Source organism: Adiantum capillus-veneris, chromosome 6 (assembly GCF_014529385.1).
Source record: "Adiantum capillus-veneris isolate H3 chromosome 6, ASM1452938v2, whole genome shotgun sequence".
NCBI classification, from domain to species: domain Eukaryota; kingdom Viridiplantae; phylum Streptophyta; class Polypodiopsida; order Polypodiales; family Pteridaceae; genus Adiantum; species Adiantum capillus-veneris.
The window spans coordinates 28,236,315-28,380,493 of record NC_140936.1 but is presented as its reverse complement, the minus strand read 5'-3'; the positions used below and the strand labels follow the sequence as shown (position 1 = coordinate 28,380,493).

Genomic DNA, 144,179 nt, shown 5'->3' with positions numbered 1-144,179 from the left:
TTACTTTTTTTGAAACCCCCATAGGTTGTACATTTGCCTGATTGGAATTTACATTTGTATTTCCACCACTGAAAAGAGGCAACAAAGTGTCATAAATGTACTGTGAGGTTACATTATTGTCTCTAGTACATAACAACAAGGGTTGAACAGAATCTTCCACAAACACTACATCCCGTGAAACCAGAATACATGTTTTGTGGATGATACAACCTGTAACCTTTGCTTTCAGCAATATAACCAACAAAAATACATTTGACAGTCTTATCATCCAATTTTCTACGTTGTGTTTGTGGCACCAAAGCATATGCCAAACAACCAAAAACGTGTATGTGCTCAAAAGAAGGCTTTTTTATCATGCCATGCTTCATATGGAGTAATAGACTGCAAAGATTTCGTAGGACATATGTTAAGTACATAAGTGGCACACATGATGGCCTCAAGCCAAAAAGAATGTGATAAAGCTTCACTTTTGACCATACATAGTGCCATTTTTGTAAGTGACCTGTTTTTCCCCTGAGCAACACCATTTTGCTGAGGCCTATAAGGCACTGTACGTTGGTGTTTTATCCCACGACTAGCCAGAAATGCATTAAATTCATGAGACATATACTCCCCCACCTCGATCGGAACGGAGGGTGCCATAGTACATTTCGATACATTTTCAACCATAGCCAGAAATTGTTTGAAGTACATAAAAACTTCGGACTTCGCTTTAAGTGAAAATATCCATGCATGCCTGGAGTAATCATCAATGAAAGTCACGAAGTAAAGGTAATTGCCCAATGACGGAGTTTGCATGGGCCCAGAAACATCACTATGTACAAGCTACAATCTGCATGTGGCCCTAACTGAACCATCCTTTGGAAACTTAGAACGCTGCATTTTACCCAAAATACAACCTTCACAAACATGTTTAACAGGTGCTTCAAGAGGTGGCAAAGAAGCAACCATATCAGATTTCTGCAAACGCAGCAAACTGGCAAAATTTAGATGACCAAAACGTGCATCTGAAATGGCCCTTGAAATGGTCCTTGAATCTGTAACTGTATTTGCAAACTTTTGTCCACACTTGTCATACAAAGTGAGCTTATACAACCCACGACACAAAAGGCCAGATGCAACACCAATACTGAGATCATGAATTGTACATCTGTCATCCACAAATTTGACTACAAGTTCAAGTCTAGCAAGTGCAGATACAGACAAAAGATGCTTCTTGATCCCACGTACATAAAGTGCATCAACAAGTGTGAAAGAACTACCATTTGTAGCAGTAAGCACAATTTTTCCAACTCCCTGAACCGGATAAGAGGCATTAGGTGAACAAATCACGATGTAAGGTAATGTGCTTTGTAGAACCACTGTTGAATACCACACATGTGAATCTGCAGCAACTGACATGCATGCATCATGGACAACAGGATTGTAAGTGCACTCTACACTAAAAGCCCATTTTGCATCAACATCAACAATTACACAATCTCCTTTCATAGAAGACTCAACAATGACTGCATTTGTAGTGGAACCACCCTCTTTCTTCTTAGCCTCTTTGGCCTTCAACTTAGGACACTGCTTGATCAAGTGATCATTAGCTTTACAATAATGGCAACACATCTTCTTTTTGTCCTTATCACCAGAATTTGCAGACGAAGTGCCGTGAACAGAAGCATTGGGTTGAGAAGTTTTGCCACTCGCAGCAGAACCATAAGAAGTGGTTGCATTGCTGTTACCACCCTTTCTTTGAGAAGCAATAAAAGCCTATTCAATTGCACGTTGTATAGTCCTGTTTTTTTTGAAAAGTGACTCTTGCACCAACAATGTGCGTAATGTATCAAACTTGACAACTACAAGATTTCCTTGGGTCATGAGTCTCCAAGCACTAGTAAAAGTCAAGTAAGAATCTGGTAAGGCATCAAGAACAGTATGCACAAGGAAACTGTCTGAAATGACTTCACCTGCAGAAATAAGTTGCTCATTGATATCCTTGACACTAGCAAGAAAAGTGTCCAATTCATCTTTCCATGCCTAGTCTTCGATTCCAGCTCTTTACGCAACAAAGCAATTTTAGCCTCATTGCGACTTGTATAAAGACCAGCCAATATATCGCAAGCTTGTTTTGCAGATTTTGTTGATCAATGTGAGGAACAATGGTGCGCTTCAGAGACAACACAATCAATGCATGAGTCTACGCATCCTTTACATCCCAACGAGATTATTACACCCTAGGCAAAACAACTCTAATAGCAACAATCCTTGCAGCAAGACCTGCAACATCCTCAACGTCGCCTGCATCCTCAGAACCAGAACGTACATCAATGCCCTGCATAATATTCCAGACGCCTTTTGACACAAGAACATGTTGCATCATGTAAGCCCACATAGGATAATTGTCCCCATCCAACCTGTCCTGAGCAGCAAACATCTTGAACACATCTGTGTTGTTATCAGCCATGGTAAATGTTGCACCTGATGTGAAAACTGCCCGAAAAGAGAAGAAATGTGGGAACAATACGTGCTATATAACAGAAACCGTAGAAGACTGTAAGACACCTGTTATGTAGAAAATGGCACTGACAAAATTTTTGCATAAAATGACGAAATAGCCTGTGCAGTACTGCGTGTAGTGGAAACCTAAGTTGAAATGAGCCGGAATAAAAAATCTGAATAGACAGAGCTCTACAAGCATATCCAAAAATTTTGTCGACCTGTGGAAGTTTGTCAAAGCTCAATGAAATCGAAAAAAGTGAGCAGGTGTGTGCTGGAGCAACTGGCGACTAAGCCCAGGAGGACGCAACGTACTCTGATACCAATTGTTGAAATTAGAGTTGCAGAGAAACGCAAAGAGCTTGGAGAAGACTAACGAAGCTCAAGGCACACAATAGAGAGTGTGTTACTTGCCCTAGAGTGATGGCATATATATAATGCACGGGAAAAAACCTCCTAAAGAAGGAAAAAATGTCCCGACAGTCCTAATTAATGTGTGCACACACATTACTACCACATGTATATGGTAACATGAACCTCCACTTAGTGCTATGATTGGAATATTATGAGTATTCACCATTAGCCATGAAAATAAGAAAGCATGTTATGTCATGCACTGATATTAAAATATTTATTCCTTGATTAGTTTGATTAGTGGGGAGTTTTATTTCTGTTAACCCCCCCCGCTGTTTGAAATGACTTCACCTGCAGAAATAAGTTGCTCATTGATATCCTTGACACCAGCAAGAAAAGTGTCCAATTCATCTTTCCATGCATAGTCTTCGATTCCAGCTCTTTACGCAACAAAGCAATTTTAGCCTCATTGCGACTTGTATAAAGACTAGCCAATATATCGCAAGCTTGTTTTGCAGATTTTGTTGATCGATGTGAGGAACAATGGTGCGCTTCAGAGACAACGCAATCAATACATGAGTCTACACATCCTTTACATCCCAACGAGATTATTACACCCTAGGCAAAACAACTCTAATAGCAACAATCCTTGCAGCAAGACCTGCAACATCCTCAACATCGCCTGCATCCTCAGAACCAGAACGTACATCATTGCCCTGCACAATATTCCAGACGCCTTTTGACACAAGAACATGTTGCATCATGTAAGCCCACATAAAATAATTGTCCCCATCCAACCTGTCCTCAGCAGCAAACATCTTGAATACATCTGTGTTGTTGTCAGCCATGGTAAATGTTGCACCTGATGTGAAAACTGCCCGAAAAGAGAAGAAATGTGGGAACAATACGTGCTATATAACAGAAACCGTAGAAGACTGTAAGACACCTGTTATATAGAAAATGGCACTGACAAAAGTTTTTGCACAAAATGACGAAATAGCCTGTGCAGTACTGCGTGTAGTGGAAATCGAAGTTGAAATGAGCCCAAATAAAAAATCTGAATAGACAGAGCTCTACAAGCATATCCAAAAAAAAATTCGACTTGTGGACGTTTGTCAAAGCTCAATGAAATCGAAAAAAGTGAGCAGGTGTGTGCTGGAGCAACTGGTGACTGAGCCCAAGAGGACGCAACGTACTCTGATACCAATTGTTGAAATTAGAGTTGCAGAGAAACGTAAAGAGCTTGGAGAAGACTAACAAATCTCAAGGCACACAATAGAGAGTGTGTTACTTGCCCTAGAGTGATGGCATATATATAATGCACGGGAAAAAACCTCCTAAAGAAGGAAAAAATGTCCCGACAATCCTAATGTGTTCACACACATCACTACCACATGTATATGGTAACAAGAACCTCCACTTAGTGCTATGATTGGAATATTATGAGTATTCACCATTAGCCATGAAAATAAGAAAGCATGTTATGTCATGCACTGATATTAAAATATTTATTCCTTGATTAGTTTGATTAGTGGAGAGTTTTATTTCTGTTAACCCCCCCCCCCCCCCCTTGTCTGAAATGACTTCACCTGCAGAAATAAGTTGCTCATTGATATCCTTGACACCAGCAAGAAAAGTGTCAAATTCATCTTTCCATGCATAGTCTTCGATTGTAGCTCTTTACGCAACAAAGCAGTTTTAGCCTCATTGCGACTTGTATAAAGACCAGCCAATATATTGCAAACTTGTTTTGCAGATTTTGTTGATCGATGTGAGGAACAATGGTGCGCTTCAGAGACAACACAATCAATGCATGAGTCTATGCATCCTTTACATCCCAACGAGATTTTACACCCTAGGCAAAACAACTCTAATAGCAACAATCCTTGCAGCAAGACCTGCAACATGCTCAACGTCGCCTGCAACATCCTCAACGTCGCTTGCATCCTCAAAACCAGAATGTACATCAATGCCCTGCACAATATTCCAGACGCCTTTTGACACCAGAACATGTTGCATCATGTAAGCCCACATAGGATAATTGTCCCCATCCAACCTGTCCTCAGCAGCAAACATTTTGAACACATCTGTGTTGTTGTCAGCCATGGTAAATGTTGCACCTGATGTGAAAACTGCCCGAAAAGAGAAGAAATGTGGGAACAATACGTGCTATATAACAGAAACCGTAGAAGACTGTAAGACACCTGTTATGTAGAAAATGGCACTGACAATTTTTTTTGGACAAAATGACGAAATAGCCTGTGCAGTACTGCGTGTAGTGGAAACCGAAGTTGAAATGAGCCCGAATAAAAAATCTGAATAGACAGAGCTCTACAAGCATATCCAAAAATTTTGTCGACCTGTGGACGTTTGTCAAAGCTCAATGAAATCGAAAAAAGTGAGCAGGTGTGTGCTGGAGCCACTGGCGACTAAGCCCAGGAGGACGCAACGTACTCTGATACCAATTGTTGAAATTAGAGTTGCAGAGAAACGCAAAGAGCTTGGAGAAGACTAACGAAGCTCAAGGCACACAATAGAGAGTGTGTTACTTGCCCTAGAGTGATGGCATATATATAATGCAAGGGAAAAAACCTCCTAAAGAAGGAAAAAATGTCCCGAAAGTCCTAATGTGTTCACACACATCACTACCACATGTATATGGTAACATGAACCTCCACTTAGTGCTATGATTGGAATATTATGAGTATTCACCATTAGCCATGAAAATAAGAAAGCATGTTATGTCATGCACTGATATTCAAATATTTATTCCTTGATTAGTTTGATTAGTGGGGAGTTTTATTTCTGTTAACCACCCCCCACCCCCCCCCCCCCCCCCCCCCCCCCCCCCCACCCCAAAAACCCAAATCCCATCAATGGATTGGTCTCACGTTGGTGTGGCGCACTTATAGCATAAAGTTTTTTTCTGAGATTGGGGAGACCTAATAGCCCTTTTAGCCTTTTTACTGAAACACACATGTATGTTGTTAGCACGATTTTGGCGTAAAACCAATTCTGGCGTTCTCATTGTCAAAGGTGATGCGGACGCGCTGTTGATGGACGTTGCCAATCACAGTTAGAGTGCCCGTGGACCTTGCAAAGGTTATGCAGAAAGGGCGGTAGCGTGTTGCCTCACGGTGAGTGTGCCTTAGCAGATTGACAGGCGGTACCTCAAGCTGGGCACCGTCCGCAAGCAGGAAAATAACACAGGGAATGCCCTTCAAAAGTTGACCTTCTGGAACGCCGTCCTTGAGGAGGTAACAGGTGGAGTCTAATTTAGAGGGGTCATATGGGATGAGTTGTGGAGCGTCAACGGATATGGCGCCTCTAAGTGTCTTTATGAGAGGGATGAATGCATCGCCAGGAAGGCGAGAGACAGTGGAGCCAGCATCCAGGATCGTGCCACCCTCGCCGTTACGGGCGTCGATGTCGAAAAGCCCAGGAGGAGGAAGGAGGGGCTCACCACCAACGCTGATGCCAATTAGCTGTACAAAGTAGATGTGTGGCTGAGCTAGGTTGGCGATGAGTGGGGTGAAGACAGTATTTGGGGGCGCAGGGGCGCCGAAGGTAAGCGTGGACGAGTCATCCGAGTACATGGCAGGAAAGCAGTACGAGAAAATGTTGTTGAGGCCACGTTTGCGCCTCTGCAGCTGGAAGGACAAGCCGAAGTAGCTGCGGCCCAATGCCAGAATTCCAGCAGTAGGATTATGGTCGCCAGCTGTTTTGTTACTGCAACCGAAAGCTATGGCAGAGAATCTATGTCCGGACTTTAGCCCGATAGTGTCCTGAACGAGCATGCCAGAAGTAAAGGAATTGTCGCTATACCGAAGCTTGTACTTGCAGCTAGGGTTATCTGGGGCCGATGTGCGATAGGATCTGTGGAGGCGACCGCAAAGAGAGGAGCGGCCATCGACTTGGGTGAGAGTTCTAGACTGTCGGGAGTCAAAGACGGGCTCGTCCAGCTGTTCGTAGCACAGTTTGCAGGGCTGGCATTGTAGCCATGTGATGTCGCTACCGGTGTCGATCGTAAAGTAGAAGTCGCGGCTAGGGGTGCCCACAGAGAGTCGCGCATAGTAGTCTGTGTCACCAAGCTGATAGCCGGAAACTACAGGTGTGAATTCCTCTCGTAGATTCCTCCTCCGGAGTATGTCCGGTGCAGACGAGCGATCATGAGCGTTAGCACTAGACTCTTTATGGCTCGCTGCCTGGTCCATCATGCCGAGCAAAGCGGCTCTGCGGCTCATGTGCCTAATTGGGATAGCTGGAAAGGCGGCGGGGGACTCTACTCTCTCAGGCAGAAACCCTACAGCTACAGAAAGAGCGATGATCACTAATTTGAGTATCGTTGCCGTGGAAAACGCAGTCATTTCTGATGGCGTGCTGCGTTTCATCCCCTCGTCACCTCATACGTACATGTTAGCGATTATTTCTTTTTGTAGAGGAGAGTGCTATTAGTAGGGGGTACCCAATGGTATTAAATGTAAAAAAAATTTGTGAATCTAACTTGATGTGGCAGCGTGCGGGAGATTGCATACAATTTTGGAAATCTTTGAGATAACACTCTCTCATATCCGTGCGGTGGGGGCAGCAATACGTCTCACCGAACAGGTGGTAGATTGTCCTAGTGCATGCAAAAAGAAGATGTTGAAGCAATGGGCTATTGTAGAAGCAAGCCAGGCCGCAACCCCCCACTCTTTGGGAGCGAACGAGAGAAGCAAAATTGTTGTCTGTGTGCGCGCGCGAGCGTGTGTGTAGGAAATTATGCTCCTGACGGTAATGACAAGCAATGATGAAGCACATAGATTTGCAACTATATTACCTAAGAAAGATGAATACGAGAGAGAGAGAGAGAGAGAGAGAGAGAGAGAGAGAGAGAGAGAGAGGAAAACTCTACAGAGAAGTTAGAAAAAAATGATCAAAAAAAAAATGAAAGAGCAGAGAAACACCTATTAATATGGACACAAAAGGTCTTTTGACTTTCCATCTTCATCTGTCTTTTCATTTCTCAAACTCACTCTTCACTCATGCACTTAATATGTTTTGAAATTTTTTTTATTTTCCTGCGATTGGGGAGACCTAATGATAAAGATGAAAAAAAGAAGTCTGCAGTTTGTTTGAGTCAGGAGCATGATTTTGCATGATCGTCCTTATCTCTTGGAAAGGGAGTTCATGTAAGAAGTGGTGCATGACTGATTTGTGCACCAAATTTTAGAAGATCATTTAAAAGGTGCACAAAGAATCATCATATGAGGATATGAAAGCCCTTTTTTAAATTATGAATGCTACTTTGTTTCTACCTTCTCCTATTACGAATGCCACTTTATCTTATACTTTGTAATGTAGCATTTGATATTAAAGCCTTAAGGGACTAATGTCTCCTAGTCCTTAATCACTTTGATTAATCCCCTAGTTTAAACACTTTCGAATCTCTTTGCACTTGGTTGTTTGTGGGCATATTCTTAAAAAACTAACGAGCAAATACCCAAAGACACAATGATACCAAAATTAACTTATATAAATTTCAAGAGATAGCTAAAAATAACCAAAAAATTCAATTACTAAAAAAAAAAAAGGAAACAAATGTCCAAGCCTTGTATAGATTGCTCATAGAATCCTAGTACTTAATATACAAATGATAACGGATGAAAATTATTCAACCATATCGAGTCTCGCACACACAAGAATGGATGCACTGCTAGTGTATTCACTAATAGAAATAAATGGGGAGATGAAATCTTTTTGGATGCAACTGTGGTGTAAGCATTTGCCTTTCCTCTGGAAAAACATCCACCAACAGAAAGGATGATGTGTGAGCTATATATTAATAATGAGCTTTAGGAAAACTTTGTAAACACATAAGGGGGAAAAACTGAATAGAAGACATGGTCATGGAAAAAATGTTTTAACAAGAAATGGAAAAGGGGAAAAAAAAAAGTGAAAAATTATGGAAAGTATTTTAGAAGAATCAAAAGAAATGTAAGTATGTCTGTTGCATATAATCACAGATATCATGCACATGCAAATAGCAGGCAAAAGTCAAAATTTTCACAACAAGCTGCATAAAATCAGCATGAAGAAAATCTAGAATTTACCAAAAACTGTATTATGTGATACATACATTAGAATTTCAAGTTTTGGACAGGAAAGTATTTGATATAAGCTTCTCATGTGCACGTTGATACTAACCATTTGTGAGGGATTGCAGGAACAAAATTGGGCCAATGAGATAGACTCTAACGCATAAAGATTCTAAAAATCTATTGGGACGAAGTTAATTAAAACTAAAATGGTTTGTTGTTTGTGCTACTAGAAAATGCATCTCTAGAGTGAAAGAGAAATAAAATCACACACACAAGCAAGTCTCATGAGAAACGATAAAGCTCAAAATATTATGTGAAAATATAGTAGTGCTCCTCCTTTTAAAAAAATCCCGTAATTCATGCCATAAGTAAAATAAATTAAATCTATATCACAATAAAATAGAACAAAACATTTCATCACGATCTTCTACAATTATTGTGTGCGATGAAGAGAGTACAAAGCGCATATCACGACATTGTTAAAATTCTTAAAGAAAATCCAAGGATGTTTTCTTTTAGAATCATCTTTTTATAAAAATTACCCTTCCACATAGTTCTTGCTTGGTACACGTTCGACACACAATCACAAGAGCTAGTCACATTTTCAATTTTCAATTAGCTTTAATGTCACACAACCCTACTACCACAATTTACTTTGGATGCACTCAACAAAAAATAATAATAAATGCAACTAATAAAGCATTCTTCCAATTAGACTTGCCTTACAGTGTACTTTCCCTCTATTTTTGGGTCCAAAAGTTATATCTTCCCTAATATATCTCCTTTGTGACGGGTTCTCTATGATGTATGTCATTGCCATGATAGAAGGTAGGGTATTTCCTTATGCCCGCTTTGAGGGAGGGAGCGGCACCGGGGGGGCTTTTAAAGGAGCGGATGGAGAGTATTTAAGGTATCTGGAATAATATTGATTTTTTATAAAACTATACCAATCGTACCATTAGCATGAGTATGTTATTCCATCTCTTGCATTTTCTTTACCTTGATTGTCTAAGACCGTTTTAGACAATGGAGCATGGAGAGAGCGGTCACTTGTCAACCTTTCATTGGAGAAGAAGAAGAAGAAGAAGAAGAAGAAGAAGAGAATTTTAACGTCGTAGGAAACTATCCCAAGAGACCTTAAAGATCTATCCGACGAGGAGAGAAAAGAAAGGGAAGATCTAAAAATAAAGCTCCCACAATAAAGAACAAACGCTGCATGCAATGAGAGGCAACCCCTTCCGCCATTGCCATTGCCTGTGTGTGGTCGATATGTATGCCAAATGTGGTGGACTTGTCTAAGCGCATCAAGTCCTTTGGGCTGTTTTCAATAGATGGGAAGCGAGGGCCTTTCTCCAAATGCTAACATCTACACGTGCATCTTGAAGGCATATGGCGCTATGCAAGATGCTATTGAAAAGAAAAATCATGCTTGGCATTGCCTTCGTCAATCTGAATGTCAAATCTGGTGCACTTCAGAAAGTACAAAGGCTAGAGGAGCTTACTTTTCGGAACGACGTGCACTGATTGCAGGATACACACAATAGGAGTCGGCCAGAAAGTTGTAGGGCGATTTTAGCAAATGCAAGTTGAGGGACTATGTTCTGATGTAATCACCTACGTATGCATCTTGAAGGCATGTGACTCTATGCAAGATGCTGATATAGGCTTAAAAATTCATTTCAAGGACTGTTGCGTGCTTAGCAAAACCTCGGTCAATATGTACACCAAATGTGGTGCACTTCAAAAGCACAAAAAGTGCTTGAGGAGCTTTTTCTCCGGAATTTCGTCTCTTGGAGTGCATTGACTGTGGGATACATGCAACAATAGGATTCCCAAAAAGCTCGAGGCTGTTTTCAGTAGATGCAAAGCGAGGGCTTCTCTCCAAGTGAAATCACATGCGCGTACATCTTGAAGGCACGTGGCTCTATGCAAGATACTGATATAGGCATAAAAATTCACATTGATATTGTTAGTGAGGGGCTGTTGCAAAATATTGGTGTGCTTAGCAATGCCGTTGTCGACATGTATGCCAAATGTGGTGCTCTTGTGTGGGATGTTGTCTCTTAGAATGCACTGATTGTAGGATATGCCCAATAGGGCAGGGCTAGGAAGCTTGGGGCTGTTTTCAATGGATGCGAAGCGAGAGACGTTATCACCTATGCATGCATCTTGAAGGCATGTGGCTCTACGCATGATGCTCTTGAAAAGAGATGTCGTGCTTAGTCTTAGCGGCTCTTGGGAATGACCCGAAGCACAGCTGTGGCCAACAGGAGCAGGCTAGAAAGCTAGTGCTTGGGAAGTGCATTGATTGTCTAAGACTGTTTTAGACAATGGAGCATGGAGAGAGCAAGCACTTGGCAACGTTTCATTGGAGAGAGAATAAAGAAAAGATCTAAAAATAAAGCTCCCACAATAAAAAGAGAGAGAGAGAGAGAGAGAGAGAGAGAGAGAGAGAGAGAGATGCAACCCCTTCCGCCATAGCCATTGCATATGTGTGGTCGATATGTATGCCGAATGTGGTGGAGTTGTCTGAGCGCACCCGTCCTTGACGAGCTCCGGGCTGTTTTCAGCAAATGGGAAGCAAGCGCCTTTCTCCAAACGCTAACACCTATGCGTGCATCTTGAAGGCATGTGGCTCTATGCAAGATGCTATTGAAAATAAAAATTGTGCTTGGCAGTGCCTTCCTCGATATGAATGTCAAATCTAGTGCACGTCAGAAAGTACAAAGGCTACAGGAGCTTACTTTTTGGAACAGCTTGTAATGATTGCGAGATATGCACAATATGAGCAGCCAGAAAGCTCTAGGCTGATTTTAGCAAATGCAAGGTGAGGGCCTCTTGTCAGATGAAGGGAAAATCCTAGGGGGTCATGGACTCAGGTCAAGGGCCGACTCCTATATAATGGGAGGTAGGGCGGAGAACCTTCTATAGCAATTCCCAGGGCCGACTCCTATATAATGGGAGGTAGGGCGGAGAACCTTCTATAGCAATTCCCAGGGCTTCACATTGGTATCAAAGCGCAAAGCGGGGAAAGCTATGGAGGAGGGAGCGTTCCATGTCTTGTTGCATGCTCTCTCTCTCTCTCTCTCTCTCTCTCTCTCTCTCTCTCTCTCTAGGTGAGCTTGGACCGTGGACACCGTGGACAAGCTCTCTTGCAAGCATGCAAGGAATCTTCGAGGCATGGTTGTGGGCAACATCCCCTACAAAGCTGAGAGGCTATGGCTGTGAGAATGGCCGCTTTGACTGAAGGAGGTCGTGAGGGGGATCTGCAAAACCTTCTGCATGCAGGCTTGTTGGCATTGTGGGGCCAAGCCAAGCAACAACCGTCTCTTGGCCTGGTTGAGGAGAGCAGCACACAAGCTAGGCGGGGGGGGGGGGTTTGTGGGCGAAATTGGCCGCCACCACGATCGCTATGTAGAGGAGCTATATGTTCACACATGGCCGCCCTTACCTTATGGGTTCAATTGAACCTACTTCGATATAGGGAGGGTGCCAGCAGGCCGTCCCTCCCCCCCTGCCCCCTAATCTTCTCCTTGGCAAGGTAAGATAAGTGTAGAATCTCGGAGAGTGGCAAGCTACAACAAGTACAACATTTTTGCAAATTTTGAAATTACACAGTCTCTGCAAATTTCCAATTTAGAAAACTTCCAAGAATTTTACACCGTGTATATCTTTCCATATTACAGGTTCGACATCGTATTGCAATTGCCAAAAACGATGTGTACTACGAGTTCCACTATGTGCAGTACAAGATGGACAAGGCCAAAGCTGGCTTTGATCATGAGAATGAGGTACCTTCTTTTAGTTTCTTTTTATTAATTCCTCAAATATACCTAATGCATGTAGGTAAGGTTGCTTGGCAAACCAGGCAAGGCTTGCGACTTGTAAGGTCAAGATATGCAATAAGGCCGACCAGTACTGTAGGTATGTGTTTCCATAGTTAGGAATTTTGGATTTGCGAGGACATGGCTCCTAGGCAAATTTCCCAAACCCAATACAGTCATGAACATGCCATTGTTTTCAATAATACATGGTAATCGGAGCATGCACGTCGTATTGGGCAACCTAGAGACGATTTGTTTCGGCAACCTTTGTAGATGATTTTAAGTTTTTAATTCGGTATACTCCTTTACAAGGTAGACAATTGGCAAGGTTAATTTCCTTTTAGCTCTGTTAATAAGATAATGCCATCAGATGCACCATGGTACATCATTTTTAACCAGGGAGCAAGGCTTCATACATGGATTCTCAAGAACCAATATCTCCTTAATATGTCCTCTTTGTGCTATCACGCAGAGGGAAAAAAGCAAGGCTTTCAGGAGTACGACTCCACGCATTGGATGCATACTATCCAAAGTCATTATAGTGTGCTAGGTTGCAGGCAAAATAAGTACATCAAGTGCATTTGAACGCACAATCATGCTACCAGATGCTAGGACTTTCAAGGCCATGGATGTAGGTTACAAACAATTGGTAAGTATCTTAACTTTAAGTTATAATTTTGATCTTATTCATCTTTGCAAAATTTTCTACAATGCCAACTTGACAAGCAAATGTTGCTTCGATCGCAATCTAAGGATTCTCAATAAGATGTACGTTTCGGCAAGGCCAATTTTCTTTCCAAAAGCTCAACAATGTCAACTCTTTTTTGTTTTGACATATGTGTGTCACCAACAACATCTATTAGCTATGAGCACTTAGGTTACATTCTATCTCATCTTTTTAATGAACTTATGCGTAGCAAGGTTTCACTTCAGGGAATCTTGCATAGACGTTTCCAAGGTTTGAAATATGCTATTAGAATACGGACTTTGGGAAACTTGGCACAATGTTTATCTAATAACCTCTTGAAAATCGGTACGACCCAAGCCACGATCGCATGTTGGATACATCTAATAGCTCTAAAATTTTCAGCATATATGGCTATTAGCCAGCTTCAAGCGACGACAACCGCTCTCAAAGAGCCAACAAGCTTAGTACATTTCAAGTTATACTTTTTTTTTTGTAATTTAATCTTTTATTTGCAAAAGATTTCTATACTGCGCAAATCAAAGTGCTTTGCCATCCTTCATGCGAAGAAAGGCTTCTATCCTGTATCACGGTACTATCCGTTGACGTCAAATCAAGGATAATGGTACACATATTTTATACTAAGTGGATATAAGCTCACATTTTGGATTTGCCAACGATGCGCTTTGATGTATCCTTGTTCGTGTAATTGTGAAAGGCACCTATAGCAGTATCTCATAAGGTTGAGACTTTCATTGAAGCCAAGTGCTTATCAATCTATTTTTTGAAGATGCATGCATGGTATGCAAATAAGATGGTACTACATCTACTCCATTATTGTTTATGCTTCCGCAATAACATCGTCTACTCTGTCCAAGAATTTTTGAGACTGGTAGATGGGCTTTTGATCGTTGTATACGTATACATGGGTGAGCACTTCATATCATTGGCTCTATACACAAGGTGCAACCAATTCCAATAATAGTTTCTATGGGTAGCAAGTAGACATGACCTAGCTATCAAGTGATTGATTATGGGAAGACATGGATAGATTAAGAGAGCTTCTATGCAGGTAATCTCTTATGTAATCATCTGAGAAATTGTGAATAAGATTCCAATTGTAGAAGATTTGTTGCTTAGCTGTTGCACTGATTAGGTCTCTAGGAGTGGCATTTTCAGGGGTATGATTCCGCCAATACACAATCAATCCATAGGTGTTGAGAGTCATGGTTTGAGCTCAAGACAATTGTATTTCCAAGGAAAGAAGTCTGCAATCTACGAAGGGATAGTGGACGAATTCAACATTCTCAGTCAATTCCAAATATTTTTAAACACGAAGCTAACCAAGTGGTTTGGATTGCAAAGGCAACACCTAGGGTTACCAGTTTCTATTGTTTGTTTTTTGCTTTTCCAGTTGTTTATTTCAGGTTTGCAAAGTGCACGTGACTACGGGTAAGTGAACGTTACGTTCAACCTCTAGGTATGCATATTTTTTGGTTGTATTCTTTTTTTTTAATATGCTTTGCCTAAATTTTTCAAGCCGGATAAATACGCTCGACTTCTTTCATCCATTTTTCTCTTCAAAGAAATGACAAGGTCATGTAAGAGCAAAGAATTATGGGCCATAGTGTCCCAAATACATTTTTGCATTATACAGTTTTAGCCCTATATGTAGGGTTTTCTTTGGCACATATTGTCACATGGGATACAACATGGTCTAGGAACTCAAGGAGTTCAGTTTAGCCACTGTGGAGTAAAGATAATGAGGGTCCCTCTCACTCATGTCACAGAGTGTTTACAATTATCTCCACACAGATACATCTAGTACTGAAGGATGTTCTTTTTTTAGATATCCTTTTTTGAAACATATTTCACATGTGGAGAATATAAGTTCTTTGGGACTAACACTAGCACCCGTCATATCAATTATGTGTCACGATAAAATCTCTAGGTGCTGATTAAATTCATTTTCTAAACCATTTTTAGCACAATGTATTAGGAACAATTTTAGTAACCAAAAATTATCGGATACTTAGAAAGACTTGTTAAATGCATATATGAGGTTAGTTTGATTGGCCTACACAAGGCCTAAGTAAAGCGTGGAGTCCTTGGGAACAATTGTGGACCATTAAAGCTTGATGATAAGTGCCACATGGCAAGTTAATGTGGCAATCCATATTTGTTCCTTATTCTTGGCGTTAACTAAGTGTTACCTTATGTATATCTAGGCCATTATGAGAGGTAGTTGACATTTGCTTTTCTATTTCTACAGAGAGGAACATTTCTAGGGTCACAAACACTCTTTCTCATCTTCCTATGCATGCAATTGTGACTTCTCAACTTCACCCCCCCCCCCCCCCCAAAAAAAAAAAAAAAACCTTTTTTTTGCCTTTTTTTTGGGGGGGGGGGGGGGGGAATGTGTGGTTACTCATACATTGTAACAACTGGAGCTTATTTCTTGAAGATAGACAAAACCCAATCACACAATTTCGGGGCCATCCTACATCTTACATGAGTGTGTCTACTCTAGCAACATGACCCAACTACCATGACAATAGAGAACAAGGATCATCGACTTTGCAAAGCAATAGCATGGACATTTCTCATATTGTCAAATCTCAAGATAGTGGTGCGAGACTGTTGTCCCCGATGCCGAAATTGGTCAAAGTGCATCATAGCCAAACATACATCAATGGTAGGTGTGAAAGTTGTGATGTATTCAACCTCACAATTAGAAGTGGTGATTAAAGGGTGCTTCTTGCTCAACCAAGGTATGCATGAGAGGTTAAGCATGAAACAATACCACTCATAATACCAAGCCCAATCAAAGTCTAGAAAAAGGTAAAACTTTTATGGAAATGTCCTTGAGGTCAACATATTGCTCATAAGCTTGAATATGAACACGGGGATAATTGGATGTTTCCTTGTGTTTTGGATTTTCATGATGATTAGCTTCCTTCTCTTTACGTCTGCACTTGTCATGGTGATTTGTTCTCTCTCCCGACATTTGGGCTTGTCATGTTAGCTCTTGCCTCCCATCTCCTTGGCTTAACGTGGAAGTCATCATTGATTTTTGTGATTGTTTTAGGCTCTTTTCCTCCATGTTGTCATGTTGTGGCACGTGCACAATGTGAAATAAAGACATTCACCTCACTTTTGACACCTTTTGATGCATGTAAATAAAAGCAATAATGTACATATTGTGATATATATTGAAGAGACTATTGCGATTGCTATTATGTACATACCAGTCCGGGGAGTCGTGGCCCTGGATGTGCCCTCTTTGCATGCTTTTCCACTTGATAAGATGTATATTTTGGTTTCATGATGTATATATTCCAAATGTTTCATGGTGACACTCATCTCACCTACAAAGATTGATGCGGACAAAAACTGTCAAAATGCAGCTAACGGGCACAATCATTAAATTGCATTAAAAGTGATTCAAAATGGAAAAGTGATGTATATCTATGATTTGAATGCATATGTGAGAAATCCCACAAGTTTAACACTAGGTTGGTAATGGGACACTTTTATGTCCTGTTAAGTGACCATTTTTCTTGAATTATATCAAGAGTTTCAAAATGGATTTTGAGGTTCTATCTATCTAGAAAGTTGTCTCATGAGCTGAAAAAAACTTGACGTTTTTTTGGAATATCAATTCCATCTTTAACCTTGTCCTTGCACAACATTTCACAACCTAAACTGTGTGACAAAACGGGTCCTGTTTTTGGCTTTTTTCAAGTTTTTGCAACTACACCACTCTAGAATTCATGTTTGTGAGGTCTATAATGCTAGAGAACTATCTTTAGTAGTCCTCAACATGTCTTGATGCTTCTAGGGATAAATAAATGTTAAAGTTGTAAGTTATGACCAAATTACAAAAATTATCAAATCCTGTTTTTTAGCCAATTAAAGCTCTTCTATGATTTTTTTGGTGGCTTTCATGATATCCAAATACAGTTTTGATTTTCTATGTCGCATATTGTAACATAAAGCTAATATTCCTTGAGTTTTGGGGCACCTAATACCCTATTTTGCATAGTACACAACGATGGTTGATTTTTTCAATTATAGAAGAAAATGAAACATTCTAGTATATCAAGTATAGCTTTTTCAATATTTCTAGTTTCTTGTGACAACTATATGCATTTTGTAGGTAGTAACCATATCTAGTCATAAGGATCAAATTTGGCTAGATATTGAATAGTTTCTATGGGATTGTACAACTTATAATGTTGAACCCAGTTTTTTCATGTTAGCTGTATTTAGCACTTCATCTTTGTCCCCAAGATTCACCTTGGTAAGAGATGTATTATTCTTTTGACATGCTCCATGGAACCTTATGAACCTAAAGGACAACAGGGAACTAAGAAAACATGCATATATTATTTGTATTGAGCGTGGCTATAGAAACTTTGACGATAGGTTTACAGATTGGTAAAAATTCAACTTTTTTGTACCTATTTATTTTGGCAAAACAAAAAATAGTGAGTGAGAAGCAATCATATGTTCTGATCACCAACCCATTGAAGTTAACTAGGGAATTTATCTCAAGTCCTAAAAAAATCCCTAATCTTATTTTTATGCAACAAAACATAAGAAATGACTGTTTTGATGAAAATGTACTGGTCCATCAACTTTGGAGGCTTGGTGTGACCAAAAGATGAGAAATTTTACAAGTTTCTTATTTTTTCCATGTGTAGTAGGCCTTGAACTATAACCTCATGAAAGGATTTTACAAAATGAGTGGATCTACTATGGTTTTGGAGGTTTTTTTCAAAACCCTGAAAGGACACTTTTATGTCCTGTTAGGTTACCAACCTAGTGTTAAGTATTTTTTCGAATCTGTTTGAGATTTTTCACATAAAGAATGGTCTTTTTTTGGTAAAAAATGGGCCAAAAATGATCTAGTTTTAGTTGAAATTGGTAAAAATGTCCAAAAATTGGCATATGAGCTGAGAATGCCGTAGGGAAGAGAGAGAAGGCTGATTTTAAGTGAAAAAACTTGCAATTTTTCACTATTGTGCAATTGCTTCCATGGTTGCTCACTCTATGGGTAGTGTAATCCCGCCTCTTCGCAATCTTGTATCTAAGCTTGTGAGGGACTGAATTAGGGGTTCCCCTTATCAAAATGGTGTGTGAGATTCAATATAGAAGTTCTCAAATCTCTGAAAAATCAAAAAATGATTGCCGTGAATATGGAAGCTCGTGCTTTCCTTTCAACTGTTTGAAGTTACGACTATGTAATTGGGGGCGAGGTTACATGTTTCCATTGAAGAGGTTTGGGTTTTGAATGAAATTTGTGTTTCTATGAGAATTGAAGTTTCATGGCTGAAAGTTTAGTGTTCTTAATTGTTCTTTTTAAGTAAAATTGGATGTGAATTGGTGATTCTTTCATCACGAACTCGTCTACGAAAACAAACAATTTCCAAGCACAATAGGCGAGAGGGTTTGTGAGAGTCTTGTCATGAATGCTCCTAGATTTTCAGTTATCTTTAGAAAGAGAGTTGGTGATTTTTCATAAACTCTTTTTGTTAAAGTATTTGTGACTCATCACACGAACTCTCACAGCTAGAGGTTTTGCACCTTCCCAACTAGACCGCACATATCTCAACAGTTCTGGTGAACCCGACACAAAGCAGCTGGTGTGGAGGTTTCAAGCATTCACTATGTTTATGAAACAACAACATGCTACAGAAAGAAGGGAGGTGTCAGCAACCAAAGCCCTTCAAGCTATTGTGAACAAAATGGACCAATTTGAAGAGAAAAATGTCACAAGTTTCTTCATGGTTGTGTAAAGGCTACAACGGGTTCTCGAGGTGGACATGATTCGTAGTTTTGAGATTGTTGTGGTTCCCAAGATTAGGGACCATGTAAGGGGAATAAGGGAGGAGCATGAAGGAGATTGAGAGAAATTCAAATTAGCCCTAAAAGAGGAATACTTCGTGGAGGACCATGAAAGGGTTACAAAAAGGACTTTCTTGAGATGGGTTGCAAAGCCAAAAGAAGGACTTTCCATCATTGAATTGTTGAGAGGGTTTGAGTGGCGCTATGCGCAGCTGTCAGGAACAGAGCGAGCTACTTTGTATTGTGAAAAGAGTGGTTTTTTATTTCATTTGTGGGTTGACTTTGGTGCTTGATGATGTGCGACGAGTTCCGGACTTGGTTGGAATTTGTTGCACCGGCTCGTGTTCAAAATGAAGGGACTATAGGTTTTGTTGGATTTGCGAGCGGTTGCCTTGGTGGCACAAGGTTGTTATGCGAGCGGAGGTGTTGCATCCAATAGTCTTTGTCGATGTTTATTTGTGGCAATGTATGAGGACCTTACAAGGACGTGCCCCTCCCTTTATCTTGAAGTAGGTGCAAAAGAAGCCCCACACTAGTGCTGTCGCTAGTGCGGAAAGGGGGAGTGGGGCCTCGTTTATAATTGACACGGGGTCCAACTCGCAGGATCGACGACAGGGACGAGTTCACGATCGGGTGCGCGCTTTGGGCCGTCGGATCTCCGCAGCAAGGGGGGGCAGGGTTTATGTACTGCAGCTGTCGGATTACGTGCAGTGATACGCGATAGGCGGGTTGGATAGAGCCGAGGAGTGTGGCGGGGGGGGGGGTTTGGGGTTCAAGGCGCGACGGCCGATTGGAAACCCTAATTTTCTAATCGCGTGGATCTTTAATCAATGGCGGATCTCTACAGCGCCGTCGATCCCTCGAGTTGGCCCCCTGTCCTTTATGGACGAGGGGAGTGGGGGAGAACACTTTCCAAAAGAAGGGACGCATGCAAAGGAAAAGGGAAGGAGGCTTTCCTCTTTTTTAAAGGGTGGTTTTTGTTTTTCCTTTAGCTTGGTGAAAGCAAGGAGAGGAAGGAAAACGCTTCTTCTTTTTTATGCTAGAGTTTTTCTTTTTGGGGGAAAAAAAAAAGACGACCTGGAGCAAGGTGTTGTGCAGACACAGTTTAAGGGAGGTTTTCGAGTTTTTTCGAGGAGAAGTCGCAAAGGGGAAGAAGGGTTAGTTTCTTTTATATGGATTCTCTCTCTTACTCATGTATTATTTTCCTCACATGCTCTCTCTCGACAAAGAATGGTGCTTTTCGAGAATCTCTTTTGGAGAATGGTGCTTTTTGAGAATCTCTTTTGGGGAAGGATTATGCATATCATGTATGAAAAGAAGGGTTTGGGCAAGCACAGGTACCAACAGGTGAATTCCAAAGCTTGAATCGGGGTCATCATGTGATCATTACGGGCTCGGGTGCATGCCACCAACATCGGATTGAGCATGCGACGGGCAAGAACTGAACTTATGATCGGTTGGAGGGTCGGGCAATGGGAATTTGGCATGGTTCGGTGCCCGTGATCGGGATTTTTTCATTAGAGTTTTTTCCCCCAGTTATGATGAATATTGAGGGTCAATTTTGACTACATTTTGTACATAAATTAAAAAATAAATGAAATGAGGGTTGGGTTGAATCTTTGTTGCAAATTTCTCTTTGTTTCAGTCTAGTTGTCTCTATCTCTCTCAATTTTCTCACAGCCAGAAGCTGGGCGCTTTCTTGATCGACCCTAGAGAACCGCGCATCCGACATATTTTTTTGTGAACCCGACTTGAAACTTGACTAGGGTGAGAGAGTGAAGATGGACTAACAGCAGGGGGTGCAAGAGGTTTTACAAAAACTTACAAGAATCAACATGATGTACTTCTCTGAAGAGGTACAGAATACACCGAATTTTGCAAAATTGATGGAGATGATTGAAGCATTATCAATCAATGCACAGGCACATGAATTGAAGAAGAAGCAATTAGAAGATACTGTGGAAGAGACATTAGCCGCTATATACGTTGAGTGCAATATGTTCGAGTGCTATGAACCGATGGGATACCTTTCCTATTACGAGATAGAAAATGCGTGCTCGTCAAGTTCTAGAGGAGCTTATGGTGAAATCATTTGAGCGGTGACTACACATTTTGAAGATCTTGCTAGGGAATATGCAGATTGTTGGGAGTACTTTAAAGAAGCTATTTTGCATACTAGTAATGAATATATGGCAAGGGAAATGGAATACGATGATGAGCAGGCACAAAACTACGAAGAATTTTGGAAACAGGTTTGTGCAAAATTAACAACAGAGCAAGATGCTTTGGGAGATGTTGCACAAATTGAAAGTAATGGAGTGTTTTGAGAGTTACCTAAAGCTAATGGTTATGGCATTAGCAACCTAGGTAAAGGTGTTAATAAAGATGTTGATTGTTCCATGATCAACTCATAGAGGGACACTGGTATGTGTGATGAGTCTTTGAATATGAAAAGAGATGTATGTCACGATATGAAAATTGCACATAATACCATGGATGTACCATGTGATGCATATGAACAAGAGCACGAGCCTATGTCTATTGAGGAAGAACTGCATGCAAATGGAGATGCTATTGAACAGGATGAGGATGTAAGTATTGATGCTTTTCTAAGTGACTTACATGCATATGTTCTAACATGTGATGATGCTTCTTCTAATGGGAATGCTTATTTAGAGGGGGTGCAGGTTTTACACAGGGAGGATGGGTTCTCAACAGGCACATATATATTCAAAGATGACCAGGTAGAGGAGGTATGCATAGGCAAGTCTATATGTGTGAGCGATGTTCCAAAACTTATTGATGTGGAGAATGTTGCTGAGGTTCCATGTGCTGAAGGAGATGATGTGGGAATGGGATATCAACACATACATCAAAATCTGAGAGCTAGAGGGGGTGAAGACAGTGAGCCGGATCATCATTCAGGATCATCATTCAACGTGAAAAAGCAACCAATTTTTCCAAAGAATGCTTGCTATCTTTTTAAAGGAGACATGCGATACAGATTTTTTTTTGTATTCCCCTTGTTACTGATTGTGATAGGGATCTTATGTTTGCCGGAAAAAGGGAGGAGGTGCTCTTGTGTGCATAACAAAAGACAAAAAATTTTCCCAATTATCAATAGGGTATGGATGTTTTCTCTTGATTCGAGATAGTTTTCATGTTTTGCAAAGAATTCAGGTGCTATATTTTCAACACAAAGCTCAAACCGGGAGGATCCAATTTTTTTTTGGAACAGATTCAACATGGTTGCATGGCATTGGGCCCAAGCTAATACTATGATGTTATGTTGTGCAAAGCTTGCAGAATGAGCACACATTATGGGTTTTTGCAGCCGCCTATGTCAGAAGCATTTCATGGTCCTCCAGTATTTGGGTAGTTTCTACTTATACCATTTGAAACAGGTGGGTATGAAGATGTATGGCACGATATGTGTATGTGTCGTGATGCAGTGGATTCATTGTGTCAAGAGTGCTTGTGCTTGGTCAACTCCAGAATATTGAGCTTTCCATATAATCCTGGAGGACTCATGAGGCCGGAAACTATTCCAATCTAGTTGGCATATGCCGGAGGATGTGCAAGTTCAGAGGGGGTGGATGTCGTGTCGTTTCTTGAGCACGACAAGAAAATCAAGAATCAGAATCATTTTATTGAATTCCATCAATCTAATGCGGACCGAATCTTGGGTGTGTTTCCGAACAGAGCTGCAAGTGGTGGATCAGAGTTTTTATATGTGAGAAGTAATGCTAGGAAGTTGGGATTCAGTTTCGAAATCATGGCATAATTTTATGAGCTCCAAGCGGGGCCAATATGGTTAAATAAGCTTGAGTAATGGATTTGAAAAGTGTGCAAATATAATGCGATGATTGGTTTTTTTATTTATTTGCGGATTGACTCTGGTGATGGATGATGTGCGACGAGTTTCGGACTTGGTTGGACTTTATTGCATCGACTCAGGTTCAAAATGAAGGGACTATAGTTTTGTTCGATTTGTGAGCGGTTGCCTTGGTGGCTCAAGGTTGTTATGCGAGTGGAGTTGTTGCATCTATAGTCTTTTATTTGTGGCAATTTATGAGGACCTTACATGGATGTGCTCACACAAAGGGGAGCCATGAAAGCCCTCCCTTTATCTTGAAGAAAGAACTGTCGCTAGTGCAAAAAGGGGAAGGGGGAGAACACTTTCCAAATGAAGACTTAAGATGCGATGGTCCCTCCCCTACTCTGCCTTTAAGATGCGATGTTCTGCTCTAGCTACGTCATGCGGGTTGGGGGGCCCTTTGGTGAGTGGTCTGGACTTTGCTGCGTTGCTCTGTTCTGGTTTTTTCTGGATGGTCATGTGTGGCACGGAAGGTTTTTTTTTAACTGAAGGGTTTGGCTCCCCTCAAGAGCCTGTGGAAGGTGGATCAGTGGGCTTTTGGTTTTGATTTGGCTTCGGAGGTTTGCTTCATCTGGATGCGTTCTGCGGAGTTCTACTTATGTCAGCTCGACATGGCGGTCCTGGTGGGCGTATGGTTTGCTGGTGGCAACGACACCATTATGGTGGCACCTCGGGGCTCCTATTGGTGATGGGGACTTTGGGCCCCGCCCTATCGGCTTGCTATTATCTCTGTTGGTTAGTCTTTCCTTTTCCAGAGGGTGGCTCCCTGTTAGCCGATGTAATGCTTTTGATGCATCTAGTAATCTCATGTGAGATGGTGGTAGGATGGTTGGTATGCAGTATCGTTTTGTGCATCCATAGCTCGGTTCTGGCCATGGACTTGATTGTAATTTCTTTTTGGTTTAATACAATACTACCCACATATTGAGAGGTATTTTGGTATGCATCTAGTAATCTCATGTGAGATGGTGGTAGGATGGTTGGTATGCAGTATCGTTTTGTGCATCCATAGCTCGGTTCTGGGCATGGACTTGATTGTAATTTTTTTTTGGTTTAATACAATACTACCCACATATTGAGAGGTATTTTGAGAATTTCCACGAATTAGAGGGGTATTCTGGTACATACTGGTAAGTCCCAAAAAGAAATTCATTTATTGGAAGATTCTATAGAATCTTCCTCCCTCCACATTCCCATGGTCCCCCCACCCTAATCCTCCCCATCCACCTCCTCTACTCCCGTCTCCTCGATCCTTAGTACCAACCTCCACCAATCCCTAATTCCTTCCTTTCTCTCTCTGAGTCCATGGCCAACACAAACGCATCCCTTGGACCTGCAAATCTGGGGGGAGAGAGAGAGAGAGAGAGAGGTCTTTGTAGGCCAAGCTAGCTCTTGACTTGCGCATGCGCGTGTGTACACACACACACGCGCGCAGAGAGAGAGAGAGAGAGAGAGAGAGAGAGAGAGAGAGAGAGAGAGAGAGAGAGAGAGAGAGAGAGAGAGAGAGAGAGAGAGAGCTCTGTGTCTTTGCAGTAGGCCCTGAGTGGCGATATCCCCGCCCACCTGCTCTATGCTGAGAGAGAGAAGAAAAGCTTGTTTGAGATAGCAGTTTGAGCCATGCAGACTCTAGAGGCCACGGATGTATTAGTGAAGGGATCGCTTTGACCCATGCCGACTCCAAGAGAATCTGTGTTGATTCTCTTTCTCTTTTCTTTCCAAAATCGTTGGTACATACTGTGGGTTTTGTGTTGGGGTTAAGGCCTATGTGCCTTGACCGGTCGCCCAGGTCATGGGCGCCCGCCCACTGTTACCCTATACTTATAGTGAGTATACTGTATAGGGGGAGCTGCCACTTCATAGTCTCCCCACCCACATCGTGTGTGTGTCTCCTTCTCTCTCGCTCACTCTCCGTCTGTGGTGCTCTCCGATCCCCTTCAATTGGTATCAAAGCTATGGTGACCGCGGAGAGCACGACGGCTTTGAGAGCTTCGAGGCGATAGCTCGCTCGCTCTCGACGGTAGAGAGATTAAGAAAGCTTGGAAGCTTTGTAAGAATGCAATGGGAGCTTGTGAGCTCAGTTGAAAGTGATGTATGCTCTTGTGGAAGCTCAGAAAGGAGTGTGGAAGATTGTGTGTAAGTGAAGGTGCTGCCCTAAAACTGTGTGCGCAGCAGCACAGTTTTCAGATTCGTTTTTCTCCTTGTAGAATGCAGATCTGAGAATTTTGTCTATCATGCCCATCCGTTTCGACGTGGTTTACAACTTTGCAGAAGAAACGTTTTGCAAATTCCTCACCGTTTTGCTGATATTAAGCTTAGACTGACAGTATATAGAAATTCCAGATTTTCTGTTGTCGCATTGTGTGCGAGTTTGATGCACTTTTGGAAGCACGGGAGATGCTTGAAGTTGAGTGCATAAATTCTGAGCTGAAGATGCAATTGCAGCTTGTGTTAAGCTTGTGGTTTGAGGGTTTTTTGGTAGACTTGGGCAACGAAGTACGGAGGCGTTTACACACCACCGAAGCGGTCTCTTGAGAGACGCAGGTTTTTGGAGCACACAGGTGGAGCTTCTTTCACTGGTTTTCACAAAATACTTTGGCAGTGATTTTGTGTTTGGATTCATGGTCTTTGCGGATGGTTTGCATATGGTTATGGCACATGGTTGATGCCCATTATACATGCATTTTGGCGAGCACTTTCAAGTGCCGGTGAGCTCTCTTGAGAGCATTGTTTTTGCATTGAATAAGTTTTCGGATTGCAAATCTTTTGGCGCTTGCTTATGCGCGGTCACTCCGTTGATGTACGTTGAGTACGGATTGCCATTGTATGTGAAAATGTGGAGCCATTTTGGCATTTCTACTCATTGGCATTGAGTAGTGTTATGGTTTATGGTAGAGATTGTACTTGAGTTTTTTGCTCAGTTTTCAGGCGAAATTTTGTCGGATTTTTCCCATTCTCGCCATAGTTTGTGATCGAGTGTTTACTCTCACTTTGACAGGTTTTGTCAGTTTGTACACAGTTTTGTGTTTTTTGTATCCACTCTCGCAAGAGTGAGGAGTTGTGTATCTTTCTTTGCTTGAGACAGTGGTTTGCTCTCAGGTGGGAGAGTCTTGTGATCTCGAGCATTGTTTGCCATAGTTTTGCAGAGCTTATGCATGTATGTTGAGTGTAGTTTGATGCGCATTGATTGCTCATTGTATTGAGCTTGCAGGACAATGGTTATTTTGTGTTGATAGCCATTGTGTGTCGAAACTCTGGCGAAATTTTCCCAGGAGTTTTATGCGCATCATTTATGCGATCTAGGTAGAGATTGCGGGTTGCACTCAGCATTTGCAGTGCGGTGTTCTCTGCAGGTGGGAGATTTGTGCGTGTGTATGCATCGATACGGCACAGTGTGGGCTTGGTGATTAGCTCACAGATTGCAGTGTGATACTAGAGCATGTGAGGCTTGTATTGACATTGCGGGAGCTCTATTTTGGAGTGTGTCTCACAGGTTTTACATTGTGTTTCTGGCCATATTTGTAGACAGTTTCCAGGTGTTGTTAGTGAGGTGGTTTTGCTTTCTAGTTTGCTACATTGTGCTCATGGCAGAGACAGGTGATCGATCAGATTGTGACCTCTCACAGATGCGCGTGTTTGATGGGTCAGACTTTGCGGCATGGAGAGAGTGTATGCTTGATGCATTGACACAGCGAGGGTTGCATCGACCATTGAGTGGTGATGCAGGTAGACCTTCAAACATGTCTGACGATCAGTGGCAGGAGCTAGAGGAGATGGCACTATCTACGCTCTCTTTGCACCTTGCGAAATCTGTATATGCTCTTGTTATGTATGAGACTACTTCGAGAGCACTTTGGCGCAGATTACATGATATGTATGATAGATCTGAGTCATCACGGACTTGTGTGAGACATGTACATTCACGAGCACGCCGACAGGTGACATGTTGGTATTGTGGTCATTCTGGACACGTTAGACGGCCCTGTTTTCGTCGTATGCGACACCGTAGGAGACATGGCAGTCTCAGAGATGTATGTAGTGATGCCATGGACTCAGTTGCTTTGACAGTTGATGTAGATGTAGTGTTGGAGTATACTAGTGACGGGGATGTCACTTTTACCTCGAGCTATGCACGAGATGCTATACATGTGGATAGTACACTCCCTTCGCAGTGGTTGCTAGACGCAGATGCTATGTTTTATGTCACGCCGCATCGTGAATGGTTTTGTAGCTATTCTAGAGGGATGCTTGGCAGTGTACGTTTGACCGATGGATCGGTGCATGCGATAGCAGGTGCAGGAGATGTGAGACTGTCATTACCGAGTGGTGCATCTTACTTGTTACGACATGTGCGCTATGTACCAGATTTGACAGTGAGTTTGATCTCGATTGGTGAGCTTAGAGATTGTGGATGTCAGATTTCGCTACGAGAGCAAGATTTTGTGATGCATTTGGGTTCGCTAGTGATTGCGAGAGGTGCCAGGAGTGGTACAGGTTACCCATTGCATGTGGATCACGCGAGAGACGGTGCTGTCTCTGTGATCATGCAGCCAGGTAGAGAGCGAGAGAGCAGGCGAGTCTCTTTTGCTTGTGGGTTGCAGGATGCTTTGCATGGAGTGCAGAGCAGTGACCTTGTTGTGCAGGTTGCGTCTACGGATGCACAGGTAGAGCGGGATAGCTCTAGTGAGTCACAGCAGGATGAGTCATCAGAGGTGATGACAGAGATGGCTCACATGGATGCTGAGATGTCGGCTATTGTGGAGTCATTTCTTGATATGTTTATGCCAGAGCTTGATGCAGATTCAGGACAGATGGATACTCTTGGTACACATGTGATATGTGGTGGGCACGAGGAGTCACTCCAGAGCTCGGAGTCAGAGTGCCGTGGTCTCTATGATAGGGGACAGGATTGCCATGAATTGAGTTCTGAGTTGGAGGTGACAGAGGTTGCCAGGGTTGCATCAACGTTCGGTGTCCTCATGTACGAGATGCTGATCTCGAGGCCCGATATAGCAACTGCAGTGGGAGCATTTGCAGCAGGGTTGATTAGTTGTTTGATGATTGTTACAAAGCGGTACAATGGACCCAACATATGCACCCCATATACATCATCTTTTCTCCACACATGTACATTGTCTCTTGGCTTAGGATAAATATCAGACTCTTACGCTTGCGTGGTAGTTGTTGTAAATGGTTCGCGGCACTAACCCATGCTTAATCAAGTGTAATGATTGAACCAATCATGTGATCGAGAAAAAAGATGATTATCCCATTTTAGCACCATAGTGTTCGAACTAATGATTGGTTCAATTGAGTCTAATGATTGAACCAATCATGTGATCGAGAAAAAAGACGATTAATTGTCAAACCAACATTGTGAAAGCCAAAAAAAAGAATGTGACCTGCTCGGTGGGTCACAAAACCTACACATCATTGTAGCCGTCCCGTATTGATCTACAACCATTGTCTCTCTTGTTCTCACTCTATCATTTTCTTTGTGTGTCTTCTATGCATGTTCACATCTATTGGTGTATCACCATTCACAATACAAGTCTCTCTTTCTTTCACTCTATATTGTCATCGATGCTTGGTGTTTCCTAAACCGTTTGAAAAGTAAAGACCTACCCAATGATAAGCAAAAAGCATCGATCTATGATTTGATCGACACCTTGAATAGTGGGTTAGATTCTTTGTGGATCTTAAGAGGAGAGGTTGGCATAGGAATGTGTGTAGGGAGAAATTATGGCTAGAAATGTGGAAAAAGAGAGCTCTAATGTGATCAAAAGATGAGCACTAAAGTAGGGTGTGATACTCAGATGTGCAACTTTTTTGGGGACATAAAGTGCATACTCGAGGAGAGTCCTCACTAGTGTCCCAACGCTCTATCTCACATTGGGGTTTTTTTTTGGGGGGGGGGGAGAGATATGATATGATATATTAACGTCTTCAAAAGGCCAAAATGACCTATGAGACTAGCTGATACAAAGTGGTGAAACTAGTACAATGTCTGAATACAAAAGTACAAAGGTACTGAATGCAAAAAATAAAAGTGAGAAGTGAGTAGTGACAGTCAAAATGAAGTGTAGAGTAAGTTCTCAATGACACTCCGGATGTCGTGCTAGGATGTCCCGATCCTCTGCTGAAGTCTCCGTCGATGGAGTGTGCTCCTGTGTCTCGGTCGTGGTCGCCTCGATCTCCCAAGCTCAATCGCCCTGTCAATGAGGGTGCCTTTGGTATGCACGCGGGCACAACTCTGCGCTGGTGGCTGCTCTCCTGGCTTTCTCGATCCAAAGAAATCTGTGATCGGTCTCTGTGACTGTCGTGTCCCATGTTTCCTCAACAGACTGTCCCTATGCCGTTGTAGCTCAAGTAGATATAAGCCAAGGCATCTCTGATCCTCATACTTCATGACTCTATCTAGGGGTCCAAAGCCCTCCTGAATAAGCAATGGAAGCGCCCTCGTATCTCATAATACACAGTGCAGTGGCATATGTAATGTAACTCTGTCTCTGTCTCTGTACCGCATAATTTACATATCCTGCCCTCCGGTGGTATCCCTCTGAATCTGCCCGTCTCAATCTCCAAATGGTGCGAGGATGTGCGGATCTGACCTATAGTGCATCGCAAACTATGAGACAAATGGGTGTCCATGTAGCTCGGACGAATCACAAACCCATCTCCTGAGAGTTGGAGAAGATGCTCCTTGTAGAAAGCCATCTTCGTGCCCAACTCTTGCACTGGCTCTACCCATGTCCTCCTGGTGTCCAATTGTATAAGATCCTGACGAATAAGTCTAGTGATCTCCGTCCGTGTGACTGATAGTGAAGGTGCATCCAGGGAATACTGAAAAGGAGGCAGTCTATCTAGGTTGAAACCATGCCGCTGAAACCAAGAGGTCATTTGCGCATACCAACATGATGTGTCTCCCTGCGTCGCTAACTGTCTAGAAGACTCCAGAGCCAATCTAGCGTACCTGCCTCCACGTGTATCCCATAGGTTGTGCAAAAAGGACGCGGATCTGGTAATAGCCTCAATCTCTATAGGAGGGGCTGCTAGCTCCGCTCGAATAATTGCATGTGGTACGGAGGACTCGGCTCTAATCATCCGAGAGATCATAGATACCAAGGGCCTCTCCATGTTCCTCCACCTGTCATGATCCACAGATGGTCCCCACACCTGTACCCCATAAAGCATAGCTGAAGTAACCAAAGTATCAAAAAGCCATAGCTTTGTTCATGGTTCCTGAAACTGAACCTGCGAACACATCCTCTCTAGCCCTCCCAGTGCTGCATATGCTCTAGACAGTCTAGTCTCTGTTGCTCTCCTCAGAGCAAACCTCGGTCCCGAGAATACCACCCCAAGATATGTATATGCATCTGTGTATTCCACAGTGTCCTGACCATATACGAGTGTAGGTGTCGATCTCCTCACCCACTGCGGAGTAGTGTTAAACACCATAACCTTGGTTTTACCAAGGTTCACAGACAATCTACTATCCTCCGCAAAGCTGTGTAATGCATCCAACTGTCTCTGCATGCCCTCTGGTGACTCTGATATCAACACAATATCATCAGCATATAGTAACCAAGGGATCCATGTCCCTGCTAGCTGAGCACCTCTGTCGCCTTCTCTTTCAATGTAGTCAGAAACCTCATCTACATACATACCAAATAGTGTAGGGGACAGAGGACACCCCTGCTTCACACCAATAGTGGAATGCACAATGTTAGAAATCCCCTCAGGAGTGCGTACGTGGCCAATCACTGAGCCGTATAAAGCTATGATCCCCCAAATGATCTCTGTGGGCGCTCTCAACTCCTGTAACCTGCGCATCAATGTGGCTCTCGGTACTATATAGAATGCTTTGCGGAAATCCACAAAGCAACAATACATCCGTCTCCCATGTGCCCTACCCTCCTCAATAATGGCTCTGAGTGTAAGAATATGGTCCAAGGTGGAGAAACCCCTCCTAAATCCAGCCTGTCCTGCTGCTCGTATGCCCTCATTTTCTGCCCATTTACTCAGTTGCTGCTCCAGGATAGACGCATACAACCGTGCTAATGTGTGCCCTACCATAATAGTACGGTAATTCCCTGGTACCTTGGGATCCCCTGCTTTAAAGAGAGGTACAATAGTAGATAAACTCCAAGACCTGGGCAGTCCCTCACACATGACCCGGTTAAACAACTGCGCAAGAACCTCTGACAATAAATCTCTAGCATGTATCAAGTGCTCTGCCACCAAACCATCATGATCATATGCTCTCCTAGTCTTCATCCTGTCAATGGCCTTCTTCACCATCTCAATGGTAAAGAAGGTACTGGTGTCTGGGCATGGCTCTGGGGGGTCTGGTAGAGGCGGTTGCCCCGGTATTGTATATAATGATGCTGCATACTGACCCCAAATTTCGGGAGAAGTAATCACTGGAGGGGGGGAGTGCTCATGGAATAAACGCCAAGCCTCCCCTGAATCTCGACTCAAAAAGAGCTGATACAAATCACGTTCCAACTGGGCTAAAAAGGCCCGCTTCTTCCGTCGTACTAGACGCCGAAGAGCAATCCGAGACTGTTTATATGTGATCACCCTAAGTACAAGCTCGCGCTGAATCTGAGCTCTCATCTCTCTGCACTCATCATCATACCAACTATTGTGAGGTATGCTCCCAGAACGTCTTCTCTGATCTCGTCGAGTATGTGGGTATGCCTCTGTTGGTTCCCCATGCAAGATCTCAGTCAATAGAGTAGTAATCTCCTCCACAGTATAAACTGGCTCGGCTGCCCACATCCGTCTGTAAATCTCCTCTACATACACCAAATCGGTCTCTGGTGTAAAAGCATATCGTGTGTGTGCAATCATTTGTGGTGTCTGAGAAGCAATGTACTGGAAGGAGACTGAAAAAGTCAAAAGAGCATGGTCCACTGCTATTCCAACAAGTCTAGATCCCACACTAAGATCCTGAATAGTAGAAATGAAGCTCGGTGAAGTCATGACATAATCCACTGTACTAGCCCCATGTCTATGCGGAAAGCATGTAAATCCCCCAGAAGAAGGAAAAATCTCTATTCCATCAAGTATGGCCAAACCATGCATAGCCGTCATCTCCATGAGATATCTCCCATACTCTGTATGCTCCCTATCTGTTGGGTGTCTGTCAAGCCCCATCTTCGAAATATCCACTTCTCTGAGTATCTCCTCTGAGGTATCATAGAATACCGTTTGGGAGTTGGCCGTCTTGGCATTGAAGTCTCCCAGGAGAATGATATCTCCATCTCTAGAAAACTCCCATATGTCATCATCCAGTATAGAGAAAGGAGATTGTCCCCTGGGTGAGGCATAGACTGAAGTACTAGGGGGAAAGTAACATATAGCAATATATAAGAATCTGCCTGTCTCAGCTCTTAGTCTCACTCACATGTATCTCGCCTGGTCATCTCTCCGAACTATCTGTAATAGCGGCTGCAATTTCTCCTTGAATAAGACAGCTACACCTCCTGAACCCCGGCTCCCGTGCTGGGATCTAGCATTTGGTCTACAAGCTGTTTCCCATAAATAACCAGTCACACTTTCGAATTTTGCTCTTCCCCTTTGCGCAAAGTTTCCACTTGCTCCTTAATTTCCCCAAGCTCTTTCAACATCGAAGGCTGATTCTCCCTCTCCATTTTGGGCATAATCTTGCAAGCTGCAAGCTCCCCTTTAAGCTCTTCAATCACTGCATCCTTTTCCTTCATGCACTTTTCCACATTTGTTTTCCAGGCATCAAATCTTGCAATTGCCTCATGTAATTTTTTCTGCATAATAAATTCCATAACATTCACTTCTGCCCGCACTAAATTCTGCATCTCCCCTTTCAAGGATGCGTACATCTCATCATGTTTACCAAGCATCGCTTCATCCAATTCTTTCCTCATATCTGCATACATAGAATTCTTATAGTTATCCGCATTTGCATACAGCTCTTTCCTAATATCATCTCTCATAAAGCTAAGCTCTGATTTAATCATTACTTGAATTCTTTCCATTAATACATCATCCTTGACTCTGATGGTTTTTCATGCCCGTAAAGAACCTGGCGAGAGTATACTTTCTCTGTTTCTCCGCTTGAAAGTCGCTTGCATTTTTTGTGGGGTGACGAAGCTACTTGTATCGTCCAACTCATCTGGTTGGTCCATCCTCAGAGAGAGTTGCTCCGTCAGCTGTAGTCCCCTGCCTGCTCCTCTTTCCCCCGCTTCTGCTTCTTCCGCTCACACTCCTCCTTCCCCCCTGCTCGCTTCTGCCTGTCGCGTCTTGGGTTGCGCGCTGCTCTCTGAGTGAGAGAGAGAGAGGGCCTGCTCGCTTGCTGAGTGTGGCGTGAGCCCTCTGTGGCGCTAGCCCTCTGCCTGCCTGCCTGCCTGCGCGTTTCTGCACCTGCGCGAGCCTTCTGCCTACACGTGCTCAGCCTCGCGCATCTGCATGTGGCCGCTGCTAAAATCTGCACACACAGAGAGAGAGAGAGAGAGAGAGAGAGAGAGAGAGAGAGAGAGAGAGAGAGAGAGAGAGAGAGAGAGAGAGAGAGAGAGAGAGAGAGAGAGAGAAATGAAATGAAATGATATATTAACGTCTTCAAAAGGCCAAAATGACCTATGAGACCATCAGATACAAAGTGGTGAATCTAATACGTCGTCTGAAGGACAAGTACAAAAAGTACTGAAAGTAAAAATGAAAACTGAAAATGAGTGTGAAATGTGAAATGTGAAAATGTAGAATAGGCCCTCAATGACAATTTGGGTGTCGTGCTAGAATGCCTCTGATCCTCTGTTGGAGTCTCCGTCGATGGAGTGTGCTCCTGTGTCCTGGTCGTGGTCGTCTCAATCTCCCGAGCTCAGTCGCCCTGTCAATGAGGGTGCCTCTCGTATGAATGCGGGTACAACCCTGTGCTGGTGGTTGGTCTCTTGGCTCCCTCGATCCAAAGAAGTCTGTGATCTGTCTCTGTGACTGTCGTGCTCCATGTCTCCTCAACAGACTATTTCTATGTCGGTGTAGCTCAAGTAGATATAAGCCAAGGCATCTCTGATCCTGATACCTCATGACTCTATCTAGGGGTCCAAAACCCTCCATGAATAAGCAATAAGCGCCCTCGTATCTCATAATACACAGTGCAATGGCATATGTAGTGTAGCTCTGTCTCTGGCTCTCTACCGCATAGTTGACATATCCTAGACTCAGGCGGTATCCCTCTGAATCTACCCGTCTCAGTCTCCAGCTGGTGTGAGGATGTGCGAATCTGACCAATAGCACATCGCAGACCATGAGACAAATGAGTGTCCATGTAGCTCGGACGAGTCACAAACCCATCTCCCGAAAGTTGGAGAAGGTTCTCTTTGTAAAAAGCCATCTTCGTGCCCAACTCCTGCATCGGCTCTACCCATGTCCTCCTGGTGTCCAACTGTATTAGATCCTGCCGAATGAGTCTAGTGATCTCTGTCCGTGTGTCTGGCAGGGAGGGTGCATCTAGGGAATACTGAAAAGGAGGCAATCTATCCATGATGAGACCATGCCTCTGAAACCATGAGGTCATCTGCGCATACCAACATGATGCATCTCCTTGCATCGCTAACTGTCTAGAAGACTCAAGAGCCAATCTAGTATATCTGCCTCTATGTGTATCCCATAGACTGTGCATAAAGGACATTGATCTAGTAAGAGCCTCAATCTCAATAGGAGGGGCGGCTACCTCCGCTCGAATAATCGCATGTGGTACAGAGGCCTTGGCTCTAATCATCCGGGATATCATAAATACCAAGGGTCTCTCCATGTTCCTCCAACTGTCATGATTCACAGATGGTCCCCAAACTTGGACCCCATAAAGCATAGCTGAAGCAACCAAAGTATCAAAGAGCCATAGCTTTGTTCGTGGTTCTTGAAACTGAACCTGCGAACACATCCTCTCTAGCCCTCCCAATGCTTCATAGGCTCTGGACAGTCTAGTCTGTGCTGCTCTCCTCAGAGTAAACCTCGGTCCCGTGAATACCACCCCCAGATATGTATATTCATTTGTGTACTCCACAATGTCCTGACCATATACTAGTGTAGGTGCCGATCTCTTGACCCACTGTGGTGTGGTGTTAAACACCATAATCTTGGTTTTACCAAGGTTCACAGACAGTCCACTATCCTCTGCAAAGTTGTGCAATGCATCTAACTGTCTCTGCATGCCCTCTGGCGACTCTGATATCAACACAATATCATCAGCATATAATAATAAAGGGAGCCATGTCCCTGCTAGCTGAGCGCCTCTGTCACCCTCTCTGTCAATGTAGTCAGAGACCTCATCTACATACATACCAAAAAGTGTAGGGGACAAAGTATATCCCTGCTTCACTCCAGTAGTGGAATGAACAATGTCAAAAATCCCCTCAAGAGTGCGTACCTGGCCAGTCACTGAGCCGTATAAAGCCATAAACCCCCATATGATCTCTGTGGGTACTCTCAACTTCAGTAGCCTGTGCATCAATCTGGCCCTCTGCACTGTGTCAAATGCTTTGCGAAAGTCCACAAAGCAACAATACATCCGTCTCCCATGTGCCCGACCCTCCTCAATAATGGCTCTGAGTGTAAGAATATGGTCCAAAGTGGAGAAACCCCTCCTGAATCCAGCTTGTCCTGGTGCTCGTATGCCCTCATTTTCTGCCCATTTACTCAGTTGTTGTTCAAGAATGGATGCATACAACCGTGCCAATGTGTGCCCTATCATAATCATTAGGCAAAATTTGGACTCACAAAGGGGCCCTTTAAGGAGTTTGACTTTAACTCTCTCTACCAAAACGGGTGCATGGATAAATTTTTGCAAATAAACTCCAAAGTTGGTGGAGGTTTGACAGTTAGAATGTCCTCTTCAAGCTCTATCTACTGATATATAGCACGCCATGAGATTCCTCATTTTTTATAAGATTTTTTTTTTGATTCACCTATGATGTGACAACTCTGTCAGAATCTAAGTGAGTCAAAAAAAGAATCTTCTAAAATATGAGGAATCTCATGGCGTGCTATATATCAGTAGATAGAGCTTCAAGAGGAAATTCTAACTGTCAAACCTCCGCCAACTTTGGAGTTTATTTGCACAAATTTATCCATGCGCCCGTTTTGGTAGAGAGAGGTAAAGTCAAACTCCTTAAAGGGCCCCTTTGTGAGTCCAAATTTTTCCTAATGAGTACGGTAGTTCCCTGGCACAATGGGGTCCCTTGCCTTGAAGAGAGGTACAATAGTAGATAATCTCCAGGACTCGGGTAGTCCCTCACACATGACACGGTTAAACAACCGCGCAAGAACCTCTGACAGTAAATCTCTAGCATGTATCAAGTACTCTGCCACCAAACCATCATGATCATATGCTCTCCTAGTCCTCATCCTGTCAATGGTGTTCTTCACCATCTCAGTGGTAAAGAAGGTACTAGTGGCTGGACATGGTTCTAGAGGGTCTAGTAATGGTGGTTGCCCAGGTACTGTATATAATGATGCTGCATACTGACCCCAAATCTCGGGAGAGGTAATCACTGGAGGAGGTGAGTGCTCATGGAAGAGACGCCAGGCCTCACCTGAATCTCGACTCAAAAAGAGCTGATACAAATCACATTGTATCTGGGCTAAAAAGGCCCGCTTCTTCCGTTGCACTAAGTGCCGAAGGGCAATCCGAGGTTGTCTATATGTAATGACTCCAAGTATAAGCTCGCTCTGAATCTGAACTCTCATCTCTCTGCATTCCTCATCATACCAACTATTCTGAGGCATGTTCCCAGAATGTCTTCTCTGATCTGGTTGAGTGTGTGGGTATGCCTCTGCTGCAGCCCCATGCAAGATCTCCGTCAATAAAGTGGTGATCTCTTCCACTGTATATACAGGCTCTGCTGCCCACATCCGTCTGTAAATTTCTTCCACATAAACTGAATCCGTCTCTGGTGTAAAAGTATACCGTGTGTGTGCAATCCTCCGTGGTGTCTGAGAGGCACTATACCTGGAAAGAGACTGAAAAAGTCAGGAGAGCATGGTCCATTGCTACTCCAACAGGCCTAAGACCCACACTGAGATCCTGAATATTAGAGATGAAGCTCGGTGAAGTTAGGACATAGTCCACCGTACTGGCCCCATGTCTGTGTGGAAAGCATGTGAATCCCCCTGACGAAGGAAATATTTCTAGACCATTAAGTATGGCCAGACCTTGCGTAGTCATCATCTCCATGAGGTATCTCCCATACTCTGTGTGCTCTCTATCTTGTGAGTGTCTATCAAGTCCCATCTCCGATATATCCATCTCTCTAAGCATCTCCTCCGAGGTATCATAAAATACCGTTTGGGAGTTGGCCGTCCTGGCATTAAAGTCTCCCAAGAGAATGATATCTCCATCTCTAGAGAACTCCCATATGTCATCATCAAGTATAGAGAAAGGGGATTTCCCTCTAGGTGAGGTATAGACTGATGTGCTAGGGGGAAAGTAACATATAGCAATGTATAAGAATCTGTCTGTCTCAGCTCTCAGTCTCACCCACATGTATCTCGCCTGGTCATCTCTCCGGACAATCTGTAATAGCGGCTGCAACTCCTCCTTGAATAAGACTGCTACCCCTCGTGAACTTCGACTCCCATGCTGGGATCTAGCGTCTGGCCGACAAGCTGTCTCCCATAAATAACCAGTCACATTTGGCATCGACTGTCCAGGTTTTTGATGTGTCTCTGAGTAAAAGACAATGTCTCTATCTCTGAAGCTATCCTTAAAGGCACCCACATCCAGCCTATATGATCCATTACAATTCCATACCGCCATCCGGAGTGTGGTCCCATATGTCTCGCACCGTCATGCTGTGCGTTTTTCCAAAACCACTACTTTCCCTCCTCTATAAAAGGAAATTTTTCCCTTCTCCTTTGCTGCCTTGATCTCTGGCATCAACTCTTGCATATGTGCTATTTGTGCTAAAGTAAGGTCATCCCCCATAAATATTCCAGTTTTCTTAAGTGCTGGTCTCTTCTTCAGGAATTCCTTGTTTCCAAAGTCGGGAAACGCAAATAAGTGCTTTCTCTTTGACGTTTCCCTTCTCATCCACTCCCTTCTTTCCTACTCTCCAAGCACCTGTGTGCATAGGTTCCGGGATGCCCATGCGCTGCAAGAGTTCCTTCACTTCTTCTTCTACATTCTCGGTGTCTTTGATACCAGTAATACGCACATGGAGGGCTCTAGTCCTCCTCTTCTGTTCCTCCTCAATGGTCATATTGATGATGGTAGAAGTCTGTGCGGCTTCTGGCATCCGGGCCTTCCCTTTCTTTGCACCTTCAATCCATTTTTCTGCTTCGTCAACTTTATCCTGTGTTTTAGAAAGGCGCTCCGCCCATGAGGAAGCCTCTTTCGAGTTTAGTTCTTCCCGTTCGCGCAGAGTTTTCACCTGCTCCTTAATATCTTCGAGCTCCTTTAACATCGAGGGCTGATTTCCCCCTTCCATTTTGGGCATAATTTTGCAAGCTGCAAGTTCCCCTTTAAGCTCTTCAATCACTGCATCTTTTTCCTTCATGCACTTTTCCACATTGGTTTTCCAAGATTCAAAGCTTGCAATTGCCTCATCCAACTTTTTCTGCATAATACATTCCATTACATTCACTTCTGCCCGCATTAGAGCCTGCATCTCCCCTTTCACAGATAGATACATCTCATCATGCTTACCAAGCATCGCTTTATCGAATTCTTTCCTCATATCTGCATACATAGAATTCTTATAACTCTCTGCGTTTACGTACATCTCTTTCCTGATGTCATCTCTCATAAAGCTGAGCTCAGATTTAATCATCAATTGAACCCCTCCATCATTAAATCATCTTGGATTCTGACGGTTTTCCTTGCCCGCAATGAGCTTGGCGAGAGTATGCTATCTCTGTTCCTCCGCTTGAATATCGCTTTCATTTTTTGTGGGGTGGTGAAGCCACTTGCATCACCATCCTCGACTGGTTGGTCCATCCGAGAGAGAAGAACAAAGCGAGCACTGAGTCAAGGCCCTCACCAGCAGAGATCTGGCCTCTGCCCTGGTTGGCCTCGCCCTCGTCACCAAGTCCTCGCCCTCGTCTTGGCTGACTTGACTGTTCTCGTCCTCGCCCTGGCAGGCTGGTCTCGTCTCGTCGCCCTTGGCTCTTCTAGCCCTTGCCCTTGGCTCTTCTAGCCCTCGCCCTTGGTAGGCAGCTCGCTCTCGCCCTTGGCAGCAGCTCGCCCTCATCCTTCAGAGGTTAGGGCCCTCGTCCTCACCCTTGGCAAGCTGCTCGCCCTCTGCACACAGGACCAGCAGCTCGACCAGGTCCAGCTGCTCGCCCCTCGCCTTCGACCAGCAGATCGTCTCTAGCCCAGGATCCGCAGCTCATCCCTCGTCCAGCAGAGAGAGAGAGCTCGTCCCTCGTCCTTCATCCAGCAAGTTGCAGCGCGAGAGGTGGCCAGCCGGTTTGACTCAGCCTGCTCGGCTTCGCCTCAGTCTCCTCCCCTCAACCTTCTCGCCCTCGTCAGCTTGCTTGCCACAGGCTGCTCGCCCTCGTTAGACTGCTCGCCCTTAGGCTGCTCGCCCTTGTCAGAATGCTCGCCCAGGCCCAGGTCCAAAGCAGGCAACGCGAGAGAGAGAGAGAGAGATTTTATTATCATCCTCAAAGGTGAAACATAACCTTGGAACCAAAGATACATGTGCTGTACTCTGTGTGGAGATGCTAAGTGATTCTTGATGCTCCAAGATTGTGGTGATGAGAATTGAAATGGAGGGCCACACTATGGATGGGAGAGGAAAGTGTGTAGGGCTAAGTCATGGCTAAAAATGTGAGGGAAGCAAGTTTTGATGTGATCAAAGAACTTCTCTAGTAGCGTGTGGTACTTAAACTCTCGAACTTGCACTGAGCATAATGTGCATAGTCGATGTGAATCTTCTCCATTGCTCCAACACCTCATCTCGCATTGAAGGGAGTGAGAGCTAAGCTAAATGGATGCAATAATTTGTTATTGTCAACAAGGGGATAGGATCAAGCATATAAGGGTGAGTATGGTTTCCTCTTTTGGTGAAGATCATGGTTTTGCTGTTGGGAGAAATATGGGTGGTGTAATATACGAAGCATGGCCCACCACATTTCTCCCAAGTTGGAATACAGTGGCATTGTAGAAAAGCGTCATTCAGTGGAGTGTCTATTGAGGCATCATGTAACAAGTGTAATGCATCCCATCTCCTAAACCACTTCTGTAAGTCTTGCATCCATCTTGTGCTCAAGATTTTGATTTTATGCATCTTTTAAACTTTCTATTTGTTGCTATGCAACTATAGGAAGTCGAAGTGTTATGGGTTTTCAACGCATCTTTATCATGTACTCCACAACCCTTTCCATGCCCTTAACCTCAATCAAAAGAGATCCCAACTCAGGAAGTAGGAGCATATATGGTGTTTGTGGCTTAACTTGGAGAAAGTTTGTAGAAAATGCTTTTGGACATTCTCAAACCCTTTCCAAGTAGACTTTGTGTGTGTGTGTGTGTGTGTGTGTGTGTGTGTGTGTGTGTGTGGGCATGCATGCACGCATGCGTGCGTATGTGTGTGTGTGTGTGTGTGTGTGTGTGTGTGTGTGTGTGTGTGTGTGAGAGAGAGAGAGAGAGAGAGAGAGAGAGTAGAATCTTTTGACAAAAGCGCAGGTTTGGAAATTTCTGCCAAAAAAACATACCCTTGAAGCATTGGTCTTACTTTGCTCTTCTTCTGCATCACACGGGGGAGATTTTCCTAGCACAATGATCCTCCCTAATGGATTACATTGCGTTCTCACGATGTACAAACCTTTTAGTGGTTTCATATGGGTACTTTTGTATTATTCCTTGGTGATAGGCTTCTATTGGCATACCAAGAATCTACATGTTTGAGAGAGAGAGAGAGAGAGAGAGAGAGAGAGAGAGAGAGAGAGAGAGAGAGAGAGAGGGGGGGGGGGGGGGGGGGGGGGGGGGGGGGGGGGGGGGGGGGCAAACATGCAGATATTTTGGCTTCCATGTTGGCATTGATGTTTCAGTTGAGCAGGAGTTTACACCCTTATTGTAGTATATCACGAAGAAGTGTTGCCATTGGTCTTGGTTCACGATATCCTGCATGATTCTTCATTTAGGCATCATGGCGCGTTTGAAGCACCTTGTACGTGACTTCTTGTAGGGTGGCCTAGATGGCTCTTCTAACTCTCGGCCACGAGTCCATTGGGACACAATCAATTTACCTAGAGAGGAGGGAGAACTGGGGATTATTGATCCAAAGATGCAAAGCAAGGCATTTCCTACAAAGATGATAGTTCACAGATTGTTTCTATGGGCAAAGCCTTGGAAACAGTTTCTGCACCATGCTTTGTTGCATAGCTCTACTTGTTTTGGATCTTTAGATACAACAAGTATTTGGCGCTCGACCATCAAATTCATCTTTACAGATGTACCCTTCGATACATCTCATACATCATCATTTATGCGATGCTTGCTACGGATTTGGAAGGAATTACATCCTACTTTGATTTGTCACCTGCCTTCATGTGTCGAGGAGGCAGCGAGACAGTCACTTGTATAAGAAGCATATGCGAGAAGGTCCTCATCTAGGCAAGATGACACACGTGACTGGGCTAGATAGGATGATGTGCCAACATGCTCTTTACAACTTTGGTCAAAAGGTTCCTTGGTTGGGGAACATATGCTTGGAGCTACCTATGGGATCCACAAAGGGGTTGTTGCCCGTATGAGAGAAATTGATGAGGCTATTCCACCCAAATGGCATGCCCTCATAGGGGGATAGACTCTTTTACCTTCTCATCACATGGATGGTGGGTGTACTTCGATCCTCACTCAAGAGACCCGATTGTTGCTAAATAGGAGAATCTCGTCTTTAGCATTGCAAAACTTGGCCATCATGGACGCTGCATTAGGATGGAGTTTCAACGTGAGGTTTCGCCTGATCAGCAGTTGATTGGCCCTTTGCAACCTGTGAGAGTGGTAGACTCTTACCAGAGGAGGTCTTGTGTTGATCCTATTTTCTTTACGGAGGGGCCACCACTTTGGAGACTCCGAATTTGGCAAGGAAAGCCACTTGTTCAGTTGGATTGGGATCTCGGTGAGTGGCAGTGGCCTTTGTGTGAGCAATGATGGAGTCCCTCTATCCTTTTTTAAGTACTCTTATCTCCCTTGAGAGCATAATTCTTTTGTAGACTTGGCACCCTCCTCACCGTCCATCAGAGGTTTTATAGGATCAACGCACCCTCCTTGCTTTCCAAGGAAAATTTTGGTCATGCATTTACACTGGTCATGAGTTGACTTGTAAGTGATGTACTTTAGAGCTTGAGTCTTTGAGGCATTGTTTATGGGTTTGTCCTTTTGCAAAACTAGTCTCGATGGGAATTTGTTGTTTGTTGAATGGCCTGACTTTGATTGGTGCAACTAAAATCAAGGAAAGGAAAGTCCAATAGGCAAGAGTGCATTGACATTGAGGTCATGTAACCATGTGGACACCTGCACATATCAACATTGGGCATCCCCGTCATCAACAAATTGCTTGGAAGTTGTGAGTGCTAAGCAAGGATATCACTACAAGGGTAGCTCCCATATCGTGTAAAGAACATTAACTGCTCAAAATAGTGGTACAAACACCCATCTCAATACTCTAAAGTTGCCTTTGGTGTATGCCGCGTGGCAGTGATCTATATCCTTTAGGAAGGTGGCCCCCAAAAATTGGTGTGTCTTCATACAAAAAGCAATGAATGTGTCTCAAATATCCCATCACGTCTTACAGATTTATCACAATCAAATATGGTCATTTTTTGGCTTACAAGGCTGCTCACTATTCACAAGAAGATTTAGAAAGTTTCTCACGTATGAAAACGGAGTTTTTTCGGTGTTTTTCATGCAATGCATAACATCAAGAGATTCTGCTATCGAGAGGCACCACATACCTAGCTAGGTACGATTGGGGGCAAGGGGCCACCGACACCCCCACTGGGCTGGTGGTCCCCCAATTGTACCTAGCTAGGTATGCGGTGCCTTCCTCATAGGAGCTCATGATGTTGAGGTAAGTCACAAGGTGGGAATTATTGTGAGAATTTTTCCAAAACTTCTTGTGATTATCATGCCTTGTATACGTTGTGCTCTACTCTACCGTTTTAAGATCCTCATCCAAATATATTTCTCCCTCCTTGAGAGAACTCTTAGATAAGACGATCCTCTTTGTGGTATGCGCCGAATCGCGAGTTTAGATATTCCCCTCTTATCATAGAGTTCATTTGCTTCTTTATGCTAGTTCTTTCTTTAGCATACACAATATCTTGTACATGTAATATGGAAGCACGCAACTTAGATTTCTCTTCAAGGGTTGCATTCATCCTCTCTACCCTATTATCTTAAATAAGTGTGCCTTGTCATTCACCGTGCTATGTTGTCTTTGCATGTTGCCAATTTCTTTGGCAAGTTTTAAATCACTCGTCCTTATCAACCATATGTTTGATTCTAATTGCATCTCCTTCCTCATCTTGCCATTCATTCAAGTCTCAACATATCCTACATTGCACTCTTTTTGAGATAAATTCTCTCAGTTTCATTTTCCAACTCTTCCAATTAGATGTACATGTGTGTGTCTTTGTCTCACCATACTATCTTTCCAAGGCATCGAAAGCGTGAGGACATAGCCCCCTCCCTCGTTTGGGTAGTGTGGAAGGTGGCTTGTCTTACCCATAGACTTCCCCTAAAAAATGAGACCTACTTTTTATGATGGAGAATCAATGTGAACAGCAAACACCCTTATCATGCACAAACACGCCTTATTCTTAAGTAACCAAAGTAGTCCAGAGAAGTTTAGTAGCTACTTTGGAGTGAGAGGATATAGGAATATCCCACCTAGAATTATAAAAAATTAAGTGGCAAAATATCAAAAGATAGTTTGTGATTCTTGCTCACAGTGATCTTCACATCATGAATACACAAGGAGTTTATTAACACAGAACCAATTTCATGTGTCAATTATGTCTAATGACAAGGGCAAACATCCCATGCAAGGAGAGTACCAATGGCCTGAAGTGGTCTCCCGCAAGGACGACCACAAGCCCAATGTTGATTTGGGCCATGCAGAGAGTCAAGCCTTGGTGGCCAAACCTCCTCGTGTATATGTGTGGCAGCTCAATTGGGGGAAATGGCCGTTCGAAAAATCTCACCTAATTTGATCCTTCTTTGTGGCATAATTCTTTGAGTTTGTTTCACAATGAAATTGGCTCTTTGGAATGTTCGGGGCATTTATGCTCAACAAAAGCAATGTGGATTGTGAGAGACACTCTGGACTTTAGCTTGTGATGTTTTATGCGTGGTAGAGCATAATAATCATAGTGAAGCAATAGCTTCTTCTCATCATAAAGGCTATGTGACTTTCTATACTAGCAAGCAAGGATCCCATTCCAGTGCTAACTTTGTGGTTAAGTACTCTTTGCAATCCATGGTACAACACAATGATACAAAAGGACACTACATTACCTTGGAAATTTAGTATCGAGAATATCTTCTCTGGCATTTCAAGCCGTATGCCCGTAATGTTTCCTATGAAAATTCTTCTTGTTATAGGGGACTTCAATCTACTCATTCTCTACAATTGTCTTCCCTCACATGTGTTGCTGGGCACACCTGAGCATAGGGCATGGTCAACCTTCCAATGGCTTGTGCTTAAGCAAGAGATATTTGTCTTGGTTACATCGTGATGACGCAAGCTACATATAGCAATCGGGTTAGTATTCCACTACATCGAGTCAATTGGATAGGATGTATGTTATGCATGGTGATGGTTTCTTATTGGCAATTTTGGCTATGATTGTGGAACACCCAAATGTCCTTTGCGACCACTTTCTTGTGGCGTTTATGATGTTGACAAGTATGCGCATATTTAAAACCTTGTTGGAAAACGGTACTTTGAATTTCAATAGCTCCTTATCAAGATTTACTTGTTCAAAGCTATATCTCTTTGATCATGGAAAACTTTAGGGTCGCATTGTCCTCTTTTAATCTTCAAGTCTAGGATGTATATGTTGGCAATATGTAGAGGGTGATACAATTATATGATGTTCATAATGCATATGTGTGACAAAAATCTTTGATGCTATTGGAGGCCTTGTTAGATGCTCCTTGGCCTGAGCTAGTTGTAGATATCAATAATTAAACTTTGCTTTCGACTTCAGAGTACATAGCCAGACACATTGTTGATTTGTGTATGATTGGCTATCAAATAGCTAGAGTGGAAACCCTCATGGAGTCATTATTGGATAATAATTTACAGACACATTGCTTGTATCGTGAATTTCACCCCGCACATGCTCGTGAAAACATTGTTAGTCTATAAATAATGTGATGAACATGTCATGTGTTCTTTGCTTCCTAATTGGCTCTATTAAAGAAGTTGAATGTTGAATCAACAATAGGAAAAAAGTCTATGTTTTACATGGTGGTTGATGCGGTATGGGGCAAGTGACAAGAGAAGTGGCCTTTAAGCACCTCTCAAGGCTTCCATGTTGCTTGTAGAGCTTGGGACCTAGCCAAAACACAACAGAAAAACCCAAACAAAAAAAATACAACTAAACATTACACATACAATTTGAAAAATATAGGGGTACCAGCTAGGTTTTTGGGTCACATACTAGGAAGAGAGAGAGAGAGAGAGAGAGAGAGAGAGAGAGAGAGAGAGAGAGAACCATCTTGCATTCTTAGATTTTGACTAAAAACAACAAAGTGTGTCTTCCACTACACAATGAATGAGAGAGAGAAAGGGAGCGACCCCGAGAGAGAGAGAGAGAGGTATCACACTTCTCATGTTTAAACATACACACCTCAAACCTTTAACTTAACAAACACAATGATAGGAGCTTCTCAATCAACCTACAAACACAAATAGACTAAAAATCATAGCCTTGCAAGAATCAAGTCATAAAAACTGCCATTAGTAAACATCAAAACTCACAATCAAAATAGCCACTCCATGCATTGTTTAAAGGCCAAGGGAGTCCTTTCCACCTTGCCATCAGTAAACATCAAAACTCACAATCAAAATAGCCACTCCATGCATTGTTTAAAGGCCAAGGGAGTCCTTTCCACCTTGCCATCCTCTTACAAGGCTTACTGCTAACCATGACTAGTAGAAACAAACACACTTGACAACTTAATCTTGCATGAGTTTTGTGAGGTGTCTTGAGGCAACGACAAAGAGAAACCCACAAAGATTTAGAACCCAACCACCTCTTTGAATCCATGAATGAGCGTACAATTGTGGGCAAAGTCACTCGCTTTTTTTCTAATGGAAGCAATACTATCATTGGCATGTAAAATAGTCTCTAGTAACAAACATTAGCACTTGGTGAAAAGCATCAAGCACTTTGCATTTGGCTCAAGCACGGATTAAGTAAGACTTTGACAATTGCACTCACTACACTAGCATGCTAGCGCTGGCATAATGCATGAGCTTCTTGCTTTTTGCATGCATTTTTTCTTTCGAACAAGTCCTTCCTTTTATAGGTGTTTGGGTGCTTAGAATTCGCATACCACACTTAGTTACAATGCAAAGCTTCCTTTGAAAATTAAATGATTTAAGTGAAGAAATGGGTGGTAAGGTCAAGGTTGAGGTTCAAAGGTTATAAATAGTTGAAACTTAATTAGTATTTTCATAATGAATATATACAATACATAATATCAAGAAAAAATTCTAGTTTTGAAGAAATGAAATTTGTCCGCTTCTTCCCATTGGTGTTGATAAAAGGATGAGTTTTCGCCTCCATTTTTGCATGTTGTGTCTCCCTTCCGTTGATGTAATGCGAGAAAAACAAGAGAGAAAAAAGTTGATAAAAATTTGAAGAGAGTCTCAAAAATGAGTTCTGATTTTCGAAGTATATGGAGAGTGATATTTTGCAAATTCTCATGTTTTTACAAGTTTTGCATGCCTCAATTTCTTATATACTTTTGTCCACGTCTTCACCATAAAATGAACACCAATTTCTCATCTTCCTTTGCATTGGCCTTTAAAACTATCAAAAATCTTTCTATCCTAAGAAAGTGAATGCAAAGGAAACACTTCAAATCCTCAATCATTGAAGTCCTTTTATTTTTTTTATTGAGAGTAGACATGTATTTTAAGTAAATTCTTTCATAACCTATTTGCCTATGTGAAAATAGTTCCAACTTTATTTTACCCGTAGCAATATTCACAATATGAAGTAGCATAAATATCAATGGGTTAAAATAAATAGACAGAAGAAAAATAAAATTTTCAATTTTTGAGATAACTTCAAAGTGTAAAATAATTGCACAAACTCACACTTATTAACACATACTTAAAGTTAAGATAAAGCAAAAAAATGAGGGTTCCCATGAAGAAGCTCGATGACACATTTTGATCCCCATCAATATACCGATGTCAAAGAAGTTTATTAAATCTATATACATATATACACGTTTGATTTAATTAAAATTAAGTTTCCACTTTTTGTTCTTTCTTTTTTCACCTGTCACATCAACTACTCTTAGGGTTGGCATTACAAAAAACAAAAGCCCGGGATAGGGTGGGACTACTAATGAATTGTTCTCTTAGTGTACTCATGATTTTTGAAGCAACCCCTTGCAACCCTTTGTCAACATGTTTGGACTTGTAACACTATGCCCAATCCTTGGACAATTGGGCTTATTACGTTGTTGCAAAAAGATCCATTCTCCATGCAACTTCAAATAGAGGCCATCTATTTCTTTAATCAGAGAATTTATAAGACCTTCACACATTTCATTACTAATCATCTCATCAAACTTTAGTGCATTATGGATTTATAAGAACTTAGCATTCTTAATTTTCAATTGGACATTGTTATGCTATAGCCACCAATTATAATTGGAGAAGGCATTTATATTACCTAAGATAGTCTTTCATCGCAAAATTGATGCATGCTATGAATTTTGGCCTCCACACATTCAATATAATACACACGATCAGTGCAAGTTCCACCTCAAGTGATATGGTGAATGGTAGTGTTACTGATCCAAAAACTCACACACCTAGTGAGGCATGGTTGCTCTCTCAACCCTTCACTTTTTATCTTTTACTATACCTACCCCATATTAGTGCTTCTCTGTCATTTGGCTATGCATAATGAGATTGTCGGACTTTCCTTACCTTCAAGTTGTAGGGCAAGCATTGATTGATGATTCTTTAATGTTAGTGAAGGCAAACAAAATAAATTTGGACAAAGCAATGGAAGCATGATCTCTTTATGCACTTGCATTCAGTTTGTGCATAAACATGTGTAAATCAACCCTTGATGGCTTTAGAGAGTAAGTTGGCTTTAGAGAGGAACATTTGCACGCCTTGTTATCCCACAAACATGAGGAAAACAACAAATAACATGCGGCAAGCCACCATACACTCTCCCACTCCACCTCACAGGAAAATAAGCAACGCGCGCGCGTGCACACACACACTAATACATGCGCACACACTTTTTTTTATAGTAAGTGCATTTGATTAATTTACAAGTGGGAAACCTCCAAAGAGGGAAAACCCACAACAAGAAGTTGATAGATCAGGGTGAACACCAATGTGTTCAAGTATGAAAAGGCTCTAAAAGCAAACATAAGAAAGCTGATAAAGGTTAGGCGATATATCCCCAGCACCGAGGACAAAGCGCAAGGATTGTCGAAGAGACATCTTGAAGTAGGGGAAAGGGTCCAGATCTATGCGGTCAAACATGCGGGAGTTGCGTTGGGCCTGGCGCCAAATACTCTAGAAGGTCCAATATTTGACCCATGCTATAGCCACCGACCAATAAGTCATTGATGGTTCAATTATAATTGGAGAAGGCATTTATATTACCTTATATATTCTTTCATCGCAAAATTGATGCATGCTATGAATTTTGGCCTTCACATATTCAATATAATACACACCATCAAAGTAAGTTCCACCTCAAGTGACATGCTGAATGGTAGTCTTAGTGATCCAAAAACTCACACATCTAGTGAGGCATGTGATAGCGGAAAAAAGAGCAGTGCAATCGGGTGGCCTCTGTACTCGTGCACACTCCACAAACCACGCCTCATGCAAACAAGCAAAGAACAAAACAAAGGGGACACCACCCTAAATTAAGAGGTTTAGGGACCTCACACATAGTGCACATAGGCAAGTGAGACTTCTGGCATTATGATGGCATCAAAACATATGGCAAAACACATAGAAACGAAGCTTAGGGACCTTATGTAGCATATATATACACAAGACATCAGCTTAACAATACAACGGCATCTGATCATACATAACAAGGATATAGAGAAGCAAGCCAAGGATGGCATAATCCCTTGTCAAAAACAATCAACCCAGCAAGTAGGTATGATCCTACTAGCAGCATATCAATACCTTAGAGAATGATGGCGAGGATGGTGGCCATGGAGCATGAGAGAACACTCCTTATTTAGGTTTTAGGGTTAGTAATGTAGTATACTAAAAGGAGAGAGAGAGAGGGAGAGAGAGTAGAGCTCCATCCCTAGCTCCTCATTGTGAGCAATGTCGTCATAGCTCCGTTGCTTGGTAAAGTGGGTGAAGTGTTGGTTTTGAGTGAGAGAAAGCCTCCTTATATAGGTTTCTGAGAGGGTTTAGGATTAGGGATAAACATGCTTAAATCCGCTGATTGGGGTTACTTTTTGCTTAGGGTGGTCAACAGATTGAGGTCACCTGATATGTCACTATCAAGATATTCTCTAGAGTGATGTGAGAGGAGAGGGTAAATGCTGATTTTTCTGATTGTGACACATGGGGATAAGGCCTTGACCAGCATTTAAGAGCAGGTAGGTGGCTGTTGAAACTGGAGGTTCTGCACATGTCAGGAGGGGACCTGCTGGGTCCTCCTGAATATCAAATTCTCAAAAAATCATCAACCATGGCTTCTTTTGACATGTGTTCTTTGAAAAAATCAGCATGTCTCTTTTCAACTCAAAAGTCTTTATCCCTGTTGACTCACCTTTACCATAAGATTTTCCCCTTTTCTCCTCCTGTAACTGCATTGTTGATGCCCAATCACTGCTTCTAGTAACAGTGAACTGTTACCTATCAAATACTTATGGTGCAGTAAAAAATATTTACCATGGGTAAAAAAGTTACTGTAGGTAAAAAGTGATTTGTATTTACCATGTAGGTGAAAAATATTTACTGTGGAAAAAATATTTACTGTCGGTAAAAAAGTGAAAACGGAGTATGCTGTGCTGTGAGTCCACACGAACATCCTCGTGTAAATTTCACTAGAAATTCACACCTAGAATGGGCTATTCTGTAAGATATAGGTTGTAGGCATGCATAAGAGCTCGTTCCCACGTATCTTCTGTCCATGACACTTTTTACTCTTTAGTGCTTGTGAAGTAGATTTTTCTTCTCTTTCGAGATCCCTTGGACTAGAGTATCCTTATCTCCCCAACAACTGACTGTGCCTTTATTGCATCTTCAGAAGGGGTCCTAAAAACCATGCATCATATAGCCCTCCCCATTAAGCTAGAGGTATTTGATGCCTCTAGCTGTAGGTTATGCTACAATAGGGTTCTCTTGAATACTTACCCACCTGGTACCAATTGAATTTGCCATGTTACTGCTTTCTTGGTTGATGCACCCTGTTTAGTCCTTTCTGATGAATAATTGTATCCATCCATGACTAACAACTGGTTTCCTAGACCCTTGAAAGCCATACCCCATCCATTGTCAATATCCGCTTTCACTGGTAGCATTCTCTTTTTTTCTTTTTTTCTTCTCTTTTTTTTGTCTTTTTTTTTTTTTTTTGAAACGACTATGTACATGATTGTTACCTTAGTTGGAGCTCGAATATGATGAGCTCTCCTCTGAATCATCCTTAGCATTGATTTCACCAGCATATGGTTGTGAAAGACGACATTGGTAGGCCTTCAATCGCCAACCATTTACCGGGGTCTGATGTACCTTACCATCTAGGTCACCTAGTTGGTAACTACCATTTGAGAACCTCTGTATCACTACAAAAGGGCCTTCCCACTTAAGCAAGAACTTACCATCCTTCCTGCGATCAAAGCGATTGTCGTATCTGAGCACTAAAGAACCTTCCTTGATACCTTTCTTGACAAGGTTGCGATTGAATTTCTTTCGTTTCTTCTCTGCCTGGGCTGCATAGTACTTCACTGCTGACTCTCGATCTAGCCCTAACCTCTCCAAATCGATGATTCTTCCTTCCACCTGCTTCTCTTGACTATCCTCTTGATGTGCTTTTAGAACTCGGAGGCTCGCTAGCTCCACTTCTATAGGCAATAGTGCCTCTTGCCCGTAAACGAAGTGAAAAGGTGTATACCCCAAGGATGTTTTAAAGGATGTTCTGTAGGCCCAAAGTGCTGCATCTAGGTGTTTGTCCCATGCCGTAGGATGTAAATGCACTTGCTTAGTGATGATTTTACATATAAAACCATTTACCTTTTCCACAAGACCATTGCACTGAGGGTAGTATGGTGTAGAGTGCCTGCGCTTGATTTTTAACTTGCTCATCAATTGCCCGACTAAATCAGCTCGAAATCCCGGTCCCCTATCCGAGAGAATCTCCAAAGGTGTGCCAAAACGGCAACAAAGGCATTCAAAAATGAAATCACTCACGTCCTTGGCTGTGATGCGCTTTGTGGGACGAGCTTCTGTCCATCTGGTCATGTACTCCACCCCCATAATGATGTATTCCTTCCCTGATTGAGTGCAAGGTAGTGGCCCTATTGCATCTATCCCCCATTTTTCAAATGGCCCATATGTTTTGATTGGATGCTGATTTTCATGGGTAAGACGCCTTGGTCCAGCTTTTTGGCAAACCTCACATGTGCGGCACCAATGTTGTACATCTCGATGGAGGCTTGGCCACGTGAACCCTGCTTGTAAAATCTTTCTGCTAGTAATCTCTTGTGCAAAGTGGCCACCACACACACCTTCATGACAACTAAACAAAATATCCTTTATCTCTTGGGATGCAGGAACTCTCCTTAAGACAGCATCTTTCCCTCTACAATACAAGTCCTCATTCACTAAGCTATAGCTGGTAGCCTTTTTTGCCAACCACCTACGTTCACTTTTACTCATACCAGAGGGTGCTTCACAATGCTCAAGAAAGTAAAGTAAATCATGCAGCTCCTCCTTTCCCTGGTATAAAGGACTTTTCACAAGGATAGCACCTACTATGAGAGTTTGTAGTTCTTCACCTGCTAAGGCATCTGCTTCTCGATTTTGATCTCTAGGTATAAAGTGCACTCGAACTTCTTTAAAGCCCTTCAACAAGGCCTTTGCTTCCCTCATCTTAACAGACAATTTGTCATTTTTACAGGCCCATACACCAACCATTTGCTTAACAATCAACATGGAGCCACCAAAAACATTTAGCTTTGTGATGCCCTGAGAAAGACAACATTGCAACCCTAAAACAAGGGCATGGTACTCTGCTTCATTGTTAGAATGAACCTCTTTTAGATGAAACCCTTTTGCAAAGATCTTCTCCTTCTCTGGACCTAATATTACTATGCCTGCTGATGCCTTGTCTTTGGTCCTCTTGTAAGCCCCATCAAAATACAGACTGTGTGCTCCCAGTAGAACTTCAGGCTCCGGGATAGGCGGTACCTTACTAGGTGCCTCTTTCTTGGCCTTCTCATAACACCTTTGTGTGAGGACATCTGCCAAACAAGCACGGGTGGAATCCTCTACTTGTAGTGTATAGTCAAACTCTTGAAGCTGCACCACCGACTTTGCTATTCTTTGAAACAATTCCATGTGTTGTAGGGCATATGGAAAAACCTCCTCAGTTGTGATCACCACAAATTGTCTCGGAAGTAAGTAAGCCCGAAACTTCTCCACTGCAAACTTAAGAGCTAGCACCAATTGCTCAGTTGCGCTGAAACCCTTTTCAGCAACTGTCATCACTCTACTAGAGAAGTAGACCGGTCTCATGAGAGATGTCTTTGGGTCTTTTTGCATCAAGACAGCTCCTAGAGCTTCTGGACCTACACTAGGATTTACATAGAATAATTCACCCCATGTGGGTTGTAGGACGACAGGCAATGAGCTCAAAATGGTTTTAACTTCTTGAAAGCACCTTTCACCCTCCTCACTCCATGTCAATGTAGTGTGTTTAGTGAGCTGCTGCAAAGGATAGATTGCTTGAGAAAGGAGATGTATGAATCGTCCCATGTAGCGAACCTTTTGAATAAAGGAGACTAGTTGCTTCACGTTTGAAGGAGTAGGTAAAGCTAACAATGTCTTTACCTTTTCAGGGTCAGCCTCAATACCATCTTGAGACACAACATGGCCTAGTAGAGTGACCTTGCTCTCACCTATGTGGCACTTGTCTTTATTCAATTGCCCACCCAATTGGGCCAGACGGGTGAAACCATCATCAACCTTGGACGGATGTACTTCCCTAGAGCTGTAAATGCAAAAATCATCAATGAAGACTCGTATGGACTTACCAAAGTAAGGTTGAAACACCAAGTTCATAAACCTCTGGAAAGTAGCTGGGGCATTAGTTAAACCAAAAGGCATAACTCTATAAGCAAAACACCCCCAAGGTGTTATGAAGGTAGTCTTTCTTTGGTCTTCATCTGCAATTCTGATTTGGAAGTAGCCTGAGTACCCATCACACACTGTGTACCTTTAATGACCAGCCACTTCATTTAGTATTTCATCTTGAAAAGGCAAAGGAAAATGGTCCCTTTTTGTGGCTGCGTTTAGAGGCTTGTAATCCACACATACCCTCCACTTCCCATTTTTCTTTGGTGCTACCACAACTGGAGACACCCACTCAATATCTTCCACTGGGTAGATAAATCCTGCCTTGAGTAATCTTTTTACTTCTTTTAAGAGTGCATCTTGTTGCACTAGCCCTAATCTCCTTAGCCTTTGCACCACTGGTTTGGCACCTTCCTTTAATTGGATATGGTGTTGGGTTACCATCACTCCTTCAATGTGCTCGTAATCAGTTATAAAGAGGCCAGCATGCTTCTTTAGTACCTGCAAATAGGGTTCTCTCTCTTCTTCTAGTAGGTCCTTAGCTAGCATCTCCTCTAAGCCTGTGGCTTCTTCCTTGTTTAGAGAGTCTTGACCACCTTCTCCTTCTGGGTTTCGCAGTATTATACCCATGACTTCCAAAGAGCTAGCATCCTTCTCAGATGACTCATCCTCAGATGAAGAGCAGCTGCTTGTGCTCCATTCATCCATAGAAGTCTCCATTTCTAGGTCTTGTTGTCTACCCTGCTTCATGTCATACACAATTTTTTGTTGCTTGCCACCTACCTTATGATTTGGTCGCAACTCAAGGGAACCTGTCTCCCAATCTTGCCTAGCTTTCATAGCCATAAGCCAAGGTCTTCCAAGGATTAGCGGATAGCCCTCCCCCTTAGTTGGGATCACATAAGCATCAATTGAGATTGCCACACCAAAAGCTGAAACCTTCACTCCATTAACCTTTCCCACACAAGCCACCCTTACATTATTTGCCATCTTAGCTTGTAAGGAAGTTTGCTCGTTTACTTCCAAACCCAACCTGTGCATTAATTTCTCTGTCATAACACAAATCTCGGCTCCACCATCTACGTACACATTGGAGACTCGCTGACTCTTAATCTCTGCATCAATGACTGGCACGATATCCTTCATGTCTCTTGCACTAATAGACCCAACTGACTTTGCCTTAGCCCTCCTGGTGCTGACCATCTTAGACCAGGTTCTACGCATCTTTGGGGAAAGGTGGAGGAGTTGCTACCATGAAATCTTTGGTCCTTGCTTACTCACATCTGCTACCAAGTCGTAAGGTATGGATCCTACCCCAAGTGGAAATTCTTCTACTCCTATGTGGCTCCTTGACCTAGTCTTCCTTTTCTTGTCTCCTATCACTTGGGAGGAACCCTCATTCCCTTTATCCGGCTCTGAAGCTTCCATTTCATCAGTTCTTTGTCTCCTAACTCTCTTTATTGGCATGGCAACAGCTTCCTCCATTTTTTTCTTTCCCTTTATCCTTACCATTGTCAAGACTTATGACAGAGACAGCCCTGTCCTCCCCTCCAGATGGTAGTGGAGGGATCTCTGCTGGTGCTTGTGGTGGTGGAGGAGGGGGTCTCAATATTTGGATTGGTGGAGCCACGTATGCGTTTTGTCCATTTAGTGGCCTAGCTCGAGGAGGAGTGACTTGCTGGCGAGGAGGCCGTCTTTGATTACTATTTCCTTGATAGCGTCGTGGATGGGGGCAATAATACATGCCGTGACCTACCTCTCCACAGTTGTAGCAAATGTACTCACGTGCTTGCCTTTGTCCTTCTTGTCTATTTCGTTCATTTCCTGGCTGGGGAGCCCTTACACCTTGAACCAGATTGATGGACAGGCTCTCTAGTTGATTGGTGATTTGTTGAATTAATTCTTGTTGAGAGGACTCTTGGTCTGTTGCTCCTGTCCCTACTACTACCCTTGCCGTAGGTTGAGCTAGCGGTGGAGGCTCCATTCCCCCTTGTAGTTGAGCTTGGAATTTTAACTTCCTATCCTTCTCCCTTGCATAAGTCATAGCTTTATCAAAGGTATCTGGGAATTTACCTTTTACCTTTTCTCGAAGGATGGGGTAAAGCCCTGCCAGGAAACAGTCCTTCTTTAGGCATTCTAGCGCCCTTTCTCCTTCAGCTACTGATGCACACCATTTCTGCCACAGGTTGGAAAACTTTCCTTCATAGCTTCTATAGTCATTGGGTGATGTTTGGCATAGCTCTAAGAGCTGTCTCCATATCTCCTCTGGAGGCTCATGGCAGCGAAGTTCTTCGATGAAGGCCATCTTTAAGGACTCCCAGTCTCTTCTTTCTTCAGGTGCCAAAGTTTGATACCATAATTTTGCACCTTCCCTCAAGACCAAAGGAAAGGCCCTTAACTTAGTAGCTTCGTCATCCCTTCCCGATACCAGAAAGGCCATTTCCAAATTATCCAAAAAGTCGGGAGCAACCTCCCTAGGCTTACCATAAAAATTAGGGAAGGCCATAAGTGAGAGAGTAAACAATTACACAAACAGCTCCAATTTATTTTAAAATAGAGTATGGTAATTACAATTTGGAGCTTTAGCACAACTTAGCTCAAAATAGGATGAAGATCGACACATCAAAGGAATGATAATAGTTTAGTAAGGGTAGAATGACAGGATGAGGAGAGCGCAAGATTTCCCCAAGTCTCTCGGCTCCAAACAACAGGGCTATTCTTTGCTGATAAAAGATTTTTCTATCAATACAAATATTCACATGGATATGACGCACAAAATGGAAAGGAAACATGCGGGGATCATCAATCTCATTATTGGCATCCATACTTACACACAAGAGCCTAGCTTAGTTGCACCACCTTGGGACCAATGAGCCTGATCAGCCACAGAAGGTCAGCACCTCGGATCACTTCGACTCTTCCTGATGCATCTGTGAAGACGTAAGGCGTGATGGCAACACTTTGTACAATGCTGAGCCTTTTAGCAAGCAACAATTGGATGCTATTACCATAATCAGCATGACGAATGAAAGTGACGCCATTAATGTGCAGCACATCATCAACTAAGATAGTTTCCTTAGATTGAGATAACTTCTTGAAAATTAGCAGCAAAGGTAGGACAGGAAGGCTTTTCACCCGGTCTCCAAAGCACTTTGGACAATATCCAAAGTGATCTTCACGCTGACAGGAGGTTGGCTTGGGATTGGTGGTGTCTGGATTCACAAAGTGCACTGGGAGCACTCGCAGACGGGCGGCAATCTTGTAGGCAAGCCTTCGCCTCTTTGCTTCAGGAGGATTTAGGGGTGAGAGTCGTGGTTGCAAGTTGGAGGTTGAAGTTGGTTGCTCACTAGCCTTTTTCTTGCCTGTAGTGGTCATGTAATCCCTTATTAATGAGATTAAGCCAAATGTTACCTTACGCTTGAGCACGCGCTGCGGCCTTGGGCCACTTAGGTATAGAGGTGATCTTTCTCCTCTTAGTCGGCTCCTCAGGAAAGAGAGGTCTGGTGATGCTTTCTCTTCCCTTAATGTGTGTCACAGTACCTTCGTGTATGTTGATGTAGAATATTTCAATCTCGTGTGCGTTGGAGGTTTCTGGAGCACTCATAGGTTGAGAGGAGAGGTATATCAAGCTCCTCTTCTTACTCTCCTTCGTTGGCGACGATCACGAACAAGGCATGTAGAAGAACTTACTTCTTGAATTTCAATGACACTGCAACCTGGTAACAAGACCTCGATGAAAGCTTTTAAGGCCTCTAAAGCCTCCTCTTCTGTTCTCCAATTTGCAAACTCCTCACGCCATTCGTCCATGTTGTAGATTGCACATCTTCATTGCTTGTGGACTGAAGGTCTGTGTAGCCCTCCTCAGTGGGGGCACCAAAATGATAGCGGAAAAAAGAGCAGTGCAATCGGGTGGCCTCTGTACTCGTGCACACTCCACAAACCACGTCTCATGCAAACAAGCAAAGAACAAAACAATGGGGGCACCACCCTAAATTAAGAGGTTTAGGGACCTCACACATAGTGCACATAGGCAAGTGAGACTTTTGGCATTATGATGGCATCAAAACATATGGCAAAACACATAGAAACGAAGCTTAGGGACCTTATGTAGCATATATATACACAAGACGTCAGCTTAACAATACAACGGCATCTGATCATACATAACAAGGATATAGAGAAGCAAGCCAAGGATGGCATAATCCTTTGTCAAAAACAATCAACCCAGCAAGTAGGTATGATCCTACTAGCAGCACATCAATACCTTAGAGAATGATGGCGAGGATGGTGGCCATGGAGCATGAGAGAAGACTCCTTATTTAGGTTTTAGGGCTAGTAATGTAGCATACTAGAGGGAGAGAGAGAGAGGGAGAGAGAGTAGAGCTCCATCCCTAGCTCCTCGTTGTGAGCAATGTCGTCATAGCTCCGTTGCTTGGTGAAGTGGGTGAAGTGTTGGTTTTGAGTGAGAGAAGGCCTCCTTATATAGGTTTCTGAGAGGGTTTAGGATTAGGGATAAACATGCTTAAATCCGCTGATTGGGGTTACTTTTTGCTTAGGGTGGTCAACAGATTGAGGTCACCTAATATGTCACTATCAAGATATTCTCTAGAGTGATGTGAGAGGGGAGGGTAAATGCTGATTTTTCTGATTGTGACACATGGGGATAAGGCCTTGACCAGCATTTAAGAGCAGGTAGGTGACTGTTGAAACTGGAGGTTCTGTACATGTTAGGGGGGGACCTGCTGGGTCCTCCTGAATATCAAATTCTCAAAAAATCCTCAACCATGGCTTCTTTTGACATGTGTTCTTTGAAAAAATCAGCATGTCTCTTTTTAACTCAAAAGTCTTTATCCCTGTTGACTCACCTTTACCATAAGATTTTCCCCTTTTCTCCTCCTATAACTGCATTGTTGATGCCGAATCACTACTTCTAGTAACCGTGAACTGTTACCTATCAAATACTTATGGTGCAGTAAAAAATATTTACCATGGGTAAAAAAGTTACTGTAGGTAAAAAGTGATTTGTATTTACCATGTAAGTGAAAAATATTTACTATGGTAAAAAATATTTACTGTGGTAAAAAATATTTACTGTCGGTAAAAAAGTGAAAACGGAGTATGCTGTGCTATGAGTCCACACGAACATCCTCGTGTAAATTTCACTAGAAATTCACACCTAGAATGGGCTATTCTGTAAGATATAGGTTGTAGGCATGCATAAGAGCTCGTTCCCATGTATCTTCTGTCCATGGCACTTTTTACTCTTTGGTGCTTGTGAAGTAGATTTTTCTTCTCTTTCGAGATCCCTTGGACTAGAGTATTCTCATCTCCCCAACAACTGACTGTGCCTTTATTGCATCTTCAGAAGGGGTCCTAAAAACCATGCATCAGCATGGTTTCTCTCTCAACCCTTCACTTTTTATCTTTTACTATACCTACCCCATATTAATGTTTCTCTGTCATTTGGCTATGCATAATGAGATTGTCAGACTTTCCTTACCTTCGAGTTGTAGGGCAAGCATTGATTGATGATTCTTTAATGTTAGTGAAGGCAAACAAAGCAAATTTGGACAAAGTAATGCAAGCATGATCTTTTTATGCACTTGCATTTAGTTTGTGCATAAACATGTGTAAATCAACCCTCGTTGGCTTCATAGAGGAACATTCGCAGCCCTTGTTATCCCACAAACATGAGGAAAACAGCAAATAACATGCAGGAAGCCACCATACACTCTCCCACCCCACCTCACAGGAAAATAAGCAACGCGCGCGCACACACTTTTTTTTTTTTTGTAAATCGATTTGATTAATTTACTAGTGGGAAACCTCAAAGCGAGGAAAACCCATTGAAAGAGTCATATACAAGGGGAAGAGCACATAACTACTCAGCTGTATAGAGTAGCTAAAAACATTCATAGGAAAGCTGATACATCTCTGAGGTGATATCACCAACTTCCAAAGCAAACCGTAAAGATTTCCTAAGAGAAAGCTTGAAGAGAGGGAATGGGTCTGCATGAGTACTATGGAACATGTAAGCATTACGCTGACTCCACAAAGTCCAGAAAGCCCAATCTGACCCACATAAAAAGACCGCAAAACGCTGCAGTGACGGTGAAAAAATGCCAAATGACCAAAACCTTTTGTGAAAGACAACCCAGGAAAACGGAGCCGCATACAGGCCAACACACGACGAAGGAAGTCTCTAGTAACGCAACAATCCCACAGCAAGTGACAAATATCCTCTTTTGCAGTCGAGCAACGAACGCAAGAAGAAGGATGAATATGATGCTCCCGAAGAAAAGTGCCGACCGGAAGCACTCCAAGCAAACAACGCCAAAGGAACATGCGTTCTTTCAAAGGCAAATGGCTTTTCCACAAGGCAGATAGGCGCCTCCTCCACCAGAGATCAGATTTGTGCATGCGCAAAAGGGCATTACAATGACCATCAAGCCATGGTTGAGGTAGAAGAAGAGCGTAAATCCGAGCTGTAGAAATATCTCGAAAAGGCGTTTCCCGAAGGGCCCAATCAAACATGCGATCACCATCAGGCAAAGATGAAATAGGCAAAAAGTCGAGCAGCATACTTTGAAGCTCTCTCCAAAATTGACGGTAATGCATGTCCAATCCAAAAGTGTATCCAGCCTCATCTACCACATCCTCAACCACACGAATGCCACATCCAAAGAGAAAGTAAGCAGCAAAGGGAAACTCAAAAGTGTATCCAGCCTCATCTACCACATCCTCAACCACACGAATGCCACATCCAAAGAGAAAGTAAGCCTGTCGAGGGGAGCGGTCGACCAAAGTAAGAGAGAATGCCCGGCTCCAGTGGAGACTTTCCAAACGAATTGAATCACCTTCCAACCGAGGATTCCACGATAAATGCATCGTAACCTCTTTCCAGGCAGATACTAAAGTGGAAACAAGAGGACATCCAGGAATGTGGCCTTCCATCTTGCCAAAAACCACCTCCCAGGTAGAGGGTTGCCAATGGACAAAAGTAGAAGTAACAACATGCTGACTGAGGAATGCAAACATCAGAGTCCAAGGCTGAATATGTTGCACAAGAGTAGGGAACAACATAGCTTTCCTCGCAAGAACATGCCGACGCAAATCCAAGATATTAAGTCTACCAAGACGTTTCGGAGTGCAAAGCTTCTCCATCGACATCAAGCGTAAGCCTTTTTCCAGAGCATGAGTCCGCCACAAATGGGACATAATGTCCGACATAAGAGAATCAAGACAACGGAGAGGCCAATGCATCAGTGGCAAAAAGAACTGAACATATGCCAACAAAATACTTTGAACAATTCGCATACGAACATGCAAGGGCCAAGTAGATAACTTCCAGTAATGCAATTTGACATTCAAACGTTGCATGACCCAATTGACTTTCTGAGAGTAAGTAACATTCCATCCAATAGGATAACCCAAATGCCTAGTGATCACATTTGACGACACAATCTCCCCTGGCCATAACAAACTATGCCAATCACACGAACAAAGAGGCAAAAGCTTTGATTTACAAAAGTTGACTCTAAGCCCATCCGCACTGCCAAAAAGTTCCAAGGCTTCCATAATGATTACGGGGCATAAACAATAAATCATCAGTGTAAGCCTGGCCAACGAATGTACGGCCCGAAGGTAACCGCAGACCATGAAGACGCTCAGTAGAGGTCAAGTGATCAAGATAAGTCAACAGCGGGTGAGTAGCAATAGCATACAACAAAGAACTAAGGGGGAAGCCCTGCCTAACCAAAGAACCAAGAGGCCAAGATTCAATTAATTCACCTTCCAAGATCCCTGAAGACGTGCTACATGCATACAAAAAATAAACCACATTGGCGAATTTAGGACCAAACCCTAAGCATCTCATCGTGGCGGCAATGAAATCCCACTACACAGTGTCAAAGGCCTTCTCAATGTCAACTTGCATAACCAACACATCCTATTGAGTGTACTTAGCATACTCCATGCCAATCATAACATTGGATAATCCATACATGCCAATCATAACATACATGCACGATATCGTGGTGTTGCAAATTAAGCAAATACCATCTATCCAACCATGCTCGATTAGAAGAGTGGACAACATGCTGAAAAGTAAAACCAGAGGCATTTGGATGCAAATGCCGCCATAAATTAATCATCTGAGTAGAGGCAAAAAGATTATCCCATTCTTGCTTTTCCGCAAACAACATATGTGAATTGCCAGTAGTACTATCATCCATCTCAGGTGTATTATTAAAATCCCCGCAAAGGAATGCATTCGAGGTCCATGGGAGAGAAGAGATGTCTCGCCATAGAGCAGTCCTTTGTCCATATGATGTATACGCATAAATGCCTCCAAATTCATACACCTGACCGTTCAACAAGCATTGAATCACCATCCAACGGCCGTGCGGATCATTAAACAAGAGAACTGGTTGAAGCTCATGCCGGACCAACATCAATAAACCTGAGTAATCTTGCAAACCAACATATGCAATCCAATAACCTACAAAATAAGAGTACTGACCAACAAACCCATGCTGGTTGTGTTCTTGCAAAACCACGATATCTACCGTACATGTATGTACATAGTGCCAGGTCAATCGCCATTTATCAAGGTTAGATAACCCACGCACATTATATGAAATGCATTTAATGCGACTATGCATTGAAAACCATATTTACAACCACAAGAAAGACAGGGATGAAGTCGAGATGCCCATATGGACATCTCCGTCCGCCACATCCATGCCAGAACCCGTCCGCTAAGTCAAAGCGGGAAATTTGTCCATAGAAACCGCTTGAGAAGTGGAAGCCTCACCCAAAAGTACATCCTTATAACAGTGCATCGCTTTTTCCCAAGCGTTAATCAACGTGCGACTGTCATTGCAGGGAAGTTTCTTAAATGATACATTCTTGTTGGAGTTAACCAAAGGAACATAATTACGGGAGGCAGGTGGAGTACGAATTTTCACTGTCTTTTTAGCTACCACCCAGGAGCCAACATCACTTGATGCAACATTTTTGTCTTTCCCTGCATTTACATTCCCAACCTCCGTAGACGACGGATTTTTGTTTTTCCCTTTATCTACATTGGAAGTCACCTTGATAGCAGGGACTCCATTCGATTTAGCTTCATGAACAGATTTTCCTACAGGGGTAGGGGAAGAGGAAGGCACAGCCGAAAGAGGGGGCTGTAAAACAGGTTCAAGACATTCAGATTGCATGTGACCGACTTTACCGCTGTGAGTAGGATGGAAACACACAGAACGCCTCTATAATGACCCAACACACACTCTTGGAATGATGCACACACACACTATGGGGAACCACTCGGCTTACACAATCCACCTGGCCGAGACAGGGAACACACCGATGGAGTGAGAGGAGAGAGATTGTCTGTTTACCCACTCTACACACAGAGAGAGAGACACATACACACACCCAAAAACTTGGCTCAAAAGAGGAGAATTTCTAATGTTTAGATACAATAGAGCTTGGGCCAACACCAATGGGGCAAATAGCTCACACAATATGGGTAAAAGATACCAAATACAATCACAAATTGGAGCAGAAGCTTCGCTCATAAGAGAAACTTACACAGCAAAAACAGCAGAAAAAGAGAGAAATTTGGCAAAATGGACAGTGGCATCGCGTCCGGAACGGCCCAAAACCCCAATCTACAATGTCAAAGTGCTCAAATCCGACCTCGAATGAGCAGTTTACGGTCAAAACAGGCTCCAAAATGAGCAAAAACACACTTGCAGTTGTTCCTCCTCTTCTCTCCACGTTTTTTCTAGTCTTCTCTCTGTTTTTTCAGTTCCCACACTTAGCTTTATTACTTGGGCACCCTTGGCCTTTTAGATGACCTCAAACGGACCCCGAACAGGCCAAAAACTGACCTCGTAGTGCATAGTTGTCATCCTGCTGCATCCATACGCACACCTGGCACTCGATTTTTTTCAATAATGCCTCCCTCCACCACGTGAAGTGGACCCAAAAATTGGTCCTCATGATGACCTTTTTACATAATTAGCACAAGAAAACACCCACTTTGTGTCCATACTCATCCACGTGCAAGTATTGACCCCATTCGACGTCCTGACGCCACTAGATGCCATCTGACGCACCTGCTTACCTCATGTCGTCGACCCGTGGATAGCTTCCTCGAGAAGTTTTACGCGCTAGAAACTCCTCATTATTGTAGAGAAAACACACTAGTATTGGTGATAGTGAAAATCGATGCACTATGTACATGTTGTCCTACCTATACACATGTGGGCCCCACGTAACCACCTGGCTCTGGAAAATGGACAATTCCTTATTTGATGCACCATGCATGTGTATGTACATATGCGCAATCCCTTGCTCCAAAAAACTCCCGACATAATTTGCCCATCCCCTAGCCTGCTAGATCATCCATGATCAGCAGCAGCAAAAAGAGATATGAGACTCGCCTCATCACAGGTCTCCTCATCCCTCACAGACATCACTTGCTCCACAGACAGCTCATCCTGCTCCACCATCATCAATCTAGCATGATACAATTTAAGACGCAATCCATTTACCCTTGACTTATGTAAAATCCCATCCAGGTTAGCCAATTGATATGTGCCATTCCGAAAACACTCCACTACCTTGAAAGGGCCTTCCTACTTAATTTGAAACTTCTTTTGAAGGTGTTTTCCAGCTTACTGTTGTAGCGCAAAACCAAGTCATGCTTCTTCATACCCTTACTTTTGACCTTTTCATTTATCTTTTCCAAAGCACTATCCTGCATCTACCCATAATGTTCCAATGCACTCATCCTATCCAGCTGAACCTCCTGTAATTGTAAGAGCCTCTCTTTGAATGCATCACTAGGCGGCCCAAGCAACTTTTCTAGCATCTTGATTGCAGGCAACTCTACCTCTACAGGCAATAGTGCTTTCTTTCCATACACCAAATGAAATGTAGTAAACCCTGTACCTGTTTTCACCGCAGTACGATAAGCCCATAATGCACTAGGCAATTCCAAATCCCAATTCTTTCCTTGGTGCTCTGTCACTTTAGAAAGAATTTGCACCAACTCACCATTGAATCTTTCATTTACGCCATTACACTGCGGGTAATAAGGAGTGGTATGATGATGCCTAATCTTCATCTTTGCACATAAAAAGTCCAGCAGTTTAGCTCTAAATCCTGACGCCTTATCTGAAAGTAGCTCCAATGGCACCCCAAACTTGCAACATATTTCATCATACACAAACTTTGCCACATCCTTTGCAGTGATTTGTTTTACTGCTATAGCCTCTGCCCATCTAGAGAGATAGTCCACTGCAGTCAAAATATAGCTTTTGCCCCTGCTTGTGATAGGTAATGGTCCTATTGCATCAATCCCCCACTTTTCAAACACATCAAATGCCATAATGGTTTTTCGTAACTCTAGTTTCAACACTCTCTTCCCAAATGCTTGACACCTATTGCAAGACCTACACCAATGGTGAACATCCTTGTGCAAACTAGGCCAGACATACCCCTCTTGCAAGATCTTATGCAAAGTGATATTGAGAGCAAAATGGCCGCCACATGCACCTTCATGATTCTCTTCCAACACTCTATAAAGCTCCTCTCGCCAAGGTACACGTTTCAACACGAGATCATACCCTTTCATGTATAAGACATCACCAATCAATTTGTACTTGTATGCTCTACGCACAAAGCCATACTTCTTAGACTTTTGAATCTCCTTTGAAATGATTCCTGTTAGTAAAAACTCCTCTTCTTGAGCCAAACTTTCCCGGCCATGATAAAGAGGTAAAATGGTCCTCAACACAAATAGCTCCCCAATCATACTTTGAGCTGCTTCATGTGCCTCTCCATTTAGAGCACGTTCAATGTGTCTGATGCTCCATGCTTCGAACTTTTTTAACAGACCTTTAATTCTAAAACACATTTCCTTCAATGAGGTGTTCTTGCTTTTCCACACACCCAGCACTTGCTTCACTACTAACAAGGCATCACCTTTTATGCTCAATCTTCTAATCCCATGCTTCAAACAAATGTGTAATCCGGCTTCCAAAGTAGCATATTCAGCGTCATTGTTACTATGCGCATCCAACTTGAACCCTCTCTTGCATACTGGCTTCCCCTCTGGATCATAGAGTGCTATACCCCTTGAAGTTGCATCATGGCTCTTTCTGTATGAGCCATCAAAGAACAACACATGTGCATTGCTAATCTGTGGCACTTCTTCAACTACCTTTCTCACCACCTCTTCCTTAACAATAAGGGGATTCTCCTTGTAGGTCAACAAATCAGCTAGGGTAGCCCTTGTACTGTCTTCCACTAGAAAAGAGAACTCAAACTCTTGCAGTTCAATTACCCATTTCTTGACCACATTTGACATGTTAGCGCCATTAATTAACTGTGGAAAAAAAGCATAGCTCGTCAAGAAAACAAAAGGTCGTGGTAGCAAGTAATGACGAAATCGTCGACAAGCAAATATTACACTGGCCATCACTAGCTCTACTTTCGAGAACTTTCTCTCTGCTACCAGCTTCACTCGGCTTGCACAAAACAGTGGCCTCATATAATGGTTGCCCTTCCCCTTTTGCACTAGCATGGCTCCAATGGCATCATCCCATACTGATGGATTTACATAAAACACTTTCTCCCAATCAGGAGCCTGCATGGCTGACAACCCCCCTAACACCTCTTTCACCTCTTGAAACACTTCTTCACACTTGTCATCCCATTGCAATGGATCATGCTTTGCCACTTGCTGTAATGGATAAAGGAGCTGCGAAGACAATGGAATAAACCGTGCCATGTACTTCACTTTGTGTATAAACGTTGCCAATTGCTTCGTAGTCGTAGGTGATGGGAGAAGAATAATAGATTTAACCTTGTCTGGATCAGTCTCAATGCCATTTTCTGACACCATATGGCCCAATAACTTCACCCTTGGCTGTGCTAGATGACATTTCTTTGGATTTAGTTGTCTTCCACATTCATCATATCGAGCCAATACCATATGCAGCTTCTCATGGTCTTCAACCCTACTACTGTAGGCACAGAAGTCGTCCATAAAAGCTTTAACACAACTACCAATGAATGGTGCCAATACCCAAGTTGCTCTCTCTTGATAAAAGGATGGTCCATTTGTCAACCCAAATGGCAATACCGTGTAGCAATAGCAGCCCCATGGCGTAATGAAAGTTGTCTTTGTGCGGTCTTTAAGAGCAATCTTCAATTGAAAATAGCCTGAAAAACCATCACACACACTGTACCTCTCATAACCAGTCACTGAATCCAAGATCTGATCGATGAATGGAAGAGGATATGGGTTCTTCTTAGTGGCTGCATTTAAGGGCTTAAAATCTACACAAATCCTCCACTTTCCATCCTTCTTTGGACTGACTACTACTGGACTCACCCATTCTATGGTCTCTACTGGAACTATGAACCCTGCCTTCAATAACTTGTCCACCTCTATCCGCAAGGCTTCCATTTGCTCTTGACCCATCCTTCTTAGCCTTTGTTTTACTGTCTTAGCACCTTCTTCCAGCTCTATATGCATCTCTTCACCCTTGAACCCTCTGATCTCTTCATATGAAGTAATGAACAAATCAGGAAAACTAGCCAGCATTCGCAAATATATCTCCTTCTCCATACCTGAGAGGTCTCCACTGATCATTTGTGTCATCAATTCCTGCTTCTTTGACAATTCAACCTTGGTTTGCATCAGCCCTTCAATCACTTCATAAGGCCCTTCACTTTCATCTTTAACTTCATTCGCAAATGCAACTAAGCCAGACTCCTAGATTTCTTTATCCATCAAAAGAAATGCGACATCAGCATCCTCATCACTGCTGGTAGTGCTATCACTGTCCTCATCTGTCACTGTAGAATAGTCTTCATCACTAGACTCACCCTCATCTTCATAAAGCTCTTCCAATCGTTTCCTTGTATCCATATTATATAGCTTCTTGGCACCTGTTTCCATAGAGGCTAATAGTACCATGTCGCCAATCTTGAACAGCTCCCACTGCACGCAACCATGGTCTACCCAGGATAATAGGATATGCTCCCAACCCTGCTGGCATCACATGAAAATCAACCACCGCCTTTGCATCATATGCTTCCACTTCTAAGCTCTTTACAACACCCAAACATTTTACTTTCTGATGGTTTGCCAATCTGATCTGGAAACCTGACACCCCAGTCACTGTGAGACCCATCTTCTCAACGCATAAGTGTGTTATGACGCGTATTTGGGCTCCACCATCCACATAACCTTGTCCCAAATTTTTTCTTTTGTGCCACACATCTACTATTGGACAAATATCTGGTAGCTCATCCATTGCCAACACCTTTACTGAACCTCTCTCTAGTTCTTTCTCCATTGGGTTAACCATCCTCTTCCACTGTCGCTTTAGCTTAGGCACCATCTCTATAAGCTGCCCAAAAGTAACATCTACCTTCCTGGTTGTCAGATCCTCCTTCAAGTCATAGCTTAATTGCCCATCCCCTAGTGGAAAATCTGAAACATGAAACTTGCGACGAGCCCTCCTTTTCCTCTTGGCCTTGACATCCTCGCCTTCATGGCTCTTTCCCTTCTTCTTACTAGGACCTGGGGCACTTCTTCCTTCCTTTTCCTCTGTGGTCCTCTTTCCAATAGGCATCACTAATGTATCCTCTAGCTTTGATGCCTTCTCCAAGGTGACTACACTTATCACTTTTGTCTTTCAATTTTCCTCATAGGTTAACCCACTGGTTCCTTCATCTCCCTTAATTTCGATGCCATAATCATTTCACCTAGTTAGCACCTGTCTTGGCAATGGATACATGTCTCCCCCCATCCTTGGTGGTTTATCACACTGTGGGCTGATGTGACCCAACTCTCCACAATTATAACACGTGGGCGTCTGCCTCCAAAACCTACCATTGCTTTGTCCAACACCATTCCTAGGCCTCTCTTTATCTCCTGACTGATTTGCAAACCTCCCTCGACCTCAATTATTTTCCACTTGACCTAGCAGGTGTAGGCTGAGATTCTTCATTAAATCTATCACTTGCCTCATGTCTTGCCTTAACCCATCATCTTGCACTGATGTAGTAACCACTGCTGGCATAGCCTGAGAAGTAACAGAAACCACTGGTTCATGATGAACCCCTGACATGCGACCTTGCAAAGAGTCTATAGGCTGAAATTCAGACCTCATGGGCAAAGACTCCACCCCTAACTGGCTCATTTTCCTCAGCTTCCACTCTTTGTTCCTTGCCACTTCCAATGCATCTTCATATGTCCTAGGCTTCTTTAGCTCCACTCTCCAACGTATATTCTCCCAAAGACCAGCCAAGAACCTATCCTTCTTCATCATGTCAGGCGGGGATACCTGTGGTGCTAAGGCCTTGCACATCCGCTCCCATGCCAATGAAAACTTACGTATGTACGCATCTACTGGCTCACCTTCCTTTTGCACTAAAGCCTGTACTTCTTGCCACACTTTGTCAGGATCTTCTATCTTCACAAACTCCACTTCCAATCCATGCCTTAGATTGTCCCAACTTAATCTTACGGATGGATCAGTCCCACGCAACTCCTCTTCAAATGCTTTGGACCAAACTCGTGCATCACTCTTCAAACAAATTTGGAGAAGGCGTAACATCTGCGTCGGGTCATGAATCTGGTTGCTAATGCAGGCAACCTCCATCTTTTCCAAAAAGTCTTCCACATCTTCATCACTTCTTCCATGAAAGTCCGGATAAGAGAAAACCATGGCTACCCAAATTACGATACTTTGAGAACCCCTTTGAACACACGTGCGAGAACCCAAAACTTTTCACTGACTCAATTCCCAGAAACTTCAATGGAGCTCAACTTTAGATAAGGACAAACACATGCACATCAAATGAGTTTTCATAGTTAATCATTGGAATTACAACAGGCAAAGGACATTCCAAGATCTCTCTTAATCTTCTTGGTCCGAACATAAAGACTATGCGCTGCTGGAAAAAAATCTTCCTGGACACATAAACATTTATTTGGATTCTCTGAGTTAAATGAAAAGGAGTGAATTGAGGGCCATTTTGATCATCCATTAAAGCCAACCATGCAGCTCCCAAGAAGGCACACCTGTCTTATCCTCTGATTTTGCCAAAATTTCAACAACATAATAGCATAAATGGCTCAAAAGACCAAAAAACCAGCCATCATAACTTGGAAAAATTTTGATAGAGTTTCCCCAGAAGTAGAGCAGTAGGAACCCAAAATATAGACTGTATATGTATGTATAAACTGCCAACAATAGAATCCGAGCATCAAGTAGGAATCACTAGTACATAGCCTATGGCGAGGTCACGAAAAGGGTGCTCCAACTACCTGTATCACCGAAAGGATCTCCACATTTGAGAATCCCCTAGCTCAATAAAACCTCACGCTATCGACCCTCACACGAAGGCTAATGCAAATCGCGTATAGTCAAGTCTCAGAAATGACTATCTTCCAAACCAAGTCTCAAAAATGACTGGGACTGCCAAATAAAACCAAATATGGCTCCACAAAGGCGTACAATGGCAGTTTCCACAAGTAACGTACAATATCAACAGACAATGCGCTCAAACATGCGCCAAATGATGCATACCCACAACAACTGCAAGTGACACCACTGCTAGTATATCACTGTACTCCAGCTACCTGTACCTGTGTGAATCACCTGTACCTATACCTCTCCCTGTAACCTGTAACCTGTAGTCTGCAACCTGTAATCCCGAATCGTGAAGCTTGAAGCTCGAAGCAGAAGGTACTCGAAGAAGATCCTCCGTGGGGACGCCAAAAGAATGTGAGCAGGATGGAAACACACAGAACGCCTCTATAACGACCCGACGCACACTCTTGGAATGATACACACACACTATGAGGCACCACTCGGCTTACACAATCCACCTGGCCGAGACAAGGAACACACTGATGGAGTGAGAGGAGAGAGATTGTATGTTTACCCACTCCACACACAGAGAGAGAGAGACACACACACACCCAAAAACCTAGCTCAAAAGAGGAGAATTTCTGATGTTTAGATACAATAGAGCTTGGGCCAACACCAATGGGGCAAATAGCTCACACAATATGGGTAAAAGATACCAAATACAATCACAAATTGGAGCAGAAGCTTCGCTCATAGGAGAAACTTACACAACAAAAACAACAAAAAAAGAGAGGAATTTGGCAAAATGGACAGCGCCATCGCGTTCAGAACGGCCCAAAACCCCAGTCTACAACGTCAAAGTGCTCAAATCCGACCTTAGATGAGCAGTTTACGGCCAAAACTGGCTCCAAAATGAGCAAAAACACACCTGCGACTGTTCCTCCTCTTCTCTCCACGTTTTTTCTGGTCTTCTCTCTGTTTTTACAGTTCCCACACTTAGCTTTATTACTTGGGCACCCTTGGCCTTTTAGATGACCTCAAACGGACCCCGAACATACCAAAAACTGACCTCGCAGTGCATAGTTGTCATCCTGCTGCATCCATACATACACCTGGCACTCGATTTTTTTCAATAATGCCTCCCGCCACCACGTGAAGTGGACCCAAAAATTGGTCCTCATGATGACCTTTTTACATATTAGCACAAGAAAACACCCACGTTGTGTCCGTACTCATCCACGTGCAAGTATTGACCCCATTCGACGTCCTGACGCCACTAGATGCCATCTGACGCGCCTGCTTACCTCATGTCGTCGACCTGTGGATAGCTTCCTCGAGAAGTTTTACGGGCTAGAAACTCCTCATTATTGTAGAAAAAACACATTGGTACTGGTGATAGTGAAAATCGATGCACTATGTACATGCTGTCCTACCTGTACACATGTGGGCCCCACGTAACCACCTGGCTCTAGAAAATGGGCAATTCCTTATTTGATGCACCATGCATGTGTATGTACATATGCGCAATCCCTTGCTCCAAAAAACTCCTGACACCGCATCGAAAACAAGAATTAGCAAATTTGCCCCATTTGAGTTTAAAAGGACGCTTGCCCACCCAAGGATCCCCTGAATCTACCATAATTCCATCCGAGGTATGCTTATCCGTATCCCACAGAATGCAAAACCTGTCGGTGTTTGCATCCAATTTCGGAGGGCAAATCACCTTGCCAAGTTGAGCAGCCAACAAAGGAAGAAAATGCCTCCACGTGCGAGGAAAATCAACAATTTCCACCCACACAATACATTTGTGACGAATAAGACTTTGATAGTCCTTTGTCAGTGCCCAAGGCAGAACATAGTCATCTGCGTGCCAAAAAAGAGGGGAGACATCTCCAGCAAAAGGTTTCTAGCCTCAATGTCTGCCAATAGTACCTCATAGAAACCCCGAGCACCAAAATAAACTCCTCGAATAGCCTGGCGTTTGAGAAGGAAATCAACCCACTGTCCGACATCCTGCGCAACAGGCATTTTTCCAAGGAAAAACAAGATGACCGCATTCATGGCATATTGCGCTACGGGATCCTTAAGATCTTGTACGGGAATTTGCACCTCAAGGGCAGGTTTCTGACCATTCCAAGCTTTACGGGCCTCTTCGAAGTCTTCATATAGACAACTTTTGATTTCCGAAGCACTTTCTGAAACACTGTCCATGGCTTTACGACGCTTGAAGACACACGGGAACTCTGACATGCATCAACCCAGAGCACAACCGAAAAGTAAAGCAAAAGACTTTTTTTGTATTTTGTGAATTAGCTATTTACAGAATCCTCATAGATATGTACATCTCCACAAAACGCATACATCTGCAAAATGAATGTGCCGGAAAAACTGTACTCTGTAAGCAGCTGTAGGATGCCTGATAATGCTGCTCTACAGCCAATTGTACCCACTGTAGAGAATCACACAAGTTAACTATACACACTTTTTTTGTAAATCAATTTGATTTATCTATCTGTGGGAAATCTCAAAGAGAGGAAAACCCACCAAAAAGATTTACAAGGAAAGGAACACAATAGTGTTCGACTTGTACAAAATATCTAAAAACATTCATAAGAAAGCTGATGTATCTCTGCCGTGATATCACCGACTTCCAAAGCGAACCGCAAAGACTGCCGAAGGAAAATCTTGAAGAAAGGCAGGGGATCTGTATGAATGCGATGGAACATATAGCCATTAAGCTGTCGCCACAGGCTCCAGTACGCCCAAAACCTGACCCACATGAAGAAGGCTGCAAAGCACTGCAACGCCGGCGAGAAGATACCAAAAACCCAAAACCTCTTATGGAAGACCGTCGTGGGAAAACGTAGCCGCATACACGCAAATACCAGACAAAGAAAGTCTCGAGTGACACAGCAATCCCAAGCATCCTCCTCGACAGATGAGCAACGGACACATGATGTGCCGGAAAAACTGTACTCTGTAAGCAGTTGTAGGATGCCTGATAATGCTGCTCTACAGCCAATCGTACCCACTGTAGAGAATCACACAAGTTAACTGCACACACTTTTGTTGTAAATCAATTTGATTTATCTATCTGTGGGAAATCTCAAAGAGAGGAAACCCACCAAAAAGATTTACAAGGAAAGGAACACAATAGTGTTCGGCTTGTACAAAATATCTAAAAATATTCATAAGAAAGTTGATGTATCTCTGCCGTGATATCACCAACTTCCAAAGCGAACCGCAAAGACTGCCGAAGGGAAATCTTGAAGAAAGGCAGGGGATCTGTATGAATGCGATGGAACATATAGCCATTAAGCTATCGCCACAAGCTCCAGTTAGCCCAAAACTTGACCCACATGAAGAAGGCTGCAAAGCACTGCAACGCCGACGAGAAGATACCAAAAACCCAAAACCTCTTATGGAAGACCGTCGTGGGAAAACGTAGCTGCATACACGCAGATACCCGACGAAGAAAGTCTCGAGTGACACAGCAATCCCAAGCATCCTCCTCGACAAATGAGCAACGGACACATGATGAAGGACGGATACGTCGCATCCTAAGAAAGGTACCCACTGGGAGCACACCAAGTAAACACCGCCAAAGAAACAAACGCTCTTTCAACGGCAAATGACTTTCCCATATTGCAGATATAATCCTTCGCCACCAAATATCTAATTTATGCATGTGCCAAATAGCGTTGCAATGATCAGCAATCCATTGACGAGGCAGAAGAAGAGCATATGCCCGGCCGGCAGAAATATCTTGAAATGGCATTTCCCCAAGCTTCAAGTCAGACATGTGATCACCATCAGCCAAAGGTGAAACGAGCAAGAAACCTGTCAACATTTGCCGTAATTCTCTCCAAAACTGGCGATAGTGCATGCCCAATCCAAAGCGGCGAGCGGAAAATGGAAACTCGAAAGTGAAACCAGCTGCATCCACCACATCCTCAACCACTCGAATGCCACGGCAGGAGAGGAAATACGCCTGGCGAGGCGAGCGGTCAACCAAAGTAAGAGAAAAAGCCCGACTCCAATGAAGGCTCTCCGCACGAAGTGAATTTCCTTCCCTCCGAGCATTCCATGAGAGATGAATCGTAACCTGTTTCCATGCAGAAAGCAAGGTGGAAGAAAGTGGGCATCCAGGAATATGACCATCCATCTTACCAAATACTGCCTCCCACATGGATGATTGCCAGTGACCAAATGAGGAAGTAACCACATGCTGACTCAAGTGTGCAAACATAAGAGTCCAAGGCTGAGATTGTTGCACAAGTGTAGGCAAAAGCATAGCCTTCCTAGCAATAACATGCCTACGCAGGTCCAAAATATTCAAACCACCAAAGTGCTTTGGTGTACAAAGTTTTGCCATGGATATCAAGCGCAAACCTTTTTTGTGAGCACGAGTTCGCTACAAATGAGATGAAATGGCCGACATGATAGAGTCAAGACAATGACGGGGCCAATGCAACAATGGAAATAAGAACTGAACATATGCCATGAGGATACTCTGAACAATTCGCCGGCGAACATGTAGCGGCCATGTAGAAAGCTTCCAATAATGCAATTTAACATTCAAGCAATTCATAACCCAATCCACTTTCTGCGTGTGAGTAACATTCAATCCAATTGGATAACCCAAATGCCTAGTGATTACATTTGGAAGAACAATCTCTCCTGGCCACAACAGAGCATACCAATCACAAGAACGAAGCGGCAGAAGCTTTGATTTGCGAAAATTGACTTTAAGACCAGCCGCAATCGCAAACAATTCCAAAGCGTTCATAATCTCTTGAACATCGTTTTGCTGATTGCGGTGCATAAATAGCGAGTCATCTGCATAAGCCTGCCCAATAAAAGTATGACCCGATGGTAGCTTCAAACCATGAAGACATTGCGCAGAGGTCAAATGATCAAGATACATCAACAAAGGATGAGAGGCAATTGCATACAGCAAAGCACTAATAGGGCAACCTTGCCGAACCGAACAACCAAGCAGCCACGATTCAGTCAATTCCCCATCCAGGACTCCCGAAGACGTACTACAATCATATAAGAAATAAACCACATTAGCCAACTTAGGACCAAATCCTAAACATCTCATTGTGGCAGCAATGAAGTCCCAATGCACAATGTCAAAGGCCTTTTCAATATCAACTTGCATGACCAGCACATCTTGTTGCGAATACTTAGCATACTCCATGCCAATCATAAGATTGGCCAAAGTGTCCATGATTTGACGACGAGGAATGAAACCATACTGAGCCTGATGAAGTCCTGTAAACAAATAGTCCTTGATGCGGTGGACCAACATTTTAGCCAAAATCTTGTATAACATCGGCATCAAAGTTATGGGCCGCCAATGAGAAAACTGCTTGAGTTAACTGCACACACACTAATACATGCACACACACACACAAAAATAAAGAAACACACATGCATAAACAAGCAACTGGATAGAGCAAAATAAAAAACCGGTCAACAAATGTGCGGTGACTAGAACGCTCAAAGTATCCATAGCAAGGAGGGGTCCAAATCCATCCTTTGCAGAGAACTGCCTCCTCAATGGGGAAAAGCAGATCAACACGAGCGCTTGCCAAGGGAATCCACTACTTGAATAGGCTGCAAGTTAACAGCTAGATTCTGATAGAGTAGTCCTGGTATCACCCCCTGAAAGACTAGTTGTAGATGATGTCCATGACGATGAGTGTGAGCAATGGCGAAAACAAGAGTCCCAAGGCAAAAAGACGTAGGGTTGGGTGATGGGGAAGGAGGACTTGATAAGTATGCTGAAAGCAGGCAAACGGTGGCTGAGCAGGGAGAGAGAGAGAGAGATCTTCTTAAACATAACACCAAGAATTCATGTCAAATTGCTCCAAAAACATTCATGTACAATGAAATAAGAGGTCCCATTACCGAGATTGAAATTTTAAAAAATGGCTATGATACATGGATTTCAATGGATATATTATCTGCGACATTTCCAAGCCTCATTGAAGGTTATGGATGCTGAGTTCCATACGAAGGCCGGGTTCAGCAATTGAAGTTCAGGAATGCGCAGGGCATTGTCTCTTTTATCACTGTGAGAAGCCCCAGGTCCGTCGCTAGCAGTTTCTCATGTTCTTTCAGCATAAGCGTATGCTTCCCATAGATCATCTAGTTTGTATTCAAGGCACTACCTAGAGATATCCGTTTACCCACCGCAATTGCCATCAATCACAAGTACACCAAACTCCGCTTCGAATCGTTTAAATGTTGTCTTGAGCATCTTCTGCATCCGCCTCAAAGTCTGGCTCCTTTGGCTTTGCCACCTTCACAAAAGTGTCCTCCGGTATGCTGCTTTTGAGTTTTCTTAATCTATGCACTCCACGCATGGCGTTTTTGGCAAATCGTGAGACATAGATCGTGGCACCCAGACTCGGACTCGCATCCTCCTTGGTGTCATTGTCCATTTTCTTCGATGGACTCATCTCTTCCATTTCACATAATTCAGCAAGTAGCTTCCTCTTTTTGTATCTTTTCCATGCAGCCTGAATGAAACAAGCTGCCCATGTTCTCCATTGGTAAGAGTAGAACCTGAATGTGTGTTGTAATTTTTTGCTGTGAAGCCGTCGAAACTGTTTTGCCACAAATTTCAAATCCTCTGCTGTTAGCGCAAAAGCCTCCACCTCCGATTCTGCACGTATCGTTCGTGTGGATGTTGGCAGGTTACTACTTGGCTTTGGGTCAAGAACCCAAGTGAGTAGCTCCTCCCCACAAAACTGGCCTGGACCAAGCTTGATTTGATTGAAAAAGCCCGTTCGACCACCATTTGTCGTTGCGCTATCAAGAATACCACGAATAATGAACAGCATCTCATTAACAGGATCACCTTCTGCCATGATAAGTGTATCTTTTGTGCATAAAATTGGCTTCAGACGATCACAGACGGCATCTAGCAATCTTTTGTCCATTTCATTGAACAAGGGCACCTGCGACAGAGAAAATAAGAAGTTGAAGAGTTAATATCTACCCAGGTATTCTTGGGACCTGCTCAAATAAGATAATAAGTAGGAAAAAGGGACAATTACCAAAATACCCCTGAAATTTGTGGAAATTCCTAAAATACCCCTTCAAATTTCAAAAATTACCCAATTGCCCCTCATCTTTTGCCAAATTGCCCCTATAGGTCTGATTAAGGACTTGCTTGTCGAAGATGATAACCCAAGTAATTCGATAACAGGTGACAATTGTTCCACTACTACACCTGCCAAGACATTCGAAAGCAAACACCCACATCTCAAGAGGTTACCCAGACAGTCCCTGCAGTAATTTGAAAGAGTAGCAGCATCAGGTTGAGTCATAATGGCTGAGGTATCATCAATCAAAGTGGTTCTCACAGCTTGGTACCAGTATGGACAAGAATCCTCCTTGACAGTGTAACGAGGACCATTGGCCATGAGATTCACTTGTGTGGAAAGCAAGCCTTGTCCCAAGAGATGATAACCACACAGACCAGCAACACATGAATCCTGTTCGTCCAATCTTCCCAGCAGTACATGGATCCCTCCTGCAGCTCATAGCGGAAGATCTCGTGCAGGGACCAGGCTATATGGTCGCATAGGAGTTAGCTAGGTTACTCTTGGAGTTTACGCCTTACATTCAGGAGTTTCAGAGGAGCTTGGGTCATGCACTTAGTGGGGCTATTACTCTTGCACGTGATGATTGACTCCCACGATTAGAGTGGTTAATTTTTTTTTTACAAATCATTGTTGAAGACTACCTCCCCTCGACTCTAGGTCAAAGACGTACTTGGCCATGGCAGATCACAGATACTCTCTCTAGAAAGGTGTTTTATACCAAGCTCTAACTCAGAGCCACAATCTTAATATGCCCCGCACTGACTCTCTCTAGATTCTCTCTCCTTTCCTGAGAGAGTGCGGATCTAAAATTGACTTTTAACATGTCTAGACTGTGTTCTCTTTTTTTTTTCATAAAAAAATGTTAGGCTTTTTCTTCCAAGAAAGAGATCCTTCTATTAGTTAATAAACTGCCCATAGGGCTACAACCACCTCTGCTAGAGAGGGCTACATCGACCATGGGGGGAGACTCTCCCAATGAAAAAACAGCATATGTACAATGAAGGGTAAATCAAGAGATGGGAGGAGGAAAGGTTAGGCTTACACCCTTCATATTACATAAAAGGAAAATTAATTTACAGAGCATGGCCGCAAAGCCTCACTTACTTCGGCACGCTACAAGAGATTTTGAGGATCGATTATAGAGGATTTTTTGTCGACTTGTTCGACGTGCAATGGTTCAAGATAATCATGGAGGGACGCAACGCTACTGTGCGTAGAGGAGAGTCTGGTTTTCTTGAGGTGGATTCAACTAAGAAATGTACTGACCTAAGAGACACTTTCGTACTACCCGAGCATTGTGAACAAGTAGGTGAAAAAAAAAACCCTCAAGAATGGGGGCTAAAATGGAACACAAGGAGCTGAAGATCCACAGTAGAATCACATGAATCTGCCTGGATACCTCACCCAATTGAGACAACACGCTGAAGAAAACCGTTGCCGGTTGAATTCCCGACTAACCAGTGGCGAAATCAATCAGACAACATAGCACTGAATCCTCCATCCGCACATTTAGGAGAAGCTTGTACCAAAGATCTTGAGAGACGCTTGAGAGAAGAATGTTGCTTATGCATCTTCAACCACGCAGGACAAGGGAACCATCACCTTGCATAAGCATCTACAACACACCACGACAAGGCAAAAAGAGAGCCACCACCCAATCGCCCAACACCCACCCTCCACGAACAAGAAAGAAATAGCACACACACCCACCCCCACCCCAATGCATACGGGCAACACAAGCAAAAGATACATGTAGATGGGGGCTAAAATGGAACACACGGAGCTGAAGATCCACGGTAGAACCACATGAATCTTCCTAGAAACCTCACCCAATTGATACGACACGCTGAAGAAAACCATTGCCGGCTGAATTCACAACTAACCAGTGGCGAAATCAATGGGACAGCATAGAGCTGCATCCTCCATCTGCACATTTAGGAGCAGCTTGTACCAAAGATCTTGAGAGACTAACGAAGACTCGGCGCTCGCTGCTGCTGTGCTTCTCCCGCCCCACAGTCCCCCCCCTCGTGCTGCTCCTCCATCCCCTTGCGGTGCCCTGCCCCATCCCCCTCCCCCCCCCCCCCCGCATTCACCTTCCTCTCCCTTTGCGCTGCACCCCCAGCTCGCCCGCCGCTGCACCTTTCATCCTCAGCCCGCCCCCTCCCTTGCCAGCGTGCAGCTCTGGCTGCTTTCCCCCCACGCTGCCCCCTGCCCGCCCCCTTCTTACCTGCATCCTTCATTGCCCCCCCCCCCCGGGGAGACTTTGCTATGGCTTTGCCTCGACTGTGATGTCTTTTTGACATTGCTCGCAGGTGCTTCCTCAGAGGTTTGTCTTCACTCAACCCCTTTCCTTCACAGCAGTAGAAGCTCCGCCCTAGAGGGACTCTCACGAAGCCCCCTTGCCCGACCCTGCAGAGCCCACCATCCGACTTGCTCTCTCGCCAACAGAGCAAGCCATCCTCGTAGCAAAGGTGGACCACCTCCAAGCAACCTCCGTCATCTACAGAGGGGAGGTGCGTGATCTCCTCCAGGCCCGCCTTTTAGCAGAGGTGGGAAAGATCATCGACGTTCAGTTTCTCAGGAGTGGCTACTATCAAATAGAGTTTGAAACATCCGAGCAGATAAAACACGTTTTCGACAGCGGCCATAGCTTTGACCCGACTACTGATGCTCTTGTCGAGGAGGCAGACCTACCCATCTCAGTCTGCTTCGCCAGCCTGAGGAGAGAGTACCTCCCTCTACGTTCCAAGATAGCCTCTAAGATTGGGACTATCTTGGAGACACCTCGCACTACAACTTCTATTGTTGCCAAGGCAACAAGAATACATACAATACGCATTCTGGTTCAAGAGAATTGAGCCTCCCTAATCAGTGCTTCATTTGTCAAAAGATGGGCCATCTTGCGAAGGCCTGTCCACAGAGGAGGCCTCGACCCGCAGCACAGACTCAGACACAGCCTCCTAAGGCTGGCCAAGCCCAGAGGCAGAGACACAAGGAGCTTTGGCAGGTTCTTCCAAGACTAGTGCACAGCCAGAGGAGGGTGGAGGGTTGGCAGCAGGTCCGTGGTCGACTCTGCCAAGGACCACCACGTGAGTTCGGCTGCCCTGGTGGTCGACCTATACCAGGCCAACAGCCTCCGACAACCACTCCTCTCGTACCGCCCACGGCCCCTGCCCCCCATCTACATCACCTCTAGCTCCCCCCATCTTCCCTGCTGCTGTCCCCTCCCCTCCCATTCCACCCTCTAGTCCCCCATGTTCCGTTATCCACTCCCTATCCTGCCTCACAGTCGGCCATCACCTCCACCTCCCCCCATCTGCCCCTCTACCGTCCCCTCCCCTCCCATTCCACCCTCTAGCCCCCTTGTTCCGTCATCCACTCCCTATCCTGCCTCACAACTGGCTCAGGGGACAAGACCTTCCTCGATAGCTGGGAGGTCTCTTGGTAGTGCTTTCTCCATGAGCCACTTGGCGAGAGAGGAGCAGCCATTCCTGCGGACGCCTCTGTTGGTGCACACGTCAACTTTTGCAGCAGTCCCTCGAGGCCTGACTAGTTTCGACATCCGTCGCAGGTGGGACTTCTTCGCTTACGACTTCACACGCTTCCTCGGCGATTCCTCTCCCGACTTTGAGGCGGCTTGCTTCAGAGTCCACATACTCAGTGTTGAACTAGCTTCAGGTTCAGGCTCTTGAGTTCTCCCATCACACGGCAGACTTGGGAGTGACAGATTTAATACAGACTCTGTGACCGTTGGCCAAGTTCTCTGTGACACCACCGGATACAGCAGGTTGCAGGCACATTGTGGTCTACTTCTTTGTTGAAACGCAGAGTACACCCAGCTATGTATATATACATGAGGACTCCTAGACAAAGGATGTAGCTAGACGGACCACACACTCTTCCTAGGCTTGGGTTGGATAGACTCTACGTCACGGCTATCTCGAGGTCACTCGAATGCGGATTACTCCCATCCAAGCCGTCCTCGAAGATAGCGAGATTGGCTGCTATTGCAGCATCGGTTTTTTCTCATCGACTCCATGAGAATCGTCTCATGGAATGTGCACGGATTAGATGGACCCCAGTTTCAACGTCAGAGGGGTCGCTTGCGTCAGGAGCTTCAGAGATGCCTTGTGGGTGGTACGATTGATATTCTTATACTCCAGGAGCACCATCTTTGTGAGAGCCACATTTGGTGATGTGGTCAGATTTTGTGTGGTCGGTATGAGACATTTTGGTCAGTTGCTTTTGGGCCTGGAGGCATCCAGGGAGAGGTATGTATGACTATTCCCGACTCATGGCAGTAGGCCATTGTGGGCAGAGGTATTATTGTGCCAGGCTGGGCCCAATGGATTACTATGCAGGTTCATGGTTGCCTCATGGGCTTCCTGAACATTTATGCATCCAATGTGACAAGTGCACGAGATGTGTTTTGGTCACATATTGTAGAGTCCCTGCCACATCCAGAGCAGTAATATGTCCGGGGAGACTTCGACATGCTGAAGGACCCCTCAAATAGGATTGGAGGTAGCCATGCTACTGTGCACAAGACTGAGTTGGCAGCATGAGAGCATTTATGTATGACCTTGAGGATTTCAGATGTTTGGCAGCATGCACGGAGCGAATCTATCTTGGATAGATCGCTTCTACGCCATTGACCACATCTGTGACATGGGAGGATCTGTCGGTATTCTCACAGGGACTACATTTTCGCCTGTCATTCTTACCATGACATATAGACAAAGGAGTAGGAGCACGATGATGCGCATCCCTGAGAGGATCTTGCTGGATCCAAAGCTCAGAGAGCGGGTGGTGGCACTTAGGACGGAGAGTTTGGGCACTCAGGGCACCCCTGCTGGTAGAGTGGCCTTTGGACTTGTTGCGCTTAGTCGCTTTTTCCTCTAGGATCTACAGCTCGCTTGGCTGCATCAACCAGGTTGAGAGGCTGATTAGGAATTTTCTATGGTCACTGTGCGACACCCAGCTAGCCCAGGCCAAAGTGGCCTGGCAGGTCTTCACTTTACCATGTTCTCAGGGGGGGTTGGGGATCATCAACCCAGCACAGCAGAGCAGAGCCCTCCTTGGGAAGCTTGTGGTCAGGAGACTACTTCCAGGGGAGAAGCCCTAGAAGGAGCTCTTGCTTCACCGGATGGATTCGAGCTTGAGTCCCTCATGCGGGCGGCCCTTGGAACCCGTCCACCAGGTGGATTTTTACAGAGATGCGCAGAGTTGGTCTTAACAAGAGACTAGAGGACCGATTTGCTTCGAGCCAGCTTAGATCCAAGGAGCAGCTGAGGAGTGGCCTGGAGCACCATCAGCCCACTTGCACATAGGAGCGCTTGAGGCGGCCTCTTGTTTGGAACCCCATGGTTAGCACATAGAAAGGTCACCTGGTGGTAGCAGGCCTCACGTCTCTTGGGGTCCCATGGCAGAGGGACCAGCCCGCAATCTCGGCGACTGGCTTCATTTTTCAAGCTTGCCCAAGGAGGTTCAAAGCATACAATTACGAGGCATGAGGGGGGTTGCAGAGCATGTGTCAAAATATTACATTACAAAGGCTTTACCAGCTCAGTGGCTTACCCCCTTTAGAGGCAGCAACTCCTAGGTGGATGGGGGCCTTCACGCGGTTGGAGGTCCTCATTGTAGTTCGAGCTTGCTCGGAGTCATTACCTTGCATGCTCTATGAGGTTCAGGGAGAGGGAGAGGGTCGCCTTCACAGAGTCTCAGTAGAGGCGCCACAGGTTGCAAAGTGTTGTTTTCAGAGGATACGAGTTGTGGGAGGACTTGTGTCAAGCCCTTAGCCTAGGCATCTACGCATACTAGATACACTTTTACATTGGAGATTGACTCTGTCTACATGGACAGTATTTATAGACGCTTGGCCCACAAAGGAGCTGGGACACCCATTAGAGGGACTTAAGCCTTACCGAGATATTGACAGACTTTACATGATGCAGCAACAGAGGACACCCACACACCCAACCCGAGCACAAAAAACGTTATGGGAGCATGCCCCAGAACAATTGGTATGATAAGGCATGTAGAGAGACAAGAGCCGCAATTCATAGACCTCGGTAGTCAGATGAGCAAGCTTCACAACAAACTTCAGAGTCCACCTATACTAGAGGTATATTGAATGACAGAGCCATTGAGCTTGGGAGAGCTGGACGCCCACGTCTATGAGAGCCACCACAACATCAACGGAGGCTCCATCAGAGGATCAGGACTATTCTAGCACATGGGAGACGTCCAATATGACTATTTACAGAGCTGGATATTAACGATGCTCTTCAGCAACCGATGCAATACATCCTCGGACAGCACCCGATTCTAGGCATCCTCGGACAGTTGATGTTCATTTTAGCTTTTTAAGACCCTTCTATAAGTTAATAAAACTGGCCATAGGGCTACAACCACCTCTACTAGAGAGGGCTACATCAACCATATGGGGAGAATCTCCCAATGAAAAAACAGCATATGTACAATGAGGGCTGAATCAAGAGATGGGAGGAGGGAAAAGCCACACAGGTGGACGGTAGTGCCATTTGAGCTCACCCCGGACCATGGTGAAGAAAGGCCCAGGGCGCCAGGGTCGAAAGAACTCCTCTCTACATTCCCGCATGTGGTCGGAGCTGCCCTGAAGTCTCTCGAACTGTCCCCTGAGAGTATGGATCAGCTCCATCCAAAAAATCTCGACAGTCTCCGTTGGTGGCACAAGGCGAGCCTCGAAGATGCGGAAGCAGCGGGCCCACCAAATGAACCAGAGTGTCAGGCCACAGACGAGCTCCCAACACACCTCCTTCTCACTGCACCACTCCTATGGAGTAAGCTCTGTAGCAGACTGGAGTGTAGGTCGCCCCCCTGTATCACTATCATCCTACTCGTGGAGGATAGCTCAAACTGTAGTGCAGGGCCCGTGACAGTGGACCAAGCAGCTGCCCCCCAAGTGTATTGTCGTGCTGTGGAAAGAGTTGGAATCAACCGAAGGACCCGAAGCCAAACCAGTTGTGCGATAGGGCAGTCCCACAGACAGTGACGCCGACTCTCCAAAGGATGGCCACAAGCTATGCATGCTGCCGAAAGGCCACTATGTACAAAGTGACTCGTCGCGGCTGTCTGACGTCCCACAACCTCGCCCAAAAGGCTGACAAGAACTCAACTGTGAGACCCTCCTCCTGTCAATGAGGTGCTGCAGCAGGACGAGCCTCTCTCCGTGTTGCCAGTATGTGACATCCCAATCGAACAGTGTATTGAAAGAAAGGGACCCCTGGATGGTCGGCTAAGGAGAAAGGGCCCCTCCAAAACCACTCTCCAGGATCCCACTGCACTCGTGCGAGTGGACAGCTCTTTCAAGCCCAAAGCCTCCAATGGCTTGTCTCATGAGCTGTTGGGTCAAGATCGATGACACAAGTCCTCCCGCAGATGCCCACTACTCGGATCCCCCGAAAACAGCACTCTGCAACCTGTGGAGCCTCTACTGAGACTGTGTAGTCGACCCTCGCCCTGTATCTCAAAGAACATGGAGGGTAGAGTCTCTGAGCAAGTTCGAACTGCGATGAGGACCTCCAGTCGCGCGAAGGACCCCATCCATCTGGGAGCTGTTGTCTCTAGACGTGTGAGCCACTCAGCTGGTACTACCTCTGTGATGTGATATCCTGACACATGCTCTACACCCATCTCATGCCTTGTAGCTGGATGCTTTGTAACTCCTCTAGCAAACCCGAAAACTGAAGCCAGTCACCTAGAGTGCGTGCTGAACCCTCTACCATGGGACCCCAAGAAACATGAGGCCTACTACCAACAAGTGGCCTCTCTGAGTGCTGACCATGGGGTTCCAAACAAGGGGATGTCTCAAGCGCTCCGTGCAGGTGGGCTGGTGTTGCTCCAGGCCTCTCCGCAACTGCTCCCAAGAGCGAAGCAGGCTCACAGCAAAACGATCCTCCAATCTCCTGCTCAGATCAACTATGCGCATCTCTGTAAGATCCATCTGATGGAAGGTCTCCAAGGGCCTCCTGCCTAAGGCACTCGAGCTCTAAGCAGCTGAAGCAAAAACTCCTTCCAGGGCTCCTCCCCTGGAAGTAGTCCTCTGACAACAAGCTTCCCAGCTCTATTGTGCTAGGTCTATGATCCCCAACACCCCCTGAGAACATGGTAGAGTGATGACCTGCCAAGCTACTTTGGCCCGGGCTATTTGAGTGTCGCGCCTTGACCAAAACCGTCAAGGTGATCAGCCTCTATACCTGGCTGATGCAGTAGCTCGAAAGATCCAACAAGATGTAATGTACCACATAGTAGCCGACAACACCAGGTTGGCCACTACAACTTTGCCTGCCAAAGAGAGTCGTGCCGAACTCCAATGTAGCAATTTCCTCCTGATGGACAGGAGGAGGGGAGCAATCTGCTCCTAAGGAGAAAAGTCTAAGCCAACCTGACAGCCCAAGTAGCGAACTGCAATCCCTAGGGGAATCCATCTAAAACCCTCACCTGGCAGCCAATCAGGCGTAGGAGCACTGCCAACCTAGAAAGCCATTGTCTTCCTCCAATTGATCAGTGCGCCTGATGCACAACAAAACGTCTCTAGAGCCTGCTCACACCTGTGCAAGTTGGCCTCCTGGCCCTCCAAGTACAAAGCTGAGTCGTCTGCAAACTCAGCATCCAGTAGCTCATCGCCCCAAATAGGGAGCGCTACGCCATGTAGACCAACCTGCTGTGAAACCAAGAATTTGCTTATCGCCTCATAGAACAGAAAGAGGAAGGGGGCTAGAGGAGCCCTGTCTAACCGAGCGTGTGAGTATGAAACGATCCACTTGACTGTGTGCACGTCTGTAGAGAGCTGACACACCTCTGATCCAAGTAGCTGAGAAGCCCATCCTATGTAGAGTGCCCTCCAAGAAGTCAATCAACTCTATCGTAGGCCTTCTCAAAATCGAGAAGAAGTATCTTGAGATCCTCACCTCGGAGGCGCGCGAGGGCAGACGCCTCCCAAAAAGTGAAGATGTTGTCAAGGATACTATGCTCCTTGACAAAACCTCTCTAGGTCCCATGTATAATGCTCTAGAAGTGGTTGAATCCTCAAACTCAGAGCCTTGACTAGAATTTTGTAAGCTCAGTTGAGGATGGTGATGGGCCGTCACTGCCGAATCTCATCCAAGGAGCCACCCTCCTTGGGAATGAGGTAGATCAAACCGTCACTCATGCTATCAAGCATCTCTCCTGTGTGCAAGATGTACTGAAAAGCGGTGCAAAGGTTTGAGCCAAGCAAGTCCCAGTACTCCAAGAAAAAACTGGAAGTCAAACCATCCTCACCAGGACAACTACCTCAAGGAAGTGCTCTGAGGGCCGCATAGAGCTCCTCTAGCTGAAGAGGCAGCTCAAGCCTCTGGCACATCTCCTCAGCCACAAGACAAGGCATCTGTGCCCAAACCTTCTCTGCATGCATCCTGACGCTATGACTGAGGCTCTGCTGACAACAGGTCAGGTTTAAAATTAGTAGCACCTGTACGCATATCCTCTAGCTTTGAAGCAACTGACCCGTCGGGTCTCCTCAACTGGCTGACACTGGTGTGCGCATGACGGGGTCCCACTGCCTCAAAGAACGCCCCAGTCACTCTGTCACCCACCTGGATCCACCGAGATGCCTGTCGATGGAAAGCAAACTCATGATGCCTCTCCTCTATGCTGGCGAGCCTGCTGCAACTGCTCCTCCAACCAAGGATTGTTTGGGTGTTGCTCTTGCATCCTCTGCAAGGAAGCAACGCCCCGTCGGAGATGCTGCTTCTCCTCCCTCGCTGCAGCCAGGCGGGCCGTAGACTCTTGGAGAAAGAAACGACTAAACTGAGCAAGTCCAGAGGCCACTCTGTCAGCACGGGAGTCTTGCATGTCCAAGCCCTCTATACAAGGAGCCACCACTCGCACTCTGAGCTCCGAGTCCAACAAGATCCTCTCAGAGATGCGTAGCATCGTGCTCCCCCTCCTCTGTCTATCTGTCACAGTGAGGATCACTGGTGCATTGTCCAAAAAAGATGTCCCAGTCAAAATGACCTACGGCCCATTGGCCTTAGCCCATTTCACACTAGCCATGCACAATCCTAGGACCCCAAGTCTTGTCTGCTTCCCCATTTCAAGGACGGACGTGGCACTTTAGCCCTCACTAGGAGGTTCTTTTTCCCCCCGGCCCTATCCTCCTTGCGTCTGTCCATAGTGATAGATCAGATGCCAAAAGTATACAAAAATAAGCCCCCCCCACCATAAAGGAGATTGAAATCCTGAGTAGTCTTCTACAATGCAAGATGCAACTGCAGTAAAACAATATTTGAGGTCAAGGTGCCACAATGGCCTAGACTGGCATTGTTACATTGAGAAGAGCACCAAAAATCCCTAATAGTCTCTACTACTACATATGCCAAAATAAGGCAACCCTACGAACGATGTTCCAAGTCCAACAGGAAGAAAAGGAAGACGATCAAAAAGCTGCGAAGTACATGACAGGCATTTGGGGACACAGACTAGCTAATTAACAGCACAGAATGTCCTAATGTGGAGCAAGAGATGACTTCCAACAAAAACATGTTCAAATGCTCAGAAAGAAATCAGGGAACTATTTCTAAAACCTCTAAATAGTGAAAATACCAAGAAACAATAGTGCAAAGCGAATGCTACCATAAGAACATGCATTTGAAAAATTTGATGATTTTAAACATGCCTTTCATGAAAGTAGACAGAGATATAAAAACTGTATTATAATAGTTAAAATTAAGCTTAAACACCTTGCTTTCCTCTTTGGAGAATAGAATAGAATAGAACCTGCAAAATGAGTCGCAAACATAGGTGCCCTTTAATGTCACGCCGTAAATCTGCTGGAAGGCTTTGTAAAATTCTTTCTTCATCAACCCCTCTTGTAGTCACCCATTTATACTGGTTGAAACGTCTAACTCGTTCACGTAAATCTTGTGGGAGCTGACGGTGTTGCATCCATTCCTCCGTGTCACTCTGCTTGACTCTCCATTCCTCAAGCCTTACCCCCAAAGATTGTAGGTAAGTCTGGAAACATGGCACAGCATTATCATGAGTCTTAAGCACCTAACAGTAAAAGTAAAATGTCATAGTAGTAACAATGGAAGGAAAATAGGAAGACCCTTACCTGCATATTACCAATCAGAAGGGCAAAAAGCAATAAGCCGATGATAGCAATCAATATTGCAAATACAATCTCACCAATAAAAGTGCTTGTCGAGAGATTTTGTCCAAGAGAACTGTGGAAACATCCAACATATGAAGCCTAGTTACATACAGATATACACTCACCAGAGCTTTGTTACGTGATTGTCTTCAAAAATGTTATAAGATAATGGTTCGTCTGACACTATTCCAACATTTCTGCAAGAGTGCATGTATGATGAAGTAATTGTAATGGAAATAATAGCGACACAATCACCTTGCAGGTAACAAAGAGTGAAGGCATCTTAGGTGAAGAATGTCCTAAAAATAGACACCTTACACGTCAGCTTTAAGACACACGACTCTGGATAATTCAAACAAATCAAATAATTTAAGACACATGACTTTGGATGGTTCGAACTAATCGAATGCAGATTGAAGCAAGTGATATTCTGGCAAGCCCCCAGCACTTGGAAATCCACTGATGACCACACCACCATTAGCTCCACTGAAAGTCTCAACCATAAAAATTTTACTTCAATAGCTACTGTTTCTTTTTCCTTTTCTTTTTTCCAAGAAAAAGATCATTTTATTAGTTAATAAAGCTGCCCATTGGGCTACAAACTGGGCTACATCAGCATGAGGGGAGACTCTCCCGATGAAAACGTGAGATATCTACAATGACCACTAAATCAGGATATGGGAGGAGGAAACAACAACACAGGTGGCCGGTAGTGCCATCTAGGAGCCCCATGGACCATGTAGAAAGGCCCTAGACGCCAAAGTCATAGGAATGCCTCGCGGCGCTCTCACATGCGGTCAGAGCTGCCCTCTCTTGAACTGACCTCGAAGTGTATGGAACAGCTCCAGCCATATCATATAGTCTCCACCGGTGGAATGGGGCGGGCCTCGAAGATGCAGAAGCAGTGGATCCTCCATATGAACCAGAGAGTCAGGTTGCAAATAAGCTCCCAACAAAGCTCTCTCTCACTGCTCCACTCCTGGGGCATAAGCTTTGTGGCACGCTGGAGTGTAGGCCCACCCTCTTGTATCACGCTAGCTGAGGACAGCTCAAAACGATTTGCTGGGCCCAAGAGGATGGTGTTGGGCAGTAGCACCCCAAGTGTACTAACTAGCTGACGACAGGGCCGGTATCAACCGTAGAATCTGAAGCCAAACCTGTTGCGCCATGGGGCAGTCCCATAGACAATGCCTCTGTGACTCAAAAGGGTGGCACAGCCCGCCAGGTGGCGGCTGTAGACCAACCAACTCGCCATGGTAGCTCGATGGGCGACAAGCCATAGGAACATGGTGACTCTCCTCGACTCTCTGTTGTCCCACAAGTGCTCCCAAAAGTCTGTCAGGAACTACACTGTGAGACCCTCCTCCTGCCAGTGACCTGCTGCAGCACGGCGTGCCTCTCTGCGAGCAGCCAGTATGTGGCACCCCAGTCAGGTGTGTACTGGAAAAAAGGGATCCCTGGGTGATCAGCTGAAGCAAAAAGATCCCGCCAAAACCAATCACCAGGGTCCCACCGCACTCGCAACAGAGTACGACTCTCCCAAGCCCAGCGCCTCCAATCTGTGTATGCATATAATCCTCCAAATTTGAAAACTTCGCCATTAACAATACATTGGATGACAATCCATCTCCCAGCCGGGTCATTGAAAACCAAGGTTGGGAAGAGTTCGTGTCGAACAAGTATAAGCACTCCAGGATAGCCAGCTGATCCTGCATTAGCTATCCACTAGCACGCAAAGTAAGATCTTCCGGGTCAGGATCAAGCACACCTCTGATGTACACAACTCGAATTCGTTGAAAGCAACTCTGTGGAGGCGACCCTCTGGCTGAACCTCAAAGAACATGCAAAGGCCTCAGTCGAAGCAGGCCCGAAATGCGATCAGGACCTCAATGCGAGTAAAGGTCCCCATCTAGCTGGGAGCCACCGGCTTGAGAGGTGTGTGCCACTCTGCTGATATAGCCTTGTTGATGTCCTGACACATGCTCTATACCCCCCTCATCTACAGAGCTAGATGCTCTGACTCTCCTCAGTAACTGCAACCAGTTTCCCAAGGTGCGGGCTGGACCATCTGCCATGGGAACCCATGAGACATGGGGTCTACTGCCAACCCCATGTGACCTCGTTGTGTATTGACCAACAGGTTCCATGTAAGAGGTTGCCTCAAGCTGTAGCAGGGCTACAGTGTCACTGGCACAAGACAAGCAGTTAGTTGCAGTTGGGGTTGGAGTTCACACTAGACAGACTTTGGCCTGGGCAATGACACATGGCAAGTGATATGGATGGTGGTCAAGTGGACACCGTGGCCCTCTGAGCACCACCACCTCAGTTTGGAGATAGGCTTAGCTGGATTGGATATCTGCTAGCCGTTTGTGGTTCTTAGGAGATACACGTGTGGTTGGTGGGAGTCGTTGGACACTCTATCATCAGGTACTTTTTATGTGGTCAGTAGTTTGAGTCTATTATCTTGAGTTCACGCACATCACGTCTTCACGTTTTCCCTGCACAACTCAGCCTCGACACCCCCATTGTACCATGAGTCCGGGCTGGAGCTGAGTGTGCTGCCATGCTAGAGTCTGTATTGGTTTCTTTGAGTTAGTCAATGTTCATACTGTTCAGGTTTCAGCTTGCTGTTGTTCTTCTGTTCTTCATTGCCTTCTGTGTTTCCATTCTGTGGAGTGAGATCTCACGCACACTACACTGAGGAGCACCCACTATAGAGAGCACGACACATTATCTCCACTATAGGTGCTCTCATTTTTGGCACGCCCGATGGGACCTCAACTGAAATCTCACTCCGTGTAGAGAGCAAAGTCAAGTCGAGGAGCTGTTGGGTTTCAGCTCTCTACCTGTCTTGCTCTATTGGGTTCGACTGGGTCGGCTTTGTCTTAGTTCTAGACCTGCTGATCTAGTCTCTCGTCTTGGTCTAGTCTCTTTGGTCTAGGTACACCCAAGTGGTCCAGTTACTCGCCTTGGTCTAGTCTCTCTCGTCCAGGTCCAGCCAAGTGGTCCAATCTCTCTCTCGCCTTGCTCTAGTGGCGATTGGACCAGTTTTCAGCAAATTAAGGTCTTCATGCCCAAAGCTTGGGTGGGCTTTTGGTTACTGCATGACACATACAAGGCAGTCAAAAGAGCGACAAAGCCCACTACTAAGTCCTTTGAAGTATTACCACAGGAAGCGTCAACCCTTCGTGCCAAATAGAAGTACACCAGCCCCATTACCCCTACCTTCCCCTGCAGCTACCTCCAGTCCCTCAACCAGTTCTACACCTCCCAACTCACCCCCACCAATAAAGTTCTCATCCCCTGTGTTACACAATCGCCTGCACAAACAGCAATGGAGGAGCTTACAAGCGTCCTGGCTAAGGTGAGCATCAAGTTCCCGACTTTCAAAGGTCTCTCTACAAAGGATGCCGATGACCATGCTCGAAGGTTTGTTTCTCTCTGTAGAGGTTGAGGCCTCAACCGCGAAGACGCCTACTTAGTACTCTTCCCATCTACCTTGGATGGCTTAGCAGACAAGTGGTACAGTCAGTTTGCAGAAAACCACTTTACTACTTGAGAAAACAATTATGTGAAGCTTTCAGACCGAGGACTTCCAAGAAAAGGTTCTGGATGAGTTAGCCAACCTAATGCTTCAGCCCAAAGAGACTTTTGCAGAGCTCATGACCATAACAAAGTCTTTGGTCGCCAAGCTTCCTCAGCAGCCGAGTGAATTCATGGTTAAGAAGTGGGTAGAGAAGGCTCTTCCCAAAACGTCTCAGCAAAAACTGCGGGAGAGTCTCCAACCTGACACCACCCTAGAGGAGTTTGTTGCAGTTGCTACTCGGACAGAAGAAACCACCTCTGTACATTTAGAAAGTCCCTCTGATCCTTTGACGTCTTTACGTAGAGAACTGGAAGCTTTGAAGTTACAACGAGCTCTTCAAGAAGAGAGATCATTCTCTCTTCGGTAGGAGAAGCTTCCACAGCAAGAAGCTTTGGACAATCTCAAGCGCGAGCTGGAGGAGCTCAAAGCTCATTAGGAGACTAAAGCTATGGTTTGGTGTTCCTCCTGTCGTTCTTCCGGGCATCCTCCGCAAGAATGTCCGCTCCGAACTTACTGTCACTTCTGTAAGAAGTCCGGCCATGATGACAAGGAGTGCTACTATCTGAAGGGACTAGAAAACCTACAACAGAGCCTCACCCCGACGTTTCAACAAAGGAGGAGCTCCTACATCCCATATGGTCTCTCCTTATGGTCAACCAAACCAGATGCCACCCTTACTAACAACCCCTCCTATGCCAATGATGCATGCAAAGCACCTTTCCATCTCAAAGTTTTTATCATGCTAGTGCCCCCGCAGGTCCTCAACCATAGTTACCGGGGAACGCCCCCTAGCCCCCGTTCCGGCGTTCCGGGGGGGCAGTTCCCTTCCCGAATGTTCCGAAACGTTTGACGTTCCGGGTGGCCAGTGCAAACCGGAACGGCCGTTCCGGAACGTTCCGAACGCCCCCAAAACGTTCCGGAATGCCCTTGGAACGGCCAACGGCTACAAACAAATTTGGCAAAAATTGAAAAAATTGAAGTAAATGTTTGGGCTTCTTTTTGAAGTGTGCAAAGCCTCAAGGACTCATAAAATGCACCCCCCTCCCCCTTTCTCTCCACAAGCTAATCCTCAAGGCTCAAGCTCTCTCCCTCTCACACTCTCAAGATCTCTCCCTCTCAAGACTCACTCTCTCAAGGCTCAAGGCTTTAAGCCTTCAAGCTCTCTTCCTCTCCCTCCCACTCTCTCAAATCTCTCCCTCTCCCTCTCACTCTCTCGAGTCTCTCTCTCTCTCTCTCTCTCTCTCACATCATCTAGTCATAGCAAGATTGAATGGTCTTCAAAACGAGTTTTTTGTGAGTATTAGAGTCAAAGCACTCTAATACTCCTTGTATTTAAACACAAGAAGCTAAAAAATGCACTATTTGGGTGTTTTTTATACCTCCCGTTCCGCGCCGTTCCCGTTCCGAACCCCTAGCCGTTCCCCCGTTCCGTGGGGATCCCGTCGCCATTCCCGTTCCACGTTCCGGGTAACTATGTCCTCAACGCTTCTACACCTCAGCTACCAACCCCATGCAGCAAGAGCGGAGACCACCTCGCCTATCCAATCGCCGCATACTATGCTATAGGTGTGGGGACTATGGACATTACCAGAGCAAGTGTCCCCTACCTGAAGGATCTCCGCCTTGCCGCCATTGCCCCGAGGCTAAAGATCATTACAGTAAAGGTTGTCCCAAGCAACGCGCCTCCACGTCTTCAAAACCCTAGTCCAAACCAACAAGAGTTTACATTTCCGAAGATCAACCCGATTGCAATAAGCACCATTCCTCAACCATCACCTGCTACACATGTGGTTACCCCTAAGGATAAGGCGCAACAAGCGGAGTCGTCCGCTGGTGTCCTCACTAGGCACAACGAGCAGCCCTAGGCCTCAATCTTCCTAAAACTCCACCTTCTCCAATTCGTTCTCAACAACATAGTCCAACTGCCACATCTGACTCGCCATCCCCTGGTGCCAACCGACCGACCTCTATGCTATCTGAGATTGATGGGGCCTTCTTGGAAGCAATAGCTGACTTGCAGCAAATCAAAGCCCCCGAGCCAGCTTTGCCCAAAAGTGTGAAACTTACAGCAGAGACCATCTTGAAGAACACCTTTCAACAAGTCTCCCTTTACGACATGCTAAAGCTGGATGCAAATCTTCGAAGTGACACTCATTCAATCTCTGTACCCGAGTGTAGGGTCCTGTGGCGGGCACCTCCTGGTGCAACCCTCTGAGTCCTCTGCCTCTCTCACTGATTACAAGAGTCCCCGTCTAACTGTGTCTACTTGGGGCAACAATTTTCAGGTGTCATAGTTGATGGGGGATCTGGTATCAATCTCGTGCCTGAATTCACTATGCTGGCATTAGGTCTCCAACCTACTATGCCCGCCCCATTCACAGTGACTTTGGTTGACCAAAGAATTGTTTATCCTCTATGCATAGTCGACAAGGTGCAATTGCAAGTGCAAGACTTTACATTTAGTCTGAATTTTGTGGTGGTTCGACTTCCACAGGTTGAGGGCGGCTTCCCTTTGCTTATTGGCAGACCATGGTTGCGGCACACTAAAGCACTTCAATGCAGCTTACAAGCGACATTTCCCTTCTATGGCAGAAATCTGCTGAGGAGAAGGCTTGACCTCTAAGCCTAGGAGGTCGTCTAGGCTCAATCCCCATTGCGGCAATCTTGTACTTTAGATTGCCCTAGGACTTTTATCTTTTGGTGATACCATTTATGGTTGAATCTCTATTGTATTACTTTGATATAATTTTACCTTAGGGTATGTGCCCTTGAGGTGATTTTTTAATGGAAATATTTTCTTTTCTATAAAAAAAAAAGCACCAAAGTCATCTGTTATAATTATATGATGCTTAAAAGCATATCCATAGTCAACTGCTTTAATAAACTCGCTCCCAAAATGCTTTCCCAGCATAAAATCACTACGTGTTTTCTAAACACTCCCGTAATCTGCTCCACATTTTGTGCCATAAATCACAGACGCCAGCTCAGATTTGGGTCCCTTGAGCTGCAGCTGCCTCTAGTCAAATTGTGCCTGTAAGTGGCCATTCAGGCTAGAACCACGCCATCAAGCTGTGACACTCAAATAAAAGTATGATAATCCTTGGCCTTGAGCCCTCACCGAAATTTCCAAATAGCTACTTAATGGATTGCTATAGAATCTGTAATCTACAGCATGCAAAGCAAGAAAGCTCCTGGCAATGGTTAGTTTGGCTGTGTACTCAAAATTCGCTAATCCGTCAATTTTGTTTTGAGACACATATCAAGTGTACACTGTACGTTACGAGATCTTGAGCCACTTTGGCCCAGGTAACAAGCTTTACCTTCCCCATTGCTAATACCCTGGGTGTTTACACGATTATTTTCGTCATTTTATTCGGTACTGTAACCAAGCTGACATACTGTCGCATAAGGATATGTAAAGCTCGGCCTCCTATGTCATTTTGACCTCTCTTAAAACGAGACTACAACTGCACACCTCAAAGAGCACCACAACCTTCAAGAAAAAACATTTCTTTAATGTCTCCAATGCGACAATGTCGTGAAGCTGATTTTACCTTAGTTGCTGTAAACCAAACCATAGGCAGTAAAGATACTTGTTCCTAAAGGTGGACGACGGAATATTTTTGTCAAATGCTTGCTGGTAGATTCCTAGATCAAAGACATTTGGATCTTTGCAATTTGAATAGACCTGTGTATTGGCATGCCAGATTTGCCTCTGAGCAACATCAAAAGCACCACTGCAGTAAAGATAATCAAGCCGGCAAGGCCCGGCTCCTAGTGGAGAAGCACTGGTATTCCTACATTGCTGCCGCCAGCATGTATCTTTACGTTCAATCGACAAAAAATACCAGCAAGCTCCAAGAAACTGTACAAAAGAAAATTCAAAACCACAGATCAGAGATTCCCCACCCATACAGCTTTGCACACAATAGTGTGTCACGTCATCTGAGAATCGCCTTTTAGTGCTGTGACTGCTCAAACTCTGTTTCTGCTCAAACTATTTTTTTTCTTTTTCTTTTTCGGAGATTTAAAATTTTGAATCATTAAAAGTGCTTTTCCATGCTGATGAAATAAGACCAAGAGACTCTAGAACGGACACATAACCACTTCTTTGAGATTCTTTGAGATTATTTTTACTCAGCAATCAGTCAATGAGAGCCCTGGTGAAGATGAGAGAATCAAACAAGAAAACAACGAGCCAACAAACAAAACTCACTTGACTGGCAAGAATGTAAAGCCCCAAATTGTATGCAGCACCTGCCCATGCTGTTTCTGTTATCACACCAGCAGTTTTCACGATTTGTGAAGTTAATGGAAAGATCAAGTACAATCTTGGGATAAACTGGAAAAATATGATATAGCGAAGTGCATTCTTTATATGGTATGCCTTTGGGCCATTTGTAGATGGAACAATAATCCATATAACCACCTGCAGGACCACAATAGATCATTGAGAAACAGCAAAAAGCCATGCAAAACCATATGTGGTCACTAAGCTAATCAGCACCATATATGACCAACATAAACAAATTCTGCTCAGAAAGAAAGAAAGAAAGATGTATTAATGTCACTTGAAGACCAACATGACCCACGAGACAAGGAAAAGGTACAACTGATTATACCTCTCATCATAAAGCGCCACAAAATTGGAGCATCGTTTTACCTCAATACCTACTAGAATCAAAAAGAGAAAAACAAACGACATGCACAAACTGTATGCAAGTCAAATCTGAAAATGCGGAAGGATTACCATGTAGTTACAATTCTCCCAACTTCATCAAAGAGGTACAAAAAAGATCGAAAGGGAGCAAAGGGCTAGCAAATTCTAGGTAGCTGTATCACACTACATGGAAAGAAACCTAAATTAGAAAGTGTCAACGTCTTTCACCATGCTGCTTTATTTTGAATAGCATGCACACTCTTGGCAACTAGTTGTCATAAAATTAAATGACCACTACTGAGGCAGTTTTCTGTTGCGGTTAGCCAACAAGTGCTTGGCTCATGAGATATTCACTCATCATGTCTGGATGCCTGCAAATGCCGACTAAACTGATTTTCACCTACAGGTAAAAAAATACCTTCACGTGTGTTGCAAGACCATCACTAAACGTACAAAATCGCATCGTAGCAGCCTTGAAGATCTTCTACGATTCATCATTGTGCATCTTTCTTGAACCCTTGAAAGGCATTTTTCAAAAGCCTTGTAGCAGCATTTCTGCGCGTGCAACTTTTTCTATCAGAATTATGGGTTCTTTACGTGTCAAATGGTAATCTACTTGTCTCCTTAAACCCTTTTCTATCGCTCTAGAGTCTACAGCCATGCAAGATCTCAACAGGTTAGACAGGCTGCAAGGAAGAAGATCAGTTCTCATTCTGTATCAGCATGTGCAAACCCTATGTCTAGAAGTATGTGATCTCTTGTGTTGAAATCACTCAAGCCACATGATATGAAAACTTGCTTTCCTTGAATCCGTTGCAGAGGAGTTTGACGAAAGGAAAATCCGTTTTTCACTTCCCTTGAGCCCTGAAAGTCTGGTGATAGCCATGCAGGCCTTAAAGGTTCCGACACGCCCCTTTCTAGAAACAACCTATGCCTTTGTAAGACAACATGAAATTTTGAATGTTACTGTTCCAAAGACATTGCTAGATCAATAAAGTGCCATTGGACACCCTTGCATGACAAGACCCCCAGGGAACAAGGACCATGTTTGTATAAATACTTAAGAAGACAAATATTGAATTCTAGCAAAGTAGTTGATACTCAGGGCCTCAGACAAATCTCAAAACCTTGAAACTTGAACAATGATGAATTTCAAGCACACTGAAACAGCTATTGTAAAGGCTGTAGACAAGAATGAAGATACCTGTGGAATGGGAAGAACCGCAACAAGGTCCAGCCAAAAATCTCTCAGCAAATAACGTTTTGCTATTTTCCTGGAATCAATAACCAGTTCTCCTCTGCCAAACACTCGAGATGCTGGCGCCACATATGCTGTTCGGAACTGAAGAGCCATATGCAAAAGATAGAAGGTATCTGTGATGCTGCGAAGAACTGTTATGACCACTTGCAATTTTCTGTCTAGTTTGATGCAATCATCATCACTAATGGCAGGTAAGAAGAAGAAGAGAGGATCCAGAATCAAGGCCAATAGGCAGGAGAGCAAAAATATTTTGTTCCACTGCTGCACAAATTGGCTGTTTGGATCGAGGACCTTTCTTTCAGAGGCCTTGTGATCCTCTGCAAAGACCTTGGTCACTCCCTTCCCAATAGACTTCCCAAAGCTGAGCAAGCCATCAGAGCCCCTTCTTAAAGATTTGGTCAAAGAAACTGTCCTCTTTGATCTACTGCTACCCTGGTTGTATCCATATGGTGCATCATGATTCGCATATTGACCATCTTGGTACCTATAAGAATACAAACTTTGATCGTAACCTCGTCCTTGTACCTTCTGAGGGGAAAGCAAACTTTTGATCTAATATGAAATACCTCCTCCCAATCTCTTCAAGAAGAAAAGGAAGCAGAGAAGGGCTTTTTTTGAGTTCCACAAATAAAATCATCAATTCAAATAAGGACCACTTGAGCAGCCATTACAAAAACCATGAAGTACTTAGATGCACCCTTGGCAACTGTAAGAAAAATCTGAAGTTGACATTGCCAATTTAAGAGACCCTCAGCATACTTGACATTGCAACAAGCAATAGGGTTATACTTCCTTGCTAAGGCTGTCTTGAATATTTTAGTACTAGTTTTGTAAGATGAAACAGATTTCAATAAAAACATTCAGGGAACAAAAGGCCCTGCCAAGGCCTTATCATAAACTGACCAATAAGAAGACAACAACCCTAGTGCATCCCCTCATAGAGCAACTCCAGTCTCTGTAAATCACCAAAAATGGATCCCTTGGAGAGAAAAAAGAGAAATTACACAGGAAAAAACAACTCTACATGCTCAATGATGACATTCAGAAAGAGAGAGAAAGCTGGAAAGTCATCAAAATCCTTTTATGAGAGAAGCAACCTCTTGTTCTTCACATACGGAAGCAGCAGAAGGCCAGGAGTGGACGCCATTAAGCACAGAGGATCGATGGAATCAAAACTTATGACAGCACAACACACAGGAGAATACACCAGTGATGGAAACACCATTGAGACAGACAAGCATTGGTAGATGCTCCTCGTCAGATTTTTGAGGAGACAGCAGGACCAGTAATTTGGACACTCGTTCACAATGAGATTTCTCCTGATAAACCCGCTATACCTATGGCCATTTTGTCATGTGTTGAATCACAAAAGACCATGTGCCATTCTCCACAATAGTATCAACCAATTCTCTCATAAAAAAGAAAGCATGCTCCTCAACACATATGTACAACCAAAGCATAATTTTCTGATGGATAAGATGCATGCCGAGAGGCCGAGCAAGCACGACCAGACAAAAGTGGATCCAATTTACTGTCACGCAGAACTCGCATCAGTCATTTTGGCATATTCTAGCCTGCTTATTTTTTTGTGCTCTCCTCATCAAGTACACTGCATGCATTTCCATTGGTAAGAGGCTAATCTGTTGACTTTTTGACAATCACTTAGTCTGATTTTCTGCCTCATGATGCTCTACATGTGAGTTTACACCACCATAAAGGACAAATGAACACATGCACTTCAGTGCATGCTCACTACTGCATAGATGTGAAAGAGAGCTTTGCAAGTTTTGACAGTTTGGGCATTTACATAACAATGCCATTTCTCTTACAAAAATTTCTTTAAGGAGATCAAATTTGCCATAAGAGAGAACAGTTTTAGTCCTTAGAAGAATGTGAACATCGAGTAGTATCCATGCCTGTTGATGCACACAAACACACAACACACATTAAAAAAACAAATTTTTGCTTCCATGCAAACATCAAACACTCCTGATTGGCATGCGCCACAACATACACTATTGTATACAGAATAGCTCCACAAACATACTGAATCTTAACAAAAGCAACCATTGGTAACATAAGCATGCTTTATGCATCTGAGAGTGCAAGTCAGTGTGCATAGAACGCTACAGATTAATGAATTATAGCAAAAAAATAGTGTATGAACTAGCTAAAATTAGTGAAATTCCTATTACTAATTGGTCAAACTAGTGTGTACATTCAGGCTCGCTGCTGCTGCTGCCCGCACCCCCCCCCCCCCCCCTCGCATCACTGCCCTCACCTCCCCACCTGTTCTCAGCGTGCTGCCCCCCACCCACTCTTGCAGCATCCCGCCAGCCTCCCCCCCTCTCGCGCTGCCTGCAGCAAACCCCCCCCCCCCCCCCCCCCCCCCCCCCCACGCTCGCATCGCGCTGCCTGCAGCATCCCGCCAGCCCCTCCCTCGCTCGCCTCGCGGCCCTCTCACCTTGCTCACCCGTCCCCTTCTCCCTCTTCGCGTCGTCAACCGCCCTGCTCACTCGCTTCACCTCGCATTCAGTGACGCCCTCGACCACCTTCTCCGCAGCAGACACAGATGGAAAATACTGCTTCGCCACAGAGGGACTCCATTGCAGCCCCCTCGCCCGACCCCGCAGAACCCACCATCCGACTTGCACTTTCGCCGACAGAGCAAGCGAGCTTAGAGGCAGAGGTGGCGCGCCTTCGCGCCTTCAGGCCACCTCTGTTATTTGCAAGATTCTCGGCACTAGAGCCAGCAAAGGGGAGGTACGCGATCTCCTTCAAGCCCCCCTTCTCGCAGAGGTGAGTAAGATCCTCGATGTACCAGATAGAGTTTGAGACCCCCGAGATGGCGTCCAAGGTCATTGTTGTTAGGTGCAGCGGAATGATTGTTTGCGCTTTGCTCAAGGTTCCTTTTGTTCTTATGGAAGGGAGAGCCTTCCGTTCTTAATGAGAGAATGCTATGATCACAAACAAAGTGAATGGACACTATGCGTGCAAGTGAATGAGACTGAGAGATAGAGAGAGAAGAGAGATACGACACCAGAGACGTTGTAAAACCCTCCTCCGAAGGCCCCACTCTCGTCGGCGAGAGTGGTCTACTTTTTGATTGCACAATCTGGTACAAATGGTATGCATGAGACTGATGCAAGTCTAGGCTATGTCGACGATGACAACGGTGACGACGGTGACGACGACGACGACTTTAGGGCTGAAATCTGTGGTCTTCTATCTGCTGAATTTCGGGGCTGTTTCGGTGGCTGAAAATGACTGTTTTGGCTTCGTTTTCGAGGGCTGAATTTAGGGATCCTCTACAACCAACTAGGGCTGAATCTGCTGTCGTGTCTAATGCTGAAAACGCTGCTGTATCTGCTTCAAATCAGGCTGAATATGAAAACGCTGGCAGCATAGGGTAGCAGTAGCAAAAACGCTAGGCCAATCTGGTACTGCTGGTAGTGTTTGTGAAAAACGCTGGTGGTTCTCGGTCTGCTGGCGATCAAGGAATGGCTGAAAACGCCAAGGCTGTGGGGTGCTGATGGTATGCAAAAACGCCAGGGCTAGGTGTTGGTGGAGAACAGAACGCTAGGCTGAATGTGGCGATGCTGAGGGTACAGCGGGGTTCCTGATGAGAAGGTACCTGTTGAGCATGTGCTCCTGCTCCCTGTTCTGCCATTTAGTGCTAACTTGGGTTTGCTTATATATTAACTTAGCAAAATTGCCCTACCTACTTTTGTTGGAAAGTCACTTAAAAATAATAAGTGAAAAATACCAAAAATAGGGAAAATAGGCTAAATGCACTGGAAAATTTCCCTAACTGAATCTGATGGATTCTGAAGGGAATACTGATGATCGTGCTGCGTGCAACCAGAGGATATGCATCTACACTAAGTGACCGGGCATACACGGTCTAGGAATAGACTCACAAAAGTGCCAGATCACTTCTAAATCTAGACTGACTGGACTGACTGAACCCTGATCATACTGTAGCTTGTCCACGGACACATAGGGCTGGATGTGTCACGTGACATCCCCTCCTTTTCAAAGTGAGGTACTGGTACCGAACTGCATGGCATCGAGGGAGATCGCCAATAGCATTGGGAATCCTGGAAGGGACTCTTCGCCGGCCCACTCTGATGTGCGGGTCGTGCGGTACTTGAACTTCATAAAGGTCTGCAACGCTTGCTTCTTTGGGCCGCGTCGAAAGCGACACAAAGTCTTTTGTGGATCCTTTAATGCTTCAACTTCGTCGAGAGTCGTGTTTCTTCCATCTTCAAGAATCTCCATGGTTGATAATTCCTGAAACCACTTCCAACACAAAAACATGAACATACCCATTCCATGTAAAGTGAGTGAAAAAAACCTTGTCTTCGCTAAAGACTGTGTATGCAATGTAGATGAACATAGAGACGGAGTGACAACCCGTTCACCACACACACGCAAACAATGAGATCGAATCTTTCTCTTATGATCTAGAGCGATCAACTAAGGCAATTCACAACGGAAATGCCATGCTTGGTGCTCATACTTTCATGTGCTCTTTCTACAAATGTGTCATGCCAAGGAAGAGACATGGAACGTGACTTCCTTACATACATACTTTTCAGCTTTTCATGAAAAATCCTCATACATTCGTGCTCATCCATGAGAGAAACGTGCTCAACATACAATATGTCATTCCTAGGAAAAGGGATCACATAAAGACGATGACTAAAATACACGAAACGATCACGAATGAAACACTCGAACAATGCGTGCGTATCAATCATGCGAACACATAATACTGAGGGTTCTTTGGACCTAGGCTCGAGAGCCAAGATCGATCCTTCGTGATTGATCGAATCTGCAACGAGGTTAGCTTCGCTAGAAAAAGCATCCACTAACACCTCATCCTAGTGAACAATCACATCTTCTTCATGCAACTCATCATGCTTGTGAGAAATCACATCTTGATCATGCAAATCATCATGCTTATCTTTGTCATCCAAACCATCATGTAAATCATTATCATTCAAATCTTCATGCTTCTCATAATCATGCAAATCCTGTGTGTCATGCTTGGGAGAAGAAGAGACTGAGAGATTCTCCTTTTCCCGATTCTCTTGCATCTGTGCCTGGACTTGAGAAAAGAGTCGCAAGAACTCTTGCATGCTTGCTTTGTTCTCGCGAACAAATCTTGCTTCTCTTTCTTTGTTCTCGCGATCAAATTTTGTTTCTCTTGCTTTGTTCTCTCAATCAAATTCTGCTTCTCTTGCTTTGTTCTCTCGATCAAATTCTGCTTCTCTTGCTTTGGCTTCTAAGCGTGCTTGATCGCTCTCACGCGCTATGGCTGCCATTCTTTCTTGGTACTTATGCTCGATGGCTGCGATTCTTTCTTCGCTTTCTAACTTCCTGTCTATCATACTCTTGTCGAAAACCTCCATAGGAGTTAGTGCAATCCTTGTCGTAGATGGTGAAGGGGGAGGGTCGGAAAAACCTCCTAGTGGGGAAAATTCTTCTTCGCCTCTCTCATGCTCATCACCTCCAAGCGAAGTATCCATTCCGCTTGGAGTGATGACCATTTTGCAATCGTGGGTTCTTGTGGGTTCTTAAGTTCACGAAGAACTTGGGTTCTTGGGGGTTCTTGAGTTCTTAAGTTCACAAGGAACTTGGGTTTTCTTGCGGGTCTTGGTTCTTGAGGTTCTTGAGGTTTTCTTTCGCTTGCAAATCACGTTTGAGAAGGATCTTCTCTTCACCCGAGTTCTACTCCTTTCTGCGGGCGCACCCCTTGGTGGCCTTGCGCTCACACCAAGGTTGCTTTTTCCCACCTCACGTCGATTGGCCGGCCGCTAAGTGCACGATCCGCTCTCAATGAGTGAAAAGAGACACAAGGAGAGGCTGGACAAGCCCTTCTTTCTTGGGATTCCTGTCACTCTTCAACAACACGATAGGAATCGACACGCCCAAGCGAACTTGGGTTCGTGCGACCGCAACAAGCAAAAAAAAAAATCTTGTGATTCTTGTGGTTCTTTCCTTGAGTGATACAGAACACTGTCAAAGCTCTGATACCAATGTTAGGTGCAGTGGAATGATTGTTTGCGATTTGCTCAAGATGAGTGCTCCCAACTGTGCTCAAGGTTCCTTTTGTTCTTATGAAAGGGAGAGCCTTCCGTTCTTAATGAGAGAATGCTATGATCACAAACAAAGTGAATGGACACTGTGCGTGCAAGTGAATGAGACTGAGAGATAGAGAGAGAAGAGAGATACGACACCAGAGACGTTGTAAAACCCTCCTCAGAAGGCCCCACTCTTGTCGGCGAGAGTGGTCTACTTTTTGATTGCACAATCTAGTACAAATGGTATGCATGAGACTGATGCAAGTCTAGGCTATGTCGACGATGACGACAGTGATGACGACGACAACTTTAGGGCTGAAATCTGTGGTCTTCTATCTGCTGAATTTCGGGGCTGTTTCGGTGGCTGAAAATGACTGTTTTGGCTGCGTTTTCGAGGGCTGAATTTAGGGATCCTCTGCAACCAACTAGGGCTGAATCTGCTGTCATGTCTAATGCTGAAAACGCTGATGTATCTCCTTCAAATCAGGCTGAATATGAAAACGCTGGCAGCATAGGGTAGCAATAGCAAAAACGCTAGGCCAATCTGGTACTGCTAGTAGCATTTGTGAAAAACGCTGGTGGTTCTCGGTCTGCTGGCGATCAAGGGATGGCTGAAAACGCCAAGGCTGTGGGGTGCTGATGGTATGCAAAAACGCCAGGGCTAGGTGTTGGTGGAGAACAGAACGCTAGGCTCAATGTGGCGATGCTGAGGGTACTGCGGGGTTCCTGATGAGAAGGTGCCTGTTGAGCATGTGCTCCTGCTGCCTCTTCTGCCATTTAGTGCTTATATATTAACTTAGCAAAATTGCCCTACCTACTTTTGTTGGAAAGTCACTTAAAAATAATAAGTGAAAAAAACCAAAAATAGGCAAAATAGGCTAAATGCACTGGAAAATTCCCCTGACTGAATCTGATGGATTCTGAAGGGAATATTGATGATCATGCTGCGTGCAACCAGAGGATATGCATCTACACTAAGTGACTGGGCATGCACAGTCTACGAATAGACTCACAAAAGTGCCAGATCACTTCTAAATCTAAACTAACTGGACTGACTGAACCCTGATCATACTGTAGCTTGTCCACGGACACATAGGGCTGGATGTGTCACGTGACAATTGCGATGAGCCCCCTTGCCATCCGAGCAGTTCGAGCACACTTTCGACAGTGGCGCCACGGTTTCGGCCTAGCTACCGACGTTCTTGTCGAGGAGGCAGACTTGCCCATCTCAGTCTGCTTCCCCGGCTTGCGGAGAGAGTATCTTCCGCTCCTTTCCAAGATAGGCTTAGCAATTGGGACTGTCCTGGAGACACCTCGCACGGTAGCCTCTATAGCTGCCAAGGCGGCTGGCATCCCCTCAGTACGTGTTCTGATTCGGGACACCCACACTCTACCGAAGGTCATCCTACTACCTCGGGTGAGTAGAGGTTGGTTCCGTCAAAGCGTGGAGTATTCGGACCTCCCGAATCAATGTTTCATTTGCAGACAGATGGGCCATTTGGCAAAGGCCTGTCCTCGCAAGAGACCTCGACCCACAGTGCATGCGCAGCCTCCCAAGGTTGAGCATGCCCAGTAGACAAATACACAGGACGCACAGGCTCGTACCTCGACTGAGACCAACGATCAAACAGCTGACGATTGGCAGTAGGTGCCTGGCTACCGCCGACAGGGACGGGCTCGCCCCACTACTCCCCCTCGTGGCCGACCTCGTGCAGCTCACCAGCACTGAGTTCCGACTCGGAACCGTTTTGATCCCCTTCAGCAGGACCCGCCTGAGGAGGCCCCATCCACTTCAATTCCTCCACCTCCACCTCCAGCTCCTTCTCCCTCAGACACTGCCGCTCCGCCCCCCCTCTCCCGCCCTCTTCCCCCCGCCTCCTCCCCCTCCCCCTCCTCCACCGTTGTCACAAACTGGTGACGTGGCTGCCCTATACACACACACCCGCCCCGGGAAAGCTGGCCAAAATGGTGACGTGGCCGATTTCACGCTGCAGGCTGACGCGGCACTGCCGTATGGCCCCCGTAAATCACGCCGCAAAAAGCGCTGGCAGGCAGTACAGAAATTCCAGCTTTTTGTGATGAGAAAAAGCAGGGGAAATGTCTACGCAAAGCTTGATGGGGAAAATTCTACGCAAGTTGCTTTATTTTGCAAAGCTTGTGAGATAAAATTGCTTTATTTTAGGCTTTTGATTTTGAAGCTTTTGGGGCTCTGCTTTTAGCATCCCTTGTAACCTTTATAATGAACCCAAGGGAGCTCCCTCTGCAGAGCATCTGGACGCAGAGTCTCAGAGCAAGCACCCGCGCGGGAGTTGTTCTTTGCTCGAAGATTAATATAAAAAGAAATACCGAAAGGGGCGCCAGTCTTTGGGGCCAATACCTCTTGGCACAGAACTCCGTCGGGTCGTGTCGAATCAATTGTGAACTGTTTTGAAGTGAATTTGTGTTGTATCGCGGTAGAATCTTGACTTGGAGTGTCCAAGTCTGTTACAACCTCCGCCTCCCGTTCCTCCTCTCTCCCCAGTGGGGCCCACAGCCTCATCTCTCGACCCCTCCTCCAGTCCTCAGACGCAGGGGACTGGACACGCGTCTGCCGCGAGGCGTTCTCTTGATAGTTCTTTCGCTACGAGCCATGTGGCTCGGAAGGGACAACCCCACCTGAGGCTGCCTTTTATAGTTCAGACTACTCCTTTTGCAGCAGTCCCTAGAGGTTTGACTAGCTTTGACATTCGCAGACGCTAGGACTTGTTCGACTGCAGCTTCACACGGTTCCTGGATAACTCTTCTCCTGATTTGGAGGAGCCTTGCTTTCGAGTCCATGTCCTCTTTCTTGCAGCTAGAGGCATTGAGGCTCTGGACACATCGGTGGGTTTCTTATTTCCGCTGTGCGGTAGGGATTCCAGAGAGTGGACCCAGCACACAGTTCTAGTCTGGCTCCAGATTCAGGCTACTGAGTTCTCACACCACACAGGGAACATAGGGGTGACAGATCTGGTGTAGACACTTTGGCCTCTTGCCAAGTTCAGCGTCACGCCTCCGGATGCAACGGGTTGCAGGCACATTGTGGTGCATTTGTTTGATGACACGCAGAGCCCTCCTTGTTATGTATTTGTACATGAGAATTCTTGGACAAAGGATGTAGCCCTTCGGGCTGCACGCTTGGCTTGGGCCTGGGTAGGACAATCACTCCTTTCACGCTTGTCTAGAGGTCGTTCGGATGCGGATTACTCCCCATCCAAACCCGGCCTCAAAGATAGCGAGGTTGGCTGCTGTGGCAACATCTGTTTTCTCTCACTGACTCCATGAGGATCATCTCATGGAATGTGCAGGGATTAGGAGGGCCCCAGTTTCGTGGTCAGAGGGGTCGGCTATGTCAGGAGCTTTAGAGATGCCTTGTGGGTGGTGAGATTGACATTCTTATGCTACCAAGAGCATCATCTTTGTGAGAGCAGCATTAGACAGTGTGGTCAGATTTTGCGTGGTCGCTATGAGAAGTTTTGATCAGCTGCATTTGGACCTGGAGGCATCCAGGGAGGGGTATGTATGACTATTCCGAATTCTTTGTAGCAGGCCATTGTTGACAGAGGGATTATTGTGCCAAGCAGGGCTCAGTGGATTACTATGCAGATTCAGGGTTGCCTCATGGGATTCCTGAACATCTATGCGCCCAATGTGGCAAATGCACGTGCCGAGTTTTGGTCTCATACTGTTGAGTCTCTGCCGCAGGTAGAGCAATGGTGCATTGGGGGTGACTTCAACATGTTGGAGGACCCCTCTGACAAGATTGGAGGTAGCCATACTATGTGCATGGAGTTGAGTTGGCAGCTTGGGAGAGGTTATGTATGACTCTGCGGGTTTCAGATGTGTGGCAGCATTCTAGCTTTGTGAGGCCCTTAGACAACCTGGCCTTCTCTCGTTTGGACCGTAGAGTGGGAGGAGTGAATCTATCTCGGATAGATCGCTTCTACATTCTAGCTTTGTGAGGCCCTTAGACAACTTGGCCTTCTCTTGTTTGGACCGTAGAGTGGGAGGAGTGAATCTATCTCAAATAGATCGCTTCTACACTAGTGACCACTTCTGTGACTTGGGTGGGACAGTTTGCATTCTGGTTGGGACTTCTTTTTCGGACCATGCACCAGTGACCCTCACAGTGACAGATAGACAGAGGAGGGGGAGCACGATGCTATGTATCCCTGAGAGGGTTTTGCTGGACTTTGCACTCAGAGAGCGAGTGGCGGCTCTTGACATACACGACTCTCCTGCTCACAAAGTGGCCTTTGGACTTGCTAAACTTAGTCGGCTATTTCTTCAGGAGTCCATGGCCCGCCTCGCTGCAGCGAGAGAGAAGTGGCGTCTCCAACGGGGTGTTGCTTCCTTGCAGAGGATGCAGGAGCAACATCCAGACAGTCCTTGGTTGGAGGAGCAGTTGCAACAGGCTTGCCAAGAGCTTGCCAGCACAGAGGAGAGATCCCATGAGTTTGCTTTCCATCGACAGGCATCTCAGTGGACCCAGGTGGGTGACAGTCGTGACAGGGGCTTTCTTTGAGACAGTGGGACCCCGACATACGCATGCCAGGGTCAGCCAGTTGAGGAGGCCTGACGGGTCAGTTGCTTCAGAGCCAGAGGACATGCAAGCAGTTGCTACTGACTTTTACCGTGACCTGCTATCAACAAAGCTTTAGTCAGAGTGTCGGGATGCATGCAGAGAGCAGATTTGGGCACAGATGCCTTGTCTTGTGACTGAGGAGATGCGCCAGAGGCTTGAGCTACCTCTTCAGCTGGAGGAGCTCCATGTGGCCCTCAGAGCACTTCCCTGTGGTAGCTGTCCAGGTGAGGATGGTTTGACTCCCAGCTTTTTCTTAGAGTGCTGGGACTTGCTTGGCTCAGATCTCTGCAGTGCTTTTCAGTACATCCTGCACACAGGAGAGATGCCTGACAGCATGAGTGAGGGTCTGATCTACCTTATTCCCAAGGAGGGTGGCTCCTTGGATGAGATTCGACAATGGCAGCCAATCACCATCCTCAACTCAACCTACAAAATTCTGGCCAAGGCTCTGAGTTTGAGGATTCAACCACTTCTAGAGAGCATGATACACGGGACACAGACAGGTTTTGTCAAGGAGCGTAGTATCCTTGACTACATCTTTACTTTTTGGGAGGCTTCTGCCCTCGCTCGCCTCCGTGGTGAGGATCTGGTGATACTTCTTCTCGATTTTGAGAAGGCCTACGGTACAGTCGAGTGGGACTTTTTGGAGGGGGCATGTCAGCTCTTTATAGACGGGCACACAGTTAGGTACTTTTGGCAGTTGGTAGAGGAGATCGCTTCATGCTCACAAGTTCGGTCAGACGCGACTGTCCTCTTGCCCCCTTCCTCTTTCTATTCTATGCTGAGGCAATAAGAAGATTTTTGGCTTCACAGCAGGTTGGTCTACGTGGCTTAGCGCTCCATATTCGGGGCGACGAGCTACTGGATGTTGAGTTTGCATACGACTCAGCTTTGTACTTGGAGGGCCAGGAGGCCAACCTTCACAAGTGTGAGCAGGCTCTTGAGACCTTCTGTTGTGCATCAGGCGCATGGATCAACTGGAGAAAGACAGTGGCTTTCTCGGTTGGTAGTGCTCCTATGCCTGATTGGCTGCCAAGTGAGGGTTTCAGATGGATTTCCCCCAAGGACTACGGTTCGATACTTGGGTTGTCAGGTTGGTTTGGACTTGTCCCCTAAGCAGCAAATTGCTCCCCTCCTCCTGTCCATCAGGAGGAAGCTGTTACATTGGAGCTCCGCACGACTTTCTCTGGCAAGCAGAGTTGTAGTGGCCAACCAGATGTTGTTGGCTACTATGTGGTACATCACATCTTCTTGGATCTTTTCGAGTTCTTGCATCAGCCAGGTAGAAAGGCTCATCAGGAACTTCCTTTGGTCAAGGCGCGACACTCAGATAGCCCGGGCCAAAGTGGCTTGGCAGGTCATCACTCTTCCTTGTTCTCAAGGGGGGTTGGGGATCATAGACCCTGCACAGCAGAGCAGAGCCCTTCTTGGGAAGTTTTTTGTCAGAGGATTGCTTCCAGGGGAGGAGCCTTTGAAGGAGTTTTTGCTTCAGCGGCATAGTGCTAGAGTGCCTCAGACTGGAGGCCCTTGGAGACCTTCACAGATGGATTTTCACAGAGATGCGCAGAGTTTGCCTGAGCAAGAGACTGAAGGACCGTTTTGCTGTGAGTCTGCTCCGCTCCTCGGAGCATTTGAGGACAGGCCTGGAGTAGCACCAGCCTACTTGCACGGAGGAGCGTCTACGACAACCCCTTGTTTGGAACCCCATGGTTAGCACTCAGAGAGGCCATTTGGCGGCTCCAGATGCATCTGCCAAAAGCATCAGCAAGAGGGGGCGCCCATTTCAAGAGAGGGGGCTGATTTTCACTCATAGTGTGCTACAGTGTGTGTGAGTAGTGGGTGCACGTGCTCACAGCTTTCATGGAAAGCTTGCCTTCTCCCTTGCTCTATGTAGCGCGACGATTTGCTCTCGCACATCTCTCTCCCCTTTGCACATATGGTAATGCCCCTCTAGTTGGGCTTCTCAGATGACCATGTACAATTCTGTGGGTTTATGCGCGTTTGCCAAGGCAAGGGCCTTTTGTACAGGAACTGGATTAGCTAATTGCTAATCCCCTTCAGGTACGCACAGTTCCATTGTGAAGGAATGCGAAAACCGAGAGTTTTCTCGCGTGAAAACTCGTCCGATTTACAGGGGAACTGTCCCATTGCGTGCGGGAGCACCTGAGACACGCATAGGCGTGCTTGATCCGCTCGAAACGGTCCAAAACAGAGAATTACAGCCTGCTATGTTTTTCTGCAGGTTTAGGGTTTTGCACCTAAACTGCAGGGAATTGCCAGGGGAGCCTCGGAAAGGCCTTGGGATGTGTGTACAAGGCAGTAGGCACCTAACATTGGCAAAATTGAAAATTACTGCATGCTGAAATTGACCTGCATCTCACTGGAAAGCTTCCGTACCACAAGGGAAAGTGTCCTTGACGTGTACTTTTGACCTACAGGGATATTTGCGCCGTTATGTTGACGAAATTGGATCAAAAACCTACAATTACAGCCATGGACAGGTTTGTGGACAGCTTGGTGAGGGTTAGGTGAAAGTGTTAGGATCGTTTATTTGCCAGGGAGCCTCGGAAAAGCATTGTGTGCTTGTACAGGACAATTTAGAGAGATTTCCCGCAAGGAATCTCGTCTAATTCAAGGGGCAAGTGACCCTACACGTGCGAGAGCTCGAGGGCTATCCACAGAAGTGATCGGCACGCGAATCGAAGCACAGAACAGAGAATTCAGCGAGTTGTAACTTCTCGCCAGGTTTTGTAAAGTGCTCGAAAGTGCGTGGAAAGTCACTGTTTACTTGGGATTTTGTCCGTGGAGACTTCTATTGTGGTTATGTTGCCAACATCGCGTTAGAGTAGAGGAATTGCAGCCCCATAAAAGTGGGACAGCTTGTAAAGGTTTTTCTCAAGTTTAATAAGAATAAAGAAATACCGAAAGGGGCGCCAGTCTTTGGGGCCTACAGGGTGACGCTATCTGCTTGGGAGTGCTCTAGCTACCAAGTCGTGAAATGTCTTTAAGAGTTGAATTCCAGTCACATGCTTCTTCGTGAAATTCCTTTGTGTCGTACAGTTGAAAGTAAAGTTTCGAGTGAAATCCAAAGTCTACCGCCCTACGGCCGGTTTCATGGTTCCGTTGCCAGGACACAATCACTTTTTCGTCAAGAACTGAGCCTCGGTTGGTTTGGTGAAGACACAAGAGTACAAGAACTTGGAATTACACTATGGCTGACAGGACGGATGACAGCAGGGAAGAGAATTCCTCTTCACAGGACAGACAGGAAATTCTGCATGTTTGCCTTGCCAAAAAGTGGTCAAATTAGGACTAAGTTTCTGCTGCGTTTTTAGGGTTTTCAAGTATGAACCAAGATGAGATAGGGAGAGGTCTCACAATGGTAGATAGGCTACTAGATCTCCTACGGGAGTGATATGGGTCTACCAAGTGGCACGCTGCTTGCCGATTCTCTGAGGCGATTGCTTGGATTCTTTGACGCATTGGTAAATCATCTTGAATTTGAGCTTATTAGGTCGTGGGTAGTACGCTACAGTGTTGTGGTATTATGCTCGTTTGCAGAGGCAAGAGCCTCTTGCACAAGTAACAGTTAAGGGACAAGTCGCAAGATGCTATGTGGTGAAGTTCAAGAACTATCCACCTATGGATGCAAAGTGGATGGAAGAGTATTAACTGTCAGAGTCACCAAGTGTATTGCAGCTTTTGTAAGGTGCAGCGGAATGAATGTTTGAACTTTGCTCAAGATGAGTGCTCCGAACTGTGCTCAAGGTTCTTTTTTGTTCTTATGGAAGGTAGAGCCTTCCGTTCTTAATGAGAGAGTGCAATGGACACAAACAAAGTGAATGGACACTGTGAATGGAAGTGTATGAGACTGAGAGATAGAGAGAGAAGAGAATACGACACAAGAGACGTAAAACCCTCCTCCGAAGGCCCCACTCTCTATGGCCACAGCGGTCTACTTATGATTGCACAAATCTCTACAATGCTTGGACTTGCCGACGATGTCGACGACGATAAGGACAACCACGAGATGGGCTGAAATCTGAAAACTCTAAGGGGCTGAAATCTGCAAATCTTTATCTGCTGAATTCTGACTCTATGTCGGTGACGATGTCGATGACAACGATGCGACGACGACGCGCTGAAAACGCAGATGCTGAAATCTGCGTTTTCCGGGATGAAACTGTAAACCTTGCGGAAACTGACCGTGCGGCGAGGAACTGCTGCGGGAAGGTGACATCTGCGAGGTTCGGGACTTGATATGCGGTGTCTAAGGGCTGAAAACTGAAAACGCTGATGCTTCTTGGTGTTCCGTCGCAGTAAATCTGCAAAACACTGGGGCTGATCTGCAAATCAAAAACACTAGGACTGAAAATGGCTCTGCTGTCGTCGGATGTCCTGCAACTGCAAAATGCTAGGTCTCTTGTTGAGTCTTCCGTCGCCAGGGATCTGCAGAAGCAAAAACGCTGGCTGATGTGGTCCAAAAACGCTAGGTGGTTGTTGTGGAGCAAAAACGCTAGGGCTTGGGGTTCTGCTGAGATGTTGCCCGTTGAGCAATGGTGCTCTTGCTGCCTCTTCTCCAATTAGTGCTAACTCTGGTTTGCTTCTATATTAACTTAGCAAAATTGCCCTACCTACTTTCCAACAAAAGTCACTTAAAAATAATAAGTGAAAAATGTCAAAAATAGGCAAAATAGGCTAAATGCACTCGAAAATCCCCCTGACGGATTCTGACGGATTTTGGTGGGAATGCTTATGATCATGCTGTGTGCAACCAGAGGATATGCATCTATTCTAAGTGTCTGTACATACACGGTCTGCGAACAGACTCACAAAAGTGCCAGAACACTTGCTAATCTAGACTGACTTGACTGAACTGAACCCTGATCATGTTGTAGCTTGTCCACGGACACATAGGTTGGATGTGTCACGTGACATCCCCTCCTTTTCAAAGTGAGGTACTGATACCGAACTGTATGGTGTCGAGGGAGATCGCCAATAACATCTGGAATCCTGGAAGAGACTCTTCGCCGGCCCACTCTGATGTGTGGGTCGTGCGGTACTTGAACTTCATAAAGGTTTGCAACGCTTGTTTCTTTGGGCCGCGTTGAAAACAACACAGTCTTCTGTGGCTCCTTCAATGCTTCAACTTCGTCGAGAGTCATGCTTCTTTCTTTTTCAAGAATCTCCATGGGTGAAAGTTCCTAAAACCATTTTCAACACAAAACCATGAACATACCTATTCCATGTAAAGTGAGTGGAAAAAATCTTGTCTTCCTCAAAGACTGTGCATGCAATGAAGATGAACAAAGAGACGGAGTGCCATACCGTTCACCACACACATGCAAACAATGAGATCGAATCTTTCTCTTCTGATCTAAATCAATCAAGTGTGGCAATTCACAACGGAAATGCCCTTGCTAAGTGCTCATACTTTCATGTGCTCTTTCCATAGTTACAGGGGACGGAGGGGACGGACCCTAGGGACGGGGGACGCCCGATTCCGGGACGGGCGGGGACGGACGGCAAAAGGGCTGCCAGGCCGGAACGCAGGCAAAATGGCAGGGGACGGGAGGGGACGGCAAGAGACTTTTTTAAAAATTTGAAAAATTGATCATTTCTAGTGGCTAGTTCCTCTCCAATAGCCATATGTTTGAACTTTGAAGCACCCCAATGGCTATAAAAGCCACCCATTGGTCCTCATTTCTCGATGTTTTATAAGCACATTTGCGTCTATATCGCTCATGTTATTTGGTCTAATTAGTGTAAATTTGTGGTCAAAGTGATGCTCTATGTGTGTTGCATGTGTGTAGGTCAAAAAATGCCAAAAAAAATCTTCTTTTTTTTTTGTCGTCCCGTCCCCCGTCCCCGTTTCTTGACTTTTGCCGTCCCGTCCCCGTCCTCGTCCCCGTTCCCGACCCCGACCCCGACCCCGACCCCGACCCCGACCCGCCGTCCCATGTAACTATGGCTCTTTCTACAACTGTGTCGTGCCAAGGAAGAGACATGGAATGTGACTTCCTTGAATGTATACTTTTCAGCTTTTCATGAATAATCCGCATACATCCGTGCTCATTCATGAGTGAAACGTGCTCAACGTACAATATGTCATGCCTAAGAAAAGGGATCACATAAAGATGCTGACTAAAATACAAGAAACGATCACGAATGAAACACTCGAACAATGCGTGCTGACTAATCATGCGAACACATAGTACTTCCTGTAAGGGTTCTTTGGACCTAGGCTGGAGAGCCAAGATCGGTTCTTCCTGAGGGGGTGCTTTGGACCTAGGCTCGAGAGCCAAGATCGATCCTTCGTGATTCATCGAATTTGCAACGAGGTTAGCTTCGCTAGAAAAAGCATCAACTAACTCATCATCCTTGTAAACAATCACGTCATCTTCATGCAACTCATCATGCTTGTGAGAAATCACATATTGATCATCATGCAAATCATCATGCTTGTGAGAAATCACATCTTGATCATGCAAATCATCATGCTCACGATCCAATTTGACTTGTCGTTCTTTGGCTTCCAAGCGTGCTTGCTCGCGCTCACGCGTTATGGCTGCCAATCTTTCTTGGTGTTCGCGCTCCATTTCGGCTTTTCTTTCTGCTCTTCTTGCTTCGCATTCTAACTTCATGTCCATCACCATCTTGTCGAAAGCCTCCATAGGAGTTAGTGCAATCCTTGACGTAGATGGGGAAGGGGGAGGGTCAGAAAAACCTCCTGGTGGGGAAAATTCTTCTTCGCCTCTCTCATGCTCATCACCTCTAAGCGAAGTATCCATTCCGCTTCGAGTGATGACCATCCACTGAAGTCGTGGGTTCTTGTGGGTTCTTGTGGTCTTGGGTTCTTAAGTTCACGAGGAACTTGGGTTCTTGGGGGTCTTGGTTCTTGAGGGTCTTCAGGGTCTTGAGATTCTTGAGGTTCTTCTTTCGCTTGCAATTTGTGTTAGAGAAGGATCTTCTCTTCACCCGAGTTCTGCTCTTTTCCGCGGGCGCACCCCTTGGCGGCCTTGCGCTCACACCAAGGTTGCTTTTTCCCACCTCACGTCGATTGGCCGGCCGCTAAGTGCACGGTCCGCTCTCAATGAGTGAAAAGAGGCACAAGGGGAGGTTGGACAAGCCCTTCTTCTTTCTTGGGATTCCTGCCACTCTTCAAAAACACGACTCGTAATCGACCCGCCCAAGCAAACTTGGGTTCGTGCGACCTCAACAAGCCAAAAACAATTATGTGGTTCTTGTCGTTCTTTCCTTGAGTGATACAGAACACTGCCAAATCTCTGATACCAATGTAAGGTGCAGCGGAATGAATGAACTTTGCTCAAGATGAGGGCTCCGAACTGTGCTCAAGGTTCCTTTTTGTTCTTATGGAAGGTAGAGCCTTCCGTTCTTAATGAGAGAGTGCAATGGACACAAACAAAGTGAATGGACACTGTGAATGGAAGTGTATGAGACTGATAGAGACTGAAGACAATACGACACAAAAGACGTTGTAAAACCCTCCTCCGAAGGCCCCACTCTCTATGGCGAGAGCGGTCTACTTATGATTGCACAAATCTCTACAATGCTTGGACTTGCCGACGATGTCGACGACGATGAGGACGACCATGAGACGGGCTGAAATCTGAAAACTCTAAGGGGCTGAAATCTGCAAATCTTTATCTGCTGAATTCTGACTCTATGTCGATGACGACGATGCGACGACGACGTGCTGAAAACGCAGATACTGAAATCTGCATTTTCCAGGCTGGAACTGTAAACCTTGTAGAAACTGACCGTGCGGCGAGGAACTGCTGCGGGAAGGTGAGATCTGCGAGGTTCGGGACTTGATCTGCGGTGTCTAAGGGCTGAAAACTGAAAACGCTGATGCTTCTTGGTGTTCCGTCGCGGTAAATCTGCAAAACACTGGGGCTGATCTGCAAATCAAAAACGCTAGGGCTGAAAATGGCTCTGCTGTCGCCGGATGGCCTGCAACTGCAAAACGCTAGGTCTCTTGTTGAGTCTTCCGTCGCCAGGGATCTGCAAAAGCAAAAACGCTGGCTGATCTGGTCCAAAAAGGCTAGGTGGTTGCTGTGGAGCAAAAACGCTAGGGCTTGGGGTTCTGCTGAGAAGTTGCCTATTGAGCAATGGTGCTCCTGCTGCCTCTTCTCCAATTAGTGCTAACTCTGGTTTGCTTATATATTAACTTGGCAAAATTGCCCTACCTACTTTCCAACAAAAGTCACTTAAAAATAATAAGTGAAAAATGTCAAAAATAGGCTAAATGCACTAGAAAATTCCCTTGAAGGATTCTGACGGATTTTGATGGGAATGCTTATGATCATGCTGTGTGCAACCAGAGGATATGCATCTTTTCTAAGTGTCTGGACATACACGGTCTGCGAACAGACTCACAAAAGTGCCATAACACTTGCTAATCTAGACTAACTTGACAGAACTGAACCCTGATCATGTTGTAGCTTGTCCACGGACACATAGGTTGGATGTGTCACGTGACAACTTTACCTTGAGGCCTTTGGGTTACAGCCTACATATGCCCCAACTCAATGTGTGGGTAATGATAGAACTAGCACATCAAATGTACTCATGGATTTAGTGCAATAGCAGTGTACATTGTTTGACAAAAGTATGAAGGTCACATTAAGTCATTTGTACATTTGTTTTGACAATCTTTCTTGCGGATACATGCAATGATAGAAGGGTGCTTACCACACTAAATCATCTATGGTATGTATATATGGCACGCAATTGAGGACATTTGCGATTTTAAGATGGCGGTATGTCACGAGGACGTGGCAATTGCTAACTTGAGTTGTTGGTTTCTTTCCGATGATTTTTGTTTAACTTTTGGGACCCACTTTTTGAAGTTGCAAATGGCCGGACATTGTATGGCTAGTGTGAATCGGCAGACGGCCGAGAGTTTCACCCGCAGTCGGGAAGGGCAGGTCACCACGAGTTGGTCAGGCCAATCGGCACTAAAATTCAAGCAGTAAAAGGGTGTCTAGGCTCACTCCAAAGTCATTTAGGCCCCTCACTACACTTATAAGTTGGTGGGTTGAAACCAGCCCGTGGGGCGGTAGGCTTTGGCTTTCACCCAAAATTGTTTACTTTGCTTTAGACACACACACAGAGAGTACTTTGCAAAGGTAACCTGCGACGAGAATTAACACTTAAAGCGCACACAATATCGAAAGCTAGAATGCTCCGAGCAGACACAGACAACCTGTACGTCCCAAAATTGGCGCCCCTTTCGGTATTTCTTTATTCTTTAAGAGTGTAAATTACAAAGAAGAGTCCTGGGAATCCTTTAACTGTATCTAGCTAGATACCACTTGTTCTGGCAAAATTTCGACAACATAACAGCCCCAAAACTTGCCCGAAACCAATTCCCCTGTTGAAACTCGCTTCCACTGGCATAAACCCTCTGATTCTTGCCCAAAAACAGTAAATTCGGCACACTGTATTTACTAATTTTTGCCCTGTTTTCAGCCCTAAACAGTCCCTGAACTGCCCTCTAGCAGTGGGGCACTCTTTGTGTCTGTCAAACTTGACCTTCTGACACACTAAACAAGTGTGTACAAACTCATCCACATCCTTTCTGAGCCTAAGCTAGTAGAAATACTTTTCCACACCTTGCAAGGTACTCTCGATGCCTCTATTCCCATCAAATGGTGGATTATGGCACTGTCAAGACAGCTTCCTCAACCAGTTTGTGACATACAGCATGGTCTTTTGCATTAAATAACCTTCCTTTAGAGCATAGCTTGCAGCTGTCTCCGCACTCCGCAACCGGTCAAAGATGTTTGCAAAATCTAGCTATGTAGCGTACTGATCAATCATATCTTCAAAATTCTAATGATCCATCGCCGAAATAGCCGATACCTATGGCTTTTGAGATAACGTGTCTGCTACCAAATTCTTCTTTCCCGTAACATGAACAATTTGGAGGTGGAACTGCAACAAAATGATCATCGGGACAAGAAGTATCTGAGACTCTGATGATCTGCTCCGAGTAGGAAATGTCGCCACTGAGGAAGTGTCACAAAATGGTGACGTGGCATGACCACCTGCGGACAGAAACTATACAAGCAGATGTGCTGACGTGGCAGTACGGACATGTGCTGACGTGACAAAAACTGTACAGACAGTAGTACGGATCTCGCATATCGCGCTAACATGATGACGTGGCTATTGTACGGATTTTCGCAAATTCCGCTAATGCTTTTTTCTGGGCAGATTTTTGGAATCAATTGCTTTTGGAACAAATTGCTTTAGGGACTATTTGCTTTCGAGTTTAATTGCTTTTGGGGATCTGCTTTTGGCATCCCTTGTAAGAATAAAAGAGCCCTAAGGGCCTCACTTCTCAGGGCATCTGGACGTAGAGTCTGAGAGCAGAGGACCCTTCGGGAGTTGAACTTTGCTCAAAGATTAATATAAAAGAAATACCGAAAGGGGCGCCAGTCTTTGGAGCCAATCTCTCTGGGCACGGAACTACGTCGGGCCATGTCGACCAAATTGCACTATTATTTTAAAGTTGTGAAGTACTTTAAGTGATTCTCTCTCTCGTGTCACGAAAGATTCTTGACTTGGGGTACCCAAGTTTGTTACAGTGGTATCAGAGCATCAGACATGTGCTTTTCTCAAAGCATACCTGTCCTATCAAATTGCAAACACGGCACTCTTGGAAATTGTTATTTGAGGTATCTTCGGGCCCCGACCCCAGATTTATTAGCCACTCCCACCCTTCATACATCGCGCATCGAGCGCACCCCTGTCTTCATCGCTCTGTCTTACAGAGCATAAAGCCATAAAGAATCCCACATTACTTATGGATTCCAACAAGAATCAATCGACTTCTTCTGCATCTGCTAATGCGGGAGGAGATCACGAAGAAGATTCTCATGATCAAATAGAGGAAGAGTACGGCCCACCTCGGCCTACTCAGTACGAACTTGAAGAGATGGAACGTAGATAGCAGGTTGACGAGACAACAAAGCAGATGATTAATTTTTGTCTCGTCCCAGTGAATTCTTATCCCAATGGCAGAAAGCCACACAATCGCCCAACTTGCACACAATAGTGCTTAAGTCAAAAAATCTCTATAGACATGATCGCAATATGGGATTAGTTAACCCGACATCAATCAGGTCCAGAATGGATCTAAATATGGTTACGAAATACGTTGCTGGAAGTCATTGTTTGAGATTTGGGATGAATGTTTTTGTGATTGATTGTCATGTGATGTCCTGTGATGTCATGTGCAGTGATGTGACTGTCGTCTTTGTATATGTGCTAGATGTGTCGTGTCTAGTGCATCGGTACTAACAGTCAGTGTCTACTAAGATAGTTTATGGCCTCTGTCTGTTTTGCAGGCGTAATCGAGGGCGATTACAATTCTTTCAAGGGGAGAGTATGTCAAAATGGTGACGTGGCATGACCACCCGCAGGCAGAAACTGTACAAGTAGATGTGTTGATTCAACTTGACGTGGCAGTACGGACAAGTGCTGACGTGGCAAAAACTGTCCAGACAGCAGTATGGATCTCCGCATATCGCGGTGACATGCTGACGTGGCTGTTGTACGGATTTTCGCAAATTGCGCTGATGCTTTTTCTGGGCAGATTTTTGGGATCAGTTGCTTTTGGAACAAATTGCTTTAGGGACTATTTGCACAAATTGCTTTAGGGACTATTTGCTTTTGAGTTTAATTGCTTTTGGGGCTCTGCTTTTGGCATCCCTTGTAAGAATAAAAGAGTCCTAAGGGCCTCACTTCTCAGGGCATCTGGACGCAGAGTCTGAGAGCAGAGAACCCTTCGGGAGTTGTACTTTGCTCAAAGATTAATATAAAGAAATACCGAAAGGGGCGCAAGTCGTTGGGGCCAATCTCTCTGGGCACGAACTATGCCGGGCCGTGTCGACCAAATTGAACTGTGATTTTAAAGTTGTGAAGTATTTTAAGTGATACTCTCTCTCATGTCGCGACAGATTCTTGACTTTGGGGCGCCCAAGTTTGTTACAAGAAGAGCATGTATGACCGCTAACAGCTCCTTCTCGTAGATTTGTACAACCCGCTCTGGTCAACAAAACATTCTGTTAAAATTAGGGAGGATATGAAAGAGAAACATTCATCGTGTTTGCATACTAATGATAATACTAATTACACAATGAAATAGAGTAGAATAGGGACGCAATACTAGATTGATTAATTGTGTTGCAAGTGTGTACAAAAAGGCTCATTATATGAAGCTAGTGCAAGCTTCTTATTTGGCCTCATTAATGAGTGCCTTTTCCACATGTGACCACATGTTTCTATGCCACCTATGCATCCCAATAGACTAGAGGTGTTACACACCATCTGTTATGTCCCGCTTATGAGAGAGGGGATCTAGTCTAAGACACCATAGGGATGGGCATCCGGTGTCCGGGCGGACATAGTGTGAACCTGCCCAGTGTGGCCGGCCACTTTTATAAAAGGGAGGCCAAGGCCTCATTTGTAGTTATCGACCCCCGCTTGCAGGGTGCCAGTGAATAGCTAGGAGTGTGCGAGGTCACCTCGAGGAGGTGAGGCCGGGTAGTATGGGACGCTCGGTCTTACAGGTGCATGCCTACGTCCTCGAACGCTCGCCTAGCACAGAGGTGCTGCCGGATGGTGGCTATGGTCGGGTGGTTTGTCTGATGCATGTCTATAGGCGGTCCGTGTAGCCGAGAGATCCTCTCCGAGTGTTCGTTTTATGGTCAGAGCCGGCTTGGCAACAGGAAGAACCACGTGCACACCTATGGATTGGTTCAACTCAGATAACCTCAATTTGGTCTAATTTTTAATGACTAATTACTGAAATTATTTGTTTTTCTTCTCATGAGCATGTGTGCACGTGAAAATTCATATTCTTTTTGCTGGTTTTTGAAAAAAATCAGAGATTTAACATGTACGATTGCTGATTTTTGACAAAATCAGGGGACTTTCGGGTTAATTTTACTAACTTTCACAAAATTCCGAGAAATTAGCCTTGTTGCAGAGCATATACTCCCTTTCTTAATCTCTCTCTTTGTAATCTTCCACACACAGAGAGAGAGAGAGAGTACTTCTCTGCTGCACAGAGTATCGTTGTAGCATAGGAAGAGAGAGAGAATCAAAGAAGAAATGCTGACGTGGAGGGTTGGCTTCAACGTGGAAAAGCTCATCGTGTGTTTGGCACGAGCGCCCACGCACAAATCTCCCTCTCTCAATGCATCTGCAGGCGGCTCACCTTCTTTCAATGACTTTTTAACGCAAGTTTATTTCCTTATCTTGAGTTATATGGCTTTTTTTAATGTGGCCAAGGACATTTTAAAGCTAAGGTCTGAAACCTGAGTTTATTAAAAAGTCACTTACAGAGCTTGCAAAAACTCACAAAGAACCCACTTTTGGGCCCCCTGCTTCTCTCCGAAGTCTCCTCTCTCCCATCTGCTCGCGCTCACGCACTCCCACCGTCACCTACCCGCCTCCGTACACTCACACTACACATAGAGCTTCCCAGAGTTCAACTTTTCGTGAGGATAAAGTGCAAAAAAGACTCGTTTTTGCGGGAAAAAATCCACTTTTCCGCCCAGTTTGTTATGGATCCTTCCAGCTCTCATGCACAATGGAAAGACGTCCCATGTAACACTCAAATTCCATTCACGCATGCTTTGTACACATGGATTACAAGCGGTTTCCAGAGCCTCGATCAGTGCATATCTGCCATGGAAAACGCAAATGTTCAGATGAGCATTCATATATGCTCTCTTGAAGGAGCTGTGCAAGGGTTTAATGCCCGTCTTGCTGCTCTCGAATGTACGGCTCAGTCGACAACTGTGCATATTTCCGAAATGACACCCATCTTTAGCAATTGCGGACGCAGATTGCTGATTTTGGGAGTTCACAAGGCGGTCCCACTGTAACAATTCTGCACAACACTACCAAGTGCTCAGGGAAGGAGAAAAAATTGTACGGAATTAGTTGTAAATAACTGGCTTCATCAGTGGACTACCTACTTTGATCTCCATGGGGAGCATGATGAACGGAGGATTCAAACTCAATTTGCACAGTAAGACGCTTACTTGGTAGCGTGATATGACTGAAAAGCCTACGACGTGGGTTGATTTTTGTGTGAAATTCAAAAAGGGTTTCACAAAAATGGATCCTTTGAAAGCCTATGCAAAGTTACACAATCTTTCGATGAAAACTCTGTCAGTTGATAAATATACAATAGCTTTCAAAGAAGCACTCACCTTTTGCAAGGTGGAATCCACACATGCTGTGCATATGTATCTGTTGAGTTTGCATGAAGATTACCATTGGACCTTGATTAAGGATAAAGCCCCGACTTATGTCAAGGGGATGATGTGGCAAAGGCTAAGACGTTCCATTCGATAAATAGAGCGAATTGCGAGAAGAAAAGAAGTTCTGAGCACCAATCCGGCGAGGGCACTTTGTGGAAGCAGCCCGAATTCCAGCAAAGGTCTAAATCGCCATCGAGACCTTCTCTTGATACCACCTTTCGTGGTACTCAAGAGAAGAAGAAAGCCAGGAATGCTGCCATTGCTAATGTAGTGAAAAAGGGAGCGGTTCAAGTTCACGAGATCTTAGGTAACTTTGATGTTCTTCAAGTTGAAATCCATAACTTAGCACATAATTCATGCACTAATTGTACTTTTAGCACCAAAGTGTTTAATGAGCACGATCTTCTCTGTTTTCTAGGAAAGATTAATGGTCACGACATGACCGTACTCCTTGATAATGAAAGTTCACATAATTTTGTGGATGCAAAATTGGTATAAAAACTGTGCTGCAAGCGCGCGACAATGACCAAGAGTATTGCGTGAAGATAGCTTGTGGCAAAGATACGGATGTATGGAATCACATGGTTCCTGACTTGACGCTCGAGCTAGCTAATTACAAAGAGAGCCTAGATTTCCACATCATGCGCATGGATAGAGCAGATATTATCTTAGGAATTCCATGGTTTTATGATAAACAAGATATGTTGTATATAGACTGTGTACATCACTCTCTTGTTTTTGTTAAACACGACATGGCTCATGTGTCTGTTTTCGCTTTGTAATCAGATTTCTGTGCATAATGGGTTTGCAATACCAATTATTACTGTGTTGGAGATGTTCAAGGATTTTGGTGTCGATTTTTATATGTGTATACCATCGGCATGGTTTGATTCATTGATACCTGGTACTTCAGTCACTAAATTTCGTAAAAATGTATTGTGTTCTTTTGTTGAACTTCGGGATTCTGACAAGTCGACCCTTAGCCAAGAAATCATGACTCACGTTGGCAACAGCCATAGTGGCCGTTGCCACAGTGACCACGATCTCAGATTTCTAGTCAGGTGATCATTGCCCCAACATGCTTCAGCCAGAGAGAGGCTTGTGAGCGGCAAAGAGGGGCAAACAGTGCTCCCTACAAATGATTTGGACCCATGTGTTGGAGTTCAAGTTATCAGTGTTTGAATTCATGGGTCAAAGTTCAAGGCACGTGCATCTGGCAAGGAACCAACGCAACATATACAAAACACTATGGATGTGCTGCAAACAATCCATTGTTGTTGGCCGGGTTATGGACGTGATATGTTCCAAAAGCTCATTGTTTAGGAATGTTTGCACGTGATGTGCTTCATAGTTCACAAATGGGGATTCTTTGATGTAGTGTGGTCTACTGTTCAACTTTCTATGAGGCAACCAGTGCTCAAGATTGCATTCTTCTCAGGTGACAGGTTAGTAGCAAATCCGAGGTGTATCCAATAGGGAGCTATTGTTGGGGCGTCCATGGTGGCTTCTTCATCAACTTACATATGTCCACTATGAGCTACAGAGAGGGTGTTAAAGTTCTAGCATCTCAAGTGAATGGCCCAATGTGATGCCAATATTTATTTTGGCTTTAGGTATTTATTTTACTTATTTGTCAAAGTTCTGGGTGGGGCAATTTGTTGAGGGGGGTACTTAAGGGCCCCCAGGTTAGTATATAAGAAACATCTAGCCCCCATTGTATAATCAATGATTCATTGCCCAATTGGTTGGTTCAGCTAGCTAGCTAGCGCTCTCTCTCTCTCTCTCTCTCTCTCTCTCTCTCTCTCTCTCTCTCTCTCTCTCTCTCTCTCTCTCCGCATAGTCGACTTTGACACTACTAGGATTGTAAAGTGCTTATAATTATGGAGGCAGTATTGAAGACCTATCGCCTTATCTTGATGGTCAACGACGTGATTGATCAGCAAAAGGCTCCCAAGGACCCTAATATACAAAGGGATGGTTGGCCCATTTATTAAGGGCACATACTTTTAAGCAATATGACTATTCATGTACCCCATATTTGTCGGTCACAAAGGGAGAGGGGAGCGCCCCTATTTGGGTAGATCAATGAGGCCTTGTATCCATCTCTTTGCCTTTGCAAGGCTTATCCCATCTCTCCCTCTCTCTCAGCTCTTACGTTCTTCTCTCATCTCTACTCCTCTCTCTTTCTCTCACCCATGATCACATGCTCATCATCCCCTTCCGCTGCATGTTGACAAGGCCATCTATCACTTTTCTAAAATGTGGGATGTATCCAAAGGCTGAGTGTTTTGCAATTAGCATCACTCTCTTCACATGAGTCGGCACATTCTTCTAAAGAGGGATTGAACATCAAATTGCGCTTTGACAAGGCCATCCATAACTTTTCTAAAATGTGGGATGTATCCAAAGGCTGAGTGTTTTCAATTAGCATCACTCTCGTCAGCACAATCTTCTAAAGAGGCATTGAACATCAAACTTGAAAAGTTTTAACTGCTTTTAGCCAAGCCCGCACGCCTCTTGTACAAAATTGATACTATAATGCTATTCAAATGCAGTGTGAGACACAAAAAAAAGCTAGTACTGCTCAGTGAGGACATGGTGTACTGTTTTCAAACAAGAGACCAGCGACTGCCAGCTACCGCATCTTTGAAACATTTTATGACCCTTTTGGCACTCTTTTTAAGATCACAAAGCTGATGCGAGAGCATCCCACTGGTTAGCTTCCTCTATTCTTGTAAGATGAACACAAACCTCCACGGTGGCTCCTTTCCATTAAATCTACAGTTTGTGTGTTTCTTCGATGATTGTGGAAAAATGGATTACAGTGTTAATCAATTTCCATAATCACGAATAGCTCCACACAGAAAATGGGGATCATTGACAAATCTGCGTGGTATGAACCCGAGAGGGAGGGAGGGGGGTATATAAAAATACCTGAAATTCTGTGTGTTAACGTACTCCATCTCAGAAAGGGTTTGACTTGATGAGCGACGATCAAGGAGGGAGCGGATGCTTCATGCAAACAGAAGCTGGTGCAGCTTCTCCCTGAAGAGAGATGCTGCAGTTATGGATGAGCCAGAGGTAGCTATCGTGGCCAATTGGCATATACATGTGTGATCTCCGTTCATAAACATACATACAGAGAGAGAGCGAGAGCAAGTCTTAGTTTTAATCTGCATTCGCAGGACTAAGTAATGGAGATGGTCTAGTTGTGAAGTTGTCAACCATTTCAAGTCAAAATGCCCGTTTCGACAAAAAATTAATCACAAAAGTAAGGACTCTGTCACACCCTGTCTAGCATACTACCCTTAAAGCCCACGAGAAAGTTGCACCTCTACCTTGTGTTTAGAGCATTTCCAATGACAATGTCGAGGGCCTAAAATTGACACCTGGCTGTCAAGGGCTATTGTGCATGTCAAAACGGGTGCTTCAGAAAAACCTCCTATCATTTGACATACTAGAACCTCAAAATTGCCTCTCATTTTTCATGTTTAGCCCCTAAAATTTATGTTATATATGGCAAACTATGTAGATTAATCACTTTACACAAAGCATATGAAAGGGGGATTAGAAAATTGTGAAACTGTTTGCAAAATCTGTATCTGTGGCGTACTGATCGACCATATCCCCGAAGCTCCTATGATGTATCGCCTGTCTGTCAAAAGAAATTTCTACTATGCATGTCAATTCTAGGCCGTGATTTTATAGCCATAGAGTGGAAATCTTCGCGAGTAGGAGGATGGGGGTTGGTTGAACCATTCCACAAAATGAGAGATGTGTTGCTTTCACAATCAGTAGTTGGTTTTGCTTGCAAGAAGACAAAACCTGCAAGAAAAGTTCAAGTTGCTGTCAAAAAATGCATATGCCTTCATTGGCCACTCTCCACTATATGGGTTGTTGTTTCTTCATTGAACAGTATCTCTAGATTTGGAAGGCCCTCCAATTTGTCGCGCATATGAGAAGGCACTCTTACCATGCTGTAACTTCATGCCCAACTCCTAAAATCTCCTCCCTCATGACACTTGCTATGGTAGCTAAGAAGAGCCCGTTCTAAGGTTCAAATCTTGTTTATTTTCTAAGAAATGCAAAATGTGACATATCAATATTTCATTCCTCGCATTTCTTGTCATAAATTAGCAGAACTCCAATACTCAATAAGTAAAGCCAATGAACCACTAAATAGGTCGGAGAAGGGTTGTGGACATATTTGATGTTTCCTTACGATCTAAGAGGGGTGCATATGCTTCCAACTCTAAACACTAGGTCTTTTGAAGCATGGACCAATTATAGCAATAGTGTGGATGCAAATGTCATGTCGAGTTGCTTCCACAATGTGAAAAGTCTGAGAATCCTACTTGAAGCTTCAATCAACTTTAATGGTGTTTTGGTTGATGGAATTGGAGCTGATCTCTTCAGATAGCTGATTCCAGTGTTAGAACTTACAGCTCCTGGTAAGTTGTCAGTTCAGTCTGAGAAACTGGAATAGAAGGTGGAAACTGGACTAAATAGTTAACTGAACTAAAATAGTATACTAAAATGAGAAATAGGTTGGATGACTAGAAAAGCATTTATAGTTTCAGATTTAGATTCATAGTTTATGAATAACCAGTACAATGTATAATAGACTAAAGCTCAATTGACTACAGTAGTAATGATTACAAAGTAGAGTTACAGGCGAAGAGATTGGAGCTCAGGAACTGCTTAGGAAGCTAAACCAAGAGAACTAAGAAGTGAGAAGTCAAAAGACAAGTAGCCCGATTACAAAGTAATGGGTCCTATTTATAGCTTCTAGGAGTTACTGTAGTAACTGCCGTGGTAATTACTGATGTGTGACCAATCCACTGGCCGGCTTCCAAGCAATAGTTTCCGCCTGCTGGAGCCGTCTTCGCCTTCTACATCCTTCCCTCCCTTCTTGAAATTTGGTATAACTCCAAAATTTTTGTAAAACCGCCTGATTCTGAAATGGTGTTGAGGAATGCGTATGGACTTCTGGTTGAGTGCCAAACCCTCAACCCTAAACCCATTTGTCTGTTTGGGGAGTTGGCCGATGTTCCTCCTAAGTCAGTCGATGTTCCTTCTAATAGTACCACTCTGAAGCTGCTAGCTCTGTTGGTATTGCTAGCTTTATGCAATATTTCATTCTTGTTGAGTGCTTGAAACCCCCTATAATTGTAATTCCAAGGGTGTCCAGCCAAAGAAATCTGAGCGCCTCACTGGGAAAATCCACCATCTGATTCTGAGATTGGCTGGAAAAATCCACCGTCTGATTCTGAGATGGAATTACTTAGTATCCTTCCACTGAACCCGCTTCCTCTTGCCCTTCGTCCGTGTTGGTGTCTCAGAAGTCCCAGTGCCAGCATTGTCCTTCTGGATAAGTCTGTAATGGCCTCCTACTCAAGATGATCCCGCCTTTCTATGGTCATCTCAATTTCATAGGGTGTGAGAGGATGATAGGTTCTCGTGTCAAGATCTTAGAGTGTGCGTTTACCCACGGGCTCTGGCCAATTTATGACAATGTGAAGCTATGTGGATCCATCCTTCTGGGAGAGGCTGATTTGTTTAATTCCTAGCTTCAAAGAGTATCTCAGCCATTTCTCTCTACTGTGGCCCCAAGCCTGGTTTAGCCATAACATCCTTTTCAGGAATTTTAGAGGACTCCACAATGAGTTGAAGCAGCTGATTTGTGATCTTGGTAAGACCTTTGAGCTGGATTTTCCATTGCCCCATATAGAGCTTGATCCTCTACATTTCATCTTTCAGTTCCAGAACATCATTTAACTGGAGAGCATCATTGATCAACGACTGGCAAGTTTTCCATTCTATAGTGGATCGCTCATAATAATCCTGAAGATCATCAGTGTTGTTAAAGTATGTAAGCCAATCCACTGGTTCTGGATGTTGAGGATACAAGGATGGGAAAAACCTAGGCAGCTCAGTTTCCCTAGCACGCAAGGCATATAGGAGAATTAGGGAATCAGATACAAATTCTAAAAAAATTAGAACAGTTTGGTTCTCCTGCTGCATCATCTTCCTGGTGACTCTAGCCAGCTGGAACAAACTTCGGAGAGCCGTCGCCTATGCCCCTACTGTCATTTGAGTTTGTGGTCCCTTACTGCTGCTGGAAGCTTGATCTTCAATCATAGCTTGTACCCTCTGGTCCAGAACTCCTCTAGTAATTTGCATTTGCAGTAGGACTTCTTTCAATTGATTTCTGACGTCTCTCATACACTTGTATGTGGGCCTATTCCCAAGCAGGAGTTCTATTTCAATGGCTAAGGAATGAAAATCTGCAGTAGATTGCCGCTGCCAGTGTGCATTGAGCTTGCTTATCATCAGAGGTACTCATTTAGGTACTCTCTCTAGCAACTGAACTCGGCTAGGATGCTCAGGCAGTTGGCACACTTCCTGATCATGGAAGACGGCTGATTTCTAATGTTGGACCATTTCTCTGGCGCCAACCTATAACCTCTGAAAACATTCCAAATCAGAAAGAGGAACATCATCCTCCAATACATCCTGGTTATTGGAGCTTGCTGATGTCTAGTGTAGTAGCAGGCTACAGTGTCACTTTCACAGGACACAGTTCGTACAGTTGGTCTAGGCTGGTTCACACTAGACGGACTCTTTGGGCTGGGCAATGACACGTGGCAGCAAAGATACGGACTGGTCTAGTAGACACCGTGGCCAGGTCACCACCATTCAGTTTGGAGATAGATTAGATGGCTGACATTTATGAGCCATTGGTGGCTCTTTATGGGGGTACATGTGAGTAGTAGCTGTTGGGTCAGGATCATCATCTTCTTCACATCTGGTCCGACATCATCGTCGAGAGTATTGAGTCTATACACAGAGCACTTATTCACCATCCTGGCACATCTAAGCCTCGACACCCCATTGTACCTGAGAGTCCTGGGCTGGAGTTGAGTGTGCTGCCACGCCAGAGTCTGTATCAGTTTTTTGAGATAGTCGAGTCATTTGTTGTGGTCTACTGTTGCTGTTGTGTCTCTGTGAGCTCAATTGTTGTCTATTGTTTCCTGTTTTCATTCTATTTTGAGTGAGATTGTCACGCACATTGCACTAAGGAGCACCCACTGTAGAGAGCACGACACACTATCGCGCTACAAGTGCTCTCATTTTGGTGATCATGGTGAGACCTCAACTGAAATCTCACTCTGTGAGGTACAAATCTTGAAGCTAGTTGGGTCTATCTAGCTTCGCCTACCTTGCCTTGCACTGTTCTCCTCTTGCCTGGTCCAACCGGTCTGGTCCTCTCTCGCCCTGGTCCATTTGGTCTGGTCCTCTCTTGCCGCTGGTCCATTTGGTATGGTCCTCTCTCGCCCTAGTCCAATTGGTCTGGTCCTCTCTCGCCCTGGTCCAACTGGTCTGGTCTCTCTAGCCTGTTCCAATCAGTCCTTGGTCTAGTCCCTCCTCGTCCCTGGTCCAGCCTGGGTCTAGTAGAGTGTAGACCTGTCTTCAACCAGTTACAGGTTTTCTTGCCCAAAGCTTGGCTGGATTGGTGGTCACTGCATGACACATACATGACGGTCAGTCGAGCGTCAAAGCGCACTACTAAGCCCTCTGAAGTACTACAACAGAAGACAACCCTTGGTACCTAGTAGAAGTCCATTAACCTCATCACCCATACCTCCACATACGACATCACCCATTCCTCCCTCCGGTTCCACATCTTCCAGATCACCTTCTCCAGTAAAGCTCTTTCCTATTCTACTACAGCAGGCTACTGAGCAATAGGCTCAGCAAGGGGCCATGGAGCCGTTGGCTAGCGTTTTGGCCAAGGTTAACATCAAGTTCCCTACATTCAAGGGACTCTCTTCAGAAGATGCTGACGACCATGCAAGGAGGTTTGTATCTCTCTGTAGGGGTCATGGTCTTAACAGGGAAGATGCTTATTTGGTACTCTTTCCATCCACCTTGGATGGCTTAGCAGACAAATGGTACAATCAGTTTGCAGAGAACCATTTTGCAACTTGGGTAGCCTTAAGACAACATTTTTGTGCGGCATTCATGCCAGGTGACTACCAGGAGAAGGTTTTGGATGAGTTGGCAAACATGGTGCTCCAGCCAGAGGAGGCTTTTGCAGAACTTATGATTAAAACCAAGTCTCTGTTTGCCAAGCTTCCCCAACAACCGGGTGAATTTATGGTTAAGAAGTGGATAGAGAAGGCGCTTCCCAAAACTTCTCAGCAAAAACTCCGAGAGAGTCTCCAACCCAACGCCACTCTGGAGGAGTTCATCGCAGCTGCTACTAGGATAGAGGGAGCTAGGAAGATGTTCAACAACTCCCCTCACATAGAGACCCCCTCTGTGTTTTCGGAAGGTCATGTTGATCCATTAACTTCTTTACGCAGGGAACTGGAAGCCCTAAAGTTACAACAATCTCTTCAAGAGGAGAGGTCCTTCTCTCTTAGATAGGACAAGCCTCCACACCACGAGGCATTGGAACAGATCAAGCGCGAGCTAGAAGAGCTCAAGTGTCAGCAAGATACTAAGGCTACGGTTTGGTGTAGCTCATGCCGCTCTCCAGGGCACCCTCCACAGGAATGCCCCCTTCGGGTTTACTGCCACTTCTGTGAAAAATCTGGACATGAGGACAAGGACTGTTACTACCTCAAGGGATTGCGACAAATACAACAAAGTCTTGGTCCTACTCTTCAACAAGGGCCAGCACTTGCATCCAACATGGTTTCTCCTTGTGTCCATCCACACCATATGCCACCTTTATTGACAGCCCCTCCTATGCAAGGTATGCAAAGTACTTTTTCCTCTCAGAGCTTTTATCATACTCATGCTCCCTCATCACCTCAAAACTTCTATGCCTCCACCTCCAACTCCATGCACCAGGAGCAAGGACCACCTCGCCCTTTGAATCGGCCCATTTTGTGCTACAGATGCGGGGAATATGGGCATTACCAAAGCAAATGCTCCCTGTCATAAGGGTCCCCTCTGCCGTCATTGCCCCGAAATGAAGGATCACTACAGTAAGGATTGCCCTAAAATTCGTGCATCCACAGCTTCGAACCCAAGTCAAAGCCAGAATGAGTTTGCCTTTCCCAATCTCAATTTGATAGTAGTTAGCACCGTTTCTCAGCCGCCCCCTTCTACCCACGTGGTTTCCCCTCAAAATAAGCCGCTGCAGTTGGCAGAGGAGACATCAAGCGTCCTCACTTGGGCCCAGAGAGCCGCTCTCGGTCTTAGCATTCCAGCAAGTTCAACTCCCCCACACATTCTCACACCAGTGGATACCCTGCCTTCAGCTGTTAAGAAGCCATCCCCTAGTGCCATGAAAGAATCCAAATCTTTGCTCTCCGATATTGATGAAGCTTTCTTAGAAGCAGTTTTTGATCTACAAAAGATCAAGGTACCCGAGAAACCACTGGTAGAACAGGAAAAGCTCACAGCAGAGACAGTCTTGAAGAACACATTCCAACAAGTGTCCCTCTATGACATGCTGCGACTAGATGCGAATTTTAGAAGTGACACCCTTGCTGTTATTTGGTCACTTTACCCCGGAGTAAGTCCTAGTGGCGGGCACCTCCCTGTTCGACCATTAGAGTCTTATATGATATCCAATCCCGCTGCTCCACTCACTGATTATAGAAACCCTCGCCTGACAGTGTCCGTGTTGGGTCGGCAATTCTCAGGAGTGATAGTGGATGGTGGATATGGCATCAACTTGATGCCCGAATTCACTATGCTAGTTCTAGGTCTACAGCCTACTTGCCCTGCTCCCTTCACAGTTACATTGGCCGACCAGCGGACAGTCTACCCAGTGGGCATAGTGGACAATGTGCCTCTGTAGGTACAAGACTTTACTTTTAACTTGGATTTTGTTGTGGTTCGTCTTCCCCAGGATGAGGGCGGATTTCCTTTGCTCATTGGAAGACCATGGCTACGACACACTGAAGCACTTCATGACTGGGGAAACGATGCAATGTGGAACATACTTCTGGCTCGCTGATGCAACCCATTCTGGAGTGGTTGGAAGCTACCAAATCTATGCCCTGTTATGGAGTCTCTATTCACTCCTTGCCTAGAGGTACACTCTCTTCCAATGTTTCCACAGTAACTAAAATTAATGAGCCACCTGAGACAGTTCAAAGATTGAAGGTCATAGAAGCTACTCCTGATACGCCTTTGGTGGAAGCCTTTGGATTTGGTGAGCCTATGAAGAATCATAGAAGCGGAAAGAAATCCCCCCAACGTGAGTTCACCAACCTTCATCATCAACCCCATCTGCTTCTCCAACCAGAACAAAGCTCTCCTATGTGTCTAGCAAACTCCCTTCACAAAGCTTCCTTAAGACAGGATACAACAAAAACCATACTATTTTCAAGCTTGATGATGTCCCTGATCATCATATGTATCTGCTGGAGTGCCATCTTCATCCTTGAAGACAAGTGCACTTAGATCTTTAAAGTGTTCCTGCATGGGTGGCTGAGTGGTTTAAAGTGTAGCACTGGAAATGCTATGTAGACTCCTGTTTACCGAGGGTTCGAATCCCTCACTACCCCTTGCCCACTCACCCTCTCCCTCTACCTACCCCTTGCCCCCCTTCTCTGGATTGCGGCTCTAAAGCATCAGGAATGTCTAAACCAATGACTTTGAAAACACTACCCTCTTACTTGAGAGATAACAAAGACGAATCCATAGTGTGTAAAACCACTTAGATAAAAAGAGCAGAACAGACCCTAGAGGTAGACAACATACATTCAATCATGTCTACACCCATTCAATGCACTCTTACCTTAGGAGAACTGTTAAAAATTAGACCATATTTATGGAATGATCTACAAAAAACTCTAGAGAAGGTGGGGATAACAGGGTTGATCGCAAAAAAATTGGGAAGATTGAAAAAAAAAATGGATAACAAAGAGATTAGATCCGTCCCAATGAACAAAGTCGGAGAATACTACGAAGGGGAAGAAGGAAACACAACCCTTCCAGTGAGATATAATAATGTAGAAACCATGGGAATATTGGATAGTGGGGCAGGCATAGCCATAGCCACGAAGGCAATATGGGAATCATGGGGAAAACCATCCATTAGACAAACTCAAATGAAATTGCAATTGGCTGATGGACACATCAAAAGACCCTTATGACAGCTTGAAAAAGTGATAGTTAGTTCTTGTGGAATGATTATCAACATACTTTTGCAATAGTGGACTTTGGAAAGAAACTCAATTATGAATCATCTTGGGAAGACCTTTCATGCGACAAGTACAACTCATCCAGGATTGGGGAGACAACTACCTGTACTCGAAGCAAGTGGGATCAATAACAAGGGTTAATCTAAAAGATCACACTTATAGAGATGTCATGAAAACACCCATACAAGAATTTGACTCAGTCTCTTTGACTGAAACAAAGATTCCATTTTGGTTAAACAAAGACACACCTATCTGGATGTGTGGAGCCTCAGAAAATGGGAGCTTAAAACGAGAAGAATGTATCATAGAAAGGGATTGCAGAGATAAAGCCTATATACCTAAACTCTTTCCGGAGAATTTGTTTGAGCCATTTGAGAAGACTCAAATTTTAGCAACAATGGATGTGTGTGTAAATACGTCTATGCCTACTCAATTTTTCAATGAGGATGGCTATGACATAATTCCCATACAAATGATCTCAACCCTTCACATTGAAGATGAAATTCAAGAACCCAAGGAATTGATGAAAGCTCAACAAGTCTTTTCACACCTCTACTATGATGCAACATACGAGTTAGAAGAACATTCAGCTACCTTAGATGATTCGGGGTCGGAAAAAGAACATGTGAGAGCTAAACTACTCATGAAAGGAGGGGAGGAAAAGTTTTTTGACTTTCCAAACCAAAAGCCTAGAAGACAAAAATGGTATAGAAGAAAAAGAGACACCAGAAACTTAAAATCTAAACCCATGCCATCATTCTCTAGTAGAACACATTTTTTGATGCAGATAGATGCACAAGATTGTGTCAAAGACAAAATCACGGGTAGATATCCTTTATACAAAAAGCAAGAAATATCAAAAACATTGAGAAAAACGAGAAATGAAACTCAAGCAAAACCTAAATACCAAGACAAAGATTCAACCATGACACAACTTGAACGAAAAAAGAAATATCAAGAGTTAAAAAAATCTCTAAAGGAGATGTACACCACAGAAATGGAAATTACCGAGTAGGAAGGTAAAGATGTAATGAGTGTTCCATCCCATTGTTGGGGTTAAGGCCTATGTGCCTTGACCGGTCGCCCAGGTCATGGGCGCCCGCCCACTGTTACCCTATACTTATAGTGAGTATATTATATAGGGGGAGCTGCCACTTCACAGTCTCCCCACCCATATCGTGTGTGTGTCTCCTTCTCTCTCTCTCTCACTCTCCGTCTGTGGTGCTCCCCGATCCCCTTCAATTGGTATCAGAGCTATGGTGACCGCGGAGAGCACGACGGCTTTGAGAGCTTCGAGGCGATAGCTCGCTCGCTCTCGACGGTAGAGAGATTAAGAAAGCTTGGAAGCTTTGTGAGAATTCAATGCGAGCTTGTGAGCTCAGTTGAGAGTGATGTATGCTCTTGTGGAAGCTCAGAAAGGAGTGTGAAAGATTGTGTGTAAGTGAAGGTGCTGCCCTAAAACTGTGTGCGTAGCAGCACGGTTTCAGATTCGTTTTTCTCCTTGTAGAATGCAGATCTGAGAATTCTGTCCACTTTGCCCATCCGTTTCGACGTGGTCTACAACTTTGCAGAAGAAACTTTTTGCAAATTCCTCACCGTTTTGCTATTATTCAGCTCAGACTGACTATATACAGAAATTCCAGTTTTTCTGTTGTCGCATTGTGTGCGAGTTTGATGCACTTTTGGAAGCACGGGAGATGCTTGAAGTTGAGTGCATAAATTCTGAGCTGAAGATGCAATTGCAGCTTGTGTTAAGCTTGTGGTTTGAGGGTTTTTTGGTAGACTTGGGCAACGAAGTACGGAGGCGTTTACACACCACCGAAGCGGTCTCTTGAGAGACGCAGGTTTTTGGAGCACACAGGTGGAGCTTCTTTCACTGGTTTTCACAAAATACTTTGGCAGTGATTTTGTGCTTGGATTCATGGTCTTTGCAGATGGTTTGCATATGGTTATGGCACATGGTTGATGCCCATTATATATGCATTTTGGCGAGCACTTTCAAGTGCCGGTAAGCTCTCTTGAGAGCATTGTTTTCGCATTGATCAAGTTTCTGGATTGCAAATCTTTTGGCGTTTGCTTATGCGCAGTCACTCGGTTGATGTACGTTGAGTGCGGATTGCCATTGTATGTGAAAATGTGGAGCCATTTTGGCATTTCTACTCATTGGCATTGAGTAGTGTTATGGTTTATGGTAGAGATTGTACTTGAGTTTTTTGCTCAGTTTTCAGGGGAAATTCTGTAGGATTTTTCCCAGATTCTCGCCATAGTTTGTGATCGAGTGTTTACTCTCACTTTGACAGGTGTTGTCAGTTTGTACACAGTTTTGTGTTTTTGTATCCACTCTCACAAGAGTGAGGAGTTGTGTATCTTTCTTTGCTTGAGACAGTGGTTTGCTCTCAGGTGGGAGAGTCTTGTGATCTCGAGCATTGTTTGCCATAGTTTTGCAGAGCTTATGCATGTATGTTGAGTGTAGTTTGATGCGCATTGATTGCTCATTGTATTGAGCTTACAGGACAATGGTTATTTTGTGTTGATAGCCATTGTGCGTCGAAACTCTGGCAAATTTTTCCCAGGAGTTTTATGCGTATCATTTATGCGATCTAGGTAGAGATTGCAGGTTGCACTCAGCATTTGCGTGCGGTGTTCTCTGCAGGTGGGAGATTTGTGCGTGTGTATGCATCAATACCGCACAGTGTGGACTTGTTAATTAGCTCACAGATTGCAGTGTGATACTAGAGCATGCGAGGCTTGTATTGGCATTGCGGGAGCTCTATTTTGGAGTGTGTCTCACAGGTTTTACATTGTGTTTTTGGCCATATTGGTAGACAGTTTCCAGGTGTTGTTGGTGAGGTGGTTTTGCTTTCTAGTTTGCTACATTGTGCTCATGGTAGAGACAGGTGATCGATCAGATTGTGACCTCTCACAGATGCGCATGTTTGATGGGTCAGACTCTGCAGCATGGAGAGAGTGTATGCTTGATGCATTGACACAACGAGGGTTGCATCGACCATTGAGTGGTGATGTAGGTAGACCTTCAAACATGTCTGACGATTAGTGGCAGGAGCTAGAGGAGATGGCACTATCTACGCTCTCTTTGCACCTTCAAGAATCTATATATGCTCTTGTTATGTATGAGACTACTTCGAGAGCACTTTGGCGCAGATTACATGATATGTATGATAGATCTGAGTCATCACGGACTCGTGTGAGACATGTACATTCACGAGCACGCCGACAGGTGACATGTTGGTATTGTGGTCATTCTGGACACGTTAGACGACGCTGTTTTCATCGTATGCGACATCGTAGGAGACATGGCAGTCTTAGAGATGTATGTAGTGATGCCATGGACTCAGTTGCTTTGACAGTTGAGGCAGATGTAGTGTCGGAGTATACTAGTGACGGGGATGTCACTTTTACCTCGAGCTATGCACGAGATGCTATACATGTGGATAGTGCACTCCCTTCGCAGTGGTTGCTAGATGCAGATGCTATGTTTCATGTCACGCCGCATCGTGCATGGTTTTGTAGCTATTCTAGCGGGATGCTTGGCAGTGTACGTTTGATCGATGGATCGATGCATGCGATAGTAGGTGCAGGAGATGTGAGACTGTCATTACCGAGTGGTGCATCTTACTTGTTACGACATGTGCGCTATGTACCAGATTTGACAGTGAGTTTGATCTCGATTGGTCAGCTTAGAGATTGTGGATGTCAGATTTCGCTACGAGAGAGAGATTTTGTGATGCATTTGGGTTCGCTAGTGATTGCGAGAGGTGCCAGGAGTGGTACAGGTTACCCATTGCATGTGGATCACGCAAGAGACGGTGCTGTCTCTGTGATCATGCAGCCAGGTAGAGAGCGAGAGAGCAAGCGAGTCTCTTTTGCTTGTGGGTTACAGGATGCTTTGCATGGAGTGCAGAGCAGTGACCTTGTTGTGCAGGTTGCGTCTACGGATGCACAGGTAGAGCGGGATAGCTCTAGTGAGTCACAGCAGGATGAGTCATCAGAGGTGATGACAGAGATGACTCACATGGATGCTGAGATGTCGGCTATTGTGGAGTCATTTCTTGATATTCTTATGCCAGAACTTGATGCAGATTCAGGACAGATGGATACTCTTGGTACACATGTGATATGTGGTGGGCACGAGGAGTCACTCCAGAGCTCGGAGTCAGAGTGCCATGGTCTCTATGATAGGGGACAGGATTGCCATGAGTTGAGTTCTGAGTTGGAGGTGGTAGAGGTTGCCAGGGTTGCATCAACGTTCGGTGTCCTCATGTACGAGATGCTGATCTCGAGGCCCGATATAGCAGCTGCAGTGGGAGCATTTGCAACAGGGTTGATTAGTTGTTCGATGATTGATCTCGGCATAGAGCATAGGGGAGATTTGCAGGTATTGGACCGATACTTGTAGGAGTGCATGAGCTCTTGTAGACTATTTGCAGAGCTTGGAGCTAGCTCTGTGTGGCTTCCACAGCGGGATGTTTGTCTATCAGTAGAGCCAGATGCACTAGCTCATCGAGAGTCAGTGGGCATAGGTTGAGAGAATATCTCACCTTCTATTAGTTGTACACTAGTAGATCTTGCTTAAAGGCACATTGGCCTTTAAGTGGGAGGTTGTTGGGGTTAAGGCCTATGTGCCTTGACCGGTCGCCCAGGTCATGGGCGCCCGCCCACTGTTACCCTATACTTATAGTGAGTATACTGTATAGGGGGAGTTGCCACTTCACAGTCTCCCCACTCACATCGTGTGTGTGTCTCCTTCTCTCTCTCTCTCTCTCTCTCTCACTCTCCATCTGTGGTGCTCCCCGATCCCCTTCACCCATTACAAAAAATATACTCTCCAAGACTGAAAGATCATAGTCGAGCAACATGTCAGGGAAATAAGAAAACAGGGTGCGTCCTACGAAGGACCTGAAAACGCAAAAAAGATAGATCTAGCCAAACTAGGAGAAGAGCATAGACCTACCTACATTGCAAACGACCTAACGGACGAAGAAGAAGAGCTTTTGTTAAGCTTACTGAAAGAATATCGGGATGTCTTTGCTTGGTCTTATAAGGATCTCAAGGGTGTTGATCAAGAAATCTGTCAGCATACCATACCTATGAGAGATGATGTGAAACCAAGCAGACAGAGGCCATATACTTATAATGAAACATTTTCCAGAAAGATCAAAGAAGAGATAGAAAATCTCAAGGAAGCCAAATTCATTATGAAATTGAACACACAGATTGGGTGTCTCCAATTGTGGTAGTACCCAAGAAAAATGGAAAATTAAGAGTGTGTGTCAATCTCAAGAAAGTGAATGCAACTACCATTAGAGACAACTTTCCTCTTCCAATCACTGAGCATGTTTTAGAACAAGTTGCAGGAAAAAAAACTTACAACTTTTTAGATGGCTTTTCGGGATATAATCAACTCTTGGCTGACCCCAAAGATCAACATAAAACTGCCTTTGCAGTTGAATGGGGTATTTTTGCATATCGGATTATGCCTTTGGGTTAACTAATGCTCCTACCACCTTTCAAAGGTTGATGAGCCATGCTTTTAAGGAATATCTTTGAAATTTCTTGGAAGTATATATGGATGATCTATGTGTACATCCATCAATCCGGGCTGATCATTTTGAACACCTTAAAAAGGTATTCAAAAAATGTAAACTTTATAGGATTTGCTTAACTCCTATAAAGTGCACATTTATGGACAGACAAGGAAAAATTCTTGGACATATAGTGTCTAAAAATGGCGTAGCTAATAATATGGATAAAATTCATGTTATTGTTGAATTGCCTAGACCGACAACAATCAAAAGGGTTCAAGCTTTCATGGGACATTGTGGATTTTACAGATGATTCATTTACATGTACGCTATAATTGGAAAACCCATACAACTTAGTTACACTCTTTGAATGGATTGATGAGTGTGAAGAATCCTTCATGAAGCTAAAGCAAGCTCTCACTTCAGCCCCAATATTGAAAGCACAAGATTAGAATAAGATATTTCACATACATGTAGATGCTTCCAATTTTGCCATTGGGTATATGCTAGCTCAACCAGGAGACAAAAATTTTGATTTTCCTATTTTTTATGCTAGTAGACAGCTGAATATGGTAGAGAAAAACTATACAACCACGAAAAGGGAAGGATTAGGAATGATCTATGCCATAAAAAAGTATAGACATGACCTATTAGCTAACAATTTTGTGTTTATTGTGGACCACCAAGCCTTATTGTACTTGGTCAACAAGCCATGCAACACAGGAAGAATAGTGAGATGGTTCATTATTCTTTTGGAATTTGATTTCACTATAGTTGTGAAAAAGGGCATCACTCACCAAAGAGCAGATCATCTATGAATGATTATTTCAGGAGAACCATCGAAAGGGATATAGAATGATCTACCAGATGCATATCTGTTCTCTGTGGAAATGATACCCCGATGGTCATAAAATATGGTTTCATTGATGACCATAGCTCAAGTCCATTCACAAATACCACTTTCTATTACAACCGAATTAGTTGGGCAATTGGCTATGTGTCAATTACTAGCTGGAAGGCTATACAAAAGAAATCGGGATGGAATATTGCTTTTGTGTATTAACCCTGAAGATAAAACCCAATACCTAATTCAAGCACATATTACCATAGTGGGACTTCACTTTGCGAAAGACCAAACTATGCAACGGATCTTGAGACTTGGTGTATTTTCGCCAACCATGAGGAGTGATGTTCACTCATTTGTAAAAAATGCCAGAAACAAGTACCCATACCTCATGTGACATTGTTCCAAATATCACTCGTTTCTAAGTGGGGTGTTGGAATTAGGGTTGCAGAGAAACGGACACAGCTTGGAGAAGATGAAGGAAGCTCAAGGCACACAACTGAGAGTATATTACTTAGTGTGCAATGGAAAGATAGATTGCCCTAGAATGAATGGTATTATTTACAATGCACGGGAAAAAAAACCTCTTAAAGAGGGAAAAAATTCCTCGGTGGTCCTAGTGTGTTCACACACATCACTACCACATGTAAATGGTAACAAATCCCCCCTGGAGTGATGCGGTGAACGAGAACTGGCACATGAGTAAAGGGAAGTGCCAAGCCTTGAGGACATGATCAATCCACAAAGGGGAGTAAGCCCAAAGCTTTACAGAAAGCTTCGAACTTCTCATGAGACAATGCCTTTGTGAAAAGATCTGCAAGATTGTCCTATGTTGGCACATAATCCAAGCTGATCTCTCTTGTTGAGAGTCTCTCCCTGACATAGTGGTAATGCACCTCAATGTGCTTTGTGCGAGCATGAACTGGGGTCCTCGCAATTGCCAATACACTTTGAATGTCAGTGTAGATAGTGTTGGTAGTGTCCTGTCCAACAGCCAAATCAGCCATAAGGTGTCCGAGCCATACACACTCAACCGTAGCTGTGAAGACTACCCTGTACTTAGCCTCACAACTCAAAGTGGCCATAGTAGGTTTCTTCTTGCTCAACCATGATATACATGATATACATGATACTCAAAGTGGCCATAGTAGGTTGCTTTTTGCTCAACCATGCCAACATAAAACAAAAACCACTTGTCGACACTCGCATGTCAAAACAACCACCCAATCTGAGTCCGAAAAAGCATGTAAGTCTGGCGGCGATGATCCCCCCTTGGGATAAAACAAGCCAAGATGTAAAGTGCCACTCAAATAGAGAAAAATACTCTTGACAGCCTGCCAATGCTTGGACCCTGGGATATGCATAAATCTGCTGACCTGTGAGACTGCAAATTGAATATCTAGTCTCATGTTGCATACATAAATGAGGCATCCAACAATAGTTTGGTAAAGAGTGACATATGCAGGATCACCAGCATCATGAAGAGTCAATTTCAAATCTGTTTCCATGGGAGTGGCAATAGGTTTGCAATCCTCAAGTCCAAACTTACATAGCAATGTCTCTATGTAACTTTTCTGACACCAGGCAATACCACCATCACACTACTTAAATTGTATGCCCAAATAATGATGCAACAGCCCCAAGTCTTTCATCTTGAAAGTAGCATTCAAATCAGCCTTAGATTCAGCAATGTGTGCCTCATTGGGACCAATGATCAGTAAATCGTCCACATAAAGAACAACAATGAGAAGTACATCTCCCTCACGCTTGACATACAATGTGCTTTCTGTTGGATTGTTACGAAAGCCTCGTTTGACCAAATGAGTGTCAGCTTTCTCATACCAAGCACGAGGAGATTTCTTCAACCCATACAAAGCCTTCTTACATCTGCACACTTTGTCCTCTTGTCCTTTCTTGAATGGTGACATATTTGAGGAAGTTTATGTAATGCAGCATCGTCAAAAGAGAGAGGTTCCTCAACATCATGTAAGCTAGACACAGCCAAAGCATAACAATCTGATGCATAAGATGCATGGCAAGAGCATGAACGAGTACAACTAGACAAAGGTGCATCCATTTTATTGTCACGCAAAGTATGCACCAGCCATTTTGGCATACCTCTAGCCTACTCATTTTCAGCCCTTTCCTCATCAAATACATCATGTACATCTGCATCAGTAATAGGCTGATTTGTAATATTTTCGGAAACCCCCATAGGCTATACATTCTCCTCATTGGAATTTACATTCGAACTTCCACCACTGAAAAGAGGAAACAAAGTGTCATGAATGTCTTGTGAGCTTACATTACTGTCTCTAGTACATGACAACAAGGGCTGAATAGAATCTTCCACAAACACTACATCCCATGAAACTAGAATACGCTTTGTTTGCAGATGATACAACCTGTAACCTTTGCTTTCAGCACTATAACCAACAAAAATACATTTGACAGCCTTATCATCCAATTTTCTGCGTTGTGTTTGTGGCACGAAAGCATATGCCAAATAGCCAAAAACACGTATGTGCTCAATAGAAGGCTTTCTATGATGCTACTAGCAGCAAGCTAACACGGATACTATAAAGACCTGAGGTGACTAGACTCTGGAATCCACCTCCCACTATATAGGCAATGCTCCTAGCCCTTTGCCCTAGCCGGATTCCCTTGTCCACACTGCCTAGTCCAGCCCCTGGCCCAGTCCATGACTCCCTAGCCTTGCCCTTGTCTTGACATTACTCCCCCCTTAAGGAAGAGTTTTTGTCCTCGAAAACAAAAGTGGGAAACTTCTTCTTAAGAACACTAATGTTTTCCCAAGTGGCACCTTCCTCAGTTCAATCTTTCCACTTGATTAAAGCTTGTCGCCGGAGTGGACGAGCGTGTACAGGGGGGCTTGGGAAGGAGAAGTCACTGGGTGGAGGTGCAGGAAATTGGTCGCGGAAGGGCTCAACAGGAGCGCAATGACGTTGTCAGGAGTTTTTTGGAGCAAGGGATTGCGCATATGTACATATATATGCATGGTGCATCAAATAAAGAATTGCCCATTTTTCAGAGCCAGGTGGTTACGTGGGGCCCACATGTGTACAGGTAGGACAGGGTGTACATAGTGCATCGATTTTCACTATTACCAGTACCACTGTGTTTTTTCTACAATAAGGAGGAGTTGGTAGCGCGTAAAACTTCTCGAGGAAGCTATCCGCGGGCCGACGACATGAGGTAAGCAGGTGCGTCAGATGGCATCGAGTGGCGTCAGGAGGCCGAATGGGGTCAATACTTGCACGTGGATGAATACGGACACAACGTGGGTGTTTTCTAGTGAGAGTTATGCAGAAAGGTCATCATTAGGACCACTTTTTGGGGCCACTTCACGTGGTTGCGGGATGCATTATTTGGAAAAACTGAGTGCCAGGTGTGCGGATGATGCAAAAAAGGTGACAACTATGCCCTACGAGGTCAGTTTTTGGCCTGTTCGGGGTCCGTTTGAGGTCATCTAAAAGGCCAAGGGTGCCCAACTAATAAAGCTAAGTGTGGGAACTGAAAAAAGAGAGAGAAGAGCAGAAAAAACGTGGAGAAGAGAGGAGGAACGGCCGCAAGTGTGTTTTTGCTATTTTTGGAGCATTTTTTGGCCCTAAACTGCTCATCCGAGGTCGGATTTGAGCATTGTGACATTGTAGAGTGGGGTTTTTGGGAATTCCGGACGCAATGGCGTTGTCCATTTTGCCAAATTCCTCACATATT

General features: G+C 44.6%; 2 protein-coding genes across 2 annotated transcripts; both read right to left on the bottom strand.

The window, feature by feature from the left end:
* Nucleotides 1-5,825: 5,825 nt before the first annotated feature.
* On the bottom strand, nucleotides 5,826-7,229 carry LOC147455283 (protein ASPARTIC PROTEASE IN GUARD CELL 2-like). Its single transcript, XM_086513683.1, has one exon. It carries the CDS (start codon nucleotides 7,227-7,229, stop codon nucleotides 5,826-5,828), a length of 1,404 nt encoding a protein of 467 aa, XP_086369809.1.
* A 68,702-nt stretch (nucleotides 7,230-75,931) lies between these two features.
* On the bottom strand, nucleotides 75,932-126,107 carry LOC147455282 (protein CNGC15b-like). Its single transcript, XM_086514099.1, has 7 exons — nucleotides 125,821-126,107; nucleotides 97,832-98,372; nucleotides 96,184-96,396; nucleotides 95,522-95,832; nucleotides 88,343-88,454; nucleotides 88,006-88,242; nucleotides 75,932-77,055 (listed from the first exon to the last, which is right to left on the bottom strand). The coding sequence occupies exons 1-7, from the start codon at nucleotides 125,847-125,849 to the stop codon at nucleotides 76,333-76,335; spliced, it is 2,166 nt and encodes a 721-aa protein (XP_086370225.1). The 5' UTR covers nucleotides 125,850-126,107; the 3' UTR covers nucleotides 75,932-76,332.
* Between the last annotated feature and the right edge of the window lie 18,072 nt (nucleotides 126,108-144,179).

Coding starts and splice junctions, on each gene's coding strand:
- LOC147455283 (XM_086513683.1), bottom strand. CDS start 7,229: ATGAAACGCAGCACGCCATCAGAAATGACTGCGTTTTCCACGGCAACG.
- LOC147455282 (XM_086514099.1), bottom strand. CDS start 125,849: ATGGAGTACGTTAACACACAGAATTTCAG. Junction 98,373..125,820: donor GTTAACACACAGAATTTCAG/GTATTTTTATAT, acceptor GTATTCTTATAG/GTACCAAGATGGTCAATATG. Junction 77,056..88,005: donor GTTTGCGACTCATTTTGCAG/GTTCTATTCTAT, acceptor TCTCTGTCGCAG/GTGCCCTTGTTCAATGAAAT.